This window comes from Rosa chinensis, chromosome 7, assembly GCF_002994745.2.
Source record: "Rosa chinensis cultivar Old Blush chromosome 7, RchiOBHm-V2, whole genome shotgun sequence".
Taxonomy (NCBI): Eukaryota; Viridiplantae; Streptophyta; class Magnoliopsida; order Rosales; family Rosaceae; genus Rosa; species Rosa chinensis.
Window position 1 is genome coordinate 23,080,285 of NC_037094.1, and position 141,671 is coordinate 23,221,955.

At 39.5% G+C, this 141,671-nt stretch overlaps 13 protein-coding genes and 1 long non-coding RNA gene across 16 annotated transcripts; 3 read left to right on the top strand and 11 right to left on the bottom strand.

Annotated features, from left to right (window-relative positions):
* Positions 1–1,909: 1,909 nt before the first annotated feature.
* LOC112178561 (expansin-like B1) lies at positions 1,910–4,234 on the bottom strand. Its single transcript, XM_024316713.2, has 4 exons — positions 3,998–4,234; positions 3,249–3,355; positions 2,751–3,065; positions 1,910–2,400 (listed from the first exon to the last, which is right to left on the bottom strand). Exons 1-4 carry the CDS (start codon positions 4,125–4,127, stop codon positions 2,203–2,205), a joined length of 750 nt encoding a protein of 249 aa, XP_024172481.1. The 5' UTR covers positions 4,128–4,234; the 3' UTR covers positions 1,910–2,202.
* A 3,561-nt stretch (positions 4,235–7,795) lies between these two features.
* Positions 7,796–13,036, bottom strand: LOC112179700 (ATP-dependent Clp protease proteolytic subunit-related protein 4, chloroplastic). The gene is made up of 8 exons (XM_024318163.2): positions 12,720–13,036; positions 12,356–12,559; positions 11,411–11,466; positions 11,165–11,291; positions 10,923–11,000; positions 9,617–9,730; positions 9,422–9,534; positions 7,796–8,079 (listed from the first exon to the last, which is right to left on the bottom strand). Exons 1-7 carry the CDS (start codon positions 12,972–12,974, stop codon positions 9,463–9,465), a joined length of 906 nt encoding a protein of 301 aa, XP_024173931.1. The 5' UTR covers positions 12,975–13,036; the 3' UTR covers positions 7,796–8,079; positions 9,422–9,462.
* An 11,816-nt stretch (positions 13,037–24,852) lies between these two features.
* Positions 24,853–28,997, bottom strand: LOC121050487. Of its 2 annotated transcripts, none has more exons than XM_040510556.1 (2): positions 28,785–28,997; positions 24,853–28,237 (listed from the first exon to the last, which is right to left on the bottom strand). In XM_040510556.1, the coding sequence occupies exon 2, from the start codon at positions 27,281–27,283 to the stop codon at positions 26,600–26,602; it is 684 nt and encodes a 227-aa protein (XP_040366490.1). In that variant the 5' UTR covers positions 27,284–28,237; positions 28,785–28,997; the 3' UTR covers positions 24,853–26,599. The 2 variants fall into 2 exon arrangements, 1 of the variants encoding a protein (XP_040366490.1); XR_005803118.1 differs by lacking the exon at positions 24,853–28,237 and adding an exon at positions 28,282–28,544 and having other exon boundaries at positions 28,785–28,964.
* A 9,531-nt stretch (positions 28,998–38,528) lies between these two features.
* On the top strand, positions 38,529–42,177 carry LOC112179687 (ankyrin repeat-containing protein BDA1). The gene is made up of 4 exons (XM_024318146.2): positions 38,529–39,313; positions 39,653–39,828; positions 40,156–40,732; positions 41,204–42,177. The coding sequence occupies exons 1-4, from the start codon at positions 38,717–38,719 to the stop codon at positions 41,945–41,947; spliced, it is 2,094 nt and encodes a 697-aa protein (XP_024173914.1). The 5' UTR covers positions 38,529–38,716; the 3' UTR covers positions 41,948–42,177.
* Positions 42,178–56,372: 14,195 nt separating this feature from the next.
* On the bottom strand, positions 56,373–57,822 carry LOC112177612. The gene is made up of 2 exons (XM_024315894.1): positions 57,561–57,822; positions 56,373–56,884 (listed from the first exon to the last, which is right to left on the bottom strand). The coding sequence occupies exons 1-2, from the start codon at positions 57,820–57,822 to the stop codon at positions 56,373–56,375; spliced, it is 774 nt and encodes a 257-aa protein (XP_024171662.1).
* Positions 57,823–71,955: 14,133 nt separating this feature from the next.
* On the bottom strand, positions 71,956–72,534 carry LOC112177613. The gene has a single exon (XM_024315895.1). The coding sequence runs from the start codon at positions 72,532–72,534 to the stop codon at positions 71,956–71,958; it is 579 nt and encodes a 192-aa protein (XP_024171663.1).
* A 12,001-nt stretch (positions 72,535–84,535) lies between these two features.
* LOC121050432 lies at positions 84,536–85,570 on the bottom strand. Its single transcript, XR_005802957.1, has 3 exons — positions 85,339–85,570; positions 84,713–84,756; positions 84,536–84,593 (listed from the first exon to the last, which is right to left on the bottom strand). It is a non-coding gene; the product is annotated as an uncharacterized LOC121050432 (long non-coding RNA).
* Positions 85,571–87,796: 2,226 nt separating this feature from the next.
* LOC112179815 (NAC domain-containing protein 104) lies at positions 87,797–89,035 on the bottom strand. The gene is made up of 3 exons (XM_024318296.2): positions 88,800–89,035; positions 88,365–88,660; positions 87,797–88,203 (listed from the first exon to the last, which is right to left on the bottom strand). The coding sequence occupies exons 1-3, from the start codon at positions 88,960–88,962 to the stop codon at positions 88,069–88,071; spliced, it is 594 nt and encodes a 197-aa protein (XP_024174064.1). The 5' UTR covers positions 88,963–89,035; the 3' UTR covers positions 87,797–88,068.
* An 11,733-nt stretch (positions 89,036–100,768) lies between these two features.
* On the bottom strand, positions 100,769–103,545 carry LOC112175833 (receptor-like protein EIX1). 2 transcript variants are annotated; one of them, XM_024313584.2, is made up of 3 exons: positions 101,717–103,545; positions 101,301–101,644; positions 100,769–101,126 (listed from the first exon to the last, which is right to left on the bottom strand). In XM_024313584.2, exons 1-2 carry the CDS (start codon positions 103,533–103,535, stop codon positions 101,304–101,306), a joined length of 2,160 nt encoding a protein of 719 aa, XP_024169352.2. In that variant the 5' UTR covers positions 103,536–103,545; the 3' UTR covers positions 100,769–101,126; positions 101,301–101,303. The 2 variants fall into 2 exon arrangements, with proteins under 2 accessions (XP_024169352.2, XP_040366248.1); XM_040510314.1 differs by having other exon boundaries at positions 101,301–103,545.
* Positions 103,546–103,642: 97 nt separating this feature from the next.
* Positions 103,643–104,324, bottom strand: LOC112177614 (receptor-like protein EIX2). The gene is made up of 2 exons (XM_040511374.1): positions 103,740–104,324; positions 103,643–103,672 (listed from the first exon to the last, which is right to left on the bottom strand). Exons 1-2 carry the CDS (start codon positions 104,322–104,324, stop codon positions 103,643–103,645), a joined length of 615 nt encoding a protein of 204 aa, XP_040367308.1.
* Positions 104,325–108,762: 4,438 nt separating this feature from the next.
* Positions 108,763–110,496, top strand: LOC112175835 (probable serine/threonine-protein kinase PBL20). Its single transcript, XM_040510316.1, has 3 exons — positions 108,763–109,013; positions 109,904–110,026; positions 110,223–110,496. The coding sequence occupies exons 1-3, from the start codon at positions 108,882–108,884 to the stop codon at positions 110,235–110,237; spliced, it is 270 nt and encodes an 89-aa protein (XP_040366250.1). The 5' UTR covers positions 108,763–108,881; the 3' UTR covers positions 110,238–110,496.
* Positions 110,497–124,190: 13,694 nt separating this feature from the next.
* LOC112175834 (heptahelical transmembrane protein 4) lies at positions 124,191–127,089 on the bottom strand. Its single transcript, XM_024313585.2, has 4 exons — positions 126,897–127,089; positions 126,038–126,257; positions 125,510–125,810; positions 124,191–125,134 (listed from the first exon to the last, which is right to left on the bottom strand). Exons 1-4 carry the CDS (start codon positions 126,919–126,921, stop codon positions 124,481–124,483), a joined length of 1,200 nt encoding a protein of 399 aa, XP_024169353.1. The 5' UTR covers positions 126,922–127,089; the 3' UTR covers positions 124,191–124,480.
* A 3,303-nt stretch (positions 127,090–130,392) lies between these two features.
* On the top strand, positions 130,393–132,424 carry LOC112180561 (light-harvesting complex-like protein 3 isotype 1, chloroplastic). Its single transcript, XM_024319117.2, has 3 exons — positions 130,393–130,895; positions 131,777–131,914; positions 132,022–132,424. The coding sequence occupies exons 1-3, from the start codon at positions 130,520–130,522 to the stop codon at positions 132,264–132,266; spliced, it is 759 nt and encodes a 252-aa protein (XP_024174885.1). The 5' UTR covers positions 130,393–130,519; the 3' UTR covers positions 132,267–132,424.
* A 694-nt stretch (positions 132,425–133,118) lies between these two features.
* On the bottom strand, positions 133,119–136,989 carry LOC112179885 (glutamate dehydrogenase 2). Its single transcript, XM_024318377.2, has 9 exons — positions 136,623–136,989; positions 136,424–136,537; positions 134,672–134,893; positions 134,484–134,558; positions 134,281–134,397; positions 133,917–134,167; positions 133,740–133,815; positions 133,573–133,659; positions 133,119–133,448 (listed from the first exon to the last, which is right to left on the bottom strand). The coding sequence occupies exons 1-9, from the start codon at positions 136,728–136,730 to the stop codon at positions 133,263–133,265; spliced, it is 1,236 nt and encodes a 411-aa protein (XP_024174145.1). The 5' UTR covers positions 136,731–136,989; the 3' UTR covers positions 133,119–133,262.
* Positions 136,990–141,671: the final 4,682 nt, after the last annotated feature.

Consider the following 141,671-nt stretch of genomic DNA (forward strand, 5'->3'; position numbering starts at 1 on the left):
TCATGTTATTATTACAAAAAAAGAGAGATGCAAAGAGGGCAGCAGCTAGACCTACTACAAGCCAGGGCAGACCCCCAAAAGCTCCTGCCAGCAAGGGTAAAGCCGCTTCTACTACTGCACAATCTTCACAAGCTTCATCAAGGTCATCTGCAAGGATCCGAGAAAATGCACAGAATGCTGGAAAATAGAGCATGTGAAGAGAACCAAGGTTAGGATTTAGAGATGCAAAGTTGTAATTTTTTGTGCAACCATGTGCTGTGTCACATGGTTGCTGGTCCTAATCTTTTGGTCAGATGATTAGGGCTATAATTTTATGCAACTTCTTCTAAACAGTGGTTGTTTTTTTGTTTGGATGTAAACAACACATTGCTGCATCTATTCTATTTGGTTGCTAATTATGAATAGCATTTTCATCAAATTTTATGGTTTTGATCAATTTATGGTAATTTGCTGGATTTTGTCAAATTCTCTTCATTTTCTGGAAAATTTGCAGGTTTGATCCATATTTTATGGTTTGGAAATTCTTAATACCAATTTAAGGATTATGTTAGCATTTTTTTTAAAAAAATTAGAGGCAAACAGTTCAAAAAGACGATTCTGCCCTCCAGGGGGGTTAGAAACTGAAATGTGGGCCCTCCTTGTCGGGTCCAGCTCAGCGCATGACTTCATTTTTGGCGTTGGATTCAAATTTTGGATGACGTTGATGAAATTTGAGAGATCAGGGATGAGTTTGATTACAAAAAAAAAGATGAGGGACCAAACTGATGTTTGGCCTAAAGTCTGAGGGACTAAACTGAATTTAATCCTAAAAATAATATCGAGATTCTCTACTAAATCTATGTATTCTAACAAGCATATATGGTAGGCATTTATATTGTTGAAGATGTGAATGCATTAGTTCATCTTCTTGGAAGCGTAAGGTTGGGAGGCCACTAGGTGCTAAGAACAAGCCTAAGTTTGAGAATGTTAACCCTTGGATGCTTGATGCAAATGCCTTGGGGTCGAAGAAAGTGAAAAAACAAACATTAATTTATCTCAGCGCGCTAAGTGAGTGTTAGAGATGGAGGAGGATCCAGTGGTGGCTGAGACAGGGGCGAAGCCAGGACTGTAGGTTTAGGGGGGCCGAGATTTAAAATACGAAAAAAATGTTACAATTTCAAATCGATTGACAGCATTATGTATCAATTGAAACCAAACTTCTTGTTTATGCATAATTTTGAACTCTAAAGTTGTCTATCTGTTGTAAAATTTCATTTAAGATTATGTATAGGCACATGACTAAATATAAATATATGTAGAACTAATAGTTAACAAAGCAAATAAAATTCACAAAAGCTAGAATTGATTAAATTTTGATGATGAATATGGCAATCGAGACAAGAAAATTGTATAATTCAAAATCAAACTAATTGTAAGTTGTAACGTGTCATGATATTATTGGAAAAGGGGGGCCAAACCTTTATAATTATAGAGCTAACCCCTTCAATCCTATTAATAACACAGTAAGCTAACATGTTTTCAGAAAAGTTTGGCGGGTGCCTAGGCACCGTTTGCCTAATGGGTAGCTCCGCCCCTGCTGAGTCTACATGGACACCTCAATGGCTCTTATTACTGTGGTGCCCAGGGATGCCCCCTCTACATAGGAAGGTCCTGAATTTTGTACGTTGAATAAATTAGGTTCTTTTTTTCTTTTCTCTCCCCTTAACATTGTCTAGAGTTTAGTTCTTGGTGCTCTTTTACTATGGTAATTTGATTAGGTTGCTCTAAGATAACTTGCACGACATAGTATTGACGTGAGCTCGAGTAAGTCATGATGTGTTGCAACCCATATTTGATTATTTTAAAGGCTTGACGTCCTCCTTTGAAAAAAAAAAAAAAAAGAACTGCTAATTAAATAAATTAATTAAAGCGTCCAAAAGGAAGGAACTTTATTTATATTACAGAATCCAAAGTACAGAATCCCATTATTCTAAAAAAAAAAAAAAAGTACAGAATCCCACTACTTGGGCAAGGCAAGTGCACGCCTAATACTCGGCATACATTACAATAAAATAACAAGCAAGCAACTAACATGAAACATGAAATACTCGGCATACATCACAGGGAAACTTGATATCTATCCTAATTAATTGGATAAAGGCTCATCTCAATAATATAAAGATGGAGTGTATATATATAGCTGCAGGTAGTGAAGTAGGTAAACTAATTGAGCTGAATGGCTGATGTATAGGCAGCCCCGGCCTTCCAATCAGCAGGGATGGCGTTGGATGCCTGCACCCATTTGTTCCCTGCGCTGCCACTCACTTGGAACCTCAAGTCAATGGAACCGCTAGGTGGGGTTGGAGTGTCCCATACTGCTCCATATGCTCTACGCATGCTGCTCCATTGTTTGCAATCCTCCTGCCAAACAAAATGTGAATATTGATCGATCTATATAGATTAGACGTACCGGAGATGAAATTCAAAAGTGGATTCTGCAAATTCGCAATGAGGTTCTGTGTCGAGCCGGTTCTTATTCAAATTCAAAACCCCTTCGAACCAAACAAAAGTGTGTGTGTTTTTTTTTAATTTTAATTTTTTTTTTAATTTTTAAATATGCAGTCCACTTTAAAACTGTTGAAAAATATCATCTATGTTTACTATATGCATAGTTAATATTACGAGTCATATGTTATATTGCTACTGTCAATTTGGACGGATAAAGAATAGTTCCAACTATATAATAGTCTCGCAATCGAGATAAATTTTACCTGCCAGAACTCGACAGCTGTGATATCATTCCGGCCAGCTACATACTGAACGACTATAGCCAAGTATTCAGGAAATTTGCTATGTTCATGGACCTTGAAAACCAGGTTGGGTGTAGAATACCGGCAAGGGATTCTTCTGAATTCTATATCAACCACACCATAAGCAAATAAAACCTCCGTTGAAGCTGGGTTGTTTGCCAACTTTGCATAGGCTCTAGGGCTGAAGATGAAGTCAGTTCTGTCTCCTTCGCCGTAGTCCGTCACCACCGCATTCACCCCATCATTACTGCAATGTGGAGGGTATATGCACCTAACCTGAATCACAGTACACCCACAGAAAGTTCATTATAGCTATTAATTAAAGAAGGTACTTGTTTTAGCTTATTGTTAGTGCTAATCAGCATGATTATAGCTAGGTAATCAACTTTGAATATTAAAACTTGTTGTTGTCACATTTCTAGGTTAGCTAGAATGATAAACTAAGTTCAAGTACTGTACCTGGTAACATCCACCACAGCCAGTGCCATTTCTGTAGAGCCTAGCAACTGCAGATACTTGACCATCATTTACGGTCCTTCCATATTCTCCATAGCCACAAGCTCCAGCTACATGATGAGCATATAGATCATTACTTATAATTACCATTTTAGATGATAAACCAAAACTGGTTAAGCATTTGGACATTAATTAAGGCTATCAGTTTGCAATATAACTTTGCTAGCTTTGGCTTATTGGCCAAAAAAGAAGGCTGCTTTGGCTTCTTTCTAATGTAAGGACTGTCCAAAATGCATGCTAGTCAACAATCCAATAGTACTTGCTACTTACAAGCGAAATATGCATTCTTTCATGCAGGCTTATATGGACACATAATACAACTCCTTTCGGGTAAACATCTTTTGAATAGCTATCCCCGATCAATTTGTTTTGGCAACCAAGGTCAAATTTGCGTAATTTACAAAAAAGATGACTACATTTACTGAAAATATCGCATATATTAGTATGTGTACTCAATAACGTTGTTAACACGCTCATGAAGTTGCTTTGCACTTCTTTTACATTCTTTATGCGAATTTAGAAATAATAAAATATTGGCTTTGAAATAGACAATGACATTTTGAAATAAGAATAACAAAATAGTTAATGTCCATCTACCAAAAAAGATCACACATATATACATGATACCATGTAAGATGCATCCTAGCTAGGCCTCTACCATGGTATACAAAGAAAAAGAAAAGGTTGCGTACTTGGGGTTCCATAGCAATCAGGGCTACCATAATAGGTTGCTCTGGAGCGTGTAAATGTATCTTGAGAGGTGCATAGTGTTGGCAAGAGCACTAGGCCTAGGATAGCAAGAAAAAAATGAAAACCACCCATGTCTTTAACAAACAAGCTCCCTAAACAATGAAACCGGCCAAGCAATGCAAGCTCAGGTAGCTAGAAGCAAAAGAGTTTAGGAGGTTGCTGTGATGTGAGAGAGCAAAGGTATCTGAGTCCTATATTTATAGTAGAGGCATGACATGAGTAGGTGCATGTTGAGGTGGTATTAATCTACCTTTTTCCTCCACTTTGGAACTACAGAGTACAGAAGAAGCTGGAGCTGCAGTTTAGGATTGAATTGATAACGTGTACTTTCTACGTGGAACCCTTTGTTAATTGACCCCCTTCCAATCCCATTTCTGATGAACAGATTAGTTTGTAGATGGAGAGAATATTATACATTTGCAAATGGTACTCTAGCAAACTTTTGTATCTTGTTCTTTGTACCTGCAAAATAAGTTAGCTTCTTTAGTAATTAATCATTACATTTGGGGACCATTACTGTAGTTTCTCAATGCAATGTGAGGTCATATGACGGGAGAGATAGAAAAACATTGAACAAGTTGAGTAAGAGAAGCAGGAAGTTTTGGATACAACAATTTTGTATAATCTCATTCACAAAACCAGCTACATGACCATATGCAAAGGCTTGAAAAAGAGCAAAGAGTCGTAGAATTTCTGATTTTGTGACGCATATTGCAATTTGTAATGCATCATGCGACTCCTCAGAGGTTCCACATGCATGTAAGATGCACTTATTTTTGGTGAACAAGTCATCGAGCTAGTGACCACATACTATTAATCCTTATCCGCATCGATATTATTGATAACTTAACTATTGTTCTAAATATAGAGTTTCGTCTCCAAGATCGATCTTGATCTAATATTGTGATGTGAGATTAATTTTATCCACGCTCATCAAGCCACACAATAATAGTAGGAACAACGTGAGAGGATTGAATTCTTATATATCATGGTCTTCATTTCATCCATTTGGAAACTACTCAAGGTAGTCGCAACAATTTGAATAAGCCACTATCTATTGATAATTAATCTGATAGACATGTATGACTTACTAGACATCCTAGTGAAGTTTAGCTAATAGCTATGGGCAATTTTTTTTTTTTTTTTTTTGAGAATAATAGCTATGGGCTATAAACAAGTGGACTAACCCAAACCTAACAAACTACCAAAGCCATCATGTTTGGTTGTAACGCACTGAGGAGCTCTATGAAACTATAAAAATATATGCTCTTTGATTAGAATAGAGGAAGAGCACTTACAATTTCATAGCTAATTCGATTTGAGTTTTGGCACATTCAGGATTGGCTGTAACCAACTAACCAACCACGAGAAACATTAACATTTGAGAAGTTTATCAGAAGGCAGCTGATTTCTTTGCGTCTTTGACATGCATGTTTTGTGTTTATCAGATGCCAGATTTGAAACAAGTGCACTCAGAGAGTCAGAGGGATTTTTCTTTTGAGGTTTGAAGAAATCAGAATCGTCGTCTGGCCAAGATAAAGAGAAGTATATTGGGGTTGGTGAATCTTAATCTTCGTCGTCCATTTGCCTACTTGTTCAATGTTTTATGGATTACACACAGAAAAACTTGAAATTCAAATAAATGTGCTTTGAACAAAATGGTTTGAGAAGAAAACTGTAACATGAGGTTATTTTAGTGATTATTAATTCTATTTGACATTTAATGTGTTGAGTTCAAATCTCACTAGCATCATGAGATTGGTGGAGTGGGAAAAAAGTTGTGGTTTCTATTAAAAAATAAAATAAAATTGAATATGCTTTGTAATTAAGCACTTCCTAGATAGATTTTAAGTTCTTTTACATAAATTAAACACTTTAAAAAAAATTTATACAAAAATTCTATGCGCCTCTAACAAAAAACCATTTACAGTCCAAGCGCTACGTTACAAAAACACTGTTACTTGAACAATCTGAAACAGAGCTGATGTAAGGCACTTTGAATGATAGTACTTTGGCTGCTGCGAACAAAACGGCTCCGACTTGAACAATACCTTTGATCATTGTCACAAACCTTTACCTCAAGTATTACGATCTATGGTTTTCTTCAAGATCTAATAGGAATAGTTGTAAGTTGTAACACCCCTAGTTTGGACGATTTGGATTTGGACAACTCTTCCTTCCAATCATATGAACAACGGTCACTCATTACTGCCACAATAGAGATACCACGATTACATGTATGGCAAACTGCAAGTTCTTTCAAGCCATCTTTCTTCTGTGAACCATTTGGTGTTCATATAACAAGAGAAACAAGCATCTGCGTCCTTTGGCTGATGAGTAGTAGACTGCAACACACTCAACCTATTCTAAGCATACTCTACCTATTCTAAAATGGTCACTGTTTGGAGTTCAACTTAATGCTATTCTTTGAACACAAATTCACAAACATATACAAATCTTTTCTAAACTTTTCAACATCATGCATACACTAGCTAATTGCCTTGACATGAACTATTCTTTGATTAAAGAACTGAGCATTACTGTAACAGTCATACTTTCTGCTGTTATGACCTCAGCACAAGCACATTGTGTTCATTAGCACCTTAAAGGCTTAAACAAAACATATTCACATCGAATTTTGGAACCCGAAAACACACTTGTATGGTATCAACTGCAAGAGTGTAAACTTTCTAAAAGTGTATCAACTAATTTGTTCATACAGCTGGCAAATGATAGCTCCTGTACCACATCAGAGAAAGCTAGTGACTTTCACTATATTGGGTTGAACAATCATATCCTCCACAAATGGGAGAGCCACTTAGAGCAGTTAATGGAAGAGTAACTATTGAGAAAATGCAATGCAAGTATGTGTACGGTTCCTGGCATCAGATCTCCTACTTCCTTGCGTCCCACTCTTACACTTGTAATTTGGGATGAGAGGGAAAAAGTGCAAAATTTCGTGTTGTCGGAGAAGAAAGCCATAACTACCAACAACAAAGCATGCCACCCAGCAGAAAGTGCCTCTTTAGTCATTCTCAGTCCCAAATTGAGCAATCAAAACAAAGCATATAAAAGTAGGGTCGGTTATGAGAATCTAGGAGCTCAAGGTGAAGTAAATTCACAGCGCTAGAAATCATTCCCTATATGGAAGTATTTTGTTTCAACTAACAAGTATATTTGAACCTAAAATAAAAATTTCATAACACGATGGATGAATGTATTACAATAGAAACTTTTCTTTTCTCCTGCAATTGAAAACCAAGATCAAATTACGATAAACTTAATAACTGAAAATCAAATTCATAAAATATATGCAATAGAAATACTTATAAAGAAGCTTCAAACTTCAATATCAACTATTAAATAATAGAAGATAATTTTAGAAGTTGGAGTTAAAACTAGGGTTTCTAGTCATTCTCTTTCATTCATAAATTATTAATTTTTAACAGCGAGCTAAATGTGATCAATTTATATTGTGAAAATGGAGTTATGGGAGTTTGTGCTACTAGGCTAAGTGGTGGAATGCTACACTAGTACACCCCAGATAGAGCGAGTATGTCCCTCTTTACGTTATTTTTTGTGAGTGGCTTTTTAGAAACACAGTTGTCAAAGGTGTGTATTTATATTTTAGTTTTTTAGGGAGGCTTTTTTTTATGATGTATTTGTCGGCTTGATATGTTTTTAGTTTATTTTTATATTTCGGGTGAAGACAACATAAATAAGAAAAGAAGAAAGAAATAAAAATTAGTTTTGTATAATATAATAACAAATACTGTAAGCTGAATACAACATAATTTCTTTTCAACGGTTTTTACACATAAGCCTAGTTCTAGTGCATGTAAGATTCAACCAAACCCAGAAAACAATCAAAATTCTTTGGGAATCATACAAGTCAAGGCATATATAATGGACTTCCTTTGCTGCACTTTTGTGTACCACTTGCGGCTTTAACACTGGTTTTTTTGTGAATGGTGCAAACTCTTGCTCCAGTACTGAAGAAGCCAGTCATCTCATAAACTTGCATCTGAAACAAGTTGATTTGAAATTATAAGTTTGCACAGACATCTAACAATAAAATTGAGGCATCAAATTGTTAGTATTTGGAATTCAATTCCAATTACTTCAAAACCAATTTATAACACACTTTGTGCAGTTCTGACCTCAAACAATGCATGTCCTCTGAACTAAGCTTCTTGACTGTTAGAACCAAAAAATAGCTTATTGGTTGACCATTAAGTCAAAGTTACATTATCATAGACAACGTAAAAATCCATGAACCCAACGTCAACTACAAAGAACGTAAATTTTCTAAAATGTATCATCTGATATGTTCACACCTGATTACATTATAGCTCCAAGGAGGAAGTTCCAAATCAGGGAGTGACTTTCACTATGATGGGTTTCACAATCACATAGCTCCACAAATGGATGAGCCACTAAGAGCAAATAATGGATGAGAAACTATTGAGACAATGCAATGATGTATACGGCTCATATTATCTAATCTCCTACTTCCTTGCATTCCACTTTTACACTTGTAATTTGGGATGTGGGCAAAAAGGTGGTGATGCAGAAATGAAATGAATACTATCATCAAAGCATCCCACCAACCAAAATTGCTCTTTAGTCATTCTCATTCCCATGTGCAATCAAAACAAACACTAAATAGGTGAATCCACCTGTAAGCAAGCTAACCATAAGGCACCAGCACCTTTTCTAGGTGTCCCCCCCCCCCCCTTACTGAATCCTCTGGAAAAGTAATGGTAAAAAGATGTGACCATGAAAAGAACAAGCAATTACTTCAATTCTAGAACCGACACATTCTTACTCAATGATTAAGATGAAACTAGGAGTCAATAAGGGAAGTCAAAGTTAGAAAGAAGTAGAAATGAAACAAGAGAGGGAAAAATTTTCAACAAAAGGAAGTAAATGGCCGGTAAAAGCACTTCCATACTCATGGTCATGGTCCATCAGAATATGAGGTGCCTCTATGATAAATAAGATAAAAGACTACAAAGTTAATGCAGTGTCACAATGTTTCACGATACACTACCCAGGAACATTGGTGTTGGTGGCTTAGGGGAAATTTTCCATCCTTTTTCAATTTATCAGAACTTACAACAAAGTCAAACCTACTATTTCCAATTATAACCCGACCAACTGAAGTGTCCAGGTGCAAAGTAATCAAAAGCGCCATATAGGAGTACAAAAAGGTTTCAATGCCGGTGAAAAGGGGTCACTGATAGTCAAATCCAATTACGAGGCATCTTGATTTCCACGTATATGAACAAAAAAACAATCAATTCTTAAGGAAAAAAAAAAAAAAAAATCTTACAACTTGACAATAACTTGTTATATCTTTGTACCTGAGTGTTAATTCCAGTAATCATTCCAAGTCTTCCTTTCATCAAATAAGCTGTGCCTTTTTCAGGTCAGCAACTACTCCCCTGTCTTTATGACCCCTCTCATTGTACAGTACCTAGAAAGAAATTGGAAACAGGTAAAATATAGTATGGTACAAAATAGACCGGACACATATTAAGTCTTTCAATTGGAGGTACCTTGTCTATGATGCCATATTCAACTGCCTCGCTGGGACTAAAATATTTTGGACGTCTAATGTCCGCTTCAATTTGCTCAGTCGATTTTCCAACATGCTTAGCAAAGAGCTTGACCTGCAACAAAAATCAACAAATAAGTAAATGAATTGATAGATCACTTCATGTTTAAATTTTTTTTGGCCTGGATATCAAAATGCAGATTTCACATGCAAGTTTAAAGAATTAGTCACTTCTGAACTCAACTACTTATGTCTAGCAACCAACGCCTCTTCAAAGATCTGTTCACAATAAATGAAAAGAAACAAGGGGAAGCTCTTTATAAAGAACAATTTTGTTCTTTCTTCTTATGGATTGATGGCTTATTTAATTTATTTGAGTATTAAGGAATGGAAATTCTGAGATTGGAAACTAACAAATAGCAAAAGTCTTTATTTCTTTACATGGAACTATTGCTCCTGAGCTAAATGCTGTGAACTTAGATAGAGTGAACTGCATCATGTTTAAAGATAAATCAACAAAGAAACACTCAAAATACTTGAATTACAGTTAACCAACAAGGACTAAGTTTGGAATGGACTGGCCCATTTACTCCCATGTAATCTGGGGTTCGAATCCCAGCCAGCTATTTTCTAAGGTTCTCCCTCCCTCCCTCTCTCCAAAAATCTCTGAATTGATTGAACACAATTCACTGTGGGATTACAAAGGGTCTATCAGAGCATAAGAGTTTGCTGTCAGGAAAAAACCTTCACAGTAATTGAAGATACATTATAGTATATAATGTTGAACATATATATGAAATTAAGGTATTTCAATGAGATTAAAACTTTGCTTAAATGCTCAAAATCATACTTGAAATCACATACATTCTAGAAACTTAAACTTGTAAACTCAGAAGCCGTTTATCCAATCACCACTCGGTTAACTAAGATGATATGGCACTGCTCTCTAATTTTTTTCCTTTATTTTTTAATTCATCTACTTCTAGTTAATCACACATCATATTTTTTGTCAATTGAAAAGACGTTCATTAGCACGTGCAACGCACAGGTAAAACAGCTAGTAATAATAACAGCAATACTATTTTTATACATATGCTTCCTTTATTTCTTTTCTGATAAATTATAAGCCAAAATTTTCCAATTGGTTTCACTTTCCTGCTATAAAAAAGAGAAAATGGAATCCCAAAAAAACAGAACAATCTCTGTATTCTTATCGTAACTTTTAAGTTTCAGCCCACATTCAAATGTAATAATGAGCAAGGGTGAACATGGAAAGAAATGTGTAGTCCAATGACCATTATTCTTACCAACTCATCTTTCACATTCTTCACTTCTTTTCTTGCAAGTTCAATATCTGTTGCTTGACCTTGGAACCTTGCAATTGGCTGCAGATGGATAGAAAAAAAGACAAATAATTTTGTCCGAATGTAATCCGTTCACTAGTGCCACACGCAGCTAAAATTCTTAATTCCAACCTTGCATAAATCACTGAATTGATAGTTTGATACATATTTTAAAGCTCTACTAAAATTAGAGATAAAGATAGAACCTGCTTTATCATGATTGTTGATGAGGGTAACGCAGAACGGTTTCCCTTTGCACCAGCAGCCAAGAGTAAAGCGGCTTCTCCCCAAGCATTACCAACACAAAGAGTAAATATTGGTGGCTTGACATACCTGCAGCGTTGAAAACACAGTTTAACCTCCAAGGGTGAACTTCAGATCATCCATAAAATTCAAGGAAAGGTAAGATGAAAAATACATAATATAGCAATCGAAAACAACAAATTAGTCACCTCATGACATCATATATTGCAAGAGCCTCTGTCTCGTAACCCAATTTCTCACCACCCTGGAGAATGCAAGATGGACTAAAATGAACACATTACCATATTGGATAAAAGAAGGGGGGGAAAGGGGCACAGCTTTCATAATCTACATTGTTCTGTTACGATTAAATGCGAAAAGAGGCAAAAATGGGAAGGGAAATTTCTACACTAAGGTATACTAAGGAGTTAAGAATCAACTACTCTGCTTTTTGGTCAAAGTGAAAGCCATCCAGAGGAAAAATAGTGCAAATATACCTATCATCAAGTTTATTAATAGTGAATCACTTAGTGTTGCACAGAACTTGAATTACAAATACAGTTACAATTCAGGAAGAAACAATGCAGAAGTAGCCTAAAACTCGAAAGGAAAAAAGAAATGGAAACTGGAGTTTCAGATCAGTCATTTTTAAGTTTGGGATCTGGTGGAAGACCTCGCCTTATGATCAATACTGTTGCCAGCATTGTACATATATTAAACTCATACACCATGAGAATCAATCACAAACCTCTTATGGGACCCCAACTAAATGGCATCAACATCATTTACCAGAACTGCTATGTCAATAGTTGAAAACACCTTCTTAGCACATATATAACTGACTCTAGCACCAACATCAACATCTAAGCCATTTCTGGCATAACATGTATCAGCACTACTACCATGGATGAATTCAATTTCTATATATGCACAATAATGTAATATGCACGTATTCTCCTGAAGAACTGACCCATACCAATATACCATCATCAAAATCTACAACCTATGACATGCCTACAAAGCAGCAGTGATAGTGGTTCCAATGCTCTAATAATATCATCTCCATTGGCGGTGTGCTTTTAAGAAGGCAATGTGCTAATCGAACAGTCATACTAAAGCTAGTGAATATAAAATAAGGTCCAGACTTTAAAAACCTTGGTAGTTCCAGTGGAATTTATGTACAAGTAGATAGGCTTTGTATCGTCCTCATACTGAAGGTAGAGAAATTCTGCAAGAATCAACTCTGTTACTGAAGGAACAAGCGACATTCCCAAGTAAACAATTCGATTCTTGTATAGATATGATGCCAGGTCTGGAGGTGGTTGCTCCCATGCACTTCCCCTTTGAAATGGAATAACCTAAACACACCAAATTCAAGTCCATCACACATCAAACATTGCCCAAAAATCTCAAATTTCTCAGAGTAAATTTCAATTGAGCCTGATTACACCTTCGAAAACCTATAAAGATTAAATTTTGAAGTAAGCGAAATGTGTGAAGGAAATCAGGGGGAGTTACCATGGTGACGACACCGCGTTTGGGCTTAGAGCCACGAGACGACACCGGATTGAGAGAGGAAGGGCGGAGCTTGTGGCCGGAGAAGTCGGAGGTGACGCTGCCGCCGGCGAAGGGCGAGAGGAAGTTGGAGGAGAGGGAGGCTCGGAGAGGAGAGCAAGACGACATCGTTTGGACGCGGTTAGGGTTTAGGGCTCGGGGAGCGGCTGAGATGCGCGTGTGAAGCGCGAAGCTGGAAGCTGCGGTGGCCACCTCCATCGACGGTTGAGAGCGGTGGTTTCTGGTGGAACTCTGTGGCCTATGAGTGTGAGAAAGTGAGAGGAGAAAATAGAAGAAGAAGATATTGGTACAAACAGAGTGGGCTTTTGTGTTTCGGGCTACGACTTTGGCCCAATATTGTTACGGATTCACTTTGGATTGGTCCGATTCAATTCACCGTACGAAATGTATAGATACCGGACTTGTGGGGTAGAAGTTCGAAGATTGGGCTATTTCCCGTCTATCCAGGTATCTCAGGTATTTTTCCCAACTGCACACGTATTTATGTATCTTACTATTCTTTTGTGAAAAGACTAAAAGGGGTAGTTCCTATGCTATCTTAAGCTTTAGAGTGTTTGTCTTCTCAAAAAAAAAAAACTTCATAAAAAAAACAAAAACGAAAAAAAGACTAGCCTTCATCATGCCCAAGTTTTTCTCCTAACGGCTCCCTGCCTAACGGATACTTTAACAGGTGGAATCACTGCTGCTTGTCTTAATTTTTGTTTTTTAAAACTGGTTTTTCTTTTGATAGGCCAAGACTTTTCAAGCTTCAGAATAATTATAAGAACTAGATAGTGATGGTTCTAGACAGAATGCAGGATTAAGAAACAGATAGCGATAGATAGAATAGAATATGCAACACAGATTAAAATGATATTTACTATTGCTTCTTTTTGACAAAATGGGTGGGTATTCTTTATTTATTCAACAGAAATACATGAAAAAAAATTCAGAACCTCATCCTCAGGTAAACAGCAAAAGGCTGTTTAGCTATCCATGAGAATGAGAATGAATACTTACTTGTAATGAAAGCACACTACTGCACACTGAACAGGTAGTAAAAGCACACTGCTACTATGACTTTCTTACTTCTTGAGAGAAGACTCTTCTCCTCAATTTTCTGATGCCTTACAAATGAAACTTAAAGTTCCTTATATAGAGAGCGGAACTCAAACTGGAATTCAAAACATAAAAATGTACAGGACAGCTCCGTGAACTTTTGCTTTTCTGAGTGCTCCTGCTGGTGGAGGTCGGATAGGAAAAACAAAAGCAGGCAGGTGAAATGTTTCTTCTGGTAGGTGAAGTGCTTCTTCTTTTTGAAAGCAAAAGTAGCTTTTAACTTTTAAAAGGTCAAAAGTACTACAGTTACTTATTTGGAATTTTTCTTCCTTCACCTGTAGCTTCACCCGTGATGCTACATATTCTCGTCTGTTTCTGAATGATAGCCAAAGACAAAGGAGTTGTTGTCTGCCTGGGCCATTCTAATAGTGGTAGCATTATCTTCGACATCTGTATCGACATACATTTTATAGTGGTTGTCATTTTCAAGCTTTTCCACCCAGTGCATGCATGCCATAGTCGAATCTATCTCTTTTCTGGTGAGAGATAGGAATAGGTCACTGCTGATTACGTCAGGATGATCGTATGCAGTGATAATTATTTTTTCTCCTGCTGCCAGGAAGGTATTGCTGATGTCTTCAGAGATGATCTTGTTCATGTATTCCAGAGCCATAGCCTTCATCCAAGGAATGCTTGAATTTGGTTGACCATTGTATGCTACACAGGCTGGTTGAAGATATTTCCTTTGAATGATTCTGACATAATGATAAGGAGGAATATATTCAACTTCACCGTTTGCCTTCTGACTCCATTCTGGAGGAGTAGATCTGAACTTCAGACGAAGTGTACAGTCATTCTTCCTGATGTTTTTGACTGTGTTGACAATAATGGGTGGCAAACCTTTCAGATCATCATTAGTTTTAGTCCACAGATTATGGACAAAACCATTTTCAACAAGCCAAAGCTTGTGTTCTTGGGGATGTTCACTCTGAACATTTACCAGGTATCTTCCAACATATGGTCCTGAGACAATGAAGAGGGTTGGAGGAATCAGGTCTTCTGAATTGTGCCTTCCTATCAGATTGTGGAATTCATGCCAATCTGATTCATTGAGTGCCATGATAGGGACCTTAGCACTTTCTGGACTTTCAAGGAATCGAAGGAAATTTTTTCTTTTCTTACAGCACTCTGCTGTATATGGATTTCTTCAGTCTGTGGTCTGGCATTCTCATAAAGTTCTTCAGCTAAAGCAAAGAGTGCCGGGAACATTAGACCACTGCTTCTTTCCTGGAAGGCAAATAGGAGATTGTCTAGGATTGCCTTCTGGTGATAAGCTAATCTCCTGCCAGTTCTGAACACAGGAGTATCAAAAGTTCTTAATTCATAATTAAAAATATTTATAACTCCGCTAGGAGTTGGTCTGCTTTTTGGCAAAGCAGCAGCCGTCAACGGTCTTGATGAGCCTTTACCGTCTGCCGTTTGAGATGGGCTAGCCAATCCTTTACCCTGGGATTGATCAGTTGAGGTCAAGCCTTTTGAGCTTAGCAGAAACCTTTTAAGGATTTTTCTTTGGTTTCTTTTGGATCCTCTTCAGGTTCCTGTTCTTTCCCAGCTCTTCTGCTTCTGGGATTACGACCTTCGTCGTCTTCTCTTTGGCTGAACATTGCCATCTCTCTGGTCAATGCGTCTGGAAGATAGTTCTTGTTTCCTGCAATTAATTCAACAGTATAATCATATTGGTTAAGAAACAATTGCCAGTTTGCTAATCTTCCTCTATCAGCAGCTTTGTCAAGTTTAAAATTTTTAAAATTCTTTACTCTGGCACAATCGGTGCTGACAGTAAAGGTTTTTCCAAGATAAGCTGGAGAATTTAAAATCGTTTTCTTGACAGCTAGAATTTCTTTTTCCCCTGTGGGATAATTCAGTTCTGCAGGGCTGAACTTGCCACTACAAAATTTGCAGATCTTTTCAATGTTAGTTCCAGTCGCTCTCGCCAGAACCACACCGGACCAGTAATTATCACTCGCATCTGTCTGGAGGATAATTTCATCATTCTCTTCTGGTTGTTGGAGAGGAGGGAGGTTTTTGCAGAGATTTTTTATCTGCTTCACGATCTTTTCATCATCTTCAGTGAAGCTCCATTTTCTTTTGGAGCTTGTCTTAGGAGATAACATTGCTGTTAACCCTGAGATTTTGGGGATGAAATCTCTCCCGTAATTTATGACACCAAGGAATCTCTCTAGACTCTTAGCATCAGGAATTCTGTCTGGGAATTTCCAGATCTTTTCAAGGATATGTGGTTGGAGCTTTATGACTCCATTCTTGATGTTTATCCCTAGGAAATCAACTTATTCATCAAGGATAAAAAAGATTTTCTTCTCACCTAGGATAATTCCATGCTGAACTATCAGCTTTACTACCTCATGGAGGTGTTTCATGTGTTCTTCTCTGTTTTTGGAGAAGACCAGGATGTCATCTATGTAGACGACGCAGAACTCCGCTACATGCTTGAAGATGTTGTCCATCTTTCTCTGGAAGATTGAGGGAGCTTGCTTCAGACCAAAAGGCATTACCAACCATTCGTAATGACCTTGAGGCGTTCCAAATGCAGTGAGAGGAATGCTCTCAGGATGCATCTTGACCTGCCAGAAACCCGACTTTGCATCGAATTTCGAAAAGACTTTAGCTCCTCTGAGCTGGTTGATCAGTACTCTAACCTGAGCAATCTGATAGCCGTCTTTGACAGTCTTTTTATTGACATCTCTGTAGTCAATAACCATTCTAGCTTTTCCTCGTAGATTTTCTGCATGATTTCTCACGTAGAAAGCTGGAGCATGATGAGGGCTAGTGGAAGGTTGAATTAATCTCTTCTTTAGGAGATCTTCAATATCACTTCTGAATTCTTTTTTATCTTCCTCTTTGTACTAAGGAATGGCTTTGACATGGCAGATAGCGTTCATGTCGTGCAATCTCAATTCACAGACCACTGGGTCTTTTTCCCAAAACTTCTGAGGATTTGTATCTACATTCTGCTCGAGTAGTTTCTTGATTTTTTCAAGAGTGGGAATTTGCTGAGACTCAAGCTTGTTCTGAAAGTGCTTGAGGTTATGCTCATAGATGAAACTAGCTTCTTCATCTTCACTAGTTTATTCTTCTTCTTCTTCTGAAGATTCTTCAACAAGCAGTTCTTCTTGTTGTTTGATTTGGAGTATGGGCTCAAATTTGGGTTTGTAGGGGGTAAGATGATCACCACTATTCTGTTGCGATCTCTGATGTTGAGTAGTAAAACCTGGACCTACCACACTTTTTGCTTGTGTGAGTCGGTCTGCCCAGAACACCCGTTCTCCTTTTCTGAAGCCTATCGCTTCTTCATCCTGAATGAATCGTTGTTGGAGAATAAAATCATTTCCCAACAAGAAATCAGATCCTTGGCCTTCAGATTGCCAAACATTCTGGATGATAAATGTTCCTCCTCCAATGGTGATATGAACATTTTTTGCTACTTTCTTCATGGTGAGATGGCTCCCATCAAATGTGACACCAGTAGCTGACTTTTTCTTGTCTTCTTTCCAGAGTTCATCTGGAGTTGCAAATCTCTTTGCAATAGTAAATCCCGATCCATTATCTACAAAGGCATGTAGATGATATTTTCTGTGATCCGGGAATTTTAGTCCGATCTCTATGTAGTTGCTGTATCTACTTGTAGAGATGACTTTCGATTGTTGGAGCTCATTTTCCTGAGCTTGTTCCTGAGGAATGAATGGTTTACATTCTTCTGGAACATTTTCCTGAGTGGGTGATTCGTCTGCACATTCGTCTGCACCATCATCCCAACCTGTAGGAATTATCTTTTTGCTGTCTGGATCACTAAACCATGATGGAGGGTCGTATATGACTTTATAATCAAACTTGCCGGATGGTTGGCCAAGTAGATCCCATGTTTCAGTATCCGCAGCCACAGCTATCTCTTGTCGTTCTAAGAGATGAACAGTTTCTGGTGGTTTCACCAGTTCAACATTTTCTGGTATTTCAACCAGTTCAATATCTTCATCGACTTCTTCTTCATCGATGATTTCTTCCTTTTTCGAGGAAGAAGGTTCCATGGTTTCCTGGAACAGAGTTTCAACTTCTTTCGCCTTTTGCTCAGCGAAGTACTCTTCATATTCTTGTTCAACCAGTTGGCTGACAACACCATTCTTGGTCTTTCTTCTTGCCTCAGCTATGAAGCATTCTTTGTGATAAGTCTTCTTAGACTCTTCACAAAACATAGGGAGACCATTCTTTTCGTGACATAAGCAGTAGTCACAAACGAATGTACCAGGGTTCACCTGATAAGAAGACATGAAAGTTTCTGTCTTGCTTTCTTCCCAGTTTTTGATTCTCAGTACGTTCATCTGTCTAGACTCTAAGTATTCTACTTCAGAATCTAACTCTTCTTCTGATGAACTACTTTCTTCTTCAGACCAGGCAGAGTAAACTGACCTGTTGTCTTCTTCATCATCTGAATAGACTATCTCATAGCCTTTCATGTTTGCTGATTCTACTATTTGCTCATATTCCTCAAAGAGAGCTTTAGTAGATCTTTTACCCTTTTCCGGGCATTCATTGGCATAGTGCCCTTCAGATTTACACAACCAACATCTGCAAGCTTTCTTGCTCGGTTGTTGTTTATGCTGATGAGTATTCTTCTTTTTCTTGAAGAATTTCTTTTTAGGATCTTCATCCTGCTGCTTCCTGTAATTGGAACTCTTCTTGAATTTCCAATCTTTCTTCTGATTACTCTTTTTGAATTTCTTAGAGTAATAATTTTTCTTCTTTCTGCGGAATTTGGATTCATGGCATCCCCAGTTTGTGGGCATATCCAGTATTCCATAGTAGAAATTTTCAACTCCTTTAAGTTGCTTCTTGGCCATCTTAGCTCTAAGATTGGCTTTGCATTGCTCCTTCAGTAATTGCCGGATTCTGTCGGCAATCCCTCCAACTGAAAATCTTTCAATTGGTTTCTTAGCTATGCTTTCTCTCACAGCTGTTCTCCATGGTTCAGGGGGCTTTCTGTGCAACAGATTAACTAGATCAGTATTCTCTAGTTCACCAATTGTACAGTAATATTCCTGAAATTCATTCAGGTACTCTTCGAAATATCTCATGTCGCAGATCTTGAGTGCATAGATATTTGACTTTGCCATTTCTTTGGCTTTCTCACTCAAATTTGAGAGATCTCCACAGAACTGATCGTACAGGGGTACTGCAAAATCATACGGAGACTTGGAATTCTTGATCTCTTCAAGCCAGTCTCTTCCTCTGGCAGTCTCTTTGAAGGATAGGTAGTACTTTTTTGCCACTCCAGTAAGAGTAGTTTCATAGTACACCTGCAAATCTGGTGCTTCAAATTTACCAAGGGTAAGTGCAGAGGCCATCATCAGGCTATCTACCCATTGGTCAATGGTTTTTCTTTTATCTAGACTCTTGTCTAGATTCAACCAGATGCCGTAGTTCGTGATCGGCACTCTTGGCAGATTGTCCTCGGGGACGAATCTTTGGGAATTTCTTTCCCCTTTTTTACCCGTGGGGGCTTTCTGGAATGGGAGCTTTGTTTCCCTTTTTTCTCTGTTTATGAAAGTTCTGGAGCTCTCTCCATCTTCCATTTCAAGATCTTGATAAGGAAAGACTTTTCTCGTCTTTCTGATTTTGAATTCTTTCATTTCTTCGATTAGTTTTTCTAATCGTTCAGGACTTTCACAATTCTCAGCTTCTTTGTAAAGATTATAGAGCTTCTCAGCTCTGAACATGTGGACTGGTCTGTTTAGATCAGCTTCCAGATCCTCTTCTGATATTGGCTCTTCTATAGTGGGTTTTGTACCACTGACACCGGCTTCTCTGGTGCTATAGCTTCTTCTCAGAAGGTTGTTGTTTATCCTGAGCTTCTCAGGACCGACATCACTTTTTCTGTGGTTGTCGAAGTTGAGGCTGATTTCTCCAGTTCTTCTACTCTCGTAGATCTTTGCTTTTGCACTTTCTGCTGGTAGCTTTGGACCGGATAATTTCCATTCAATAGGAAAAGTTACTTCATTCCAAGCAACTTTGTGAATCTGCTGTGAATGGTTCTTCTGCCTGGTGAGGAATCCAGTAGTGAGACCAGGGATGTTGGAAATCCGTGTCTTTGGCTCTACTGTGGTGCTCATCAGTTTATAGTATATTCTGTATACTATCGCCAATTCTTGCATTTCTTCTTTCATAGAAATTCCGTCTGTCTTGACTCTCAGTCTGAGACAGTGGGCTGCATCCTTCAGGCTGGTTGAGAAGTTGGGGAAGCAGTTGAAATATGCTACTTGGTTGCACAGTGATGCTTCTAGAGTTCCCAACAGACTAGCTTGGAAGTCTGTCAGTCTGTTGTCTTGCAGAACACACAGGACTGAACAGTTGATGCCTTCTCTTGCCAAAAGCTTTATGCCGACTTGGACTGCTCCAATGTGCATAAATTGATACTTCTTTGCTTGTGCTCTGGCAACTTCAGCTGGAGTGATCATCAAGAGATCTGTCTCTCCAGATGTTGAGGGGGTTGTGAATTCAAGTACTTTGAAGTGATGGCTGTCCATCAGGTCAAATGTTCCCCTTCTGTAGATCTGTTTGAAATCTAGCTTTGGAATTGAGGCGTTTTTTACCTCATGCTAGATTTCATTGTATTCAAATTCTTCAGAATTCAGGAGTTGTACTCCTTTCTTTTTTCCAAAGATGCTTAACATCTTCATTTCTCTTTTTTTCCGGGTTTTCATATCGGATACTAGTCTGACTAGTAGATGGTTCTAGAAAAATCATGTTTGGAACACGATTTGAGTCTGGTTTCTCTAATGGTTTGAACCCATTAGTCTTCTTTTTTACTGTAGGCACTTTCTTGTCCTTCAGTATTTTTTCCAGCGTTTTTTGTTGTTCATTGATTTTTCTACTGACACTCGTCAGCTTTTCTTCTTCCATTTTTGGAAGTTCTTTGATATAATCCAGTTTGTTTTCCAATCTTTCCAATTGGTGGATTATAGCAGGTAGTTTTTCTAGATGATCTTGATATCTAGATACTTCTAGTAACAGCTTCTGATATTTCTCATCAGAAGATTTCAGTAGAGAATTTATTTTCTCTAATAACAATTCTGACATTGTCCCCATTAAGGAGGGGGTCTCCTTTGAGCTATTTTACAAGCTCTGATACCAGTGATGTGCGGATCTAACCAATGCTCAAATAATCAAGAGGTTTTTGTTCCTCTTTTAGAACATATAAGAGATTTTCTATCTCTTCTTCTATTTTATAGATTCTAGTCTGAAGTCTATAAATAATGTCCCAATAGTTAGGTGAAGCTCTATTAAGACTATCTCTATAGGATTTCAGCTTTCTCAGTTTTGCTCTTTCTTTTTGTAATTCTTTGCTAGTACTTCTACAGATAGCAACTAATTCAAGTCTGTCGACGATCGAAATTATGAATAGTAACGTACTGTTTACCTTTGAGATAGAGGATGAATATTTATCATGCTTCTATTTAAACAAATAAAAAATGGGCCCACCACGTTTCATCAAAATTTTAAAACTTACTATGCAAAAAGTTATCAGAAGGGTACTGATGGAAAAGAAAGAGGGACAAGTTGGGTGAAAAGGAAGGAAAAGGACAGAAGTCTGGGTGGAGAGGAACAAAAGTATTTTGTTGGGGTTTCTAGGAAGTATTTTGCCTAGATCAGGGTGTATGAGCATTAACCCTCGAAGATTAGCACTCACCGAGAAAACTCTAGAGAAGAAGAAAGCTTCAATGTTCCCCAAGTGTTGAGGGAAAATTGCACACAGTGAGTGTAAATGTCACTTAACATAATTTCGTTCGTATTCATTTAGTGAATAGAGTTTTAATTATTTAGAGTTAGACCCATTCAACACAGAATGTGTCTCTTAATTACAATATCTTGTTATAGGAAAACACCATTTGATTCCATTTATTAAAAAACCAATTGTGGATGTGTGTTTGTTTGTTTTTGGGCTACACCCGGATTTGAATGGGTTGCTTACGTACCCTTGGAGAGGGATCAAGCCACTCGTAGTTCAAGAATTCCAAAGGATGAATGACCCATTGGATTGTTTTGCTTTTTGGAATAGGAATAGTGTTTGGGCGAATTTGATGTGAGTGAACCAGGGATTCGATTTGTGTCCGAGGTCATTTTGGGAATGATTTGACATTTCTGGTGTTTGGATGAATTTGACTGGTGAGGTCAGAGATTCGGATTGGATGAATTTGACTGGTGGAGTCAGGAATTTTGTTTAGACTTGCAGTTGCATCTAGTGGGTCACTAGATTGCCAACATACCCTTTAAAGGGATCAAACCGTTGTAGTTCACATGAATTTGTATTTCTGGTGTTGGAAGAATTTGACTGGAGTCCGTGATTCAATTTAGGACTGGCTGAATTTGACTGGTGGAGTTATGAATTTTGTTTGGATTTGTGGTTGCATCTAGTGGGTCGCTAGATTGCCTACATACACTTAAAAAGGGATCAAACCGTTGTAGTTCATATGAATTTGTATTTCTGGTTTTGTACCAATTTTTGTGTTCGACAGATGTATGTATTTTTTTTTGAATCCGTCAAATGTACTTCTTTTGCAAACATTCAAATCAAAGAGTGCCTGTCAATCTGATTTGGACACCCAGTATGCTGTTAGCATTAAAGCCACCCTCAAGTGCAAGTGGAATAGAATAGGGGTTTAAGTAAGGATGTCAAACCCACGAGGATTGGTAAATCCTTTCCTAGCTAGGGAAAACCTAAGGAAAAACTAGAAGAATATGCAAATGTACAATCACAAACAAAGGCTCACAAGTGAACCAAAGTTCATGGTGAGTATGTGCAAGATGGTGTGTAGAGATTTGATTTTGATTTTGAGATTGGTTTCTATTCAAATTGAAACAATGAAAGCAAGTAATATAAACTAAGCTAAACAAAACAAGTTGTTATCAAATGGATGGGAGTTAGGGCATCGGGTTTCACCTTTTGCCTCCCTTGCAAGCATTAAAGCAATTGAATATGAATGATGCAAAGCTAATTGTCCAACTACCCTCTTAGCATCCGGATAGGACTACTAAGGCTTAAACCCTTTCATTTTATTAACTCCAACCGGATAAGTCTAGAGCTAACTACCTAGAGACAAATTCAATTACCGGATAGGTCTCAATCGTTTGCCCCTAAATGCATGAAGCTTAGAGTTTAGGTAACCAAGCAAGTAAACCAATCCTATCTCTAGGTGATTTTAGCTCACTACCCTCATATGCACACATGGTGTGCTTTCATGCTCCCTTTTTGCCTAAAGTTAATCAATCTCTAGGAAAAACTTCATGTCATGGCAAACTCATAACTCAAATTGATTAGGTCTAAGTAATGCATTCAACTATTGACTTAGCATGTGAGAATGACAACATGAATTTGCATCAATTTATAAACAAAAGCATCAATACAAGCAAGTTTGGCTAGGGTTGAATAAACAAAAGCATCAATACAAGCAAGTTTGGCTAGGGCTTTCAACCCTAGCCCCAACTAGTTCACTACTCACACATAGCTAGATATACAAGCTTCAACATTCTATTAAACATCAAATACATAAAGAGATAGAGAGTAAATGGTGACTATTGATGATGCCGGAAGAGGTGGTGGAGATGGGTCTCCAAGAACATGATTTGGTGGTAGTCACCTCTTTCTCCTTGCTCCAAGCTCTTGATATTGGTAAGAATAGTGAAATTTGGGATCTCTAAGATGAGTTGTGGTGTTGAGTGGTGGAGGAAAATGGAGGTTGTAGTGGTGGAAATGGAGGTTTTTTAGAGGTGGAGATGGTGGTTTTAGTGGTGGAAATGGTGGTCTCTTCTCTAGAGAGAAAATGGATCTTGTATAGGATGAAGATGATTGAGTGGAGTCAAGAAATCCTGAATAATTGGTCTTTGGCCTCTTTTTGATCAGCTAGGTGTGTCATCTTTGGTCCCCAAGTGTGCAAGAGATGCTCTTAAACCATTGTCCCCCAAATGGTCCCAAATTGGCAAGTTGATAAAAGGACAAGGTGTAGGGAGATATTTGAATTTCAAGTGATGGGAGATTCTCACCACCATGGTCCTCCTTTGCTGGAGAAAAGACCCTTCATGAGTGGCGGCTCGCCTGAAAAGTTCGCCGGAAAAGTCGATTTGCAATTTTCTTCCAATCTCCATGTCTTCTTCCCCTACCTTCAAATCTCCGCATTTCAAGCCTCAAATAGTCATTTTATTCTCAATTCAAGGTTTCCTACAAATAAAAGGAAATTGATTAAAAAGGGTAAAATAGCATGGAAGACAAATCAATTTTTCATAATTATGGGGCACAATTGCATAAGTAATTTGTGACTCAACATATGCCGAATTTTGTAATGAGCCGTGGAATGAGATTTTGTGGTCTCCTTTACTTATAGACGACAAATAAAGCCGAACCCGAAACTTTCAAGGTGCACAGGCTTAAAGGGTGGTATGTATTTCTAGGCCTCTAGCTTCATGCTGTGTCAGGCCCGAATAAAATAATCTGGACCCCCATCTTTTCTTTCCAGGCCTTTTAGCTTCATTTCGCGTCAGGCCCACTTGTACTTCCAATTGAGAGGCCTGCTCCATTCAGGAGACCAAAATGATAGACTCTATCTTCACATCAGAAAGCTGGAATCCTTGTTGGCATAGTTGCCTCAAGCTGATAGTGATCATGTTGGAGATGAAGCTAGCTCTTGCAATTCATTTCGAAGAGGGAATTAAGCTTTGTTTCTTTTGTCCAGCAAGTTCAAGTCTGAACACTTAAAGTTATTCCCGGTTTGCTGTTGTCTCATTTTGCTATCACACCACCGCTTTGATTAAAAGCACTTTCTACCATATTGATTCTAGAAAACAAAGCAATTTGATTAATTTTTTTTACTTTGTCAAGGGGAACCCAAATGCTTCTTAGGCCCAAGATAAACTCCTTCAGTGCATGTGAAATGCTCCAACTGTGCATTACAGCACAGTGCCTCGCCACTTTGACAGCTTCGGGGTTCGAACCTAGGTTAGGGAGCACACCCAACTAGGCAAGAACCACTAGACCACTTGCAGTGGTTATTTGATTAATTATACTTTGCTTTCTTTTTGACATGGCATGTTTCTGCACACATATTTGCATATTTGAACAATCAAACTTGGTCTTTTGTCTTCTTGTTCATCACTCCCATTTGACCACCGTTTGCAATTGATAATCATGCAATGCATATTTGAAGACTCTATGTGTAAAGCCCCTTGTCTTCTTGCTGCATGTTTAAAGTTTGAACTTTAATCACCGTTGAATCAATTATTAAGCTTGCCTTATTATAACATTAATTAAATATCAATCAATGTGTAAATCAGCAATTATGATTTGCTTCAGAGGCTTTGCTTTTCTTCTTGTGGCTTATGCGATCAAAACCATTTTGCTTTTCTTTACGACAAGTTGAAGATATTCTTTCACCGCTGCAGCTTCTCCGTCACCATTAGCTTTAAAGGATGATCGCGGTGTTGGTTGTATCAATGACAACAATGACCAAGATCAAGTGATGTAGAACGATTGACCACTGGACCGTTATTATTTATTTCACCGGCACAATAACTTGTTGTCGACGTCCAGGGTGTTAGAAGTATAAGAAAGCTTGAAGAAGATGAGGAAAAACCCAAAAAGAGAGCAATTTTGTATATATCGGTGATGATGAAAAAATTACAGTTTGTTTGGGTTTTGCAACTATATATCCTATTGACTTGACTTGGGGTCATTTACCCATTTTGCCCTTAACATCCCCCTTCAAGCTGATGGGAGGGAACCTAGCATCAGATTGCAGCAGATGAAAGAGTAAGATCCATCATATATTTGACCTTGTGCTTGAGTATAGAAACCTGCACCATGATACATGTGATAGCTGTGACTCCCCATATTGTTGTAATGTAGATACAAAGTGATTGACCTGATGCCTCATTTTCACTATTGCATTAAAATGGCTTACTTCCTTTTCATGTTGCTTAGAATGATTATTCCAACTAATCAAGTGGAACAGATCCTTCATCTTCAATTGGCACCACAATGAAAACAGAGCAAGTTTCACTTGTATCAAGAAATTGAATATCTCAGCATATATTTTCAATGCACCAGCAGCCAAAACAATGCTGATAGGCCAGTCCACTAACTTGAAGTTCTGCAAAAGTACCAACAAGTGACTAAGAAATAATAGTCCAAGGACAAGTGTTTCTCCATTTCTAGAATAATCAATCACAAGGAAGCCTTCATACAAGCCTTCATTGAATGCATTACCAACAGCCTTTGAAATAAGAGGAAGTAGCATGATGAGAGGCAAAAATTTCAGATTATTTATTTCAACCATAATAACACATAGAGATACCATCATTCGCATTGAACTTCCAAGAAAAGAAGCTCTTCCAAGTAGTGCATACGTCCCTTCTTGTGGACAAAGAATTTTACCACCAACATGGTTCCTAAGATCTAGAGAACCATTAGCAGTACATTGATTATTCCCAAGATCAGCTTTACCATCAGTGGAACAATCAAAAGATTGGTCTTTCTTTGAGTTCAAAAGTTGAGGCCTGCTCTCCAAACATTGAGTACAAACTCTTGAAGGTGTAGTATTGTTTAGAGCTCCATTTACTACAATTGAGTCCCTACCACCAGGGCAATTGTCATCACATATTGGAGATGTGCATTGTTTGAACATGAGATCATTGCTTGACACAGATTGCATAATGCAATTCCCATTTTACAGAATAGTATTTGCAGCATATGTAGAGTCCTTTTTAGGAATAGATACAGTGGCATAATAGGTTCTATTAATGACGGTGTCAGATGTTATTGATCTATCAACTTTGACAGGATCTTTGCCATTACGACCATCAAAGCAATCATTAATATGCTTTCTTATTGTGCAGCCCTTAGTTGCTTCTGTAGTTCTGTTTGAAGAAGCTTCATAATCACCAAGCAAAAGTTCAGATCCAGAAGTTCTGGTCTTTGACCCCACTGAAGATTGTCTCAAAACATTTTCAATCACACAATGTTCAACTTTTTCACACATATTATCAGAACCCGGGCTCAATCCTCGCATAACCTGCATGTCTACGTTAATCTTCCTAGATTCTATCCCATAAGATTCAGTTTCTCTACATTCCACTTTTCCTGATACAGAGCTATCAGCAGCATTAATGTCACATGTCCTTTTGAAACTATCACCATGTGCCATCATTTCATTCCTGAACCTCTCAGAAATAGACTTCACAGTATGTTCAATCTCATCTTCAGCGATCAACAAAAGAGATCGTAATTCTTTCATTGAAACAGAGGAGCTTAGTGTTTTGATTCTTATTGCAGTTTTTATGGTAGCAAGCTCTGAGGGTAAACCATGAAGAACCAAGACTACTATGTCTTCATCAGCCATATAAACTCCCATCGTGGCAAGCTAATCACATATTGACTTGACTCGAATTAAGTACTTGTCAATAGAGTCTGAGCCTTTTTGGATGTTGTATAAGGAGTTTTTTAGATTCATTATGTTATACCATGAATCATCAACATATTTCTCCTTAAGTCGACACCAAATTTCCTTAGAAGACTTACTTCCAATAATGAAGCAGAGAGCATCACTCGATAGAGTAGAAGCAAGTTTCAACATAATGGCAGAATCATTTAGCACCCAATTCATGTACTCCTTTTCTATATCAGATGCAACCCCATTTTCTTCCATAATCACGTGTTCTGAAGGACAAGGGAATGATCCATCGACATATCTCATCAGACCACAACCTTTTAACAGTGTCACTACCAAAATTTCCAGGTTACATAGTTAGAGTCGTCTAACTGAACTGTAATGAGATTGTAGAAATTGGACAGTAGACAATTTTGTAACATTGTACTGTTATCCATGATGCAAGGCAACATAGAATTGTAAAGAACTTAAAAGAGACTCAGAAATCTTCACAGTTCATTTCTTCTTGACGATACATCAAAATACACTTCTTTCTTTCACCAATTTTTCATCGATCAATAACCAAATTCTAGAAGAAACCACAAACCATAACAAATAGAACCTCTGAACAAAAATCCCCAAAATTCTAGGGTTTCAAAGTATCAAATGCTCAGAATTTCTTATGAATCAACTACTTTATCTTGTACCAAATCAAAATCGAACAAAATGTATATGATAACAAAGCTTTGAAGCTAATCAATTTATGTAAATTTCTCAGTAATCTTCAAGAACATGAAGTAAGAGTCTTTAGAGAGAGAGATGAACTTATCTTTGTAGCAAATCCAAAGATTGAACAAAGAGAAAGTGAAATCGAAGATGAAGCTAAGCTGCAGGAGCATGATGAAGCTCGAAGAACAAACCCTAGGTCGCAACCTGGCTCTGATACCATGTTAGAAGTATAAGAAAGCTTGAAGAAGGGGAAAAACCTAGAAAAAGAGAGCAATTTTGTATATATCGGTGATGATGAAAGAATTACAGTTTGTTTGGGTTTACAACTATATATCCTATTGACTTGACTTGGGGTCATTTACCCCTTTTACCCTTAACACAAGGATGATGCTGTGATCATCTGAATCTGTGATGGTCATGCCATCTAGAACTTGAACTGTTCGTGAACAACCTCCATTATGTTTGAAGAGCGATGGCAACAACGTCATCTTTGTGGGGATTTAGCATTGGAATACGGCTGTTCATGAAAAACCAAATTTTCCAATGCATTAAAATTTTGCAACACCATTTGGAAGGAGTCTTGAGCATTGAAACGAGGTCATTCATGAACAACCATTTTGTTTCAATGCGTTAAGTATTTGAGAGCAGCAACACCATTTCAGGAGGACTCTAATAATTGTGGTCATTCATGAATGGCCTATTAGAGTGTTGGAAGACCACGAGACATAGAAGGATTAATTGGAGAGAAGGTGTATACCTGCAATTCTTTTCCTTCTTTCTCCAGTAGTGAAAGTTGGAGTGTTGGACCTTCTTCTCTATTTTTTCTCTCCTTACTCTCTGTATTTCTTGCTCTGTGCGTCTTTTTCCCCTCCTCTCTCTGCTACCTGTATCTTTTGTATTTCTCTCCTCCCTGTGTCTCTTCACGTTGTTATCCTTATATAATAGCATAGTTGCTTATTAGATAACTCTATCTTCCCCCAAAACTTGTAATTTTGAATTTGAATAACATGCTTTGAATTTTGGATAAAGCTTATCTTGCACTTTGACCGGCAGTGAACCCATATTTGCTTCCCGTTTGAATTTTCTCAAGGCTAGTAAACTTTGAATATCATCACATCTCCCTTGCTTCATTTGAAAATTGTCAAAGTCAACTTTGAATGGCATATCTCTTCGTTTGCCTTTTGATAGTCAAAGCTATAACAACTTGTACAAGCTTATCCATATGGGAGACTGAATGTATTTCTGTTTTTTCCACAACTGGTTGTACGAGCATATAATTGTGCACTATTGTTGTAATTGGCTCCTATCTTTCAATTTATTTTGAAAGGTCATCATCATGTGATTTTCGAATGTAGCCCCTCATTTTGTGATTTTTTTTGTTTCAACACCAAGATAACCGAGCGATCATTGTGGGGAGAGAGTTCTTAAAATAGAGAAGATTAATCTAATAGTTAGTTAATTTGGCACACTATCGATCCCAATTTACATTTTTTTATATATGGGTGGGAATTTCATATAAAAGTTATCATGATTTTTTTTGCTTGAAACTTGTTATCGATCCATTTAAAGAGTAGATGAAGGTAACATTACACAATGACTCACCCAAACAGTTAGGTTATGACAAAATTGAGCCATGATTAAAAAATCCTAAAGTAATCAACATAACGTTACCCTACAGTGAAGCCCCAAGTACCCAGAAATCTGACACTATTAGGGAAGGCTCCAAACACAGTAGAAAGCTTTCCTCGATTTATTCATGATTCTAAAAGAGTGCCCTACACTTTGGAGATCTATGCTTTGGGGAAGGAAGTTACTCTTATCAGGTTTGAGGTGGAGAGTGGGTGATGGAAGATCTATGTTTGTTTATGAGGATGCTTGGATTCCCATTCCTTACTCTTTCCGAATTTAGTCCCCTTTCAATTTGCTACCTACAACCTATGTTTTTGAGTTAATCACACCGCATGGCTACTGGAATTATAATATATATTCTTCTTCAATCTTTCTGGCCTAATGAAATAGAGGCAATATTATCCATCCCATTCCCTCTTTTTTCAGTGGATGATCGTCTTTACTGGCATTATACAAACTTACAAAGAGTGGCACTTATTCTGTAAAAAGTGACTATAGATTGGTGCAGGACATACATGATAGAGATGCAGGTGGTAACAGTGGCTCTGTTTCTCATGATGCCTCACCATGGAAGTGTATTTGGGGCCTTAAAGTTCCAAATGCTGCAAGGACTTTCATCTGGAGGGTTTTACATGATATCCTCCCTTGTGCTTCCTTGCTTTTCCAGAGACATTTACTTTCCACTCAATTGTGCGGATGCTGCGGTTTAGGTGTTAGAGTTTTGCCTCCATGCTCTTTGGTCATGTCCCAAAGCTAAGGAAGTGTGGAAACTTTCTCCCTACAAAGCTGCGTTGGGGACTTGGCGTACAAGCTCTTTCAAGGATTTATTCCAGTTTGTTGCATCCTGTCTTACTGATACAGAACTTGGTTTGATAGTGTTACTTTGCAGACGTATATGGCAGGCTAGAAATGAGGAATACTTGTAACGTCCCGTATCTCAATTTACCTGTTTACTAGTCATTTGGACGGTAAATGACAATTACTTTCACTTTTTACTTTGTTTCGATACTTTTAGTGGTCCTAAAAGTTAACTTTTTGTTCTGGTCAAAATTTGAGAAAAATGTTTTTCATGAAAGTTGTAGAGGACGTTAAACCGAGCGCGTGCATATGCGGTACGTAAAAATCGGAGCTCGTATGCTAAAGTTATAAGCGAAAATGTGAAAATTACTGTTCATGGTAAGTAGTATATATTTGAATTTTTATTGTGGCAGCCGGTAACTTTTCATTTCTCTCTTGCTCTCCTCCTCCCCGTGTCTCTCTCCCTCTTCTCTACAACTCCGGCCACCTCACAATTTCGGCCACCTAGGGACGAACGAGTGGCACCGTTGGACTCCTCTACTCCTACCCAACCTCCCCACGACGGTAACTCACAGCGGCTTGGCCGAAAAACGATGCATCGGGTCCTTGAAGTTTCACTGTAGCAGAAGTGGTCAACGCCAGTTTCTTCGGATTTCGGCCATCTCCGGACACCAAACCGGCGTCGAAGGTTCGGTTTTTGCCAAGGATCATTTTGCCCCTAGCCTTGAGCCACGATTTGCAGTGTGGAGGAAGAATCGAAGGTTTGAATTTCTAGGTACTATTCATAAATCTGGGTTTACTGTTTTCTTAATTGTTGACCTAGGTCTAGTTGTTTTCTCAGGTTGTGGTAGTTTAGAAAAATGTTTGGAATGATGAGATGATTGTGCTACCAAAATTTGGTGGCCATCAGAGCTGGTGGTGGTGGCGGCAGCTGCAGCGTGTAGGGCAGTGTTTTGATTCTAGTTTTTAGCCCATTAAATCCTATAAATGTTGTAGAGCTTGTATGTGAAGTTTGGTGAATTTTGGAGGAGTTTGGAATTGTTTGTGATTTTCCGAAGTTCGGAGTTTTGTAATTGAATTGTGGGAAGTCCGGCCGTCGGATTTCCCTCGTTTTCGTTGTGGAATATGTAAATCCAGGAATTGGTGTTATGGGTGTGATTTGGATTGAATCCGAGAAGTAATGGAGATAGAGATTTTTGGGTTTCGTTTAGGTTCGTAATTATTTATTCGAATTGTCATTTATAGAAGTGTACTTGTGTACAAGACAATATATCGAGCTACCGCTTGACGAAGGAACTCGTTTGCGTGGTCGCCAACCAATACTGTGAGTGGACTTTTGATTTTAAGTGATGCTTGCAATATTGTGTCGTAATTAATTATTACGTTTATTTATTTGAGAATATAAATTGATTTATCTCGGTTATAATTTCAAAATGATTTTGGCTCTAAGTTTTAAAAGGATATTGTGAATTTCGAAATAAAGTATGATTTGCTATCGATAATGATTTTGGTTTTCGGATTATAAAGTGATTTAGGATTTGATTGGGTTTTGAGATTCATGAAATATTATAAAGTGATTTCGGGAATGAATTGTTTTCAGATTTTAAATGGAATTTTTGTCGAGGAAACGATTGATTTAATTATTCTTTTAGCGTGTGGGACACGCTGTTGATTTTATGACTTACTACGAGAATTTCCGGGTATGGTTGGGAACTGTACCCGTGTTTTCTTTATTCGCGGGACTTATGGGGAAGCCTTTTAAATTTACTGGATTTGAATGGTTTTTACCCACGATACCTGGGTCGCTATATTTTATTGCTAGCTAGCCTATTAGTACTCCTCCCTACTTACTATGTGTTCGTGGGTGAGTAAAGCAGAGCATGGGATGCTCCAGAGTGTGGGACACTCTGACCCAAGCCTGAGAGGCTCCCTTCTTTCGTATGGTGATACTTCTTCCCCATATCTTATCTTTGCTTGACTAGCGGGGCTAGTTCGTTTTTCACTGTAGCCAGCGGGGCTGGTCTTATCTTCTTGAGAAACGAGATTTCGATTTTACGATATATTTTTTGAATGTTGTGACTAGCGAGGTTAGTCGGTTTATTGTTTTGAAATTCTTGGATTTAAAGCTAAATGTGCTTTACAATTGTTGCATGCATCGAGTTTTTAAAGGAATAAATGTGGGAAAGTATGAAATCCTTTTTCTTTTAAATTGTTTATTTTTGTCCACTCACGCTAACGTTTTTCGTCTACTTTCCCCTGGGCCTTTCGGTTTCTAATGCCCAGTTTGCAGGCGTTATTAGTTGAGGTCGGGCATACATGGTTCGAGGCATAGTTGACGAATAGCTTCCGCACTTCTTCGTTTGGCTATGATCTATTGTGGGTTACTGTTTTGGGTAGTCCACTTTAGGGGTGACTCGGCCAGTTCTCGGTAGAGTTATCTCTAAGGTGGGCCCCGTAGGGCCACCTCGGATTTCAGGGTGAAATCCTGGGCGGGTGCTGTCAATACCACTGAAGCAAGTTTGTGAGTCTGCAATACCTTCTTGACCAGGTTCAGTCCTCATATGTGGAGTTTTTAGCGATGTAGCCAACTTCCACCATTCCTCCTAGATCAGTTGGCTTTCCGGTTAAATGGGTTAAACCTCAAATTTCCTTTCCTCATGCTAAATGTGGATGGTGCAACAAATGATGAAAAAAGAATTAGAGGCTTGGGCATTATTCTTCGAATGAGTTGGGGAATGTGCTTCTGGTAGCTTCTAAAGGATTACAAGGCAGATTCAATCCTAAAGTTGCTAAGATCTACGTAGCAGCTATGGGATTGCAAGTGATTTACAATTCTGGTTTTCATTCTTCTTATATAATTATGGAGTTTGATGCTTTGTCGATGGTCAATGACTTAGCTAAATATGTGGCAGACTTGTCTGTAGAAAGCATGTTATTAGAAGAGGTGAAGTCCTTGTTTCACCTCTTCACTTCAGTTGTTTGTGTTTGAACCCAAAATGAGCATTTTTGCCTGACAAGACGTGTCTTGAAGAAATTGAGCCAATGTCAGTGGCTCAAGCTATATATTGTCAACAAGATCAAAATATATTATTTAGAGGCTAAATAAAGCCTACCTGCAGAATTATGGAAGATTATGCAAGCTGCAAGAAAAGGCACGCCCATGCGAATATTCATACCCCATTCAATTAAGGAATATGGCATGCACGTGAGGAAGCATTCAACTACATTTCATGGTGGCCAACAGGGAATATGTCATCATGATTCCATTAGTGCTTAAGTGTTTAACTCATCATGATTCCATTAGTGCTTAACCCACCATGATTCCATTAGTGCTTAAGTGCTTAACCCATCATGATTTGTTTAAGGTCAACCACTATGGCCTGGTAGCCTATATATGGAGGCTACGACGAAGTAACAAGACACACAATTCATCAATTAATTTCCACGATTATCCAAGCCTCTCCAGAGCAACCCTTCTCCTTCTCTTACCGGTGACCACACTCCAGTCCCAGAATCCTCAGGAGCTGACTGTCAGTGCCATCAAACCCTCTGTCAACATGCTTCGGTCCTAGTCACCTCGGGAGCTGACTGTAGTACTGCGACCACAACGGAGCCAAGCAAGGGTAACGCCCTCGCAAACTAACCAAGCTAAAGTCACTCTTTAGCAAGTTCTCCCCACTTCCCAGTGATTTTCGCTCTGCTCGATCTATGACGTCGAGTATCGATTGTGTGATTTTGAAGAAGCTCAGCAAAAGTCCTCACCACAAGGCACAAAGAATCCCCCGACGAGGTTGGTGCTCTCCTCATCCACAGTTGCTCAAAAGAAGTCAGGTCAAGAGACACCCCCGACGACCGTACCCGAACGGTGTTGGCACGCTTGCGCAAAAAAGAGACTGTTGACCAGCTGCAACAAAACTGGAGCCAAACAGTTTGTACTTATTACCCACATAAATGTAATCATGTAGCACAGTTAGCTAGAAATGAACTTTTGCATCCTACTTTATGTGTTTGGTTTGAAGACGTACCACAGTGGTTGTCCGTGTACTACGAATTGATATAACTATCTAGATTGCTTATCAATGCAATTACTACTTTTCTTCTGGAAAAAAAAAAAAAAAAAAAAGTCCCCTACATAGTTATCATGAATTAGTAGTAAACTACATACACTTTTGGCACTTTTCTGATGAGATATTTTTCAACATTCAACGGTAAAAACAAAAAAAAAAAAAAAAAAAAAAACCAATCCATTTTTTTAAGATCAACTGCATGTGCACATGAGGAAGGTAAATCTAGCATAATTTGCAACCAATATAACCCTTTGAACCAGTAGATGTGTTAATGTTTAGATAATCATATGTTTATATCCAAAATGACACTGATATAGAACTTGAATTAAATGTAACTAAATTAAAACATAAAATAACGAGAATGTTTCTACTTAAAGATGACTAAACTACATGTTTTCTATTATTATCTTATCTCTCAATCATCTAACTTTCGTTTGACATGCAACTAGTCTGATTGACATCATCTTTTGTTGAACATGTCATTAATAGAGAGGGCTAAAACTTACAAATGCTAAGTGAATTCTAATCAGTGAAATAAATTGTAACTCTATAAATAGTGAAACAACGTAGAGGCTAAAAAGGACCGGACAATAACATAAAGAGGTTCAAAGGAATAAAAAAGTAGAGGTCCAAGGGAAAAATCCTGAGTGAAAAAGGTCTTAGATCAACAAACTTTTTAGTAGTTAGCAGTATTCATTTTAGAGGCCCTCATTAGAGAGAGGTAGAGAGAGGTTCTAATAAGAGCCTAAAAAAATGAGGACTTTCTAATTAACGGTCATGAAACCCACTTTTTTATTACATTTCGACAAATCAACCGTTAGATCTTTATATCCATGACTAAATCACTTATGCAAATTTTCAACCAAAATGAAAATCGTTAAGGTATCAAACTATATCAAATTAATGAACGAATCAAATGATAAATCACGATTATGAATGCCTTAAGGTGTCAAACATAAACATTTTATGTTCATAATGATAAATCTCAATTATGAATGTCTTAATGATTTTTAATTTAATTAAAAATTTGTAGAAATGATCTATTGATAAATATCTAAATATTTAACAGTTGATTAGTTAAAATGTGATTTAAAAATAGACCTCACAGCCTTTGATTAAAAAGCTTTTATAAAGTCTTCGTTATAATGGTTCTTTTTGAATCAAGCCCACAGGGCGAAATAGTATATTCATCACAAGCCAGAATAGGCCATTACATACCCTTCCGCTGTCATTTAAGGACATAGACAGATAAGAAGGTAGTGGTAGTACCCACAATGGTATGTAGAAATAGACCCACTCATTATACATTTCAGATCGTAGAGATAGCAGATATCCTCCTTCGGTACTACTCCAGAGACGCTAAAGAGACATAGAGTGCACATCGGTGCGTAGTTTCCTAATACAAGGAATTATTGTAATTTAGATAAAACTAAAAAACATAGGATTGGGCCTAGGCCCCAAACCCTAGCCCAACTAAACATTGAACTAGGGCAGAAACCTAGCCCATCAATTTGCAGCCCAACATGGTAGTCTTCAAGGAAATTCGCCCCAGCCCATCAACCGGTTCGGGCCAGTCACCCTGCTCCACCCATCCCCGCCGCACTGCACCGTCCGGCAAGATCCGTCCGACCCCCGTCGCCTGATCCACATCGCAGCCACGACCTCCTGATCCATGTTGCTGCCACGACTTGCAGCACCACGTCGCCCAAGCTCCGTCGCCACGACCTGCATCACTACGGACCAAACAAATCCCCGATCCAAGCTGCCCAAAACCCCACCGCCATCGATCGAGATCCCTGACGTCGGCAATCCAGGAAACCCATTAGTAGGGATCGTAATACCAGCCCGTACAGTCCGACCACCACCATCAAACCATCCCAGCCGAACCAAACTGAAAAACCCAGAGCTCATTCCCCCTCCGACGAAGTCACCATGGGCAGTAGTTCTCCCGTCCGGCAGCAACCCCATGACGGCGGGAGGCCAGAGGCTATCCCAACAGCCGGGCGCCGCCGGACGAGATCGAGAAATTGAACGGCGTAGGCCTTAGGGTTTTCGAGAGGAGAGAGAGTTTCTCCTCCTTTTTGTTAGCTATCGTTATAATGGTTCTTATTATAGCCTCACCCATAGAAATTATATGTGGACCACCATTTGGTAAGCCGATCTTCACTTGTAGGTGAAAAATTAACATTCTTAATTGGGTGAATTTCGGGTAGGTTACCTGGAAAATCCCTTGAACTTTGTGAGAAGTGAAAAGAAACCGCGTGACCAGTCCATGGTGCTGCAGATATTGACAGGAATTGGGTGTTTGAAGAAGTTGACTGGATGGTCCCCCAAAATGCAGGTGATAATTCTTTACATTCCTAATTGGGTGAATTTCGGGTAGGTTACCTGGAAAATCCCTTGAACTTTGTGGAAGTGGAAAGAAACTGCGTGACCAGTTCATGGTGCTGCAGATATCAACAGGAATTGGGTACTCGAAGAAATTGACTGGATGGTCTTCCAAAAATGCATGTGATAATTCTTTACGACTTTTGAAGTTTTAAGCTTTGTGTTCATATTTCATATATATGCTTAATCCACAAGCTTTGTTGACTGTACTCTCTATTTTTTACATTACTAAATCTAAGAGCATCTCCAACAGACTAGTTAAATTCAAATTATAACTATATATAACTATTTTTAAAGTAAAATTCAATTACTCCAACAGACTAGCTATAACTAAGTTCAATTTAGCTTTAGCTAAATTGGCTAGCTATATTTAGCTAGAGAATTTTGCATAGTTAAAACAAAAGTTATATTTCACTCTTATCTTTTGTCCACATGTCAGTTTATAATTCAATAAAATATAGTATATTATTTATAAATAGCTACTACTGCTGGAGCAACATTGTTAAATCAATTTGTGAAATCTAGCTAGAAAATAATTCATACTGTTGGAGATGCTCTAATACTTGATTTTGTTTTTAGAAAATTGAAGACAATGTGTTTGTCTGCACCCTCTCAAAGTTATTTTGTGCAATTGTAGAGTTTTTCAGGAGCTTTTTCAGCGACGTACCACTCATCATGTATACCGTGAAAGGAATATGATCGCGGATGGTAAGTCCTTCCCAGTATGAGTTAGCTATTTTTTTTTTTATAAGAGTGTGAGTTAGCTATTAACGTATATTAGGATTCAATTTTTAGAATCTCCTCCTCCACAAGTCACACAAGTTTACCTAGATGATTTGTGTGGAGTTACCAGAAATAGGAATATCTCAGCTATTAGTTAAACTGTTTCCTTTGTTTAGGCCCCATGAAATCAAAAAATAAAAAGATAAAATGTCTGAACGTACGAAGCAACTAGTGTTTCTTAAATCTAGAAACAAACCCACACAAAAGAATTTCTTTGATTGCTTTGCCCCCAGGAGGGAGAATGCCTATGTCCCTCGTATACATTCCAAATGATCATCAAAGTACGTAGTAGTTGATGTATGAGATTTGGACCAACTGAACTAAAACCTTCTATAACAACATATTCGTTATTTACTGTATTCTTAAAGCTAATGAGAAATGTGCTACCGCAAGTAACAATATATACACTACCGATGTGCCAAATTGCTCATGACCATTTATTAGTGGTTCTTTTTGTTCTTAAAAGTGCTACATATAAATAGGAAAAGAAGAAAAGTCTTAAACTGAGACTTCCATATATGTCTGCTAGCTACAGTCATGTAAACCCAAGTGGACTAATGAAACTGTCGCTACCATGGCCAGAGACTTTTGGATGCCGCAAGGAGTCTTATTTTGTTTTGTTTATTTTTTGTCGCTCTGGTGGACATAGTGAAGGTGTCTTTGTCTTGACCATAATTGACAAGACTATTGATCCTGCTTTCCCAGCAATACACTATGAAGTTGCTTCAGACTTTACATGTAGCAGTTGGGGTTCTGATATATATTGTAGTTGTTGGTGACGGTCACTTCTCACTTCTCACTTCTCACTTCTCACTTCTCACTCGTCACATATTGGCTTTACCATTTCTGAACTACTGTCATGTAATTGTTGGAACTTCTGCGACTTTTAGATTTTCTGCAGCAATTACTCATCTCTTTAGAATCTAAATGCTGTGATTGCTTTCATGCACCATGAGAAAATAGATAGAAGTAAGATCTTGAGCAGGTTGATATAGTATAAGCGTCAGTGCATCACTTTCCTAGAATGGACCAGAGGTTGAAGAAGGCTTCTCAATCTGGAGATATTGATTTCTTGTACAGATTGATTATGGAGGATGGTGAACTTCTAGATCACCTTACTGGGGCATCATTTGTCGATACTCCTCTACACATAGCTGCTGCCGAAGGGCATACACAGTTTGCCATGGAGATAATGAGGCTAAAGCCATCATTTGCTAGGAAGCCGAACCAAGATGGATTTAGTCCCATGCACTTGGCCCTGCAAAGTGGAAAAACCAGGATGGTGGTTCGTCTCCTAGATGCTGATAGAAGCCTTGTTCGGGTGCCAGGGAGGGAGGGTGTGACACCCTTGCACTATGTAGCCAAGGAAGGAAATATCGGACTCTTAGAAGTGTTTCTATCGGCCTGCCCAAAATCCTTGGAGGATGTGACAATTCGAAACGAGACCTCTCTGCATATTGCGCTGAAAAATGACAAGGTCGAAGCATTTGAATTTGTGTTGAGATGGCTAAAAGAGGTCTGTTATGAAGAGGTACATCAACTGGAGAAAAAGGTATTGAACTGGAAGGATGAGGATGGCAACACTTTGTTGCACATTGCAACACTTAGAAATCAACCTCAGGTCAGTTTTCCTAGTCTTATATTGACTTCAAAAAGCATAAGAAATTTCAGCTTCATATCTAAAGATAAACAATTTGTGAAACTCAATTGGGGGTCAATTTTATAGTATCATATAATGGACACACTATATTAGTACCACAATATAGTGTAGTATATATGCTGCCAAAACAAGGCAGCAAAATTTTCATAACTGGTAAAAAAGTTTCCAAGTTCTAATATATATCCTTTGAAGTTTGCAATCACTCAATTAAAGAAGAAAGCAACTTGTTTTTTGGACTGAAAAGAAAGCAATCTTGTAAATTGATTTATCCAGCAATTGGACCATTTCTCCATTATGCAGGCAGTTATGCTTTTATTGACCTCACAAGTTGATGTAAACTTCAAGAATTTGGCGGGTTGGACTCCCCTGGACATCATACAGCATCAACAGCCACTGAATGACAGACAAATAAGGACTACGCTATGTGGTGCTGGAGCTCTGGAAGGATCTTCACTTCTGTCTGTTCCAACCTTCAGGTATTACAAAAGGTTGAGGAACTCATTTTGATGAAATATTGGTACCTTTGCTTGGCTTTTATTAATTTAAAGCATGCTCCCAGCCTAAATAGAGAGTTAGGATATATAATTCACACAGAGGAAGAATTTTCAGTTTTCTTTTTTGGTTCACTATATTGCTCTGACTTGGGCACAGTCATTCACATATCATCACTGCTACAGGTGCAAATGCCTCGCACATAGGAAATCTGGAAATGTCTAGGCATCTTGCACAATTATTCCATAATTTCATGTGACAGCATGCATTATATTCTAATCTCTCAGTTTTCTAATTATGTTATTTCTCAGCACGGATCAAAGGTTGAAGCAGGCTGCGCAAGGGGGGAATATTGGTGGCCTGTATGCACTGTTACAGGAGGACTCATATATATTGGAGCGCATCAACCTTGTTCCATTTGTTGATACTCCTTTGCACATTGCTGCATCTTCAGGGCATACCGATTTTGCCATGGAGATGATGAGATTGAAGCCAGAATTTGCAAGGAAGCAAAACCCGGAAGGCTTCAGCGCAATGCACCTTGCTTTGAAGCAAGGAAAAACACAAACATTGCTTTTTCTCCTATCCATCTATAGGGACCTTGTCCGAGTCAAAGGAAGGGAGGGAAAGACTCTCTTGCATTGTGCAGCCGAAATTGGAAACTTTGATCTTTTGGCTGAGTTTTTAGCAGCTTCCCCAGAGTCTATCATAGATCTGACAATTCGAAAAGAAACTGCACTTCATATTGCTGCAAAGAATGACAAGTTGGAAGCACTTGAAGTCCTGATGGGATGGCTTCACCATGTTGCTATGGATATGATCTTGCAGTGGACTGATGATGAAGGCAACACTGTACTGCACATTGCAATATTAAGAAATCAATTCCAGGCAAGCTTTTCTTCCCTCAGTACTTATCCCTAACACTGACATAGAAAATTACAGTGTTGCTTCAGGTTCCGGTACTGTAATTCTTTGTGTGTTAATTTTTTGCGGTTAAAAAAAGGCAAGACAGATATTTAATAGCTAGTCGCTTATTTTTCAGCAGAAACCTTTCAGAACTCAATAATGATAATTTTTTTTATTCTTATTTTTTAAATTTTTTTTATAACTATAAATTATGGTTTGTAGTCATAAGTTAGCCTCAAACTTATGTGAGAACTGAAACAAACTTTTCATAGTAAGGCATTTAGCTGTCCTAAAAGAAGAAGGAACCAAATTGCACAATAAACTCTTTTGGCTAGTCATAGTCTATGATAGCATGATCTATAACTCTAAACTTAACCATAGACTATGTTTTCCTATTTTGAGAAGGAATCTATTTCAAAAGTATTTGACTAACTCTCCATCTAAATAATGCAGGTGGTGAGGTTGTTAATAAAAAGGGTTGATATAAATGCCAAGAATTTGGAGGGTTTAACAGCAATGGACATATCAGATCGCCAAGGAATGCTTAACAATAATACAGAAATAAGAAGTTTATTACTCCAAAGAGGAGCTTTGACAGCTTCTTCACTCCCTAAACTTCCTACTCTTGCAAATTTTCTAAGAACAGAGATGTCATTGCTCGAAAGATGGGTTATGTGTAGTTACCTCACTAAAAGTTGCCTGTCAAATGAGAATCGTAATAATCTTCTAGTGGTAGCTGTCCTGATTGCAACAGCCACATTCCAAGCCGTGCTCAGCCCACCAGCCGGTATGCAGATCTTCAGCACTCCATTTGGTCGTAAAACCAGCAGCGACGGATCTAATAGTACTGGTGAACCCGATGTACCATCAAACTTTGCCTCTCACTTCGTGGTAGCATGGAGTTCTTTCCTGGCTATGAACACCATGGCTTTCTTGACATCAATATCTGAGATATGGTTTCACCTCCCACGTGGCCTTTATTTTTTGACGAAATTGGTTTTACCACTTTTATTCTGCTACATGATTTCATTGAGTCTCACGACACCAGTGCCAAGCGTGACGCCTTTTTACTTCGCTCTAATTTTTTTCTCTCAATTGAAACGCATAGTCGGGAACTTGTTTTTTAAGAGGTCATTGGACGTAAAGCTATCCCTGTTGAAGTATTGTCCCAACTTACATAGAGAAATTAAAGCATAACCTTTGTCTCTGTGGGATGCAAAGCAATCTTACATGCAACTCTTCTAGTGTAGTATACCCTAGTTACTCCATGTAAATATGTAATAGTGTAGTCCTTTGTCTCTGTGGGATGCAAAGCAATCTTACATGCAACTACCCTAGTTACTCCATGTAAATATGTAATAGTGTAGTCCTTTGTCTCTGTGGGATGCAAAGCAATCTTACATGCAACTCTTCTAGTGTAGTACCCTAGTTACTCCATGTAAATATGTAATAGTGTAGTCCTTTGTCCATGTGGGATGCAAAGCAATCTTACATGCAACTCTTCTAGTGTAGTACCCTAATTACTCCATGTAATAGTGTAGTACCCTAGTTACTCCATATAATTATACAAAGCTTATGGTTAATTATGGAGGTAGTGTTGAAAATTAAAGTCTGTGTGTGCACATTCAAAATTAATTGGCAATGAATGGAGTGACCCAAATCCTTATAAACTCATAAGCAAAGTTATATTTTTTTAATGTGGGAGTTATATATAGGGTTATTGTCCATTTACCCTATTTCTAGATATTTTTTTCCCACCATAATTTTTTTAATTCCCTCTTACCCAAAACACTCTAAAGAGGTCTACCCTAATAAGATTTTTTTTTTGTTATTTATTTATTTTTTAAATACCATTTTACCTTCACCCCATTGTTACTTAGTGAGAGAGAGAGAGAGAGACAGAGAGAGAATGGAAGAGAGAAAAACCATAGGAGACTTCGCCGGAGGTAGGTCACCGGCGGTGGAATCCGGCCAACTTTCGCCTGATTCCGGTCACAGGTTGCCGGAACCTGTGACCGGAATCAGATCACCTGCCGCCAACCACCGGAATTTTCTGAAAATCTCACTGGAAATGTTTGTGGCCCCCAATAGACATCTATTTCCCCCCAATAGACGACTATCAGTCATGTATTGCCCTCCAATAGACGTCTATTGCCCCCCAATAGGACTTTCAGTCTCCAGAATGGGAACTAATATCCCTAAATTTCGACAAATAAAACTTTGATTACAGAAAAAAAAAAAAAAAAAAAAACAAAACAAAACAAAGAGATTACATCAATTCAAAACGTCTATTGCCCTCCAATAGAAGTCTATTGTCCCCCATAGAGGGGCAATAAAACTTTTTCTTTTTTCTTTCATTTTGGGCCTTATGCCCACAATTGACTGAAAAAAAAAAGAAAAAAGAAGAAGTGATTTGGGCACCTCGAAAATGCTCTAGGCACCCAAAATTGATTTGCATAATCTCTAATTTCCAGTACCAAAAGAGCCAGTGATGATCCAGAGCGAATGCTACCTTACCCAGCCGACCCTATCGCAGGCCAAGCCCGAGATAGTGGGGTGCTTGGTGTCGTCGACAGAGCCCTGCCGCTGTTCCGCAAATCGTCCAGTCTAAATCGGACGACGTGGTTTGTCGGAGGAAGAGAGAGAGGGCTTCCTGTTGGATTCGCTGGTTCTCGGATCGTGCACCTTCAAATCGTTGCTGGTTCTCAAATTGTGCACCTTCAGATCGTTCGTTGGTTCTCGGATTGTGCACCTTCAGATCGTCGCTGGCTCGATCGTACCTTGTCTTAAATCGTTATCTTCTTTTTCAACGGCGACGTCGAGCTCGTAAAGTCTGCAATGGCGTTGCTGGCTCGATCGTACTTTGTCTTTGATCGTCATCGTCTTCTTCTTCAACGGCGCCGTGAGCTTATAAAGTCTACAATGGCGTTGTTTCAGTTTGTACTAATACCATTGTGGTTTTGCCGGAGCTTCGGCGTTGATATCTCGGCGAGAGAGAGAGAGAGAGAGAGAGAGAGAGAGAGAGAGAGAGAGAGAGAGAGAGAGAGAGAGAGAGAGAGAGAGAGATGTCATGGATGCAGTTTCTCAATTATACGGAGGGTGAAATTGTTATTTTACTTGAAATTAGATAAGCATGAATAAAAATCTGTTGCTGGGGTAAGTGAGATAATTTTGGCCAATTTTGATGCTTTGGGTCAAGGACCCTTATATATATACACACATTCTCAACACACCTCCACTTGTGTGGTCATTTCTCAAGCCATACACGTGGACAAGTTATATTGGGTGACAGTGAGCATGTATGACCATCACTGAAACCAAATACGTGGGTAACCCATTTTGATTCCATGATAAAGTAATCTAGAGTTCACATTCAAAACCAATTGCCAATTGATGGAGTGGCTCAAACTCTTATAAACTTATAAGCAAAGTTATATTTTTCTAATGTGGGAGTTATATTTATACACATTCTCAACAGTGTGCCCACTTCCAATCTTACTGATCAATCTGGTGAGCCTAGCTTTGGTCTCTTATGATCTTCCATAGCTCCAATATGATGCCTATCGAAATGTACATCTGGATAATTGTAATAAGGTAAGATTACGGTATGTTAACATTTCTCATACAAGACGAGTTAATTACTAGAAAACAACATGAATTACTTGAAAACAATTCGAGATCCAAGGTAGAATACCAACATAAGTGACCAGAAAAGATATGATTAGTGAAATTGCTTTGCTTAGAACTATAATGGTAATACACATTGCTTTATTCTCTAATAAAGATATTAGAGAATAGAACTTAGGATGTTGCTTTCTGAGATATTAGAGCGTGATTGCGTGCAAACCAAATGGCTATGATATTAGAGAATAAAGAAACATCCTAATCCCAATCCAATAAATAGAATAGAGCGACTAGCTAATAACTAAAAAATTCGCTTCATAACTTCGTCGGCTAGCTTCCCCTTCCCAATGGTGATTGAAGAGGCGACTACAATGCTATTTCCCTGCACACATGTCAAATATATCAGACACATTACGAATTTCCAGATTCCCAAATCATGGTGAATCCATATTTAACTATAATACCTCTTTCTGGTAAATATGGATTCGATAACATCTCAACCAGCCAACTTCTGGAATCAGAAGTTTCTGTTTAATTTGACCTCCTTCCATTCTTGTTGCAGTCGCTTACGGTAACTTTTAAAGTCTTCTCCATGTGCAGAAAGCCTCCTTTCACTAAGCTCTCCTTCTATAATAATGACACAAGATTTATGCAAGAACTTAAGGTCACGTACAGAAAAATAGATATATAACATGCATGTAAACAAATAACTTAATGATCTTGGTTGAAGGTGTTTGGCTCCAAAACCAGCTGGTGTGCAAACAGTCTCTTTTGAGCGTGTGATTGCGCAGGCGTGCCAGCACCGCGGGGTGCAGTCGTTGGGGTAGTCCCTTGACCTGACTTCTTCTTCAAGCGCTGTGGACGAGGAGAGCACCAACCTCGTCACAGGGTTCTTCTCTTGCCTTTCGGAAAAGGACTTCTTGCCTTACGCGGGTAAGGGCTTTGGTTGTGGTCTCTTTGCGTTCACAGTATCGATACTCAACGTTGAAGGCTGAGCAAAGCAATCACTGGGAAGTTGGAGAAAGCACGGGTTTTGCTAAAGCGTGACTTTAGCTTCGCTGGGTTGCGAGGGCGTTACCCTTGCTTCGCTGGGTGTGTCGGTGGCAATAGTACTGGCAGTCGGCTCGCGAGGAGACTGGGACTGGAAGCACGGCCGCCGGGTTGATCTGGTGAGGCTGACAGTCGGCTCGCGAGGAGACTAGGACTGGCGGGCGGTCACCAGGTTTCAACGAGGTTGAAGGTTTGCTCTGAGGAGGCTTTGTAATCGCTGGGATTGATTGATTAGAGAGAGGTCCTTGATTTCGCCGCTTAACCCTGTACTTATACCCTAGGGTTTCGACTGCTCCTTGCCTTAGAAGGATTCTTAATTGAAGTTTCCTGTTTAATTTCTACTACTCGATTTCAATAAGGCTTCGTCTCCTTATGAATCACGGAATGGGCGAAGCTATAACCCAAACCCGAGTAATTTTATTTTTGGGCCGCAGGTATCGGCCCACTGGCTGGAACCCACTAAAGGATCTTGCCAAAAATACTTTTGGGCACAAACATTGCCTCCCAGGCCCCGAAATCAGGCCCGCTAGAATGTAACTGATTGAAGGGGACTAGAAAGACGTGTCGGTCGCTTGAAACGATGCCATTAATGAAGGTCGCGTCCTTTCGTTTGTGAAACGCTTTCTGTCGCATCATTTCCCTCACAAAATCTTTTATTTAAACCCACAGCCGCAACCCTGTCACATCAGAAACCCTTCCAGCCTCTTAAACCCAGGAAAAACCCATTTCTGCCAACATCTCCTCTGCAAACACCCAGAAATGGCTCCCCCAAAGAAAATCATCATCGATAAGGAAGAAGAGTTAAACGAAAAGGCTGCTCGGACTTGGGGTATCAACATCGGTGCTCGCATTCATCTTGGATCCTCTATTCATCGACCCCTTCTCCTTCGTTTTTCTGAACATCAAACCGGATTGGGCCCAGCGCCGCAAGGTGTTATCCCAGACGACGCCATCGCCCTATACGGCCTTCCCATTCGCCGACCCATTCCAGTCCTCCGAAGGACCCCTGGAGATTTTAGCGGCTGGGGGGCCCAAAACCATCGAGCCAAGATAGGGAATTGGCCATCCTCTATCAGTGTACCGGAGACCTCCTGGTATCGCGAGACGCGGGCGCGGGATCTAGCTCGCTGGAATGCAGCAGGTATCACACACACTATCGACCTGTGTTTCCATCTTCCTCGCGGTGGCAATCACTCGCCGCTCGCTGCTTTCCTTTGTTTCTGGAATACCGCCACCAATACATTTGACTTCAGATTTGGTCAAATGAGCGTCACTCTGTTGGATATCCTCGCCATCACTGGCCTGCCCATCGATGGCGAGCCTTATGTGCATGGTCAATTCGATTCTGTCAACTTTACCTCGACCATGGCCCAGCACGGCCGCAGTGCCCACAGTGGCTCCTACCCTCGATGGTTGGCGTATTACAGCCGGGAACACAATGCGATCGGCGGAATTGCTTTTCTTGAGTATTGGCTGTGTAAGTTCATATTCTGCACCTCTTCCTGTAAGCCCACTGGCACTTGGACCTTCTTAGCAACGACCCTCTACAACGGCCGCTACGTCGGGCTCGGACAACCGGTACTAGGAGCCCTCTACCGCATGCTATACCAAGCGACGATGCATCCATTTGAGACCAACATATCCGGCCCCTTCTGGATTCTGGACTTTTGGATCCAGACTTACTTTCAATTCTTCCGCCGTGAGGATATCCCGCTACTTCCACCAGCCGATCAACTCTTAGGTCGATGGTTTTGCCGCGAGGCAAAGTACTCATCCCCCCTTATTCTGAGTGTTTTTCCTATCTGTACTTACTGGACGAGATGCCATACTGCGACATGATTCTGGGCAGAAGATTCCCCTCTGTGCTTGAATATGGTTTTCTTCCTGGCGATCCTCACTACACCGACCGCGCTCGCCTGGCTTTTCGCCGCGCGGTCTCCTGCTCAGACATCAGGATCGCCGCTGACGAACTCAGCTACGAGCTTTATGCACCCAACCACTTCGCCCGCCAGTTCGGTCTTGTCCAATTAGTATCATTCCCTCTATATGATGCCTGGAACTACAACACCTCTTGGCGCAGATTCGGGCCTCCTTCCGGGCCCCCGCCGGCACAGAGCATGCTTGCGCTAGTTGACCTTCCTGATTGGGCTCAGACCATCGACGCTGTGGACGAAACTGAAGAAGGATATGAGATTTGGTGGGCAGAAGTCTCCGTCAATTGCTGGTCCCAACCAGATGATGAACTCTTTGCAACTCTCTTCGGCGAGCTGAGGAATCCTTATCCTGCCGATATTGAAATGCTCGCTCGCTTCTCTGAAGACACTACTAGACCGGCCTCTTCAAGTGGTCCGACCGGCGCGAGCTCCTCGCCCGGCCCAGGCTGGTATCGTGATTCGTGAACCCCCTCCAGAAGTAAGTACCGTAACTTTACCCTTTGCAAGTTCCATCATTATTCACCCTTTACTCATACTTCTTTGTATTAGGGGAGTGCGTCGCGCTCCGGCCGCCGCACAACCAGTGCTTCCCCGGCCGCCGGACAATCTGGAAAACAGAAAGCAGTGCTTGACGAACCTGCAGCCGGAGACTCTTCTTCTTCTGATGACGATGACCCACAAACCGTAAGAATCCTCTATCTTTAGGATCATATTCTATGGGTTAAGTTCTAACTTCTTGATTTTGACAGGTCGCAGCCGCTCTGGCTCGCAAGCGCAGCCGCTCGGACCCTCGCGCTGACCCCTGGGAAGGAGATGAACCACTTGCTGATCGATTGGTAAGAAACAAGGAGTTCACACCAGAAATTATCTATGCTCTCGCCCATGCTCCACTAACCTCTTCACTCGTAGGTTCGTTGCCGGCCCTCTGGACATGCTGGGGAAGGCTCCTCGGCTGCTAGTCAAGGAACATCTGCTTCACAAACGCAAGCGCCCGCGGGCTCCGAAAACCTTCCACCTCCGACCAGCACCGTCGGCAATGTACATTCGGCCTCAATTCCTGTGCAGATCATAGAGGACAGTTCGCCCGAGCCGGAAGAAAGTGCACCCCTTCCAGATGCACCACCTGAGGAGCCGATCGCTGAACAACCCTTAGCACAGGAATCGCCTGATCCAGCCGAGGCAGTTCGAGAACCTGCACCGATACCAACTACAGACGAACTTCCAGTCGCACGGGTAACCCCCATTCCAAAATCCATGCCTCATCTCTTGATTGTCTCTGTATATCCTGATAATCTTTCCTCAACTGCAGAGTAATGCCCCTGCTGAGGACATCGCCGTCGCTGATCCTACTGAGCCCGCTGGTGAAGGCATGGTGGCTCAAGAACCTGCCCCCCACGTTCTTGGAGTAGGAGCTGAAATAAATGCAGCACCGGAACCAGACGCGACCTCCATCGTCGAGCCTTAAGAAGTCCCTGCCGCGGCCGCTGCTGACGCTAATGCTATTGCTAATGTTCCTCCTCCCGAGCCTCCCAACAGGCTGGAAAGGCTAGTTCGCATACTTGAAGTGGCTCATCCAGGAGTTATAGATGAAGCGAGGGACGGTCTGCAGCGACTTCTGGGTCCTGACATTTTACTGCCGGGTGCGCCTGCCAGAGCTCAAGAATATTTGATGATGCTTCGCCGCGAACGAACTATCACCGAGGCTGAGTTTGTCGAGATATATGAGTTATTACAAAATCTCCCAGCGCGGATTAATGAAAGAACGTCCGCGACCGCGCAAGTCAGGCAGGTTCAGGCTCACTATCGTGGCCTTGCACAACAGGCAGAAGCATCCCGCAACTCTTTAGGCGATCGAGCTATTCTTGTCAGGGACCTACGGATCTCGCAGAACCACCTTCGGACCCACATTCAAGACCTTCAAGCCCAATTGGTAGAAGCAAAGGCCCAACTAGTTGCGGTGACGGCCCAACTTGAGCAAGAGGAACCTCAGATAGAGCAGCCCTTAGCTGCCTTCGAAGCGATGTCTCAGAACTTGGCTCAAGCATATGAAGCAGTTCGACAAGCATAGCGAGCTGCTGCCGACGCTAGTTTTCGTCTGGATGAACATTTACTTCGCTTGACCCATGCGGGTCGAAAACTTTAGGCCTCTTACTTCAGGCCCATTTTGCTTTGTATGAACAACATTAATACTTAATATTTAGCCCACCTTGCTTGGCCCAAATATCACTTAAACTCTCGTAGTTAATGACAAACGAAACCGTTGAAAAGATAACCCCAATTTGGGCGGTTTCAAGCGTTTTCAATATTTTCCCACCTTGCTTGGCCCACCTTGTTGAAGACTGCCCCGCTTCCCACGCGTTTTCAATATTTTCCATTTCCGAGATTATAGCATTTAACTGCATTGATTCTCTCATTGATGGCGTTGAAAGTACTTCAACGGCCTACCATGCGGCATAGGATTGGCACTATAAATATCGATACTCAGAGAACATAAGTAACCAAACCAACATGTCTTCCCCAAAGAAAACCTCGCAAGACCTGTTGCTCTTTCTCCAGTTTCTAAAATCTTCCTTTCATGATTTCACCCTTAGCCACAAATTTATAGGCTTCATGGCTTAATCTCAAGACCTGGGTAGGCCTCATGGCCTAATCTCAAGTCCAGCGGCATGTCTTTGGTTTCTGAAAATCTGGATGAACTTGCCAGTCTCAGTTAAACTGAAGAACATGCCGCGGCAGAACCAGATTCTGAGGAGCCTGTCTCTTCAGACTGCCCGCGAGGAGCATAGGGACAAAGGGCGGAAGGCCACTCTGAGGTCAACTGTCCTTCTTCCGCGGTCTACCTCCGGGGCCCGGTTACAAGGTTTCTGTTTTTCCCCAGGAGGTAGATGTGGTTGTGAGTCGCGCTCGCTCCGGACCCCAACTCCTGCCCGGAGGAAAGGCCCAAGGGGAGGATATGATGGGTTATTTCCTTCCCTCTTCCTCCGGTGCCAAAGACAGCAGCGGCGACTTAGATCGGAGGAGGATCTGAGTGAAGAGAGGAAGAATGCCAGTGGTAGCGCCCAGATCCTTCTCCCCGCAACCAGCTCCAGCCACTTTTAAACTCTACGCTCCTTTCAGAGCCACCTTTGGCCTTGTAATTGCATGTGTAATTGTATTGATCTGTTTTGTTGTATGCTCCTAGCCGCAAAGCCACTTTATGAATGAAGCATTTGCTTTAAACAGAAATTTGTAAAAATAATTTGTTAGTCTAAAAACAAAGCCTCTTGATAGGCTCTTACACTTACTCTTCACACACTTTGCCAAAAATATGCAATTTGAAAAGTTGAAAAAGTAACTTGGATAATGAATACAATTATAAAGCCTCTTGTATAGGCTGTTACATAATAAAGCCTCTTGTATGGCTCAAATAGATATTGAGTTGCCCCCAATGTTCATCGGGAAAGCAGAAACAAGAACCATAGGCTACAAAGAAAAGGCCAAATGATTATAGAGAAATGATGCGAGCCGATGAAGATTAGGTTTGCCCCCCAACCTGGGCAGGAGATTGATCAGGGGAATCTTCGAACTCCCAAACACTAGGATAATATTTCTTCAAGAAACGCCCGTTAATGGGGTTGCGATGGATGTCACCATCGACATCTCTGAGGTGAAAAGCCCCACGCTCCAAGATCCGGTGGATAACAAAAGGTCCCTCCCATCGTGGCGTCCATTTACCGCGACCGGTTAATTTTTCACCCAGGGGTAAAATGGCCTTCCAGACGAGGTCGCCCTCTTTGTAACTATGACCACGCGTCCTCTTATCATAGGCACGGGCGATACGCTGTTTTTCCATCACCAAATTGTCCAAAGCCACCAAGCGCTGCTCGCTTAAATCTTCGTGCTCCTGCCACATTGCTTGAACGTAATCTTCACCAATCAAATGATGTTGGTCTTGCACGCGGAGGGAATGGACGTTAATTTATAACGGTAAGACAGCGTCATGACCGAACATAAGTGCGTACGGCGTAGTTGCGGTGGGATTCCGTTTAGAAGTGCGATAGGCCCAAAGTGTCTCATACAAAGTGTCATGCCATTGTCGAGGGTTCTCTACCAACATCTTCTTCAGTAAGGTGATGATGGTCTTGTTGCTAGCCTCCGCTTGACCATTAGATTGAGCGTAATACGGAGTGCTGTGGATGAATTGGATGCCAAAATCATTGACCAGTTCCTCGACTGGGCCTCCCATGAACGCTGCCCCCCTATCCGAAACCAGCACCTCAGGGATACCAAACCTGCAGAGAATGTTACGGAAAATAAACTAGCGAATGGTGGCACCGGAAGCCTCTTTCAAAGGCTCTGCTTCAACCCATTTAGTGAAGTAGTCAGTGGCGACGATGATAAACTTGTGCTGAAGGGAAGAATGGGGATGGATCATCCCAATCAGGTCCAAAGCCCAGCCTCGCGCAGGCCAAGGCTTAATAATAGGCTGCATAGGAATGGTAGGAACATGCTGGACTGGACCGTGCGCTTGACAGTCTTCACAGCCTTTGGCGAACGCGATACAATCTCTTAAAATGCTGGGCCAATAATAGCCATGGCGTCGCAGAAGCCAACGCATCTTAGGTCCCGCTTGATGAGCCCCGCAGATCCCTGTGTGTACTTCGCTCATTAATCATTTAGCTTCGCGGCCATAGACACACCGAAAGTCTATACCATCCTCCCCACGTTGCCGCAACTCATCACCCCTAAGGAAATAGTTCAGTGTGAGGAAACGAATCTTCCTGTCAGCGCTGGGGTCTGGTTGTTGGAGGTACTCAATCAACGAGACTCGCCAATCCACATCAATAGGTTCTAGCACCGCGACCGCGGGATCATCTGGTGGATCAGGTCGTGCAATCCATGAAGGTAATGTGCGACGCTCAACTTTTAAGATGCGCTCGCGTACGCCATACTTCAATGTGATGCCTGTGGCCAGCTGAGCGAGTTCATTAGCTGCAAAGTTGCGCTCGCTGGGAATATGCTCTAGATCGACGTCGGTAAATTGGTCCAGAAGCTCGATGGCGCGATTCAGATATGGTATAAGCAACCAACTTGCACATCGATATTTTTCCTGGAGCTGGTTTATAACGAGCTGAGAATCCCCGCGAATCTGAACGTCCCGTACTCCCATCTCCAATAAAACTTCGAGTCAATAATAAGAGCTTCATATTCAGCCTGATTATTTGTGCATGTGAACTCTAGTTGGAAAGAATAAGAGAAGCGGTCACCGGCTGGGTTTTCCAAAACAATCCCTGCACCAGCCAATGTGTCAGTTCTTGAGCCATCAAAGAACAATACCCAAGGCTGCAGCGAGACTGTGGCTTGGTACCAAACTGCGTACTCAGGGATGCACGCCAAATCTGGTCGAGTCGTAGTGGTGGACGCTATCTCTAACTCCTTCATTGTGGGTATCTCTAACGTAGGATGATGTGCGAGAAAGTCTGCGATGGCCTGCCCCTTAACAGCTTTCTGAGGTACATATTGGAGCGAAAACTCTGAGAGAGCCAATACCCATTTGCCAATGCGACCTCTCAAGATAGGCCGTGACAACATGTATTTGACCAGGTCGGTTTGAGCGATGATGCAAGTGGTAAAGGATAACATGTAGTGTCGCAACTTGCACGCAGAAAAATACAGAGTTAGGCACAGCTTCTCCATAGGGGTGTACCTTGCCTCGCAGTCTGTCAATGTGCGGCTGAGGTAAAATATAGCATGCTCGACGCCTCCCTCATCGTCCTGAGCGAGCAAGCTGCCAATGGAGGCCTCAGCTGCTGAAATGTATAGCTTCAATGGGATCCCGGCTCTGGGTGGAACCAGGACTAGCGGGCTCGCCAAGTAGGTCTTGATACTGTCGAAAGCCTCCTGATGTTTAGGCTCCCACACAAATTCATTCTGCCCTTGTAACTTCAGCAAGGGTGAGAACGGTTGGATTTTGCCTGCAGAGTTAGAGATAAAACGTCTTAGGAAATTGATCTTACCCAACAGACGCTGTAAGTCCTTTTTCGTTCGCGGGGGAGACGCGTTAATGACTGCACTCGCCTTGTCTTCGGGGACCTCAATTCCTCGCTGATGGACTATGAACCCCAGAAAGTCTCCTGCCTGGACCCCAAACACGCATTTGGCCGGGTTCATCTTGAGTCTATGGCGTCGCATGCGCTCAAATACTTTCCTGAGATCCGTGATGTGGTCCCCCTTCTTCTGAGACTTGACGACTACGTCATCGATGTACACCTCTAAAACCTTACCCAGTATGTCGTGAAAGATCAAGTTCATCGCTCTCTGATACGTTGCACCAGCATTCTTCAGGCCAAACGGCATGACCACATATTCAAAAACTCCCGCGAAGCCAGGGCAACGGAAAGCGGTCTTGTGTCTGTCTTCTTCAGTGACCGGGATCTGGTGATACCCTGCAGTGCCATCCATGAAGGACAACAACTCATGTCCTTCCACAGCATCTACCAACATATCCGCGACCGGCATGGGGTAAACATCCTTAGGTGTAGCAAGATCCAAGTCTCTATAATCAACACAGACTCTCATCTTGCCGTTCTTTTTCCGGACAGGCACTATATTAGATAGCCACTGATTATACTTGGCAACCCTGATAATGCCTGACTTGTGCATTTTCTCTACCTCCTCCTTTACGAGAATCTGGGTCTCCGAATTCATTCGTCGAGGTTCTTGCTTGACGGGCCTCTTGTCAGGAAGAGTTGGTAGTTGATGACAAACCAAATCTGGTGACAGGCCGGGCATGTCTTCATACTTCTCCGCAAAGCAATCCTTAAATTCCAATAGTAATTCAGTGAGCCTCTGTTTTTCGCTAGGTTCTAAATAAGCACTGATAGACACCTCCATAGGCTCGCTCACTGTTCCCAGATTAACCTTCTCAGTAGGGTCTCTAACTTTAGGAGGCGTATCGTCCAGCGCTGCTGGGGCAAGTTGAATGCTGACTTCATCTTCGCCCTCCGGGTCAGAAAGTTCTTCATTAACGACCTCTAAGGTCGCGATGCGATCATAAGCCTCTTTTTCCACCATGTATGACGACAGCCGTTCATGTATCGAGTGGAAGGCCTCTATCCCCTCGTCTGAGAGGTCGTAATCCATTAATCGGTTAAAGGTTTGGGCACGGCGTGGCCAGGCCTTTCCAAGCCTTCTTTTGCGAGCGTGAGCCCCCACTGTGCCAGTTCAGAGGCCGTCACCCCTGTGGGGCGGCCCTTATCATCGATGCCACTAACCTGTAACGGAGTGATAGGTTCCAAATAGTATCTGGTATCTACATAGTTTGCGGAGACCGGGAATGGACGAGGATCCGCCTTGATCACCTCCGCCGTATCTGTTTCTCTATTCCACATAACCAACTCTTGATGAAGTGTTGAGGGTACGCAGTAACTCCTGTGGATCCAGTCTCTGCCCAAAATGGCACTGTAGGCCGCATAACAATCCGTGACGAAAAAAGCATAAACCCCCTCTACCGGTCCTACCTTAATACGTAAGAACAATAATCCCAAGGTTTTTGTTACAGTACCCGCGAAATTTTTGAGCGCGAGAGACGTGGACTGGATTTTCTCCCGCTTGATCCCAAGCAAGTGCATGGTCCTGGTAGAGACGACATTAACGGCCGCTCCGGTGTCAATCATGATTTTACTAACTTTGATGCCACCGACGTCTGCCGTAATGTATAGCGGTCGCATGTGCTGGACCATAGCTGGCGTTGGCTTGGAGAAATTCATGAGTAACCCCTTGCTCGGACCCTCTTCCGGTTCCTGCGGGACCCTATCTTCTACAGGCGTCGCGACTGCTGAAGTGACCTGCAATGGTTGTACACTCTCTTCTTCTGCTCCCACACAGTCCTGAGCAGCGACTAGCAATGCATATCTCGCGGGGAGCACATAAACCATATTGCAAGAAACGTCAGTTGTTTCAGTCTCCCCCATGTCATCGTCCAAGTCGAGCTTGGGCTCCTCGACCGGGATATCAGTTTGGAATTGTTTAGCCAAACAATCTACCAACGACCCTTCCGTGAGGCCCTTTACCTCGCAATGTTCAAGCTCCTGTGATTCAAGTTCCTGCTCCACAACAACTAGTTTAGGGTTTTCTGGTTCCATGCGCTCATCTGAGGCAGAGATGACTACACTTTGGATTTTCTTGGGTCGCCACTGCAAGGTGTCACTAGCCCTGTCCTTACCCCCCAGCCTGTCAAAGACCGAAGCTTTGACCACTGGCGCTTCACGGAAGAGCCGGCGCTTGACATGTGGCCGCCGCGTTGGCGAGTGCTCCATTCGAGTAAGAGGTGGTGAGCGCTCCTCAGTAATCCTGCAAAACACACTGGGCTTTGAGGCCCCTGTTAGTGAATCTGTTTGTTTGTTAAAACCACGGGGAGGTCTCAATGGTTTAGCAGCTAGCGCTTCCATCTCTTTCTGGTATTGCTCGGGCGACTTGACTAGTTGGGAAGGCTTGATCAGGCCCTGATCTAAAGCCTCTAGAGCGCGCTTGGCTTCACCAAACCTGCGCTGTAGCTTCCTTTTCCTGGACGAGCTAATCTCCACCGCTTTGCCCTTTTCCCTGGTGTACCATTTGCCCTCCTTGATAGAGTTAGCTGAAGGAGGTGGTATGTAGGGCGTGGTCAGAATATCTTTGCAATCGCTCCTGGTCTTTTCTCGTTTCGAACCGCCTGTGGCTGCGTTTAGCTTCATGAATAAGTTGGAGTCTCTGGGGGATGGTGGTGATTCCGTCTTCTCCCTTTCTCTTGGACTGGAAGGCTGATAATTCCGCGACGACGAGGCCCACTTGATTGGTGGTAGGGAGCCAAAGTGAAACGTCTGCTCAACTTCCTCGTGCGATACTTGGATACCGTATTCCTCTTTACATCGCGAGCACAAGATCACGGGTGAGGCCTGGTTGGTTGATTCAATTTTATCCTTGGCGGGTGCCTCATTCGCGATGGACCTATCACTCTACTCGCTTGAACCCAAATCCAGAGTTGGTTTCCGTCGCTGCTATTTGGTCCACTCTACATTGACCATGTTGATCCCAGTGTCTGGAAAGGGATCTACATCAACTAGTGCCGCCGCTGTGACTGGAGCCTCTACCTGCAAACTACCGTTATTAAGCCATACCTGAATCTGGTCTTTGAGCTTTACACAGTCCGCGGTGTTGTGATTCCACAGGTTATGGAACTTGCAATATTTCTTCCCCTTCAACTGGTCTGGTTGCGGAAAAGGTCCGAAATCGGTCTTCACCATCTTCGCAGCGATCATCTCGTCAAGGATCTCGTGAGCCTTATTGGCATCGTAAGTATATGTCGCAAACTCCGGCTTGGTAAAGGCCATCGATTTAAGCTTGACGGGCTCCTTGGAAATCTTCAACTGCTTCAAGGACGGATTCTTTTTCCCGGTTAACTCGTAAGCCGCTATGTCATTATCCTCGACCTCTTCATCGTCCTGGACCACTTCTTCAGTGTTGTGATGGTAATAAGGGTCATAAGTGGCCGGCTGGTAGCTCAGGGTTGCTACAGTACGATGTTTACCTGGCACGTACGTCCCTCTGGAGGCATTCTTCCTCGCATCTGTTTCTCTGAGGAGATGCTCGAAACTGCCCACCTCTGTGATGAGTTCCCCCATTAGGGATGGCAAAAATCCCCAGAGGGGCGGAGCTCCATTGGATACCCACCCCTGATGGGGAGAGAATTCGGGGACAAATGGGGAATGAGGATAGGGATCCCCAATCCCCGCTATCTAACATTGGGGATGGGGCAGCGATGGTATTGTGATCCCCATCCCCAGACCCGCCCCAATAATATATACATATATTTAACTATATATATTTTAATTTATTTTTATAATATAAATCATAAATATATACATTTACTACTTTACTTTAATGGCTACACTTTTACTTTAATGGTGTTTTGACTTTTGCACTCAATGAATTATGATTTATGAACTTAATCATGTTTTAAATTTTTTTGTTGTAGATTTTAATTTTAAAAAAGGCAATATGAGAAAAAAAATATTTTATTTATTAAATTCTTATTGGGGATTTGGGGCGGGTTTGGAGGTTTAGTCCCCAGTGGGGATGGGGATATATAGGGAATCCCCAATATAATTTTATTGGGAATTGGGGCGGGGATGGGGGTAGAGAATGACCCCGGGGATAGGGATGGTATTGTGATCCCCATCACCAACCCGCCCCATTGCCATCCCTATCCCCCATCAACTGAATCATGCTGCCATGCTGCTTCTTTCGTTGTCGGGGCTCCAAACCTTTGACTGCCAACTTGACTAACTCCTTCTCGGGCAGGATGACATTCAGCTTGGCTTTCTGGATTTGAAAGCGCTGAAGATAGGCGACTGCTGATTCTGTAGGCTGCTGGGCCATCTGAGTGAGAGAGGCTAGGTCTACTTCAGGCTCAATAGTCCCAAACGTCTCACGGAAAAGTAGTTCCATTGCCGGCCAATCCGCCACTGTCCCTGGTCTAAGTTTAGAAAACCATCTGAAGGCAGCGCCCGACAGAGAAGTGCCAAAGATCCTGCATTTGAGGACATCGTCATTCTGGTATTGGCCACACTGTACCCTAAACCTGGCCAGGTGTGTTGCCGCATCTTCAGTGTCCTCCCCTGAAAAAGTAGAAAAAATGATATTCTTATAACCTCGGGGAAAAGGTGCGAGCATGATGTGTGGCGGAAAAGGTCCTTCATAAACCCCATCCGGCTGGGCTCTAGGGTTGGCCAGTCTGATCATCTCCTCTACTTCATCACGTCTTACATAATCTGGCCCCGGAGGCGGAGGAGGTGCTACCGCAGCCCGGTGGGTAGCTTGCACAGGCACCGCCTGGTTCACCATTGCCGACCCCTCCCCGACATGCACAATGCGGGTAGTAGCCTGTTGCTGGAGCGTCACCGCTGGCGTAATCTCTTCCTTTGACAGAGCTGTTATCTTGATCGGGGCGCCAGCCTGGTCGAGCCTATAATAACTTCCCGGGAGTTCTTGATATATCACCTCTGCCCGTCACTGTCGTACTGGACGAACGTAAAGGGTTCGGACGCAGTTCCTGCGCCCTTTGAGGCTTGGTGCCTCTTGGTGGTATGTCCGCTTGACGAAGCAGTCTTTTCCTTGCTGCCACTAATAACCAAGGCTTGTTCTTTATTCTTCGACGGAGTAGCAGCAGCAGTAGCTGAGGAGGAAACAGCATTGTTGTTAGCCTTCTCACGCTGATTTGGCGGCACGTACTTACCTGAACCGGATGGTTGGCCTAGAGAGCCCCAGATAGCGTTAGGATCCCCTAAAGCTTTGTTCAATACATCTCTCGCTTGATTCAATTCTGCTCTCTGCATAGCCACCTCGGTTGCTAGGTTGGCCCCATCCTTGCGAAGACCTGCCATATCCGACGCGGTCTGCTTGGTGTGGTCCGCTATAGCGTCCAAAATTGCTTTTTGACGCTGATCCTGCCAGCTAGCGATACCTGCAGCGTGTGCCTTCACAGCACATTCTGATTGTGCGATCTGCTGCCGGGTACTCTCCGTATGTAGAGTCATCCGCTGATCGAGTTCGCGGAGAAGCTTATCCGACTTTGCTGTTTCTCTGGCAAAATCAGCGTTCATCTTCTTGCGATAGTTCTCGATATTCTCCATAATGATCGCGAACTTGACCTCAGCGGTCGCTCCTTCCGGAATAGGCTTCGAAACAAAAGCCTCTTCTTCTCCACTTTCCACTGCAGTGTCGACAGTGGCGGGGATAACAAGCTCGCTGGCCTGATTAACATTGACGCTCTGACCCTCAGTAGCGGTCGAGCGATTCTCATCTTGTCCAGTTGACATACCGGGTGATTGGGACTGATGAGAGAATCGTCGCGTCACTTGTTCTTCAGAAAGACCACAACAGTCCGCGCGAGAATGCGGTCTGTAACTGGAGGTCTTATGTTTTGAGCAGTTAGCGTAGCCTTTTTGATAAGGGTTATCGCTAGACTTCCCAATGGTTGCGTTCACAAAGAAACACTATTGAGGTCCCACTGGGCGTGCCAAAATGTTTGTCTCCAAAACCAGCTGGTGTGCAAACAGTCTCTTTTGAGCGTGTGATTGCGCAGGCGTGCCAGCACCGCGGGGTGCAGTCGTTGGGGTAGTCCCTTGACCTGACTTCTTCTTCAAGCGCTGTGGACGAGGAGAGCACCAACCTCGTCACAGGGTTCTTCTCTTGCCTTTCGGAAAAGGACTTCTTGCCTTACGCGGGTAAGGGCTTTGGTTGTGGTCTCTTTGCGTTCACCGTATCGATACTCAACGTTGAAGGTTGAGCAGAGCAATCACTGGGAAGTTGGAGAAAGCACGGGTTTTGCTAAAGCGTGACTTTAGCTTCGCTGGGTTGCGAGGGCGTTACCCTTGCTTCGCTGGGTGTGTCGGTGGCAATAGTACTGGCAGTCGGCTCGCGAGGAGACTGGGACTGGAAGCACGGCCGCCGGGTTGATCTGGTGAGGCTGACAGTCGGCTCGCGAGGAGACTAGGACTGGCGGGCGGTCACCAGGTTTCAACGAGGTTGAAGGTTTGCTCCGAGGAGGCTTTGTAATCGCTGGGATTGATTGATTAGAGAGAGATCCTTGATTTCGCCGCCTAACCCTGTACTTATACCCTAGGGTTTCGACTGCTCCTTGCCTTAGAAGGATTCTTAATTGAAGTTTCCTGTTTAATTTCTACTACTCGATTTCAATAAGGCTTCGTCTCCTTATGAATCACGGAATGGGCGAAGCTATAACCCAAACCCGAGTAATTTTATTTTTGGCCGCAGGTATCGGCCCACTGGCTGGAACCCACTAAAGGATCTTGCCAAAAATACTTTTGGGCTCAAACAGAAGGTATATATTTTCGGAATTTTCTTAGGTACCCGGGTGTTTTGATCATTTATAAGATTATCAGCCATTTTACAATTCCAACAATATCTGTGTTGTGAACATGGTAAAATTAATATAGACTAAAAAATATGTAATTAAGTACTCAGTATTGTAAGGAGGTTCTCCATTTGATAATCAATGTTATCTCCATTTGATAAAAGCTGTCCAACTATGATATTTACACCTTTCATTACTCAATTACCATAACCACAATAAGTGTGGTTATAAGTCGTAATTTTAGTTCTACTAGTGTAATTTATTATTTTGACACTATTTGTTACATGTTTCTGAACAATATCACATATCAAGGTAGAATGTGTTGTCAATATGGTAAAATTTATTTTTTAAAATGACACATGTAACATATTAGCTAGTTCAATAGGTTTGCACTATATTAATCTATTAAAAATATAAAAAATAAGGGTATGGCATACATTAAGGTACCCTAGATGACATATTTTCATGTAAATTTCTTGTTGAAGATACACTTTCGTGCAGAGAAAAATTCACGACAAATTTATATGAGTAATAAGACTAATATAAACACAAAAAGAAGAAGTAGGGCTGTGATATAATTTGGCTGGCAGGGAAATCAAAATCAAAACTGAAATAACTTGTCAACATCAGCTGCATAGTATCTCATCTCTTATAATCCATCCTTCCGGCGCGCAATGTAGCGTTTGACTAGATCATGCACATTACCATCTAGTTTTCTTCAAATAACTGCAAGCAATCAACCTTTCGAGAATGTCGCCTTTATCTGTAACCTCTTCTCTTGAGAGGTTTTTAGATGATGAGCCAACATGATTTTGTAGTGAAACTGGAAGTCGACTCTTCCTTGTCACATTTTGGTAGTATAGAGGTAATACAAAATGCTCTATTCTTCGGTGGACAACCTTGACCTCGTTTACGTACCAAATAGTTCTTGCTTGAGCTCACTTCACCATCTCCAATGAAAAATTGTGATTATCTTGTTTTGCATTTTGGAGAGTGATCTGGATCACCTTCTTAGAGCTTCCATTAGTGTCAATTTCTGAGCTGCTGTCACATATCATATTTTTTTTTCTATATCTTAGGTTGTACATCACTACTTCCTACAAAATAGTTATGTGTTAAGTACAAAAAAAAAAACATTTAGAAGAGTGTAATATCAACGACCATCTGCAATATAAAAAATTACAATATATAATCTCAAAACTGTTTAAGGAAAACTGATTGGGAGAGAATTGAGTCATACTTTCATTGATAATAGGGGCATCTTTATATACAGGATTACAAGACATAGAATCAGAGTTGTACAAGAAAAGATAATTGTACAATTAATCGGATATCTATGAATATCTTCGAGAATATCTCTAATTCAAAACCCTATTACAACTAGGTCAAGTAACTTAGAGTTTGGGCTAGACACATATATATTCTGAATTTACTTGAACACTCCCCCTTGTGTTGCCCAAACATGGTGCTTCTCTCATTACCTCATTAAAAACCTTGCCGAGTAACAAAAACCCAGTGGGACAAAAATAACCTCGGTCGAAGGGGGAAAAGAGCACAATACACCCTTCACATTTCGAGACTATACATATAGACATCTCCCCATGATGACTACTATCATGGGAGTTCGGATAACTTCTGCAAACGATGCTACCAACATATTTCTCAAAAGTGGAATTTAGGCAATGACTTAGTGAGCAAGTCTGCCACACTGTCCTCAGATCGAACCTAGTTCGCTTTGATCTTGAGGAGAGTCTGTTGTTGCTGATTATGCTTGGTGTTGTCGCTTTTGATGTAGCCTTGCTTCATTTGTTCAAAACAAGCTGCATTATCCTGAATGCTCGTAAGCTCATCTGTGGTAGACTTCAAACCACAATTGTTTGAACATGCATAATTATGGATCCAATCCATATACATTCACGAACCACATCGTGAAGAGCAATAATCTCTGTATTGTTCGAAGATATAGTGACTAGGGTCTGTTATGTAGACCTCCAAGATATCACGGTCTTGACCTATGGTGAACACTTAACCAGTTTGGAAAGACTTTTGTGTAGGTCAGAGAGATACCCAACATCAGCAAAACCTTTCAAAACACATGTTGATTTTGAATGGGGATAGAGGACGCAGGCCAGTGTTGGCAGCGTTCCTGGTGTGTGATGGGACCGAATCCATCGTCTCTCTGTAGGGATAGAACAAGCTCATATCAATCGTACATCTCAAGTACCGAAAAATATCTTTTACACCAATCTAATAGCGTCATGTTGGCGCAAAGCTATATCTAGCTAACAAGTTCACTGCAAATGAGATGTCCGGTCTTGCGCATTGAGCTAAGTACAAAATGTGCCTATTGTACTTAAACATTACAATTTTGCCTTTAGCACGTCTTCGTCATCATCCTTTGGATGAAGAAGATCATTTTCAGGATCAAGACTACGAACGATCATAGGGGTGCTTGAAGGCTTGACCTTATCAAAATGCCTAAGCATCTATCAACACGATGCTCAAGTTCTAAACCGAGACATAATTGTGTTCTCCCAAAATCTTTCATCTCAAACTCGGATTTCAAGAGTTCAGTGGTTTCCCTTAACTCTTTAAGGGCTTCCAACAAAGATCATGTCCAACATGACGTGATAGAATCCTAAACTTGATGCTGATTATCCTTGGTGTTGTCGTTTTCAATGTAGCCTTGCTTCATTTGTTCAAAACAAGCAGCATTATCCTAAATGCTTTTAGGCTCATCTGTGGTAGACTTCAAACCACAATTGTTCGAACATGCGTAATTATGGATCCAATCCATATACATTCACGAACCACTTTGTGAAGAGCAATAATATCTGCATTGTTCGAAAATATAGCGACTAGGGTCTATTCTGTAGACCTCCAAGATATCACGATCTTACCCATGGTGAACGCTTAACCAATTTGTGAATGACCTTGGTATGCGTCAGAGAGATACCCAATATCAGCAAGACATGCCAAAACACATATCGTTTTGGGATGGGGACAGTGGACGCGTGCCAGTGTTGGCGGCGTTCTTGGTGTGTGATGGGTTGAAATCCATCATCTCTTTGTAAGGATAGAACAAGCCCATATAAATCGTACATCTCAAGTATTGAAAGATATATTTTACACCAATCCAATGGCGTCGTGTTGGCGCAGAGCTATACCTTACCTAACAAGTTCACTGCAAATGAGATGTCTGATTTTGTGCATTGAGCTAATTAAGTACAATAATGTGCCTATTATACTTAAGTAAGGCACTTCTGCCTCTAGCACATCTTCGCCATCATCCTTCAGATAAAGAGGATCCTTTTCAGGATCAAGACTACAGACTATCATGGGGGTGCTTAAAGGCTTGACCTTGTCAAAATGTCTAAGCATCTATCAACACGATGCTCAAGTTTCAAACCGAGATATAATCATATTCTCCCAAAATCTTTCATCTCAAACTCGGATTTCAAGTGTTTAGCAGTTTCCCTTAACTGTTTAAGGGCTTCCAATGAAGATCATGTCCAACATGAGCTGCAATAGAATCCAAAACTTGTTATGGAAACGCGCAGGCATATCCCTTCCCAATCAAGCAGTCACTTTAGTAAGCGTTTCAACCTTATTGTAAACGCGCTCCGTGATCTAGAGCCACTTGACTTGGGTAAATGAAGTTCACCATGAACCTTCATGTATATTCTGTATCTAAATCCTCATATAGATACGTAGTGACCACATTTGTAAGCTGCATGTTTAGTTATTCGGAAACTACCAAACTGACAGGGTAGTAGAGTGCAATGACATCCATTACAAGAGAATATGTCTCATCGTAGTCTATTCCAGGGCATTTTGTGAGAAGCCTTGTGCCATAAGGCGAGATTGCCATATCTTTTTCTCATCACGCTTTCTAACAAAGACCCATTAGTCAATAGGTTTTATGTTAGGAGGTGTTGGCATCACTGGCTCGAAAACCTTCCTCTTCGTTAGAGAATCCATATTAACCTGGATTGTATCTTTCCATTTAAGCCAAATTTCTCTTTGTTGACATTCATTCATCAATGGAGCGTGGTTCGATATCATCGGACTTAACAAACTCATGCATAACGAAATGCGCAACTACATAATCAATTATGATAGAGTTTCTATCTCACGTCTCATGTACACTAGTGTAATTTTCAAAGAGCTCTATATTCTCAGGAATAGGTTCTGACGTTGAGGTGTCCCCTAACGATAACCATAATCCGAAAGATACTCATGAGACGGATTTTGAGTGTCGATGATCCAAAGATTGAGTTGTTCCAAAGTATCCTTCGAACCCACGGGCCTCCCATGCATCTTAGCTGGGGCCATGGCCTGTAACGCAAGAGTGCCAATTTCTTTGGCGTTGGCACCATGCCTACCTCTGTGTAGGGTGGCGCTACGTCCTCTCGTAGGGACGTCCTTCCTTGCAAGTATATTTACAGCAGATGTGTGATCTCGTCACTTTAACAGGGATCGAGATGAGACATAGTGGGGATAGGCCACGACAATTTCTATTGTTCTTGCTGAACATCCGTGTTCTTATCTCCCTTTAACGACGGGAAGACTGTCTCATCAAAGTGACAACTAGCAAATCTAGCTGTAAGAAGATCGCCTTGCAAGGGCATGAAGTGGCGGACGATTGTTGGAGTCTCAAATCCAATGTAGTTGCCTATTCTTCTGTAAGGACCCATCATAGTGCACTGTGGCGGCGTAATTGGCACACTCAAATATGCGTAAGTACGATGCTTGTACCCAGTCACTAGCTACAACGCAGAGGTAGATTAAGTAGCAGTGGTCGTAGACAAATTAGCATAGCTGCATGCGACATTGCATCACCCCAAGCGGATATAGTGAAATTGAGTACTGAATGGTGATAATAGAATTTCATTTGTTGAGATACCATGGGTCTAGTATGACCATCTTAATTGATGATTTAAGATATGGTAGCTTGTGTAGGAATATCTGTGTAATGAATCATTGAAATCAGTGTGATGAATCTTTGTGATGTTTGTTATGAAAAGCTTGTATAGGAATATTTGTGTAATGAATCGTTGAAATCAGTGTGATGAATCTTTGTGATGACCGGCGAAATATGTGTGATGATCAGCTAGACAATTGCTATATGTGTGATGACCCGCGGAATCTGTGTGATGATTAGTAGGATGATGGTTATCTGTGTGATGACCGGTGGAATCTGTGCGATGATTAGAGTGATGACTGCTCAGTAGCGGAGTTGAATTGTTATTAAGTTAACAATGATCGAGAAGACTGTTGTGATGGTCGGGGCTACCTACGGACGTCAGAGTGTGAGATGATGATGACTACTCTGACTTGAATTGTCACATCCAAATTTTTTTTAGATGTGACTTATATTCCAATCATGGAAATAAATTTCCAAAATCGAAATACGAATAATTGGAAAAAAAAAAAAAAACGATACTAAACAAGTTTTCGAAATTGAAACACAACCTTTATTACAAGAGGGGTTTACACCAACATTTACAACAAAGGTCAACTATATTCCAAGTTCTTGTCTAGGACCCAAGCATGATTAACAATAACACACATGTATATTACATTATAAAAAAAAAACACCCTTGCAGTAAAATAACTTCAAACTTATTTATTTGTCACCTGCAAAATGATAAAAAGGGGTGAGCAAACATTGCCCAGTAGGAGAAATAAACCTCTTTGAAAATCATAGTTAGAATAGCAATAATGAATGGATGCAACTACTATCTATTCCCGATAATCCACATTGCAAAATAAACCGAGTCTACATGTCCCATACCATGTATTTTACCACGATGGTGACTCAGAGTATTTAACAATGTGAACTAACCCCCACCCAAAATCAAACCCCCTAACCCTCTTTTGCTAATCATCTTGTCTATTCCCCTTTCGCCAGTCCCGAATTACCCTTTCAATATCCTATACTAAGTGCACATTCACAAGTGGGAATACCTGGGATCTGGTACCTGCTGAGGTTATAGACTCAACTACGCAAAAGATAAACCAACATACTCATTCCAATAGCATATTCACATTATCATCACCACCCTTATACTTCATGTCTTATTGATGCACAAATACTTTGAATATGTAAGTGTATTCACTATTCAGCCATACCAAACAAACAGAAACAGAGGACATGAATGCATATAATCATGTACACAACCATCCAATATAATCATGTAAACAACCATCCAATGCAAACATAGAGGCTCCCCAAGTTTTTCCCCTACCTCGATTGATTTTCACGTTAAGTATCCGGATGAAAACAAGTTCCTATTGCAAGAATAGAATTTATTAGTTCCACACATAAAGAATTAAAGCAAAACTCAGCTAACATACTAAGAAAATCTTAACAGTGAGTTATTTTGACCAAAACAGGTTTTTACTTGACAAACTGAAAATATTGCAGTTTTCTGACCCAGTCACCTTAATGTTAAAAAATGTAAAAATCTGTTTAAAATCTGCTTTCAAGGTCTTCTAACGATTTGTAGCTGACATCCTAAAGAAACTTTTGGAATTTGAATCACCTGAAAAAAATTTCCTAGAATTAGTTATGAATTTTTAAAGTTCAGCTACAGTCCCACGTTTTTCTGTAGAAACTGCTACTGTGTGCTAACCTCTTCAGTTTTAATGTACTTTCTACAACTCCAATTTGTGTAAACCTTTCAATACTGAAAATAGACTTTCTGAAATGTCAAAGAAAAGAAACCACACTTACAACAAGGCTTTAAAGGATGAGTGAAGGCTTTCTAAATTCAACTTTAAAACTGCATATGTTTCCTACTTGGTTCTTGACTCTTCTCAAATCAGATTCTATTAATCTATGTCTTCCAAAATTTCTAATGACTAAAGGAAACAACAAACCAGATACAAAGTGATTTCAAATTCTAATTTGGATCAATTCAAATACCAAAAATATAAACTTTTTTTTCCAGAAAACTAGTAAAATCAAATAGAAGATGAGAAAATAATTAGTTCTAGTTGTTCCAATAACAACAACTTTATTCCTAACTGAACTTCATCTCTATTGTAACTTCTTCTATCATCAAGAATCCCCAAGTCTTATAATAACCTCTGAACAAAACCCAATTTCCAATTTGCATTAACCATCAGAACCACAAAGAACTCATCAAATCAAAAACTAAAAGAATCACACCTGACTTTTTACTTCTCCACTTCTAAGATACCAAAACTCCCTTTCTTTCTCTCTCTCCCTTGTTTTTCTATGTATCTAGCAACTCAAGAAACTGTATGGAAATCATAGATGGTTTAGCCTATTTATAGTGTTTGGAAAGGAGGGGTAAACGTAGAAAGCAAGATTGGTCTAACAGAAAGAAAATTGGATATTCAAATTGAAATCTTACCCATATAGATACTAGACTTGCCACCTCCCAATTTCTAGAGTTCCAGCTCTTGATTCTAGGGTTCCAGCTCTAGCTTGATAGCTTTGGGGAATCATCAATCTGAAACTTGATTTCCAAGGCTGTTGACACCTCCTACTTACCCAAGGCGGCGGCTATGTCCTTTGTACTTTCCTAAGGCGGTGGCTTGGTGTATCAGATGGAGGAGAATATGGGGGTGAGGAAGCCGATGAAGAGACGGGACAATGCTTTGAGTTTAGGCGTTGTTTGATTTGGCTTTGTCATGGAGTTTATTCTATCAGCTGTTAAGCTACTTGGGTTTGAGTTTTGGGCCAAATCTTTTGGGCTAAACTCTATTTACTTAAACCCAAATAAGTAAAATTCAACTCTATACTATATATATAGATACTATATATATATATATATATATATATATATATATATACAATATTTAAACAAATAGTTTAGCACAATAAAATTAAACTTATTATTTTTTTTAGAAAATGTTAAAAATTTTAGGTCGTCACACTCTCCCCTTCTTTAAGAAATTTCATCCTCGAAATTTAGAACATACCACAATCTGTAAATAACTCTGGATACTTTTTCTGTATTTCTGTTTCCAATTTCCACGTAGCTTCTTCCACGTTTGCATGTTGCCAAAGAACTTTGACTATCGGAATATTCTTTGTTCGCAGTACCTTTTCTTTCCGATCTAATATTTGGATTGGTCTATCCTCGAAAGATAATTGTTCGTCCACATCAAGATCTGTCCAATCTAAAATATGTGTCGGGTCTGGTTCATATTTTCGAAGCATTGACACATGAAAAACATCATGGATACCCGAAAGCTGTGGTCGTAGAGCTAACTTGTATGCTACTTCACCTTTCCCTTCTAAGATCTCAAAAGGACCAATAAATCTTGGAGCTAATTTCCCAGTTTTTCTAAACCTTTGAATTCCTTTTCAAGGTGATACTTTCAGAAACACATGATCACCCACATTAAATTTTAGTGGATGTGTCCTTTGATCGGCATAACTCTTTTGTCGACTTTGTGCTGTTAGCAGTCGTTGCTTGATTATCTTTATTTTCTCAGTAGTCTCCTGTATAAAATCAGGTCCAACTATGGTAGTCTCACCTACTTCTGTCCAGCATAATGGTGATCTGCAAGGTCTACCATATAGAGCCTCATATGGTGCCATTCCGATGCTAGATTGGAAACTATTGTTATATGCAAATTCTGCTAATGACAAATAATCTTCCCAACTTCCATGGAAATCCAAAACACATGCTCTCAACATATCTTCCAAAATTTGAATTGTTCTTTCTGACTGACCATCAGTTTGGGGATGAAAGGCAGTACTAAAATTTAACTTTGTACAGAGAGATTGTTGTAAACTTCCCCAAAATTTAGAAGTGAACTTGGAATCTCTGTCTGATACAATTGAGAGAGGAATTCCATGTAATCTAACCACCTCTTGAACATATAACTTGCCAAGTGTTTCTGCAGAATCTGTAGTTTTTACTGGTAAGAAATGAGCTGATTTAGTTAAACGATCCACAATAACCCATATTGCATCTTTACCTCGAGGTGAACGTGGTAAACCAGTTACAAAATCCATGGTAATATAATCCCATTTCCATTCAGCTATTGGCAATGGTTGAAGTTTTCCTGCTGGCTTTTTATGCTCTGCTTTGACTTGTTGGCAAGTGAGACATCTTGCTACACATAGTGCAATATCTTTCTTCATTCCATCCCACCAAAATTGTCGACGCAAATCATAGTACATTTTTGTACTTCCAGGGTGAATGGTGTATGATGAGTAATGTGCTTCACGTAAAATTTCATTTCTAAGCTCTGAAATCTCAGGTACATATAACCTTCCAAAATATCTCAAACCATTACTCTGATCGAATATCCAACCCTCAAGTTGATTTCCAGACATCAATCTGTCTTGAATTGATTTGGATAGAGTATCCTCCTGTTGTTTCTCGATAACCTTTTCCATCAAAATTGGTCGCGTGGCTAAGTTACAAATACGAGCCATATTGTTGTGTACATCAACATGTAGATTATATTCACAAAGAGACTCCATCATCTTCCATTTCTGAACATGTAAGCTTGCCACAAACCTTTCTGATTTTCTACTTAAAGCATCTGCAACTGTATTTGCTTTTCCAGGATGGTAATGCAATCCGAAATCATAGTCTTCTAAAAATTCCATCCAACGTTGTTGTCTCATGTTAAGCTCCTTTTGAGTAAATATATATTTCAAACTTTTATGATCAGAATATAGCTCAAATCGCTCACCATATAAGTAATGTCTCCAAGTCTTAAGAGCATGGACAATAGCAGCTAATTCTAAATCATGTGTTGGATAATTTCTTTCGTGTGTTTTCAGTTGTCGAGAGGCATATGCGACCACTCTATCTGATTGCATTAACACACATCCCAATCCGCGTAAAGAAGCATCTGTGTACACCACGTAACCTTCTCCTCGCTCAGGAATAATCAACACCGGAGCAGTAGTTAAGCGTGTCTTCAATTCTTGGAATGAATTTTCACATTCTCTATTCCAGATAAATTTGACTTCTTTCCGGGTTAACCTGGTCAAGGGTGCGGCTAATCGAGAAAAATCTTTTATAAATCTTCGATAATAACCAGCCAATCCAAGAAAACTTCAAATTTCTGAAATATTCTTTGGCTGAATCCAATTCATTACTGCTTCTACCTTGGAAGAATCAACTGCAATGCCTTCGTTAGAGATCACATGTCCCAAAAAATTTATTTCAGTCAACCAAAATTCACATTTGCTAAACTTAGCAAATAGCTGATGTTCTCTCAAGGTCTGTAACGTAATAGACAAGTGTCTCTTATGATCTTCCTGTGATTTTGAGTGAATGAGGATGTCATCAATGAAGACAATTACAAATTGATCCAAGTAGGGTCGAAAAACACGGTTCATTAAGTCCATAAATGCTGCTGGGGCATTTGTCAATCCAAAAGGCATAACCAAAAATTCATAATGTCCGTATCGAGTCCTAAAAGCTATTTTCGGTACATCTTCAGGTTTGACTCGGAGTTGATGATAACCGGAACGGAGATCAATTTTCAAAAAGAAACAAGAACCCCTTAACTGATCGAACAAATCGTCAATTCTTGGTATTGGATATTTATTCTTCACAGTTACTCTATTCAATTGACGATAATTGACACACATCCGAAGAGATCCATCTTTCTTTTTCACAAAAATGGCCGGTGCTCCCCACGGTGAAGTACTAGGACGAATATAACCTTTGCCTTCTAATTCCTGAATTTGTGCCTTGAGTTCTTTCAATTATGCTGGTGCCATACGGTAAGGGGATATCGAAATAGGTGATGTACCCGGATATACTTCAATTACGAATTCTATCTCACGCACAAGAGGCAATCCGAATAAATCTTCCGGAAACACATCAGTAAATTTCTTATCCCCGTAAAAAACTAAAAGTTTCACCTTCCGGAGTACTGATAGTTATCTTCTTTTTACCACAGTCCATGATAGCATCATAACGACTAAGCCAATCCATACCCAAGATGATATCGTGCTCTGACATTTCCAGCATTATCAAATCAAAGTAGAATTTATGATTTGATATTTCTATCATGCATAGCCTACACACTCTATTAACTCTTACACCCTTACTCAAAGGAGACCCAATAATTAATGAAGTCTTCATAATCTCAGGTTTCAATTCAAGTATAGATGCAAAGGATGATGATATAAAAGAATGTGTTGAACCAGGATCAAACAATATTCTAGCTGCCGTATTAGATATTAGAAATGTACCTTCTACCACTTGAGATCCATTTTGTTCCTCCATGTCATTCAGAGCATACAGTGGACCCTGTGTGGGACGTCTTGCGCCAATTGGTGGTCTAGGCCTAATAAAATTTCCTGGTCGTTGTGCCTGTTGAGGAACATTTGGCCTCTGCCAATTCTGTTGTGGTTGAAAAGGTGCACGATACTGTTGTTGCGGTGCATAACCCTGCTGCTGCTGAGGATGAAACTGGGGTTGTGGAGCACGAAACTGAGGTTGTTGATTTGGACGAAATTGTGCATATGGAACTTGGTTTGATTGTATGAGTGGACAATCCCTCTGAAGATGTCCCAGTCCTCTGCAGTAGTAACAGAATTTTGTATATGGAGATGTCCCAAAAGATTTGTATGATCTCTGGAAATTATTTCTGGAAGGTCCAAAATTCTGACGTTTAAACTGTCCACTAGTACTCCCAGAATTCCAAACCCTTTTTGTTTCTTGAATACTACGTTCAGCAATAAGTGCTCAGTCCACCACTTCAGAATATTTCAATAACTTTAGAATCGATACTTTCTCCCTAATCTCAGGATTAAGTCCTTCCTCAAATTTCTTTGCTTTAGTAACCTCATTGGGAATAATACCTGGAGCAAACCGCATAAGTTCCTCAAATCTACCTTGGTATTCAGCTATTGTCATTTCCCCTTTAGATAGAAACATAAACTCTTTTGCCTTGGCTTGCTTTACTGTGTCTGGGAAATATTTCTCAAGAAAAATAACTTCAAATGCATCCCAGGTTGTAATTTCAGTGTTTGGAGTAGCAAGAACTGATTCCCACCAGTGATAAGCTGCACCTTCCAAGTACGTACATGAGATAATTACTTTCAAATCTTCCGGCACTTTTTGATTATTCAGAGTCCTCTTCATTTGTCTCAACCATTCTTCAGCTATCATGGGATCTAAGGTACCCTTGAATATAGGAGGTCGGGCCTTACGAAATTCACCTTGTATTCTCATAACTCGTTCTCCATTACCTTCTTGATGATTATCATTGCGATTTTCCCTTATTGCACTTGCCATATCTTGAATAGCAGCTATGACTTCCATTTTGCTACTAACCTCACCCTTTATGTTGTTCTTCTGCCATTCTTTTGGTTTAAAAACAAAACAATCATATAATTTTTATTATGCGTTTATAAAATTTAATTAATCTAACATGTAGTAAACAAAACTTTCAAGTATGAGACAAAGATTAAAAACGTAAGAGAGAGAAGGATAAACATAACATATATTACATGAAAATTTTACAAAGTTTTGAAAGTAAAAACACATATCTACAGACTATATTTTACAAAACTTTAAGCAAAAGTAGCACACCTTTATACAAAAGCTAATAAACACACCCATGGTTATTTATTCTACACTATAGAACATAATTACTCAGCATAGCATTTTAAACTTCCTCTTCCTCATAAGGTTCTGGGGAGCTAACAACTAGAATAGCCTCAAGATAGTCCCCCATTGAGCTACTCCCATCATCAGTACTATCATTATTATCATTACTACTCTCACTCATATTAGACTCTGATGATGATGGTGGTATTATCATAGGATTTTCAGGTGAACTTCCAAGATGCCATAGAGCTACTACTTGGTCCCTTAACATATTATAGTAATAGTCATTAGCAGTAGCAGCTATCCCAAGGTTGACAGTGCGAAGTTGGCTCCTAAGGTTATACTTGACCATATTCCACTGCAATTGGTAAGAGTATGTAGATCTGAAAAATATGGTCTTTCTAATCAGTTGTCTCACGAGTCTTTCGGCACGAAAATCCAATTGTAGTTCATAGGTGTCGGGATTTAACGGTCGAACCTCATTTCTGGTGGCTTCAAAGGGTCCAAGGCTATCGGATGAGTAGACTCTATCCATCCTATAACACAACATAAAGGAATCAGTTTATAGTCTCTAAAAACAAAAGGAATAAAGAGAATACAAATTTCTATCCAATGTCAATAGTCCTAAAGGATACTAATTAAACCTATTGCTTTGATACCAACTTGTCACATCCAAATTTTTTTTAGATGTGACTTATATTCCAATCATGGAAATAAATTTCCAAAATCGAAATACGAATAATTGGGAAAAAAAAAACGATACTAAACAAGTTTTCGAAATTGAAACACAACCTTTATTACAAGAGGGGTTTACACCAACATTTACAACAAAGGTCAACTATATTCCAAGTTCTTGTCTAGGACCCAAGCATGATTTACAATAACACACATGTGTTGTAAAACTATAGTAAACGAATTTGAGAGAGAGAGTATAGACGTAGAGAATAGAATGTGTGTCTTATTCATCTCACCATGAGGAGCCTTATATAGGACTACATGGTGTACACAAAAGGGTAATGCTTAATTACAATCCAATCACTCCTATAATTACAACCTATCAATCACCAATCTATAGGGATAGGCACCTATTACTCATCATCTATTTACATGATTATCCACAAATATTTACAACACTCCCCCTTGGATATTCCATGTCAATAGTGTTGCATAGGCTGAGCGCTTCTAAGTTGCCTCGTCAAAAACCTTGCCAAGTAATAAAAACCCTGTGTGAAAAAAAAAAAACAATCTTGGTCGAAGGAGAAAAAGAGCACAACGCGCTTGAGTGTGGAGTAGCAGTATCACAGCTTTAGAGATAGATGAAGTCTTCTTATCAGCACCATAAGTAGGTAGTATGTCTACGAGAGGGATGCATTAGAGTTGCTACACCAAAACCTTGCCCGGTAAACCTAGTGGGAGAAACCCGTGGTCGAAGGGAAAAGATGAGCAAATGCATGTATATGTCGAATCAAAGCATCTTCAGGATGTAGTATAAGTGGGGTGACCATGCTAAAGATGTGCCTCGTTAAAACCTTGCCAGGTAACAAAACCCAGTGGGACAAAATAACCCTGGACGAAGGACAAAAAGAGTACACGATGGTCAAGTGGGTATGCTTCAAGATACTCCCCCTGATTTCGACTCCCCTTGAAAATTACAAGTTAGGTAATTCAAATAGTTTACGTAGACCAATATCTTGAACATACTTCTGGAATGTATACTTTGGTAGTGACTTGGTGAAGAGGTCTGCATGACTGTCTTCAGATCAAATCTGCTTAACTTCAATCTTCTGATGCTCTTGTTGTTGCTGATTGAAGGAGAACTTCAGTACAATATGTTTGGTGTTGTCTACTTTGATGAAACTTGTCTTTATCTACTCTATGTAAGCAGCATTATCCTCGTAGATAATGGTTGGTTCATCAATGGTGGAATGCAGTCCACATGTGCTTCGAACATGGTTTGTAACGGCTCTTAGCCATGTACATTCACATACTGCTTCGTGAAGAGCTAGTATCTCATCATGATTCGAAGAGGTAGCAACAAGTGTCTATTTCGTAGACCTCCAAGAAATTGCAGTATTCCCAATGGTAAAGACATAACCAGTTTGGGAACGTGCCTTGTGCGGGTCTGATAGATAGTCTATATCAGCATATCCAACAAGGCGAGCATCATTCTAAGGATCAAGGGGGTTCGATCCATTCCTTGATGCATAGGGATAGAATAAGCCCATATCCACCTTACCTCTAAGGTAGCGAAAAATGTCTTTTATGCCATTCCAGTGGAAGCGTGTTGGCGCAGAGCTATATCTAGCTAACAAGTTCACATTGAATGAGATGTCTTATCTAGGGCATTAAGCCAAGTACAATAATGCGCCTATTGCACTTAGATATGGGACTTCTGGCACCAATATCTCTTCGTTATCATCTGTAGGACGATACGGTTCTCCCTAGACTTCAGACGACCATGGGTGTGCTTGCTTTTATCCTCATTAAAGCATCTTAACATCTTCTGGATGTAATTTGGTTGATGGACCAAAATTTCATCTGCACTGTGCTCGGGCTCCAGGTCGAGACAATAATTTGTTCTCCCAAGGCCTTTCATCTCAAATTCCAACTTCAGGTGCTTTGCGGTTTCCTTGATCTCTTCAGGAGTATCGATCAAATTCATGTCATTGACATAGACCGCCACAATTCCAAACTAGGAACTTGTTTCCTTAATAAACACGCATGGGCATAGTTTATTATTCACATATCTCATCCCGATCAAATATTCACTTAGACGGTTATACCATCTCCGTCTAGATTGTTTCAATTCATAAAGTGAATGCCTCAAAACTAATGGAGAGCGTGTTCCGTGGTCTAGAACTATTTGCATCGGGTATATTAAGTCCTTCAGGAACTTTTATGTATATCTCTGTATCGTGATCCCCATAGAGATAAGCTGTGACCATATTCATAAGCTGCATATTCAGTTTTTCGGAAACTACCAAACTGATAAGGTAGCGGAACGTTATGACGTCCATTACGGGAGAATACGCCTCCTCGTAATCAATCACAGGGCATTGAGAAAATCTTTGCGCCACTAGATGAGCCTTCTATATCACAATCTCGTTTTTCTCATTACGCTTCCTTACAAATACCCATTTAAATTCTACGGGTTTAACATGGGGAGGTGTCGGAACAACAGGTCCAAACTCCTTTCTCTTTGTCAAGGAATCTAATTTGACCTGGATTACTTATTTCCTTTTTGGCCAGTCGTCTCTTCGTTGAATCTGATCAACAAAGTAAGGTTCGAGGTCATCGCATATTATAGTTTCGGTGGCCACCGCAAATACTAATATATCATCGATGATAATCTCAACCCGATTCCAGATCTCACTTAAGCATGCATAATTTACTGAGATTTCTCTATTCTCGGGAGTGGGTTCAGACGTTGGAGCGTCCCCCAAAGTTGTCTCTTCTAGGACGGACCCATAATCCGGAATTGTCTCGTGAGATGGATCAGTTGAGATCGCGATGTCTAGTGGATTCGTTGGTGCCAGTTTTACCCTCTTCCGGGGATAAGAATCCTTCGAACCTAATAGTCTACCTCACTTCAGGGCAGGGACATATGACTGGTTAGCCGCCATGGTCGTACCTCGTCCATATGGGACGACACATCCTACAGGGACTTATATCCTTGCAGGAACATTTGCAGCAGGTATATATGATCTCGTCACTTTTGCTAGATCAGAGAAAGTGTCTCTATAGATCTAGAATTGTCCGCACTTCAGTATTTTCATGCGGTTTGGGGATCAAGATGAGACATTGTGGGGACATTCCATGTTAATTCACGCCGTTCATCAGGAACGGTGACAATCTCATCTCCCCCTAACGGCGGGAAGACTGTCTCATCAAAGTGACAATCCGCAAATCTAGCGGTAAAGAGATCGCCTGTCAAGGGCTCGAAAGAGCATATAATGGATGGGATTCACAATCGACATGTATGCCCATCCTTTGTTGAGGACCCAATTTTGTACGTTGTGACGGCACAATTGGCACGAGGACTGCATACCCAAATGCGCGTAAGTGCGAAACATCAAGTTCGTACCCAGTCACCAGCTGTAACGCGGAGTAAGGTTGGTAGCAGTAGGCCTCAACGGGACCAACATAGCTACATGCAAGATTGCATAGCCCCACGCAAAAACTAGGAGCTTGGTGCGCATTACCAAGATTCTATTTGCGAGACCATCTTGGATGTGAACATAGGGAACTATATGTTCAGCATCAATCCCAAGGGATATGCAATAATCATAGATCTCACACATTCTTATATGCATGCATTAGCTATAATAAGCTTATTGATATTGGGTACCCATGCCACTTCTGGGGCATACATTGTCGCTTCTAGGATAATCATCTCTCATAGATGAATTATGTAGCGAATGTGGATCTTTTTACTTATAATCTCATATAGAGCATTATAGGGCTTGTATAATCTTCCCTGTTTTGGGAGTTTAAAACTTTAGACCTGGTGGATACAATCCACACAAATTCACGCCGTTATTCAAATGACAGTAGTCTTTCCTCCCCCTAACGGCGGGAAGACTGTCTTATTATGACCATGCTCAAAAGATGCATTCAAAAATCTATCACTTTCTTTGGAGTGAAGATCTTCATTGGTTGGTGGCGAACCCAAACCAAATTTTAGGTCAAAACATGCTTTGTTCATTAGCATCAACCATATTGATTTATTATTGTATCACCAAGACATCATTTCCTAATGGCATATCTACACCCTTTGTATGTGTAGCCATATTAGGAGCTGTGATATTGTTTAATGACATTCTCTTCAGGAGAACCATGTCAATTGGATACATTTGCATCCCACAAATCAAATGGAGTCTACATTGTTTGTATTAATATGGTTGGTCTTAGGGACTTTAACCCAAGCAGATGCCTTTGCATTTAGCATATAAATTTTGTCACTTTCTTTTATCAATTCCCTAGTTTTGATATTTCTCGAAGTCAAAATGAGACGGTGGATAAATATCTCACACCAATTCATATTGTTCTTCAGGAACAATATTTCTCCCCCTCATTGCAGGGGGATTGTCTCATTAAAGTGACAACTCGCAAATATGTAAATAAACAATTTGCTTGTGAGTAAGATTAGCAATCATTAAAACTTATAAGTGATTCCACGCAACATGGTAGACAAAACATGATGTAACCAGTCAAGCCAAATAGTGTATTTGGTTCAAGGAACTTCAGGTTCATGACATCATATGCCTTAGTTTACTATAGAAAATTTGATACAGTATATATCTGATGGCATAAAGTCTTCTCCAACCATATAGGAGGTAATTAATGCAATAATATTTCAAATTCGGTAACATGATAGTAGCTCATTTGGAGCCATAGATCAAGATCTACAACTCTTGATATGGTTGTTACCTTAGCTTCAGTAAACATTAATTGTGAAATACTGATAATTGGAATGGACCAACTTCATTTTGAACTGCTGGCCAAAATGATATACTCGAAAATTACGAGTTAAAGACTACAATCCATAAGATCAAGTAATTTTATCATGTGAAGAACCTCAAGTTCTGTGTCACATATAAATGTGTAGTCATAAAGAAGAGGGACTTCAGGCCCTCATATAATTGGAGATCCAAGAAACTTGAGGTTTCAATTTTTTCAATTTATAACAACCTCTTAAGGAACATCAGGTTCCTTCATAATCAGATTAAGAAATATTTAGTTTCAATGAGAACTCAAGAGGTTACAATAAATCTGAGGAATAACACAATAGTGCTTTCAACTTTGCTTATTGTAAGCAAAAGACATCAGGCATGTGAGATGAATCTCAATGTTCTTACTAGTCAATGCAATTTAATTTGACCAGTGCCCTTTCAAAAGTGGCTTGATAATCATCCACCATATAGTGTACCATAGGCGACACACACCCAATTTACAATTTCCTCACATATGTGGATGTTAGGACAATATTTACATTGACTCCTGATTTTTCTCTTGCCATGATCCACTTCTGGTGGCATTTCATGGTATAGCCATGTCAATCGGCTTTCTTACTATACAATGAGATCTATGAGACGGGGAGATTATACATCTCTAATAATATTGGAGGCACAGAATGCAAAGGGACAATAATATGTGTTCTTCTGGAGCCATCAATCAGATATGTAAGACCTGAGATGATTGTTATATTAGCCTCATAAGCATAAGCTTTAATAATATTTTCTGGACACCATGCATAAAATTGCATTGCCTGAAAATCACTCAAAACATAAGTTTGAAGATGACACAAATCAAATTTGTAAGAATTGAACGGTAGATCTCATACGATATACACGAAGCTTCTGGTCCGTGTTATACAGTTAAAACATGACGTTCAATTATTGTATTGTTGTCTGATGTAGATTAACATCAAATGCATTTTGAACTTCTAGCCAAAATAATATACTCGAAATGTCGAGTTCAAACTTCATGACCTTAACTTATGAGTGAAGGACTTTAGATGGTCATCTAGTTAGTTTGATCATTGAGGAACTTCAAGTCCTCACGTAATTAAGGATCAAGGAACTACAGGTTCTGATATCTTTTAATTACAAAATCCACAATCACAAATTTGGGGTATACTCGTACTCATTCGTCATAAACCAACGGTTAAATATCTGCTTACTTTTAAATTAGTGTCAGTATAATTCCCTCAAAACTTCAGGTTTGAGGTTGACCGAGATTAAAACTCTTCGATAAATTGTCCATATATCCACTCGAAACTTAAGGCTCGAGTCTGCACAATTAGAACTTCAGGTTCTAAGGTGGAATTCTTTAAGCAGACATAAAGAAGAATGTATCAATCGACATATGAAAATTACTCGAAACTTCTAGTTCGAGTTGACATAAAGTCAAATAAACTATGAATGAATTATATGTGTAATCGAAGCTTCAGGTTCGAATATTTTTTCTATGAACTGCAAGTTCTAAGATTTCGTAATTTGAACTTCGGGTTCAAATAAATTTGGTGCTCGAAACTTCAGGCTCGAGGTAACTAAAGTGAATCTTCAAGTTCACTTTTATACTCAAAGCTTCGGGTTTGAGTTTTACTGTTAGAACTTTAGGTTCTATTATGAAATTTTGAACTTCTGGTTCAAAAATATTAAATTCGAAATTCATATGTTCGAGGTATAGGATTGCTGGTCCATATGAATAACAAAAAAAAATTTAAAAGATAAGTACTGTAACGAAAGTACATAACAAAGTAGGAAAATTGCAGGGAAGAAAAATAAATAGATAAACCATGCAATAAAATTAACTGCGGAAACTTCTGGTTCCATTAATGAAGAAAATACACAGAACTTCTAGTCTGCTTAACTTCACAAAATGATCATCTTTTTTCTCTCCTCTAATCACAGAAGTACATAATTTTATCTTGTGGAGAACGTACGGCTTCTAGCTTTAACCAAGTGTTCAAAATTGAACTTCAAATTCACATTGTCGTACGGAGGAGGGAACCCCAATACTAAAATAATTTGAGGAACTTCCGGCCCTCTTATAATTATTGGGGATTAAAAATATGTGAGTTCATATACCCAATTATATAACTCTAAGGATCTTCTGGCCCTCGTAATTGTATAAATTTATGAGACTTCATATCGCAATTTTTCCACTACACAATCTTTGAGGAACTTCAGGCCCTCGTGTAATCATATAAAGAAAATATTTTGATCCCATTGAATTTACAATGGTCATTGAAATCCGTCTATGAGCAATAAAATCATATCATACGTCCTTACCTTTTGAGCATACTTATGCAAATAATCGTAGGATTGTATAACCTGGATATCAAAAAAAATATTGATCCGCCTTTGGGAGTTACTGATCCTGCCATAAATTGAATCAACATAGATAGTGGTCATCACTCTCATCACGTCAAGATTGCTTCTCATATTAATCAATTCATAAATACATGTGCAGATGACAACATAAGGCATATACTAATACTTGTAATCATGAAATATATGACGAATTAGGATTGATGCCTAACGACAATTGAGGGAAACACACAAAACAATCTTATGAGTGTATACTGACAAAAAACCCCAAAAAATGCTATTAAATAGACAAGTAAAAACTAATGCCTCTATTGCACCTTATGGGATAATACGTTGGGTTTTGGTTGCAAAACCAAAAATAAAGGAGAGAGGCATGATTATTGACAAAAAAATTTGAGATTGTCAGAAAGGAAAACAGGTATGATTCTATTTGCGTTATCAACCAAAACTTTCAGCAATTATACTCATATATGAGAAAAAGAATATATGTATATCAGTATATAAAGCAGGAATCGATGGCACCGTAATGTTTATATATAAGATTAAAGCATAGATCATAGATCATGAAATAAACTCATGAAATAAAGCAGGAATTGATGGCACCTTAAGAAATAAACTGATATGCATAAATGACATAGATCATGAATAAACTCATAGATCATAAGTTATAGTTAATAGCAACAACGTTGCACCATAAACTCGTAGATCATCATAGAGTTTTCAAAAAATAATAGCAGAGCGTGCTGATAACGTGTTATAAAGTAGGGAGAAGATAGAGAGAGAATAGTAGGGAGGAAGTAGAAGTATTCTCATTCAGTCTCATTAGCCTCCTTTAAATAGAGGTAGGGTTTACATCAAAGTACACAACTAATGAGTATTTACGTGGACAGCCATATAAATAATAATATTTACAACAAATCTAATATTATTGAATTGGAAAGTCTACATAAAATAAATATAATATTTTTTAGTATAATTATTGTCCTTAATAGTCTTTTTATAGTAGGTTATATATGTCATTTAATAATTCATAATAGAGTGAGGTCAAGTGAGCAAATTTGGAGGTCCCAATAGAAACTCTCTAACCATAAACATCAAGTGATCTATATTGTATATTTATGTTGTTGGGAGATTAGGAATGAGAACAAACCCCCTAGACAGACTAACAATAATTTATTTGAGTCAATTTCTATTAGAAGATACTAGAGCATTGAAGAGACAACAAGTCATTATTTTGTTTTGTGTTTGGGCTGCATTTGTTTTATTTGTTTTTGTTTTTGTTGTAAATATTTTGTACATCCTAGTAAATCTGTAGAAGTCATTCATAATAAAGTATATAGATTTTCATGAATCAATAAAAGTCTGTTGCTAAAATCAATGGTTTTAAGAAATCCATAACAGTCTATCAACTTTTTAAAGAGTCTGTCATTTAAAAAAAGTCTGCACAAATCCAAATACGTACAATACACCCCCCTTAAAATCCTTCTTTTAGCAAATTCAAAGGGATTCCAGCAACATATCAAGATCGAGAACCAATCCTCTAATTAATTTTGGTGATTTTGATTCATTCTTCTTCTCGTAGTTGAAGATATAGATAAAAAGTAGAGTAACAGATTGTTGTAGCTCATGTTCAAGGGTGTTTTGGTAAAAATAAGGAGTTCTACTTAGCTATTCAAGTATTCTAAAAAGTAAATTAGAGGTGTGCTAAGTATGTGAGGTGCAAATAGCAAATTTGGAGATCCAACTAGAATCACCCTTTCCTGTAACAGAAAAAAAAGAAAAAAGATACGAGTTATACCCTTTTATACACGTATGTCATAAAATTTTTTCTAGATAAGACATAGTGAAAATTTTGAATAATTAACCAAAAAAGAAGCAGAGAGTAACATGGATGTTACCAATAGAAAAAAAATATATTGAAAGCAAGCAATGAATCCATAATTCACTACTTCATAACCAAAACAACAATTAAGCATTATCATTTGATGATTAGATATTATACAGACGAGAAGGGAATACCTCGATCGAATGCTTGTAATGTAAATTGAGACAACAAGCACCCGGCCACCACCTCACTTCCAATATTTAGCCGTTTCACATACGTAACTACTAATAAAGAAATACAATCTGAGTTAGAATGGAGATCATCTCTGGATGAGATAAAATCATGAAATTTACCAACTTAGGATTCAGGGCCGTCCCGTGACAAAGTGAGGCCTAAGGCAAGCGTTAGAGAGGCTTTCCTTCAAAAAAAATAACAAAAAAAAAAAAAAAAAAACCTAGAAGGTAACAATGTCGACAAAAACAAGAAGAGAAATTTTCATTTGAAGATCACTCTTCTTGCCTTTTGGGATGCAAAAATGTTGATTAAGTTAGTGTATTTAAACTTTTTGAACAATTTTCTTTCAATAGATAACATGGCTGGTCCATTCAATTTTTCTTGTGACATGGTTGACCGTAAATATGATTTTATTAATTTCAATTTTGAAAACCTTCTTTCAGCAGAAGCAACTATCACAGGAATAGTTAATAGTATTTTATAAGCAATCATGGTATTTGAGAAACGGAAAATTCTACAATGTGTTAACGTATGACATGCATACAATTGCCTTAAAAGTTGTAAAATGAGTCATCAAAATAGTAATATTAGTCCTCAAAGTAGTAATATAAGTCCTTAAAGTAGTAACTTTTCTTAGTTACCACATGAGTCCTCAAAATAGTAATATTAGTCCTCAAAGTGGTAGCATGAGTCCTTAAAGTGATAAATTTTCTTAGTTTACCATATGAGTCCTGAAAATAGTAATATTAGTCTTCAAAATGATAAAATGAGTCCTTAGAGAGGTAAAAATAGTTGATGTATGAGAAATGTTAACATACCATAGTTTTACCCTTGAGAAACAATCACATCTTTGAACAAAGTGCAGAACTTCAATTGGTGTTTCTACTTTTCGATCTGAATCTTTGTTTAGCATTTTAGTTAACAATCTTAATTCTAAATGCAACTCTGAACCATCTATACCAGAAACATTATCATGAGTAAGAAACTCTTCAAGTTTGAGACAGTTTACTTTCAAATCAGTATCAACTAATGACTTTAATTATTTCACATCACATAAAAAACCAAAAACACTTTCATATAATTGAAATTGTTCAAATCTACTGTGAAGGGAAGATATGGCTTGATCTACTATATATAAAAAATACTCAGTCCTAAAAGTATCTTCAACAAATAATGTTGGTTCATCATTTGCATTCTCATCAAACTGCTTTTTTCTACAAGTCCTACATTTTTCACGAAATATAGGTTCTATTTCCATTTCAAGTGCAATCTCTCTAGCTAAAATCATAGCAGATGTAAATCCATATTCTCTATACTTTATAAAAAAAAGAAACCAAGTCTTCTAACAATTTAATAGCATCACCAATATCCATGTCTTTAGATTGTAGCTTTTTACTAACCAATAAGTCAACAACATATAGCATATCATACCAGATAATCATGCCTAATAAAAATTCAAAGTTTGCAAAAGCATAGTCTGCTAACATTTCAGCTTCACATTTTTGGGGTGTTTAACCCAATAACACTTACCAATACAAAAGAAAAGGAGGAAATTTGGAGGCCTCATAGAGTCACGGGTCTTTCTTCATCGATCTCTCGCGTCGTCTTCAATGTAGAAGATTGCGTTCTGCGTTTTATTTATTTTGGGTATTTTTTTTATAACTTATATATATATATATATATATATATATATATATATAATGAGCATTTTGAGATGAGGCCTTCCCCAAACTGAGGCCCAAGGCCACTGCCTTGTCTGCCTTGGTCATGGGCCGGCCTTGTTAGGATTCACCGGCCAAACTCCATTATTGCAGCCCAGATAGCTTCTGCATCGTGCCAGCATAGTATCACAACAGCAAACATGCGAGTTGCTCAATCTAATCCCAAATTATCCCATTAACTCAATTTTCTACCCAAACTTGAAAAAAAAAAATTATTGAATAAATAAATAGAAAATAGACCAAATTACATAGTGAATTGGCCAATAAACAATCACCTGATAAGTTGCAGTGCCAGCCAAAGCACTGATAGTTTACTGTTCTGCATTAAAAAGGTTCACCTTATTCCATAGTCCCTGACCAATTGTATCACTATAATCACAAGTTCCATAATAAACAGTTTCATATTCGTTCTAACTGAGAAGTAGAAATATTGTTCCCTACTCCACGTACATGAATGCTTCCACCCAAGAGGGACAATGGAAGATTCTCAACTGAATATACAATTGAAAATTGATATATTTAATCACACTAGCTAACTGGTAAAAAAATCCAGTCTTGACACAGAAGTCAAATTTCGATAACAAGCCCATCACTACAAAACCAGCCATAAATAAACAACAAAATGGTGAAAGTTATAACCTTTGGAAGCATAAAAAAATATAAATGTTCATGCATATGGTATGCGAGCATTGGATATAAATTTAAGAATAAGTAAAAGCAAGACAGTATTATAAAACCAAGAATCATTAACATGGTCTCCAGAACCCTAATAACAGAGCAGACCTACATTTTCAACAGACTGTAAAGGAAATTATCCTATTTACCTAATACCGTGTTCAAAATAGCAAATTAAATCGAGAAGATGCATATGAAGATGGAGAAGATGAATTACAGCCTTTACCTCATACAGATCGAAAACCAACGACCTCGCCATCAATGCGTTCAGCTTCTTTCAGGAGGAAACGACCATCGACAAAATCCTAGTGGCCGAATTGTATTTACTGTATACGTCTGTTTACTCTACATATGAAAATGGATAGAAAGATGAGGCAGAGAAGAAAGAACGCATCAGAAAACCCAGAAACCCTAACGGCAGAAGAATCAGAAGGAGGCCGATTCTTCGCTTGCTATCTGCTGACGTCACGCTGCCCCCCCCCCCCCCCCCCCCCCCCCCTCTTGAGCGGGGTTATAAGGGCCACACCGGTCCAATGTCCCCGATTCTTTCAAATTTCTATTTCAGAATGATCTAGATCAATCTTGGTTTTGATTTCGTTTCAGGTTCTTTAAAGTTTGAGACCCTTTCGTTTTGAAATTGGACTAACAAGTGAATCCGAGGCGGCGAATTAAGGCAGCACAATGATTGGAAGAGGTGCTTGGAGAAGGAAGAAGAATCGGCCATGGGAGATGGCCTTGCATTTGTGTAGAAGCAGGTGAGGGATGGCTCATAGGTGAGTGGCCGTGCGTGCCAAGTAAAAGTTGAAGCATGGGAATGATCGCGTCATGTATGACTCCATGCTCCCCTAAGCAGCCACCAAACGTAAAATATATACAAAACTACCAAATATTATAAAAGAGCTCGGAAAAGAGTGAGAGAGAGAGTTCGAGGCAGGAAATGCTCAAACTCATCTCGGCGGGTCCCATTTAGCTGCAAACTTACACATTACAGTGCTCTCTGGGCTCCACTCCTCTCCCTTCCCTCCTCACAATTATTCTTAAACGTGCGAATCCCCAATACCAATGATGCATTCATAGCTCAACTCAATGAGTAACACGTGTCAGCAGAATTGACTTTGCCCTAACTGGCTGAGCTTGGGATTTTTTTCGATTTGCATGCTTATCTATTTCTAGTTTTCTACACGAGAGATTATTCAGAGCACCGCCGTGCACTTGCACCAACATAAATGAATGGTTAGATTGCATTAAATACACTTTTTGTTTATTAAAAATAAAGTTAATAATAAATATCAAGAGTTGAGATTATTTTATAAGTGTTGGGTCACTTACACCGTCGGTGCATAGAATAATTTCCATTTCTGAGAGATTATTCAGAGCACCGCCGTGCATTTGCACCAACATAAATGAATGGTTAGATTGCATTAAATACACTTTTTGTTTATTAAAAATAAAGTTAATAATAAATATCAAGAGTTGAGATTATTTTATAAGTGTTGGGTCACTTACACCGTCGGTGCATAGAATAATTTCCATTTTATAAGTGTTGTTAACCCTACTTATAAAAGCTCACGTTTTTCACATATATGCCTCATGAGCAGGGCCGTCCTAATATGAAACGAGGCCTAAAGTGAATTTTAAAGAGGCCTTTCAAACTTAATGGAGATTATAGTTTGCAGAGAATCAGATGAATATTTTATTAACATCTATTCATTGAGTTTTAGGCAAAGACTAAAGCAAGATAGGTGAAAAATTTGCAGCACAGGTTTGTAAAGCTTGAGAAGACTGTTCATATTGTCAAGTTTATTTTTTATCAGCTTTCTTCTCTACTTTCTTTTTTCTGGTTTAAGTATATATTTATATGCTAAATTAAAAATATACAGAGCTTGAGGCCTAAGGCGATCATCTTGGTTGTCTTGGCCAAGGGAGGACCCTGCCCATGACAGGAGAACTCATGTACTTGTGGATGTGGCTGAAATGTAAGGGCCGTTTAAATTTTACAGTTATTTTGGTTAAAGACAAGTTTGTGAATCATTAAGTTCTATAATATCTTTACATATTATAGATATTTATATGTGATGCGTATGAGTTCTTTATCTTCTTTTAAATCTTTTGAAAGGTGTGACAATTTTTCTAGTTTGCAAGTTTTGTAATTTCACTTATACACGTGTTATATTCGTATGTGTGTGTGTGATTGATATATATATATATATATATATATATATATATATATATATATAGAATCATTCTCAGGTGCGGATAGGTGCGGATATCCGCACCTAAGAAAAAAGGTGCGGATTTTCATTTTTTCCCCACTTTCCGATCACATTTTCACATCTTAGCCGTTCAGTTTTTAGGTCCTAATGTATAGATCATCTCTACAAAATTTCAGCCAAATTGGTGATCGTTAAGGCATCCAAAACTGCAATTTACACGAACGGACCGAATCTGCCAAACCGGAACCGTTCGTGTACATTGTTGTAAATTGCAGTTTTGGATACCTTAACGATCACCAATTTGGCTGAAATTTTGCAGAGGTGATCTATACATTAGGACCTAAAAACTGAACGGTTAAGATGTGAAAATATGATTGGAAAGTGGGTCAAAAGGTGCGGATTTTATTTTTTGTATTTAGTATCTCTCCTATTACGGAATGGATAACAACACTACAATAACCGATGATAGTGGATCAGAATTCTCAAACACAATATCATTTTCTGGTTTTGCCAACTTGCAAATGAAGACCATAGTTAGTTGCCACTCGAAGTGCATGTAATGGAATTTATTTACAAGATTTTTACTAGCTTAGCCTAGCTAGTTGCAGTAGCAGTAGTGAAATAATAATACAACCGGATAAAGCTTCATAATATAAAATGGGGCATGCGCACTTAGTTACGTCTATCAAATCATCTTCTCCTTTCCCTTCTCATCTCTCTCGATCTTGCTTACGTTTCCTATCTTAGTTTGGCAAACTTATTTCATCAAGATCATCCAAAGATAAGAACACCTCGTCCAAACATGAAAGCTCAGTCCCATCATCGTCCTCATCTTCTCCGCGCTCATAAACTCGACATAACACGTATCCGCTATATTCCTGAGAAATGTTTTGCAAAAATATATCAGTTCATGGCACGTATGTTGTACGTAGATTTATGCTCGATGAAAATACACATGCACACAATGTGAGAGAGCATAAAACTTTTGTAGAGTACATGAGTTAGTTTGCTAGCTATTTGTTATTGCGAGTGTGATTACATTAACTGCTTTCCGGTGCCCTCTTCTCTTCGATGATCTAGGGGTGGAAGAAGAAGCACAAGTATCCGAGACTGCTGAGAGACGATACTCATGCATTGTCCAGTTTGTTTTGATCCCTGAAGGAGCTTTTCCCACGTAGAACCCGAAGTATCTTTTGATTCCAATTTTGTTGTTAGAAGTAGAAGATATGACAGGTTCCTCGGTGCCTAACAGCTTCCAATATCCACTACTCGTAACCCGATTTTGCGTCCTCCTGCTATAGAAGTACCACTGCTTACCCTCAGATAGAGCCTTACCTGTACATGTTATATGCATTAATGTTCGTACAGTAAACAAAGTAATTATTATATTTAAGTAATGGAGCCAATTAAGGGAAAGAGAACTACTGTTGTATATATTTATCATCATTGAAGGAATGCATTAAAAAAATGGTACCATTTAGCTCCCATGGATCGTATGGATAGAGATCGAGATCAGGAATGACATCGGGGTGGAGGGGTAAGAGAGCTGCCTTGCGTTGAAGGAAATGGACTACGAGCTCTTCATCTGTCGGGAAAAATCGAAAACCAGGAGGGAGCTGAAAAGGGTTATCTGCCATCACAAGAAACCAGAACAAGAACAAGAAGAGGAAGAAGAAGAAGAATAGTAGCTAGCGTGTAAACGAAGTTTTAGCTGACGATGGTATTTATAGCTTCTGTAAAGCAAGAGAGAGATGAGTGAAAAGAAAAACAATGAAAACAAAAGCAAAAAAGAAAAGATAAGTGAGCGAATGAGTGACGTGAAAAAGAAGGTGGTTTTCATAACAAATGGGGGGAGTTGATTGTTTAGTTGATGATGATGATAAAAGTGCTCTGAGATGCAAGGCGGCGGGCAACTGTACCCGTTTTGATACCGAGTGCTTTGAAATGAGAGGGACATATTTCTGTGCACCAAAATTTTTTACAAAATAAAGAAGGTAAAAACTTCTTTAAACAAACATAAAAACATTTGACATTTCTTGAATTTTAACATAACCTAATAGAATAATATTAATATACGAGTTAAGCGGGTTATTTGCCAATTGTGAGTTGACCTAAATTCAGCCACTTATTAATTGTGTTTTGGGAAGTCGATCAACAAACGATAAATTTTTTAATGGTGCGCATTCAACCCGGTTGAGTATGATGACACTAGTTGTGCCATTATCAGATCTTCAATCGCATATGCAAATTGCAAGGCAAGGATGACTCGGTGGTCAAACTTTTGCCATCAAACAACGAGATCGTAACTTTCCACAGATGGCACAGGCAGTGACATTGGACAATGATCGACAACTAGAAAGAGCAAGGTAGATTCAAGAAGTGACTGCCAATCCCAGAATTTTCAAACATCGGATTCTTGTAGATTGAACCCTATTGTTCCAACATTATCGCCGAGAGGGTACCCCGGCACGAGGGAGGGAGAGGAGCTTGCCTACAATGGGCGGGGTTGTTTGGTGTACTTTTTCTCCTTTGAGTATTACACAAGGGTGGTACAGCAGTTAAAAATTTTCCACAAATGTGTGGTAGGTCATGAGCAAATTGGGAGATCCTAATAAAATATGAACTAAACAAAAAACAAAAAGGCAAATGAGTAGAACAAAGGACTTGTACTTGAAGCAGCTGCAATAAGAGTGAGTGGCTGTGCCCCATTTATACAATCTGTATATATGTATTTAGAAAAATCAAAAATTAAAAAGTTGAGAATGTGAGTCAGCATCATCACACTTCATGCTGAGATCATGCACCTCTTGCCTTCCACGTCGCACACATGAAGATGGGTTTGGTCGTGGACCAATTTGAAGTTGGAGTGTGCCATATATAATAATTACTTGCTCATAATTACTAATCTTTATATAACTTCTGGCTTTGTCCTTGCCTTCTAGCCTTGTCTTAAAGACCGGTCATCAATATTTAATAGGAAAATTGGGAAGACGTTACAATCGGCAAAAAAGAGCTCCATAAAGTGCAACTCCATCTATTTTCTAATGAAATTGTTGAATAAAGAATGTTTATACATGCATATACACAGATGACAGATATGTATAACCGAAGCTCTTCATGCAAAGTGGATGTGATGAATCTCAATAATCCATATATTTAACACTTAAACTTTAGTCTTGGGGCGGGGGCTTCAAACTGGGAACGTCATTCAATATTGTTATAAAAAAAAAGACACCATTAACTCAAAAGCTCGTTGGTTGGTTGTAATTTCCTTTTCGGACAAATTCTTTAGGGGCATTTCATTATACACCTAATTTCTAAAAAATTTAATGGAAAAAATTCACTTATTTTTTTTTCAATCTACACTCAATTATTGTCAATTAGGATAAAATATTAGAGTTCGTTTTTTAAAGAATTACATAAATTGTCATAATTTAAATCTGACAAACATAAGTAAACTAGCAAAATTAACATCATCTTTAAATACTTTAATTGTAGATCTTTTTTATTGGTCCCATTATTATCGCAATTTTCATTAAATTCATCATGATTGCTAGAATTATTATTATTTTTTTACTGTTTAAGGATATATCTATTTGTGTTTGGCCCAAACTCTAGGTTACTCTAGGATTACAGGTAATCCTGCATCAATAAGGATATTTCTTCCTTATTGGAACTCCATTCATCAGTAGGAATCCAAAACCTACTGGGTAAACAATTCTCATACTCTAAGGCCATGTTTGGTTCATGGATTTGAGGCATCGGGAAAGGAAAGTCTTTCCTTTCCTTTGTTTGGTAACCACAAAATCTGGAAGCACTTTCCTGACAGAGGGGAAAATAGGGGGGGGGGGGGGGAAGGTCTTTCCACTCAAGACCCATGGGATTGATTTTCCCCTCTTCTTTCCCAGCATTTATGACTGCAATTTTAGACAATAATAACCCTGATTCTAATATTGGTTGCCTAACTTGCTGTGCTATGGAAAGATTTGTAAAAGAGTTGAGTTTTTAAGTGCCTTACTTGCTGTAAGTGAATATAATCCCACTTTTTGAACTTAATATTGTACTATTTTCTGCATAATATTCTCCTATAATGGTGGAATTAAAAAAAATAAACTTCCAGACATAATATCTGATCTCTCTTTTGGTTAAGCCTTATGAATCTAAGTTTGTATATTAACTTCTTGTTTCTTTATGAATACTGATAAAAAGCTGAACTAATATTAATTTCTTCTGCATGTTGCATTATATATATGATCCTCTTGTTTATAGAAATATGTTTGCTTTGTGATATGAAGGAGTCTTGTAGATTACTGGTGCTTTTAACTAGCAACATTATGTTCCTGAGAAGTACTAAAATATTATTAGTTGTACTGATCAATCAATGTTATTTGTGTTCTTAACAAAAGTGATATTTTTGTTCATCTACTGTGTTAATTGCAGTACGAAAGGCCTATGAGTTGATTCAGTCTTGATTCTTCTATCTTGTTTGCTTTGTGATATTTATATCAAATTTCCTAGTGTTGATTGTTTTCTTAATGTATAATTCTTGCTCTTTCCAAAAATTTATGCTACCATGAATGGTGTAACAGACATTCAGCTCTGTTTTCTTTTATACATAGGGTTTCCTTACATATTTGCTCCAAATCACTTCCAAATGAGCCATCAGGAAGCCTACTGATATGCAACATCCAAATGTTGTTTTTATTTCAAAATACAAGGGTATTATTGAAACTTAGACATATTTTTACTTGTATTATTGAAACTTAGACATATTTTTACTTTCCTTTCCTTCACCAACCAAACACAGGAAAAGAAATCAAATGGTCTTTCCTGAATATTTTCCCTACTTTACCAAACACAGGAAAGGAAAGCTGACATGAATTTTGATTTCCCACCTCCATAGGAAAGACAAGAGAATTGATTTCCCTTCCGTGAACCAAACAAGGCCTAAGACAATTGTCTTATGAAAGACTCATGGGCTAAAAACCTAACAGTTTCACATCTAAATGTAATCAAGTTATTAATGCTCACTTCTATATAAACATGCTACAAGGGTAACCGTACCTTACCATTTTTCAGCCAGCAAATTTTACTTCCTCATATGAGTAAGTTCGAACCAAAATCACTCAACATGAGTCAGAAAAGGCATTAGCATTGCGTCCTAGCGAACTAAGCTGCTCATGTAGTGATCTGAAATTATCCTTAAGCCTCTTGATCTGAAAGACCAACAACATGTTGGCAATGGGTGGGCAACAGAGCAAGTGAGCGAAAGAGAGCCAATTAACAAGTTAAGTGGGAGAAAGATACCCTTTTAAGCTCAAACTGTACATCTCACTTTCGCTGGCCCAATATGTTTCGCAGGTTCGTGATATCAAAAAATATTATCCAAATCATCTTCAAAAGTAGATTTCAAGTCTTCTCTAAGGAGTGCAAGCAACTTATCTACAACACGCATCACGAGAAAGCAGTTGAACTGCAAAACAATAATTTGAGTTTTCAAGAACCATTGGGTTATAGTAATACATCATTGTACTCAAGCTAAAAAAAACATCAAAAACTTTTGTGCAATTTATCTGATATAAGATAGAGTAAAAACTCCAAATGATACTTGAATTATTGCGAAAGGTATTTTTTGGTACCTACGATTTTTTTTTTTACCTCAAATGATACCTAAAGTATTGCGTCGTTACCAAATATAGTACCTACGTTAACTTTTCTGTTAAAGTCGCCTACATGGCATGTATTTCTTTTGATAAAAACTCCAAATGGTACCCGAACTATTGCAAACTGCATTTTTTGGTATCTATAATTCTGTTTTACACTTTTACCCCAAATGGTACCTTAAGTATGTATGCATTTTTTGGTACCTATAAATTTTTTTTTAACCAAATGGTACCTAGCCTTAAGTATGTGTTTGGAGTATGACACCTTAAGATAAAGAGAAAAATGCAACATCAGTACCTCAATTCTTGTGCACCGGCCAAGTTGATACCCGGACTTTCAATTATATCAATGTGATACCTGAACTCATATTTTGCTATCAACAAGGTACTTCCGTCAAATTTCCCAAATGGGAACTTTAAAAAAGTCACGTGCCAATCACATTTGCCCAAAAAAAGGGCAAATATGTCTTTTTGCCCAAATGCAACCCAATTTTTTTTTTTACACAATTTTCTCTCTCTCTCTCCTCCTCTTCTTCTCCTTCTTCTTCTTCCTCCTCCTCCTCTGTTCAGTCGTTCAGTCGACGAAAGCCTCTGCTTCCCCATCATCGCCCCCGCCGCCTTAAGCGACGAATTGGGCTTTTTGGGCCGCGGCTCCTTCTCCACCTTCTTCCTCCTCCTGGGCCTCATATCCCCGTCTGATTCATCCGACGACGTCGGAAGCCTGCGGCTGGTCCAGTCCTCTTCCTCACCGTCGTCGCAGTAGCCTAGGCCGTCATCGTCCTCGATGAAGTCCCCGAACTCATCGCGGCGCTTGGCGATGATCGCGTCTTACTCGTCCTCGTTGACCGTGTCGTAGATCTGCTTCTTCATCTTGATCTGGAACCGGTCATCAGCGTTTTCATCTGGTACATGTTGCCAGTACGTCGCCACCTCTGCCCCACCAGAGCCTCGAGTTCACCGTCAAGTCGCTGTAAGTGATTTCTGGGCAAGCATTGATTAATGGGTTTTTGATCTAGCTCCTAAGGAAAGAAAGCATAAAGCTTGAGTCTATGTTTAACAGATGGTGTTTTGATTTTGAATGATGTTAAATGCCAATTGATTGGATAATATATTGTTTTCCAGATTTGGTTTTGGTTTGTTATCGAATTTCAATTTTGGTCAAGACTTGCAAGTGGAATTGCTACAATTTAATTTGAAGTTCTGAGATTTTTGGGATAGTGGAGCACCTGCATCTGTTTGCGTCTGGTTTACAATGGCAATGCATTCATACCATCTACATTCTGGGCCCTTTTCTTTATCTTCTTCAACCTCACTTTCCCTCATTAATTTGCTTCGTACCCTGTTGAAGGTTTGTGTACAATTTGTTGGGTTTTGGTTGTGATTGGAGAACTGGGTTTTGGCAATTTGTTGAGTTTTGGTTGTGATTAGAGAACTGGGTTTTGGTTTAATGGAGCATTGCTTTAGTAAAGTTTGGAACTTTGGATTGAGCTGAAATCGAAATCGCATTGAACATTTTGTTTGCTTAAACTTAGAGCTGAGGTAGTGGAGGTCGGAGAGGCAGGCGGTTCTGGAAAATGACGACGGAGGGAATGGTGGTCATCCCCTATGGAAAATGGCGGGAAATCAAGGTCTGGTAGAGTCTAGGGTCATTTAAGTCATTTCATGACATTTTTGGGGTCCACATGTTTGCCACGTCAGACATCTGACGGAGCCGTCAGTGAAATGTGACGGAAGTAGCTCGTTGATAGCAAAATATGGGTTCAGGTATCACATTGATACAATTGAGAGTCCGGGTATCAACTTGGCCGGTGCACAAGAGTTGAGGCACTGATGGTGCATTTTTCTCTAAGATAAAACTCCAAATACATACTTAAGGTACCATTTGGGGTAAGGAAAAATTTATAGATACCAAAAATGCATTTTGCAATAGTTCGGGTATCATTTGAAGTTTTTTTCAAAAAATACAGCGTAGGCGACTTTTACAGAAAAGCTAACGTATGTACTATATTTAGTAACGGCGCAATACTTCAGGTACATCATTTGAAGTACAAAAAATTCGTAGGTACCAAAAAATACCTCTCGCAATAATTTTTACCCATTAGAATATCTCAAAATACGCATCAGCAACTGATAGTACCTTCTTTTTAGTTTTGGATTACGTTACGATGGTGAAGTGTATAAAAAAATTGGAAGAGACGGGTTTCATTTCAAAATGCTTTTTAATTGATACTTATACACCAAATACCCTGTGATATTCATTGATTAGAAGGATGCTGTCTCATCTTTCAGTTTATAACCCCACAAAGATTCCGAGCTCTATTGCACATAAAATATAAGACGCCTCATGGCTTCCAGAAAGAAACAAAGTTGCCAAAACTCAGTTCATCAATGGGTTTTTATATTTGGGAGATCATCCAATGACATACACTCCTCTCTTATATGAGAGTAAATTGTAAATATTATCTATCATTCTCTTAAATTCTTAATCACTGGACATATTTGCCAACAATACCTGAAGCTCTTCACTTTTTGTGGGAACCAGCTGAGAGAGAGAGAGAGAGAGAGAGAGAGAGAGAGAGAGAGAGAGAGAGAGAGAGAGAGAGAGAGAGAGAGTTGATGGATTGATAAGATATTCACACACAGAAAGAGAGAGGCTATGTAGAATTGATGGATTGATAAGATATTCACACACACACAGATGTAACTTGTGAGCCAATGGATTTCTTGAACTCAAATCAAGTTCAGAGAACCGCACATATTGTACATCCACAAAGCAGCAGAGATCAGATATTCACACACTGATGGATTGATAAGATATTCACACACTGATGTATTGATAAGATATTCACGCTGATGGATTGATGAGATATTCACACACAGAAAGAGAGAGGCGCCTATGTAGAATTGATGGATTGATAAGATATTGACAGTTTCACACACACACAGATGTGACTTGAGAGCCAATAGATTTCTTGAACAACTCATATATTCAAGTTCAGAGAACTGCAGATATTCTATATCCACAAAGCAGCAGGGATCAGGGCAGGAAATATCTTCATCAATTTTAGTTAATATTACATACCTTCAACTCCGCAAAGGCCAAAAAATATTCTCTTATGCCCTGAAATATCTGTTGCACCAAAGCATAAACAATCCTTTTAGATGAAGGAGCAAGTCTCCTATTCCAAAGTGTAATATCTAGCAGTTCAGCCAGCCTTGTTTCTGTAGTTTAAATAGAAGTCAATTCATTGCTAGAGGCCAGATGACTGAGCTTCACATCTGCCCGTGACTTGGTGTCCTTCTCATTGGTCACTAACCCAACTGCTGAATCTTGAAAGAGACCAGAAGATACAGAACTACCACCCACAGTGGTATGTTCTGTTCCAGAAAACGAGAGAAAACAAATTAAAAAATAAGCAAATATAGATTATTCAGTACAGCGGCAATCCATTCTAGTTTTTATGTCTAATCCGTAACTAATTATTTTACAAGGGTTGTAAGCCTGTAACAGATATCTAGTAACTTTTCCTGGAAAATCCACAACGGGATACTCTTTGTTTTTACTGAGCCAAAAGTAAAACAAGTTGTTTCTTGTTTTCCAGGTTGTTCAACTAGACCTGCCTCTTTTTTACCTGTATTTTGATTGCTATAGATCTATCTTCAATAATTTTTTTCTGGCATGATCAGATCTTCCTAATTTCCTATATCAATAAAGTACACCAATTTAAAATCACAGCATACGACAAGTAGCATTTTCAAAAATTCAACCATGACAACCTTATTGTGAAGGGACCATGTGACACAGTTAACATAAGAGCATGTAGCAAACTAGCAATGTAAGAAGACCAGAAAACACAAGCATTACTAACAAATTATTGATGATTTTATTACCTTAAGTCACTGTTGTTTTACCAATCAGTAAATTATATCTTATAATCTCTTTGCAAACCTTTGCATATGATAAGCAGCACAGGAGCACTAACTAGAGGTTAACCCGAACTGCCAGGCAGTTTACCTACATACGGTCTGGGTTTGAACCTCCTAACAATACCTACGTAGCTACTTGCTAGAGTTTCCTGTCTCTTAAATTTGGCAGCTAATTAATGTTGTGTGATTGCTAACCTCAGATTTGTTCTTGCCAGGAAAACGAGTTGGATGCATATTTTCTTTTTCCATGTACGTTTGCAAATAAATAGGGAATCTGTCAAGACAAAACTACAAGAAAATCAAATTTTGGTCAAGTCCTCACCATCAACGAACAATTTGCGCTATGAGTTTAACATAAATAATTTCAACCAGAACTACTGAACAAATCATCTCGAGACACCAGTGAGATTTGGCAACATATAAAGGATACATAACTGATCGGTTATTTTTATGCCAACAATTTTCCTACTACCGATTTGAATGTCAATTGTAGAATAAGGAAGTAGGGTCTCCCGCAGAGGACTTATGGAACTAATTGTAAGAGTTTCCGAGTTTAGGAGTTGATTGTGAAGTTTGTAAGGACAATTGAAAGTAAATAACAAATAATGAAATTGCTTAAAGTTGAGAATCAATAGAGAAGCAGAAGTCAGGGAATGTATCCACCACCAAACAATCAAGTATGCAAACCATGTTTAACCTAGACTTATTTAACTAAGGATGAAGATGCTCAAGTTAACCCAACGCCTGAATCAACCTCTTATTTTTCCTTACTTGTATGCTAGGTGAGAGACGCTCTACACCTAACCTATTTCCTAAAATGCAACCTAGGTTGACGCAACTCTAGATTTAACACATAGAAATCATTAAGATTAAGAAAAACGAGACATCACAAGACATCATGAGTACGACGCGTCTCAATTAATCTAGGAACCTAATCGCTCGCCTTAGAGACGATTTACTATTCTAGAACTTTCAACGGAACCTTCTTAAAAGGAACAGGCAATGATCATTCATAGCAATAGAATCCTAAACATGCAATCTAAGTTGGCCACCAAAGAAAGCACATAAAGAAATCATCAATGTAAAAATAGTAATTAAGTTCTCATCCATTAAATAAACAAAAACTAATTAAATGTCATAGCATGGCATACAATCATGATTGGGGCTTCAACATGCCCTAACTACTTAGAATTTAGTTGCACATGGTTTGAATTGGAAGCACAAAAGAATTCATAAGCAAAGTAAAACAGAAAAACCCTAAAAATCAAGTTGGAAAAGTCGTCTGCCGACTGGTCGGCGGGATCTGCCGACTGGTCGGTGGAAGGCTGATCTGCTTTCTTCTGCTCGGGTTTCTTGCTTGATTCTCGCGCGTCAGTCCCTTTTCATTAGCTTTTCTAGCCTTTTTATAGTGCTCTTGAGTCCTCCTTCATTCATTTTTGGTTTGAGTGTCCTTAAAGTGTAGAGAAAATCAACTTCTTAATTCTCTGATTGAATTAGGATTTCTCCACATCACTTTGTCCAATGAGAATTCGACATGTCATCATCAATATCTCTGCGAATATCTCCATAATTTGCTGTGATATCTCCATGAATTGGGCTTCTCGATCCATCAAAGTCTTCTGCTTAGTCCAGGACTCCAAGGTTTTCCTTATTTGCGCATCTTTCCTCAATATTATCTTCTTTTTTTGTATATTTTCTCCGAAAAACCTAATAAACACAAAAGTAAATAAATAAAGAGAAAATAGAATAAACTAACAAAGATTAATATAGGGATTAACCATATACACGTCGCATAAAATGCTCCTATCAATAACCAATGTATTAAAACTAACACTCAGAAAACCATCAAAGGCACCATAACACCAACCCTATTCTCACAGAAATGTGGGATCAAAATATCCAGAGGTAAAAAAAAGGCTCTGGAGATGTAGGGAGAGCATCATGTTTTGTAAAGAACCTTAACTATATAAATTGTTTTACAACTGCACTGACTATTAAAACAATCATACTAAATCATATATTGACTAACTGAGTAGTCCTATGATGATGATGCTCATGGACAGATGGAACATAAGCTGTTGTAGACTTTCAGTGAAAACAGGTCAACTGTCCGTAACTTCCTTATCAGTTCTAGCATTAACTGGAGATACAACGTTTACATCCAGCACCAACCAACAACTCATGGACAGACGGCACATAAGTAGAAACTACTTTTGCAGTAGCAGCTTTCACTTTCTATTAGCCTTCTTTCAATTTTAGAAGGCCAATTTGATCAGTCCCAAGATCATATGATGATAAAGGTAGAGAACCCTTTTCTAGATCAAGCAACCTAATTCTACATAACAAATTATAGTTTAACACTTTTCCTGGAACACTGATATATACCATGTAAATCACCCCAACTTGATAATTAGCTATGGCCATTTTGATTGGCAGTGACAGGAAGACTTACAGCTGCATGTTAATGTGATAGATTTCATCTCAACCACACTAAATCTTTGTTCATATTTTTATAATGCAGAAAGAAAACAGCAGTTCCAAATTAGAGTTCAAGTGCCCCAGGATAATCAGTGTGCAACAAGAAACTAGGCTATACTTGATGTGGACAAGTCTCTTAATTACTTCAACCTTTGTATTTTTCCACACCACCTTCTTCTCACTAATGAGTCTTTCTCATACATGCAATTCACAAGTCAAAACAAGCTTTTAGTGGACCATCATTTGACTAACCACAGCATTGTTAGAATTCCCAAAGAATAGTTAGTACATGCAACAGTCTTATTTACTTGCATTGCATGCTGTTTTGAGGCAGTGTAACAGAACATTTTCTGCTTTCTACTACTGTATCATCAAGCAAACATTACTGTTCGGTAAGCTTTAGAGTTTTCACAGCATTTCCTAAGTAAAAGCTTATGAAGCCGAGCAAAGAATTTAACAACACTACCAAAATAATTTGAAAGTAGAGGTCCAACAGAAACACTGCTTACCTATTTCTGACTACCCCTCTTCTTCACTTGTAGAGAAAGAAGTGGTAAAATTTACATTGTTTCTCATAGATTATTCATTTGAAAGTCAGAACAGGGCGACAGGCTCTTAATGGACCATCCTTTTGGCTAACCATAGCATCATCTGAAATCTCATGGAATTGTAAATGTTGCAATCTATCACATTCACATATCCACTGTTATCTTACATTAGAAGTCATGCATTCTACACTGAAAGAAGGTAAAAAGAAAAACGAAGAGCGAAATGCAGCTACAAACTGAAGAAAGAGAAGGCAAAGACATCTCAAATCGAAAAACCTCCCATATCCTCGTTACTCTGGCAAAGTTTGAATCCTTCCTGACAAGTTAATGTATGGTAAGTCCAAGGCACTAAGAAATTTCAAGCTCGAAAAGCTTGTTGGATTCTACCAGATAGCTGTTTTTTGTATGGAATCAAGAAACGCTATCATCTTCAAGTGACCAAAGTTGTTAGCACCCTTGCTTGTCAAGTAATTTATGTGAGAGCTGGAGAAGCACATTCCATATGTTTGGAGGAAATGGTCGTAGTAAATAGGGTGCAGTTTTTTTTATGATAGATTGGAAATTTATCGGGGATTTGTTTTGTAGAGCGCTAGACTAAATTTTCCAATACTTGTTAGGCACTGATCGGATATTCCAGAAATTGCAGATATGAAGATAATGATTCTCTCTGCTGTAAATCCAATAGATGAAAAAAAAAATGGCATGCCTAATATTGAAATGTTGGATTCTCATCTTGACTCAAGTTGAAATACTAAGAGCTAGACATGGATTATTATTATTATAGTGATCAAGTTAGATTGACATAAATGAAACTTCTGGAAAACAAGTTGAATAACACAAACATGATCAAGTTAGATTGGAATAGATGAATTGAAATGCTCTGGAATGGAACAATATATAATTGCAGCTAATTACTTTGAAATCAATCGAGAAAGATAGGTTTAAATTACAGCCAGAAAGATTAGGAAGCTAAATAGAGGTCTTGTTGCATGGAATCAAAAGTTATACCAGCTCATACTACATACAATCCATTATTCATACACATTTCTCAAGAGAAACAAGCATAATATTTATTTCTTGCTGAAAGAGAAAGCAACGACATCTGAAAACCCTCAACATTAAGCCTTGAATTTTTCCACTTCCGGGATAATTATGAGCCTAATTTTCCCTGAATGCCAGAATCTCCTAACATCATGTCAAAACAAATGACAGTCAAAAAACAATATTTCTAAAAGATTGAACAAATATTTTGTGTTTCCAAACGATTGTAATACTATAAATTTGAAAGAGTTTCTACAAGTATATCTAGCCAGAAAACATAAACACTAGAAAAAATAAGTATTATGTAGCTTAGTTTACCATTTATCTTTGAAGTCTCCTTTGCACTTTTGCCTTGTACACAGCGGTTTTGACATAAATCCAATCTTTTGCATTGTCCAGGAATCTGAAATATGCATATCTCCAAGAAGTCTTAAGCAGTAAACTGCCGCAGACCATCCAAAATCCAGTGACGAATCCCAGCACAGCACTGATAAAAAATCCCAGGCTTATGAGACCATCATTATCATGTTCTTTGTTATCATCAGCTTGAGTTGCTCCATCTCGTGAGCAATTTGGTGTCAGCGGTGGTCCACAAAGTCCAAGATTTCCCATATATTGAGAAGCATTAAAACCCTGAAGTTGGGTGCCTGATGGAATTCTTCCTGACAAGTTGTTGTATGATAAGTCCAAGACACTAAGAAAGTTTAAGCTTGCAAAACTTGTAGGAATTTTACCAGATATCCGGTTTCTTGACAAATCAAGAGATTCCAACATCTTCATGTTACCAAAGTCTTCAGGAAGCTTTCCCGTCAATTTGTTTCTAGACAGGTTCAGAGAAATCAACTCTGTCATACTTGCTATACTTGGCGGAATTTCCCCAATCAAATAGTTGCTTGAAATGTCAATGCTTCTCATACCGTCAAGATTGGGAAACTCTCTTTCTATTCCTTTCCACACAAGTTCTATAATTTCACCAATTCCAGTATCATTATTAGCCAATGCGGTTATGTTATTGAAGCAATGTGGCAAGCCTCCTGAAATATTGTTGTGAGAGAGGTCCAAAACATGAATGGCAGCTAGACTGCACAGGGAGAAGGGTATGATTCCATTAAACTCATTTGACCGTAAGCGTAGAATCACCAAGTTTGTTAGGCTTTGGCCAATCCATGTTGGTATCTTTCCCGACAGGTTATTGTTGCCAAGGTCAACCATCCATAAACCGGTACAGTTCTCTAAAGAAGGCAATTCTCCTGAAAAGTTGTTATCATGTAAACGCAATATCCCAATTCCCTGTAGACTGCCTAACGAGCTTGGTATTTTTCCAGATAATTTATTCTTTCCCAAATTCAACACTCCCAATTCTTGAAATTGCATCCAACAATTAGGAAGCTCCCCAGACAATAGGTTCTTAGAAATGTCAACATCCCATAAATCTGGAGACTGCGTTGCACAGAAGGAAGACAACGGCTCAGAAAACATGTTATTCGAGAGATACAACTCCCTGAGTTTAGGAGAAAATGATGGCACTGCACCAGAAAGTAGATTAGAAAACAAGTTAACATAACTCAAGCTTGTCGATGACAGATTCGGTAGTTTCCCATGGATTTGGTTCATAGAGAGATCTAACTCAGATAAGACAGAAAATAGATCCCAAAACTTAGTAGGTAATGATCCTGATAGTCCAACATTAGAGAGAGAAAGAGTGGTAAGATTTGTCTGCGTTAGAATCCACTTGGGAAAAGCTGGGCCCACCTTGAGAGAGGACATATCTAACGAACCAGTAAGTTGAAAGTTGATAGAGAAACGATTATCAAAAAGACTCAAAACCCGTAAACGAGAGAGGTTCAAAAAGTGGGCTTCTGTTAGAAAACCACTCAAAGAATTCCCGAAGAGAGATAATGTTTCAAGGCTAGAGAGTTGCCCGACACTCTCGGGTACAGACCCATTTAGTTGATTAGCGCCAAGATATAACTCTCTTAACTTCGAAAAATGTTTCAAATCTGGCCATGACCCCCAAAACCAGTTAGCACCCAAGTCCAAGGTGTCAAGTGTGTTCTCAGCACAAGACAAGGTTTTAACAGAGTCCTCAATGTTTTCAGACAATTGGTTGTAGTCTAAGGTCAACGACTCTAAGCTGCATAAGTTTTGAAAGCCTTTTGGTATCCCACCTTCAAGTTGATTATGTGACAGATCTAGTGTTACTAGAGAAAGCATGCTTGTGAAGACATCTGGGATGGGACCTTCAAGATTATTGAAAGAGAGATAAATATGGACAAAGTTGCTGCTGACATTGGCTATCCAATAATATATTGAAGAATTAAGAAAGTTCCCATAGAGGCTAAGGAGTTGAAGAGAGGTGGAAGAATTAATAAAGGAAAGTGATCTTAGATTGACATTAGGAAGGTAACACGGGGATAACTGAAGCTCTGTCAGTAAAGTGAGCTTGCTTAAAGATAGTGGCCAATTCACAACCTTTGACAAATCTATTTCTGACATGTTCAGGTATCTCAAGGAAGAAAGATGAGATAACCACTCAAGATTTTCTGAACTCATATATCTGTTCCCGAAATCAAGAGTGTGCAAATTAGAGAGGTTTCCAAGTTGGGGAGGAACAGGTCCATTGAAATTAGCAAGTGCAAGTTTGAGTTCTTTCAATTGACTCAAAGAGCCAATGAACTTGGGAATGGTTCCTTCAAAATCATTAAAGGAAAGATCAAGAGTGTGCAAATTAGAGAGGTTTCCAAGTTGGGGAGGAACATGTCCACTAAAACTAGCAAATGCAAGTTTGAGTTCTTTCAATTGACTCAGAGAGCCAATGAATTTGGGAATCATCATTCCTTCAAAATCATTGGAGGAAAGATCAAGAGTGCGCAAATTAGACAGGTTTCCAAGTTGGGGAGGAACATGTCCACTGAAATTAGCACCTGCAAGTTTGAGTTCTTTCAATTGACTCAAAGAGCCAATGAACTTAGGAATGATCATTCCTCCAAAATCAATATAACTGAGGTCCAAGTAATTTAGATATCTCAATTCAAGTAGTGAAGGACTAATTTCACCACTTAAAGGAACTTCAACAGAATAGAAATCAAGACTGGTAACATGACCTGTTTGGTTGTTGCATTCTATTCCTCTCCACTTGCAGCAATCTTTCTCCTCACTTTTCCAAGAGGCAAGAGCATTGGAGTCATCCACAAGGCCTTGTTTGAACTGGAGAAGAGCATGCCTTTCACTCTCCAAGCACATGATGTTGTTTGAGCTTCCAACACTTGAACAACAAACAGCAGAGGCAATGGCCAGGCACACAAGCCCAACCAAAACAGAATGCATAGACCTACCACTCATTATACTGAAAAACATGATTATGAAGATGATATTGCAACCAAACCAAAGTGAAGTAATATATAGTTGAAGCAAAAGGATTTTGGAAACTACACATGTATAATCGTGGAAACAGCAATGGAGTTGCTTCATTGACTGACTTGATCAGCATAATTTGGAAATTGGTTTTTTTCTTCAATGATTTTCTTTAGTCTCAGTCTCAGAATATGACAGAAGATGACCCAGCACCACTCATATCATGTGGTTCGAATATGTTGAAGTTTTGTACAATCATTCTATGCTTCTCTCCTTTCTGAATGAATACTAGTTTTTGTGATATTAAAAAAAAAAAAAAAAATACATGACGTAGTACTTGGGGCTGGGCCCTCAAGTCTAGCCCAATGCTCTCTTCTCTTGCAAAATTGAGAATTTGTAAAGGATCCGGCTTCTCTGCTAGAAAAAAGATTGCTAGGATCTGCTTGGATAATTATGTGAGCCCGCCACGTCAGCCCACCTCAATCCAATGGCTGTCAAACCGACAGCAAATATGAATAAGAAAAAAGCCTTGGGACGAGATGGAGAGCTGGGCCCACCTTCAATCTCTCTTCATTTCCCAGTTCAGAATCGCCTCCTCCATCATCCTCAGGTTGCAGGTCTCCTATAACAACCCCAACTCTCTTCTCTTCTTTTTGTTTTTTAATCTCTTAAATTTGGGAGTTTATTGTTGGAGAAAGAGACAAGTTACATGGTGTTGTTCATGGAAAGCAAGAGCTTTTGCAAAGACTCCATCTGCTTGAGCAGCACGGCCTCTTGAATGTGGGCAACTCCATTCAAGCCACCACCGTAGTTGGTTGAATCATGAAGCACCTGATCAACCTGAGGATGATGGAGGAGGCGATTCTGAACTGGGAAATCAAGAGAGATTGAAGGTGGGCCCAGCTCTCCATCTCGTCCCAAGGCTTTTTTTCTTATTCATATTTGCTGTCGGTTTGACAGCCATTGGATTGAGGTGGGCTGACGTGGCGGGCTCACATAATTATCCAAGCAGATCCTAGCAATCTTTTTTCTAGCAGAGAAGCCGGATCCATTTGTAAAACCTCTCCTCCCTCTCTATTCATGAAAATGGAGAAAGCTTTCAGTCTGGTTCAGACAGTTGCAGTGGCACCAGTCTTCTCTGCCGTTTCCGGAATTCCATTCTTTTCAGGTACGGCTTCATGATTGGAAGAGAATCTGCTCGCAAAGAGCTTGGAAGCTTAATCGAAGACCTTCGCCGCCAGAATCCCAATTCCGATCCTCATTCCTGACTTCATTTGGGTACTTCCATTCTCTCTCTCACTCACTCACTACCCACATAGTTATTTGTTTACTAAAGAATTCTAATTGGGTGTGCTTGGTTGGGCTCAACGTGTGCTCTTGTTGCAACTAAAATTGATTGAAACTAAAAGGGTTCCACTGTTAATGCCAAAAGCAGAGGACTTGGGTAAAAATTACAAGACTTTAGTAAAAACCCAATGCTGTAACTCTAGGATATAATTCAGTTTACTCATCAAGCCAACCTAAGGACATGCTTCTTCTTTTACCCTCATTGTTGAAGTTTTGAGCTCACATTACAAGCTCAACATGAAATTGGAATCATAGTGTTCTTACAGCTGATAAAGATTAGCTTTAACTTTTTTATTATTTTTTCTTTTAAATTTTATTCTTTGAATCATTTTTCAGTGGAATGATGTTGTGTTTGAACCATGACAGTAGATGCTCTACTATTCCTCCATTTGGGTGCATCTTAATTAGTCTTTTACTGCTTTTATATATTTGGCACTCTTCTCCGCGTACTTGACTTTAAATATGAATTGAAATAGCTGCATGAAATGTCATTCAGAATGTGAATTCTTGTTTAAGTTTGAATTTTGATTCATGTATCAAGTAGGGATCCCTGTTTAGATTGCGACTTATTCAGGTGTTTGGGTGCAGGTTCATGGCATCAGGTGGGCAGTGTGGAAATCCCTTCATTTGTTAAAGCTTGAGAAAACACTTACTGGAAAACTCCTTTGGCCATCTTCGGCTGTTTTCAGGTCATCTTACCTATCCTTGACAGCAGAATGTGCGTTCCTTAGGAGTTTGGATATTAACTTTAAAACCTTTGTATGCTGACTTGCATTGAAGATTACAGCTTTCTGCTGTGACATAGTTGTTATTCATAGTTGCTGTGAATGAATTAGATAATGTAGTTGGTGTTGATCATACTCTTTGCTGTTTCAAATTAATGAAGCGCATTCTGTGAATTAATGTTTCAATATTACTTGCTGTGGATCATAGAGGCTTTACCCTGCCAGTCATGATGATGAAATAATAAACATATCTCAGACTTTCCATGCGATGTTCTCTTTATTTTTCTGAAAGGCTAACGTTATGTTTCTGCTCTGACCTACTCTCTTGTACAGAAGTATGCAAACCTAGTGGCTAAGTGCTTGATTATTTGTATCTGCCTATGGCCTTTTGGCATGTACTTTGGTTGTTTAATCAGTAGTCGTGAACTAATATGCTAAAACACTGAGAAAGGTATAAGTTAGTGAAATTAAGCTACATCTATATATGCATGAAGCCCTTTTTATTCAGGGTAAAAATGGTAATAATGGAGGTAAATCTATATATGCAAATGACTAGCCATTTGAGCTAAAGAATGAGCTAACCTTGTTACCTGATCTCCTAATATGACATAAAGAGGCTGAAGAAGCCTGCTCTAAGCTATATTTAAGATCCTCCATTAAGAACCCCAGAGGTAAAAAAGTCCAAAGATAAAATCGACACTGCTTGGACTAATTCAACACAATCTGTTTTGACATGTTTAGCATCAAATATTTATACAAAATAATGATACTTTTTTTTTTCCCTTCAATTTGTGTTTTAATGTTTGTCATGGTGTTTACTGATTGGGTGTGGTTTGTTGGTCTTGATGTGTGCTCCTTAACTCTGGTATTAGACCGTGCCTCAAAATCTCTACCTTCACTAAGAAGCATACCAGAACTGTACAAAGAGAAAGAGCAGAATTTCGGAGTGTGTATAAAGGAATAATCATGCCCAAAAATGGCCAGGGTAGTCCAATTTTGGTCACCATAAAAAAGTTGAATCCACATAGCTTACAGGTTCCAATTCTTATCTTCATTACGGAACTTTAGCTGTTTGGTTAATTTTTCCATTGTTTCTGTCTGTTTTTCTTCCACTTGGATTTTCTCCATTACTACCTGGTTGGTTGGTTGGTTTTCTTAGTCTTGGATGTTGAATGATTGTGATGGTAGCATTAAATGGTATTATAATCTGATCTGAAAGTGTTGTTATATTGGATAGTGAATTATATTAGTTTGTTTTTGGGGTTGATTTATTCCTAAAGAATAGTTATATATCTTCATGTTTTGACTATACTTCTAGTAGTGACCCTGTTCTGCATTTGTTAATAAACATATGGTTTTTAATTGATTAGTACATGTGGTTTGTTTAGTAGATTTATTGGGTCTCTATGATTTTATATACATGTTAATATAGCTTGTCAGTTGAACTTAGATTTTCATTGGATTTATAAGAAACACTATTCAATTCTTCCTGTATACTGCTTCAATATAATCCCAAAATGCATGGTAGGCACCAGGCACTAGGCATAGTAAGTGGGGTGGAAAAAAGGGGATGGGGTTACCAACCCATCCTGTCATTCCTAATTCTTGGCCAATTGGAGTGGGAATGAAATGGAACTAAATAATCAATAGAGAATGTGCTAAAGTGAGTAGGGCATGAAAAAAACTAAATGCGACACAATGATTTTCTATTGAGGTTGAAAGAAATCTGAATGTCTTCTATCGGTCAAGTCACGGAAGTTCTGTGGTATACATTAGTTAACGACCCTACATGTTCTGTGGTATATGACAATTGTGGACCTTGGAATCCATCTGGTGCTGGAACTCTAGGAGTGTGGAGAGAATAATTTAATTTTCAGTGTTAGCAAGAACCAAAAGGAAGGTGAATACTAATATAAGGAAAATGGATTTCATGCAGTGCTCGAAAACCATTCCTAAAGTGAATGGTAAATAGACTCGTTTCTCTCAGCTGGAAAACATGTTATGCAGTGTTCTTTGTCTGACAATGCTCTTACCAGTTACTAAAGAAAGAGATTTTTGCTCTCAAGAACATGAACTGGAACAGATTGTCAAATTTTGTGGAAATAGTACTTTATAGTTGAGAATGGATAGAAGTAATGATTAAGCCCTTGAGATGTTATTGGCCTGTGTAAAAGATGCATCCCCATTACTCTTTTAAACTGTTGAGAAAGTCTCGCACATTCAACTGAACTCTAAGTTCAAAGTTATCCTTTTTCAAACACCCATTTTGGAGACATTGTGTGCCTCTCTATCATTTTTATCTATTTAGTTGTCAAGCTTATGGTTCTTTGCTCTTTTCATATTGGGTCATAAAGCATGGCTTGCAAAGGTTCAATTTCTCGGTGTGGTAAATCACCCAAAGCTGGTAAAGCTTCCAGGATATTGCTCTATAAATGGAGAAAGAGGGATTCAACGGCTATTGGTATATGAATATATGCCTAATAGAAGCTTAGAAGATCATCTTTTCAACAGGGCTTTGAACCCTCTTCCTTGGATCACGAGGTTACAAATAATGCTTGGTGCTGCTCAAGGATTGGCTTATCTACATGAGGAACTGGAAGTCCAGGTGAATATAGTTTTCATTTATTTGACCTATGTGTGACCATGTATTTCCTTTGAGTTTGTTTGGAATGTAGAACTACCATATGATGTGAACATGTGACTCATCTATGTGAATTTGACCAATGGAATACCAAATCAGTATAATGACCTGCTTAAGCTAGTGAAGTATTAGAACTAGGACTAGGATGTAGTAACTACTTATTACGTCATACATGTACTTGTTTGCTGCATTTATAGTGACATCTCTGGTTTTGGAATAAAAATTGTATGTGCTACTACTATAATTGCCTTCAGTTACATACATTGGTGGACACTGTCACTTCAGTAGCCGTCCATTATCTTGAATATATTCTGTACTCTAAAAGCTTTACCTGTTGGGACCCTGTGGTTGTGTCACATGGTATAAGAGTTCTTGAGTTCAAAACCTTCAAATGCCATTGCACTCTTCTTTGCTGTCTGGTACAAATCGAAATTGGATATAAAACTTGAGAGTAATATAAAAGAAGCAGGAACTAAATTATCATTCTGTAATTTATGTGCATTAATAGGTACTCCCTGTTTGCTTCAACACACTAGTCCCCTGATCTTGTTCTTCCATTGCTCTAGCTGAAGGCAATTAAGGGGAAAAATTTAAATTCTTACTTCTTAAAAGTGCTTTCTGTGCTTTAATGTTAATTTATAATACTACATCATAGACTTGCTCTAGCTCTGCTTGTGAGCTTGAAACAAAAGTCATCTTCTATTTTGCTTTTGGCCATCAATATCCAAATGCTGAAGAGTGTCTTTAAGGATGGTAGTTACCGACTTACCTCACATGGCAACTCTTTATTTTTTTGAAGACATGAATTGTTTATGTACTTTGTTGAACCTTTTTTTCTTGCATTGTTTGAATAGGTGATATATCGAGATTTCAAATCCTCTAACGTGCTCTTAGATGAGGACCTTAAGGCGAAGCTCTCAGACTTTGAGCTTGCTAGAGAAGTGTCAAAGGGTGACCGTACTCATGTATTGACAGCGGTAAGTAGATAATAGATGACTTATTTTACTACTAGGATTAGATGTCAACTTCATTTGGAGGTTGGCAGAATCTTTTTTAAATTGCAATATTGAGAGGACAATTAGGATTAGTTATTATTTGCCTTTCTGGCTCTTTGCTTCTATTTGACAATTTCCCTCGAATAATGGTTCATGTTGTGTTTCCTTTTGTTATCAGGTAGTAGGGACATAACTAACTGGCTGGCGCATGAGCGCCTCATCACCAATTCACTACCGTCTTCCAATCTCCCTTGGATATTGACTCACTGTGATTACCTTTTTAATTCTCACTGTATTTCGTTCGACCAATAACAAGTAATTAACAACATAATATACACTTATTTTGTGAGCATAATTTGTGGGAAGGAGGGCATTTAATCTCCCCCAGGGCCTTTTTCTCTTGGCTCGAAGCTGCTGCTGAAGTTTAATGAAATGCTTTCTTAATGAATGAATAGTTGGATGCAATCATCATAGTGAAAGGTAAAAAATACATGGAAAACTAACTTAAGGCATCAAGAGATGAAAATAAATTGTGATTAAACCATGTCATGAGCTAACGAATGTGATAGGATCATGTAAATGAAGTAAAGCATGACCATAACTATCAATATGTTTATGTGATACTAGCTTATATATTAACCACATAATTAGATAGGACAAATTGCTTTTGTTTGGACCTTTTAGGTCCCGCTTGTAACCAAAACAGAAAGGACAAATGTGAGATATCGGAAGAAATTAAAATTTGATTTAGTTTGTTACAAAACAACTTGAGATCACTAACATATCAAGATTCACACATAAACAAAAACGATTATGAGAATAGCAAAAATGGCTCGTCTCATTCTCTCTCCTTTTTGCCTAGCCCTGGTCTCCTGATCTGATGGCGGCAATGAATGTTGGGATAGTGGCGGCGGACTCGGTGAAAGCAGCCTTGGCTGGCCTTAGGCATATGAGTGGTCTTTGCCTCCTTTATTTCTTCATTCTTTTTCTGCTGATGGTGGGATTAGGGTGATGATCATGGATTTTCTGGTTTTGAATCCCTGAGATGACCTCTCTTCCTCCTCTTTGGGTGGGTTTGAGCTGACTGCATTGGGATCTACTCTTGAGAACGGAGGTGATGACGGAGGAGAGTCAATAGCCACCTACAGTGCTGCGAGCAGTGATCCAAACCATGGCAGTGGTGCTTACTGTTTGGAGGAGCCGGTTTTGCATTAGGATCTACTCTTGAGAACGGAGGTGATGATGGAGGAGAGTCAATAGCTACCTACAGCATTGTGAGCGGTGATCCAAACCATGGCGGCGGTGCTTACTGTTTGGAGGAGTCGGTTTGTGCTTGGTTTTGTTCGCAGGTGGTCGATGCTATCGTTGGTTGCCTGCCAAAGTGGTTGGTAGGTAGTACGGTGGAAATCGAGGCAGATGCTTTGGCTGCCGGCAGAGGGAAGTCTGGGGCGATTGAAAGTGACCTAGATTGGTTGAATGGCAGCTAGGGTTTCTTGGGCTCTCTACTGTTGTTTCTGGGCTTTTGGGCCAATATTTTAGTTAGGGTTTCCTCTCTTTGTATCGGGCTTGCAATTAGATGGGTTGGAGGGCCAGCAATTTTTATTTTTTCATTGAGCCTGGGGAAGGCCCCTCTTTGTAGGATGTTTTTTTGGGTCTATGAATAATATTGGGGAAGACTCTTGACTGCGTTCAAAGGCTTACCTGGTAGTGTTAAGGTTACTTGGTTCCTAGGAAATTAATCATGGTTACATTATGTTTGTTTACTCTAGGGCTTGCTTATTAATCATTCATCGCTCTCTTCTGTCGTTGCTTGGAGTCCGGGTGAGTTGTACTTGTAATGTTTCCTACCTTACTATTAATGGACTGACACCCATTTGCATTAAAAAAAAAAAAAAAAAATTCACCACACAGATAGTCCAACAACTATAAGGCTAACTTTTACTTTGATTTGGGTTAGCAATTGAAATAGATGTTTCTAGAAGCACTCAATAAAACAACAACATTAAGAAGAATATGAAAGAGGTCAATAATATTTTGAGCTACAATCATGCCGCATATATACATATAGATTAATAATATTTTGATTAATGAATAAATCATCTATCTTTTGTCAAAAAAGAAGAATAATTTTATTAATGTTGTAAGGAAACGAGAATTGAGAGGAATTTGCTGTGTATTCTCATTGATAATAGGGGCCTCTTTATATAAAGTATTACAATGCATAGAATCTCAATCATACAAGGAAAGTAATCGTACATTGAATAGGAATCTAAATCCTTCTAATTTAACTCTATTACCACTAGAGCAAGTAACCTAGAGTTTGGGCCAAACACAAATTAGGGTTTTACTTGAACACTCCCCCTTGTGTTGCCCAAACGCGGTGTTTCTCTCGTTGCCTCATTAAAAACCTTGCCGAGTAACAAAAACCCAGTGGGACAAAAATAATCTCGGTCGAAGGGGAAAAAGAGCACAACACACCCTTCACGTTTCGAGGTGAACATGTAGACATCTCCCCCTAATGTCTGCATCTCCCCCTGAGGACTACGGTCATGGGAGTTCAGATAACTTCCGCAAACGATGCTACCAACATGTTTCTCGAAAGTGAAATTTAGGCAATGACTTAGTGAGTAAGTCTGCCACACTGTCCTCAGATTGAACCTAGTTCACTTTGATCTTGAGGAAAGTTTGTTGTTGCTGATTATCCTTGGTGTTGTCGCTCTTGATGTAGCCTTGCTTCGTTTGTTCAAAACAAGCAGCATTATCCTAAATGCTCGTAGGTTCATCTTGTGGTAGACTTCAAACCACAATTGTTCAAACATGAGTGATTATGGATCCAATCCATAAACATTCACGAACCACTTCGTGAAGAGCAATAATCTCTGCATGGTTCGAAGATATAGCGACTACGGTCTGTTATGTAGACCTCCAAGATATCACGGTCTTTTCTCATGGTGAACACTTAACCAGTTTGGGAGCGACCTTTGTGTGGGTCAGAGAGGTACCCAGCATCAGCAAAACCTTCCAAAACACTTATATCGTTTTGGGATGGGGATAGAGAACGCAGGCCAGCGTTGGAGGCGTTTCTGGTGTGTGATGGGTCCGAATCCATCTTCTCTCTGTAGGGATAGAACAAGCCCATATCAATCGTACATCTCAAGTACTAAAAGATATCTTTTACACCAATCAAAATGGCGTCGCGTTGGCGCAGAGCTACACCTTAGCTAACAAGTTCACTGCAAACGAGATGTCTAGTCCTATGCATTGAGCTAAGTACAATAATGCGCCTATTGTACTCAAGTAAGGCACTTCTGCCTCTAGCACATCTTCGTCATCATCCTTCAGACGAAGATGGTCCTTTTCACGATCAAGACTATGGACGATCATGGGGGTGCTTGAAGGTTTGACCTTGTCAAAATGCCTAAGCATCTATCGACACGATGCTCAAGTTCCAAACTTAGACATAATCGTGTTCTCCCATAATCCTTCATCTCAAAATAGGATTTCAAGTGTTCAGCGGTTTCCCCTAACTCTTTAAGGGCTTCTAATGAAGATCATGTCCAACATGAACTGCGATGGAATCCGAAAATTGTTATTGAAACGCGTGGGCATATCCATTCCCAATCAAGTAGTCATTTTAGCGAGCGTTTCAACCTCTTTGTAAATGCGCTCCGTGGTCTAGAGCCACTTGACTTGGGTAAATGAAGTTCACCATGAACCTTCATGTATATTCTGTATCTAGATCCCTATAGAGATACGTAGTGACCACATTTGTAAGCTGTATGTTCAGTTATTCGGAAACTACCAAACTGACAGGGTAGTGGAGTGCAATGACATCCATTACGAGAGAATATGTCTCATCGTAGTCTATTCCAGGGCGTTTTGTGAGAAGCCTTGCGCTATAAGGCGAGATTGCCATCTCTTTTTCTCATCACGCTTCTTAACGAAGACCCATTAGTCAATAGGTTTTATGTTAGGAGGTGTTGGCATTACTGGCTCGAAAACCTTCCTCTTCGTTAGAGAATCCAACTTAACCTAGATCGCATCTTTCCATTTAGGCCAAATTTCTCTACGTTGGCATTCATTCATTAATGGAGCGTGGTTAGATATCATTGGACTCAACAAACTCATGCGCGACTATATCATCAATTATGATAGAGTTTCTATCCCACGTCTCATGTACACTAGTGTAATTTTCATAGAGCTCTATATTCTCATGAATAAGTTCTGACGTTGAGGCGTCCCCCAACGATAACCCTAACCCGGAAGATTCTCATGAGAAGGATTTTGAGTCTTGATGATCAAAGGATTGGAATGTGCCAAAGTGTCCTTCGAACCTACGGGCCTCCCACGCATCCTAGCTAGGGCCATGGCCTGCAACGCCAGAGTGCCACTCTCTTTGGCGTTGGCGCCATGCCTACCTCCGTGTAGGGTGGCGCTACATCCTCTCGTAGGGACATCCTTCCTTGCAGGCATGTTTGCAGCATATTTGTGTGATCTTGTCACTTTAGTAGGGATCGAGATGAGACATAGTTGGGACAGGCCACGACAATTCCTGTCGTTCCTGCTGAACATCCGTGTTCTTATCTCCCCCTAACGACGGGAAGACTGTCTCATCAAAGTGACATCAGCAAATCTAGCGGTAAGGAGATCGCCATGTACGAGCATTATGTGGCGGACGATTATTGGAGTCTCAAGTCTAACGTAGTTGCCCATTCGTCTATAAGGACCTGTCATAGTGCGCTGTGGCGGCGCAATTGTCACATAAATGGCTCACTCAAATGTGCGTAAGTACGATACTTGTACCCAGTCACTAGCTGTAACGTAGAGGTAGATTGAGTGGCGATAGATCGTAGACGAATTAGCGTAGCTGCATGCTATATTGCATCACCCAAAGCGGATATAAGGAAATTGGTGCGCATTACCAATGTCCGAGCTAACATCGTAGTCATTTCCGCAAGACCATTTGGGTGTGTACATGGGAATATGATGTCCAACATCAATCCCATTGCAATATCCATCGAAAGGGGGAGTGAGCCCGTTGTCATATGATATGTACTAGGAGTGTAGCATAAGCAGCATTTATAGGTGGACAATGGCACAACACGTGACCAGCGTGTTTGCGTGTCAACCAACATCATGAAATATTTCAGCGTTCGCAAGTTGGTTGAATCAATCCACAGAATCCCCATGGATTCTATGTAAGAACATAATGAGTATTTTCATATCCTTTGCATAGGACGGTCTTAGTCCTAATTTCCCTAAGAAACGGGCTTTGTAAAACGAGCAAGAGGCTTTAGAAGCAACTAATGAGAATTTTGGTTAGGCCTGAGCGTCTGAAACGCTATTTTAAAGCAAGTTGGTGATTGCAGCATCACCTGGGGCGCCATCACCATAATGGACGCCATCCATGACGTTATGGATAGGGAATGCGCTAGCCCTAGGCTGGTGGTGGACGGAGGCGGTGCCCTAGGCAGCAGCATCGGTCACACTTAGTTCAAGAATCAACTTTTGATTCATGCTTCATGTCGCTCGAGAGAAATGATGTCCATGTGAAGTCTTTAGTAGATGGATCATCATATCATGACTAGGGTGACCTATCCTGTCGTGACAAAGCCAATATGTGTCTAAATCCAAGAGATCTTCTCTCATAACTTTATTGGATTTAATAGCTCGAATAGTGACATAGAGTCCACTAGAGAGTCACATAAACTTCTCTAAGATGCACCTTTGTTCGCAATCATTAGAGGTATTGCAAAGTAACTCATTTCTGTTCTCTACATGCGTTTTCGCATGGAATCCGTTGGCTATTCATAGGTGCGATTCGCCCTAGAAGCGTAGAGAGTTTCTGTGACAGTAATCAGGGTGCCATTTGGCAAGTGGAACTTGGGCTATTCCATGTCCTTGAATTAATACTGATGGTCCAGCCATCGTAGTCACAAAAGTCATATGCTCAAAATCAAAATGGAGTAAAAAAGAACTCAAAATTTTTATTCATAAGCCAACGGAGTTACATCATTGTCTCTTTGACTAAACAAAATCTAATCCAAAATGATAGCTAATGCAAAACATTGGTAGTCGTCTAACTTCTTTTGGGAATTCCAAAATAAATGTGACCAGGTGAGTAGAGAGATGTCGGTGGAGTAAGGCTCGCTTAAGTACTACTAATCTCAGATCCTTCCTAGACATCACACTTACTTTGAGTGAGCCTACTTTGAAGAAAAGCTAAACCATTGGCATTTACTACAAAAATATATGGCAATTGCCTATTACATCTCTTGGAAAAATAAAGACTTAAACAGAATTGACGATCTATTGATCCCAGCCAGATTTGTAGTCTTCAACCCTTCACTCTAGATCATCTTCTTGATCTTCTTGTTCCATATAGTGAGCTTTTCTTGCTTCACAATATGCTTTGTAGGCGGTGACAATTTCTTCACGAGCTCTACAAATGTGTGCCCAATGATTAGACACTCCACATCGAGAACATACATCTCTTTGCTCAAACTCCATTGATTGGGGCGCTTTGAAAGCGTCATTTAGATGGCTCTTAGTGTTGGTGGCGCCACCAACATGGCCAGAGGCATTGCCTCCCTCTCTCTTTCCACGTTTACCTCTTCGGTTCCATGTTCGCATATTTTGGCAATTACCTTCCCAAGTAGAGCGATTATATGGACCAGAACGTCCAAATGTATTCCTAAGATTAGGGTTTCGCTCTTGGCGCCCTCTCTTTGGGGCGCGACTATAATTAGATTCCAGAATATGCTCTGTTCCCACGGATCTCGAATTATAGTTCTTCACAAGGATGTTGTCATGCTTTTCAGCGACATTCATAGCTCCAATGAGCTCATGAAACCTTGTGATTCGTCTTGCAGTAACATCGATTCGATAGTTTTTAGCAACCATCAATGCAGAGACGGGGAAATTAGAGAGAGTCTTCTCAATCAACATCGTATTTGTGATCTCTTTACCATAGAATTCCATTAAGGATTTAATGCGAAGTGCTTCCGAGTTGTAGTCAAGAACTGACTTGAAATCACAGAAGCGGAGGCTATGCCATCTCACTTCTAGGTTAGGAAGCAGAGAGTCCCGGACGTTGCTAAATCTATCTTCGAGTGAGACCCACAGCCTTCTGGGGTCTTCTTTATTCATACACTCGTACTAGAGCGAATCATCCATATGATGAGTCATTAGGATGATGGTTTTCGCCTTATTTGCCTCTAAGGCTGCTCTATTTGCTTCCAAAGCTTGAGCTTGCTCAACAATTAGCACGTCCTGGCTAGGCTCGAGAATCGTATCCAAGATTCCATTGGCCTTGAGATGCTGACGGATATCACAAACCCACCTGTGATATTCAGAGCCACTTGTTTCCAATGGAGCAAAGTCCAATTTGTTCAGGTTACTAATCCTGAAAGAGAACAAGAAATTAGGGTTAGTTTCGGAGCGAAAAAGGCTACCACGAAAACAAATAAAATTTCTGAGCGTAGTTGCTTCTAAGAAATTAGGAATTTCCGAGCATAATTGCTTTCAAGAAATTCGATTCCAAGAGGGGTTGGATTAGATCGAAACAATGATGTTTGCGGTCGATCGTTTTATCTCAACAAACTCTAAGTTTGGAGAACTCTACAAGCTCCAAGCTTGGAGTGAGCACGAACCCTCATAGTTCAGCTTAATTTGGTCTCCCCTATGATAAAGAACAGGGGGTAGGAGAAGGGAGGTTGCAAGTCCCCGAAAAAGAAGAGAAATTAAATTTAAAAACTCTAAAAAAACGGGAACGTTTAGTAAAAAATACCTAGAAATAGGTCGCCGGAAAAATTGGTCTGAAAAAGTAGCCGGAAAATGGTCGGAAAAGTCGCGGGAAAGTGGTCAGAAAAGTTGCCGAAAAAGTCGTCGGCGGTGGTTGATTGGCGCTGACGTGGCACTGGTGCTGACGTGTCAGGATGATGTGGCTTTGTTGCTGAAGTGGGAGATGACGTGGCGATCTTGCTGACGTGGCAACAACTGTGGGTCAGTGGGCCGAGTTGACTTTGGTCTTCTGGGCCGAGCGCTACACTTCAGCATCTGGGTCGAGGTCCAGTTCTTCTGGGCTTAGGGCTTCTTCTTCTTCTTTCTTCCTTTTCCTTCTGGTTTTTCTGATGGCAAGTGGGCTGTGGGGCCCTCTCTTTTTTTTTCTTCTTCTTCTTCTTCTTCTTCTTAGGCCCGCGCCCTTTCTTTTCTCCTCCTCTTTTCTCTATCTTTTCTTCTGGCCAAGCACGTGGCCGGCTCTCCCACTTTTTTCTTCAACCTCTGACTAGGACCTTCTTCTTCCTCTGATGGCATTGACCGAGACGTCCTTCTTCCGGTTCTTTGAATTTGACTCTAAAAAGGCTGTCTGGAAGGTGGCAAACCGGGTAGGAATATTTAGGGTTTGGCTATTAGATTTTTGGGTTAGGGCTTCGTGCTGATAACGTGTTGTAGGGAAACGAGAATTGAAAGGAATTTGTTGTGTATTCTCATTGATAATAGGGGCTTCTTTATACAGAGGATTACAATGCATAGAATCTCAATCATACAAGGAAAATAATCGTACATTGAATAGGAATCTAAATCCTTCTAATTTAACTCTATTACCACTAGAGCAAGTAACCTAGAGTTTGGGTCAAACACAAATTAGGATTTTACTTGAACAATTAACACTAATATGTAACACTTTTTTTTTTTTTTGAAATAGAAGTTGAATTCATTAGATCAATAGCCAAATGCTAGAGTCTACCATAACTTACATAAGCAAAACTTGGCAAGAAAATCCGAAAAACCTATCTAAGCTAAAGCAGATCATTAAATCTCTGGGACGCTCGCTTTTAAGCAAGCCTATCTAAGAATGAATAAACCTCGCCCTCTACGGAAAGGAAACCAGGATCTCTTGCCAATCACGCAATTGTGGTACAAGCAAGAAACTAGAAACGTCATAGAAGACTCATAGAAGCTTATCCAAACTCACAAAGGCTTGCGCCAATCTTATTCCAGATAATTACCAACTCCCGTAGCAGTCTTGATCCGGCAACTATTGGTCCTGGACCATTACACGATCCAACTGCCCAAGAAGGTCCACCTCTTAGGCCAGACCCACCCTCATCACTAAGTGATAAATGAGGGTGGTAAGACACCCTCCTCTAAAGCCCATTGATTTGGCCTAAGAAAACCATATCGGAGCCCAGGCCCAATAGTCCAAGCCTAAACATGAGCAACCATAGCAGAGGCACAGGCCGTTCTCTGCCACGCCGCCATGGCTACCGCTGCAGTCAACCAGACCTCTGGCAGCCTTCCTCGCCACAGCATCAGTGGCCTCTCCAGACCGGTGCAACACAAAGCTAGACCACCAGCCAAATCAATCCTGCAGATATTACAAACAGACGCTCTACAACCCTAGCACCTGTAAACCAGCCAGCGACTCGATGCTGCCTTCGGCAACCCAACGACGCAGCTCTGCAAATTCTGATCACCTGCACAGCGGCCAAAACCAAGGAGATCGAAGACGCCCTCGACACACCTCCTCCAAACCTGTCGAAACCAGCCACCCAAAATGACCCTCAGCTGCTAGATCCGACGGAGATCAGAGAACAACCGCCGCCAACGCAGCAGGATACTTAAGAGCTGACTCGAACCCAGAAAAACACGGTCAGAGAGGCCTCCAATCAGAAACCTCTCGCCGCAACCCACGATCAAAGCTGAGGACCGTTGCGCGCAGCCATCATACCTCGCCGGTCCACGGACGCCACCTTACCTAAAGGAATAACGTCGCCGCCAGTGGAAACCTAGGTTTCGAAACCAAAGTTGCTCCGAGAAGCTCGGAGACGCTTTCTTGACTAATTTTCTAGTAAAACATCAAAAACTTCTGTGCAATTTATCTGATATAAACAACTAATTCTTCACTATGCATCATAAAAAAAAAACTCTCTATTAGGATATCTCAAAATACTCATCGGCAACTGATAGTACCTTCTTTTTAGGTTTGGATTAGGTTATGATGGTTAAGTGTATAAAAAAATTGGAAGAGATGGATTTCATTTCAAAATGCTTTTCAATTGATGCTTATACACCAAATACCCTGTGATATTCATTGATTAGAAGGATGCTGCCTCATCTCTCAGTTTACAACCCCACAAAGATTCCGAGCTCTTGCAGATAAAATATAAGACGCCTTATGGCTGCCAGAAAGAAACAAAGTTGCCAAAACTCTGTTCATCAATGGCTTTTTATATTTGGGAGATCATCCAATGACATACACTCCTCTCCTTATATGAGAGTAAATTGTAAATATTATCTATCATTCTCTTAATCACTGGAAATATTTGCCATCAATACCTGAAGCTTTTCACTTTTTGTGGGAACCAGCTGACAGAGAGAGAGAGAGAGAGAGAGAGAGAGAGAGAGTTGATGGATTGATAAGATATTCACACAGTGATAGATTGATAAGATATTCACACACACACACACACATGACTTGTGAGCCAATAGATTTCTTGAACAACTCAAATATGTTCAAGTTCAGAGAACTGCACATATTCTACATCCACAAAGCAGCAGGGATCATGGCAGGAAATATCTTCATCAATTTTAGTTAATATTACATACCTTCCACTCCGCAAAGGCCAAGAAATATTCTCTTATGCCATGAAATATCTGTTGCACCAAAGCATAAACAATCCTTTTAGATGAAGGAGCAAGTTTCCTATTCCAAAGTGTACTATCTAGCAGTTCAGCCAACCTTGTTTCTGTATTTTTAATAGAAGTCAATTCATTGCCAGAGGCCAGATGACTGAGCTTCACATCTGCCCGTGACTTGGTGTCCTTCTCATTGGTCACTGACCCAACTGCTGAATCTTGAAAAAGACCAGAAGATACAGAACTACCACCCACAGTGGTATGTTCTGTTCCAGAAAACGAGTCCAAGAACTGACGTAACCCAGCACAATTCTACTAGGCACCCAAAGAGATGTCAGCACACAATTTATATGGAAAAAAATATTGCAGAGAAATAACTGCTGACAGTCTAATTGCAATAAAATGGAATCATGTGGAAACTTCAAGACTTGAATTTTCCTTTTTGCAGGATATGACTATAAATTAGGAAAATGGCATGAAATGAGCGAGAAAAATATTAAAAGTAACTTAATCCTCACTCAAAATTCATGAATGACTATGCTTCAAGACATACATTAAGACAGAAGCATAACTTCAAAAAAAATAAGCAAATATAACAAATTAAAAAAATAAGCAAATATAGGTTATTCAGTACAGCGGCAATCCATTCTAGTTTTTATGTCTAATCCGTAACTAATTATTTTGCAAGGGTTGTAAGCCTGTAACAGATATCTAGTAACTTTTCCTGGAAAATCCACAACAGGATACTCTTTGTTTTTACTGAGCCAAAAGTAAAACAAGTTGTTTCTTGTTTTCCAGGTTGTTCAACTAGACCTGCCTCTTTTTTACCTGTATTTTGATTGCCAGGAAAACGAGTTGGATGCAAATTTTCTTTTCCATGTACAAACTGCAATAAAAAAGGCAATCTGTCGAGACAAAACAGCAAGAAAATCAAATTTTGGTCAAGTCCTCACCATCAACGAACAATTTGCGCTATGAGTTTAACATAAATCATTGACTAACTGAGTAGTCCTATGATGATGATGCTCATGGACAGATGGAACATAAGCTGTTGTTGACTTTCAGTGAAAACAGGTCAACTGTCCATAATTTCCTTATCAGTTCTAGCATTAACTGGAGACACAACGTTTAAATCGAGCACCAACCAACAACTCATGGACAGACGGCACATAAGTAGAAACTACTTTTGCAGTAACAACTTTCACTTTCTATTAGCCTTCTTTCAATTTTAGAAGGCCAATTTGATCAGTCCCAAGATCATATGATGATAAAGGTAGAGAACCATTTTCTAGATCAAGCAACCTAATTCTACTTAACAAATTATAGTTTAACACTTTTCCTGGAACACTGATATATAACATGTAAATCACCCCAACTTGATAAGAATTAGCTATGACCATTTTGATTGGCAGTGACAGGAAGACTAACAGCTGCATCTGAATGCGATACATTTCATCTCACCCACACTAAATCTTTGTTCATATTTTTATAATGCAGAAAGAAAACAGCAGTTCCAAATTAGAGTCCAAGTGCCCCAGGATAATCAGTGTGCAACAAGAAACTAGGCTATACTTGATGTGGACAAGTCTCTTACTTCAACCTTTGTATTTTTCCACACCAATCTCAAACCTTACCACCTTCTTCTCACTAAAGAGTCTTTCTCATACATACATTTCACAAGTCTTTCTCATACATACATTTCACAAGTCAAAACAAGCTTTAATTAGTGGACCATCATTTGACTAACCACAGCATTGTTAGAATTCCCAAAGAATAGTTAGTACAACAGTCTTATTTACTTGCATCGCATGCTGTTTTGAGGCAGTGTGACAGAACATTTTTTGCTTTCTACTACTGTATAATCAAGCAAACATTACTGTTCGGTAAGCTTTAGAGTTTTCACAGCATTTTACTAAGTAAAAGCTTATGAAGCCGAGCAAAGAATTTAACAACACTACCAAAACAATTTGAAAGTAGAGGTCCAACTGAAACAGAATTTAGAATTGATGAACCAGTGAGAGAGAAAGAGATCAAGATTCAAGACCTGGCCTTCGTAGAGACTCTTCCCCAAAGATGTAAATGAAGGCCTCGAACTCCTCTTTTCCTCCCATGAACAAAACGCCGTCCATCACCAGAGCCTCCTCCCTCGGCACCGCCGCCATCAGATTATCCACCGGCGATAGCCGGTGGCGCCGCTGCTTGAAGCCGTTGACCGGCGAGTGAGAGCCTCGCAGGGACCTGAGGAGCGGCGAGTCGAGGTCCGCATTCTCGAAGCTTCCTCCTTTCAGCAAGTGATGTTGCCGTGAAGGTTCTCCATCGCTCACTCTGCGCAGAAACGCTCACACAGTCATGGATTGAAAATCAACTCTATGCGAATTTTCCCGCCAAAAGTCCCGATTTTTCTTAAGAGGAAAATTTTCAGATAAGATTAACGAAGATGATTAAAGTCGGTTCGGATTAGGGATACAGTTCAATTCCAATTTTCCTATTTTTTATTTCTCCTCCAAAAGTACGGGCTTCTATTCTCATTAGTTCCTTTAAAAAACGTTTTACTCCCTCTATTTAATCCATCTAATTTCCTTTCTTTTATTGATCCTTGCATCTCTGAACAAGATGACAGAAATCTAATGGCTCCTGTTGTAATGGAGGAAGTTTATCAAGCTGTTCATAGTATTGGACCCTTGAAAGCACCTGGACCGGACGGTCTACATGCAGTCTTCTACCATTTCTACTGGAATCAGGTAAGAGAACCTTTGTTCAAACTTGTGTCGGATTTTTTTCACACATAATATTGATCTTTCCCTGATTAATAGAACTAACATAGTTCTTATCCCAAAGACTGAGAATCCTCAAACTGTTAATCATTATAGGCCTATTAGTTTGTGTAATGTCGCTTATAAGGTCATTACTAAAATTATGAATTTTAAACTTTGCCTATTTACTTGTCTTTGTAACATAGTTTATAGGCTTTCTTGAATAAGTGAGCATGGGTACTATCAAATGATCGGACCTAATCTATGTATCGCTGTGGTTTACCACAAACTCTTTATCTATCCATTTCTGGCCTGAGTATTAATATATCGAAGTGATATTCTTTAAAAAAAAATAAAAAACTATTTCCTCCACAGTTAATGGTAGCTTTCTGACTGTCATTCAGTAAACTGTGTAAAGTGGAAAATCAAACACCCAATTGAATGACCAGAAATTAATGGCCTTACCATTGCCAACTAAAAAGAAAATTAGATGGACCGTGTAACTTATGAGCAATCTTCCAAAGCAAACAGTGATCACAAACAGCATACTATAATTTCATAGCTTTCAAATCATATTCTTCAAAAAAAAAAAAAAAACTGTTTCCTCCACAGTTAATGGTAGCTTTCTGACTGTCAACTGTAAAGTGGAAAATCAAACACCCAATTGAATGACCAGAAATTAATGGCCTTACCATTGCCAACAAAACAGAAAATTAGATGGACCGTGTAACTTTGTCTTCCAAAGCAAACAGTGATCACAAACAGCATACTATAGTTTCATAGCTTTCAAATCATATACACGGAGTGGGGCTAGAAAATCGGTTCGATCACTTTCAATATGCAAATGAGAAAACTTAATTACATATATCCTGTCATGGACAAACCTTCTGACCAACAACACTACAACTTTATTCTGGCCAAAGGGAAAAATAATGACGCCTTGATTCATGACAAGGTGCAATACCTCAACACAGAATGCCTAGGAAAGCCTAGGAGAGCCCTGTCTACCATGACCAAAATGCTTGGAACCCAAGACTCAATTCTAACAACCCTGTAAGTCCCGCCATCTTAGATAGACGAGTCCTGCTCGATAATGTGTGTAAGCTCCTGCCACAACCAATATATGAAAAAGTTGGTGACTGTGGCCAGCAATGTCAAACTTTCCTGGTCTCCACCGCTCCGGTATCCTTGTAGCATATATCACCGCGCCCAATCCATAGAGGACTCCCATTAACACCTCATAACAAGTAGTGTGGAGGACCTCAGGCCGATTCCGGAACAGTATAAGCTTATGAACTAAAGGAACCACACCAGACACGCCCATCCCAAAGAAGAGAGAGGCGCGAGTACTGCGGAACTTGGGTCCTTGAAACATTGGAAGGAGGGAAAAAGCCATGGTGGCAATACCAAGAATTGTTATGAATCCCAAGTACAGATTGCAAAAGAAGGGGTTGCACATGAAGGAATAGTAAACGGGAGGGTAAAAGGAGGTTGCAATGAGAGCAGCGATGCCTGCATAGTCACATCTTAGAACGATGTAGGAAAGGCGTGCTGAATGGCAAGCAAGGAGGTGGCATGTGCTACTGGCTAGCAAGCAGAACATGGCTCCACCTAAGAAGACAAAAAAAGGCCACCTTGTAATTGGTCGAACCATAAGGGGAGCAACCATGTTCATCACATCATCTGATACTCCGTGCTGCAATTATCAAACAAAGCACAAAGGCATCAGGCTGTGAATCACGGAAACAAAAGAACTTCAACTTACATGTATGTTTCCACAGGTATTAATAACATGTTGTATAGAGACCTTTCACAGCCATAATATTCTATCTTAATATATAAGTTACATAATTGGGATCAACCTTCGATTGAGGCAGCCAGAAAATATTCAGATTTTTTTTTTTCATCAACACAAAAGGGTATGTAATCAGGTAGGTTGGTCAAAATTCATTCATAAGAAGGGGAAGTGATCAAATTTAGAAATCACAGAACGACAGATTTGTGTGACCATATATTACAAGTGGATTTGCATGTTACAAAACCATATTAATGTCAAGGAGCAGGACAATACCGGAACAGAATTCTCGGTTTGGTAGGAATGGGATAATCGCTCAGGCAAGCAATTGGTGACAAGTTCCACTAGATTCCCTGAAACTGAAGAAAGAAAATCCATAGATGGCAAAGATGTCTTAAAATCAGACAGGTTAGGTAATGAAGGGAGGCAATTCAACAGTTCTGGATGAATTTTGTGGAAATCAGCACTTCTAATCATGTCAGGCAAACGTTGTAGGTAATGAAGATCCACGAGGTCTGGAGCTCTTGTTGCTGTGTAAATGGTGAGGAAAAGGAAAAGGAAGAAGCCAATCAAATGCCTGCAAACAGAGTCAATAATGTTTAAGAACAACAGTCTTAAAATCAATCTCAAGTAATCAATGTTCTTTTCATAAGACGCAAAGCTTCAATATAATGACATCATGATACATTTCACAAGGTACTGAAAAAGTTTAGTGTATTCAATCCAGATGGGAGAAATGAAAAGAGAAAGACAGTAGTGCTGCATTATAAACAGGTAATACAGTCTTTAAGCTACAATACTTACGTCCAGACATTAAGAGTTTCATTATGGATAGAGAACATGCTTAGAAACACTTGCTTCAATGGCCATTCTGATCGGTAATAACCCAGAATGAACTCATTGTCCCTTAAGAACATAGGCAATGAATGGTACTCAATAAGTTGATATTTTACTTTCTTCCATAGTCTCTTTCCCTTATCTTCCTTATCACAGTCATTATCAGAAGTGCGACCATCTATCATCTCTGCAACCCAGAAAAAACCACATAACCTTGTCATACTAGAGAAAACCACAAATTAAAGTCGGATTACAAAAAAAGAAAACATCATTAAGCTCATAGAATGGGCAAGCACAAGAAGCGCATTTCTGGGAGAAATATAATGGAAATAGTATACACAGAGTCTGAAAATAAAACAGAATTTCACTTGATCGTTGATATACAAGTCATCCCCTGTTTTCCATCTTGCCTAGATTAATTCACAATTTGCTCTAGCATTGACAGATGATTAGAAGTTGCATATAGCCACACTACTGAATATTTACAAAGACACCCTTTTTACCATTGAAATGGAATTATTCAATTCTTTTGCGGCAATCACATAATTTTAATGCAATGCAAACAGTTCAGGAGGCAAACTGGGCAAATTCTAATCATATCTATAAGATTATCCAAACCCATTTTACATTTATTTGTTAAATTTATTGCCTTCTTCCCATTTCCCCTCACCCATATACCAGCAGATAATCAATGGAAGAAACAGAGTTAATGAAAAAACAAAAAATTGATCAAGGCCCCAAATAACTCCTCACCAGAGTTTCAAGGAAAATATACAATCCAACCAGAAAGATATCAACTTTAAAAAACGCATGAAAGAAAAATTACCCGAGGTTGGAGAGTCACCACCCATGATCAAAACCCAAAAGAGATTTTGACCTTACCAGCCAAAAAGAAATAGAAACAAAAGGTCGATGAAAACAATGGCCGTGGAAGTAAAAGGCAAAATTGTCTGTTCCGGAAAAGTTTCCACCACGGAAAGAAAATTTCCGGAGAAACGTGTAAGCAAATGGTGCAGGGAGAGAGAGGGGGAGATTAATAAATGTGATGTGTGCCGTGGAACGATGTTCACATCATTATGTCATCAGAGATATTCTTTCTTACCTAACGTGGCGGCAGTGGGGCAATTCAATCAATACCCCAAATTTTTTTAAGTGTGTGTTTTAAAACGGGATAATGACCGTTTACACAATTTTAAGATAAAAATTGTTCACATACTGCATTAACAGTTTTTTACTCCTATTTATCTAATCTAATATCCATCGACAGTATTGTCTTTATTTTAATTAATAAATTACATTCAACTCTCTCTCTCTCTCTCTCTCTCTCTCTCTCTCTCTCTCTCTCTCTCTCTCTCTCTCTCTCTCTCTCTATGTCTACAGATCGAAAATTTCCGGTCATCCACCGATTCAACTCTCAGTTTGCTCCTCGAAACCACAACCGGCCATAACCACCACCGAGCTCCAGCAATGGCGTCCTCTAGGGTTTTGCTCTGGCAGGGGTGGTCGGGTTTCTAGTAAAGTTACTTGATCGGGTGCAGCAGGGGCCAGATTATGGCTAGGGTGCTACGCTTGGAGGACAACCTAGTCGGGCGGCGGGACAGGAGTGGAGCGACGGTGGTCGACCACTGGTGGTGATCCCGCGCGGGGTGGTGCGACGATAGTGTTGGTGCAGGGCATGCCTGGGTCATTGCTAGTGGGCTTCTGAAACTAGTGGGATTTGGTCTGGGTTTGGGAAATTCAAGCTTTGGAAAGAAATTGTCTGTTGCTTCTTGGCCATGTCCCAAATTCTCTGCAATGTTTAGACACAGAGAATCTAGAACAAGCAGAATAGCCAAAAAATAAAATAAAAATTCTATGTCATTGGATGTGTCTGTAACTCTCTCTCTCTCTCTCTCTCTCTCTCTCTCTCTCTCTCTCTCTCTCTCTCTCTCTCTCTCTCTCTCTCTCTCTCTCTCTCTCTCTCTCTCTCTCTCTCTCTCTCTCTCTCTCTCTCGCTGAAGGAAGAAGAGGGGTAAGCAAATGTTGTATCTGGGCTTTGATTGCGGTGGTTTGTTTCTCCAAAAAATTGGCCGATTTCAATATGGGATGTTGCTAGAAGTTATTGTTTTGTTTATTATAATTTGGTTGGGCAATAATAAGATCATTAGTGGGCAATAAAACGATTATTGGAAGATAATAGTAAGATTATTGGGGTGCAATAAAATAAGATTATTACGGGGGAATAATAAGATTATTGGGGGGGGCAATTATAAGATTATTTATTTGGATAAACCTACTAAAACTTTTAAAATTAAAAACATCTTCATTTTTCACTAATTATTGATCCCTAATAAACTTGTTATTTACAGGCAATAATATGATTATATTATGGGGGGGGGGGGGGGGGGGGGGGGGGGCAATAATATGGTTACTAAGTATTATTAGGGGGCAATAAATTCAGACTCCGGAATCCGGTATCCGAATTCCGGTGAATGGTCGCTGGAGTCCGGTCATCGGAGTCTACAGCCGACCACCGGTCACCGGAGTCCATCAAGGTCTCCGATGACTTCTCTCTCTGAGTGACAAAGAAGGAGAGGGCAAAAATGTTCCAAAAATAAATAAAAAGGAATAAAAAAAATAATTAATTGGGTATTAGGGAAATGATCTCTTAGAGTGTTTGGGTAAATGAGCAATCTCTTAAAGTGTTTGGGTAAGTGGGTAATTTTTATCCTAAAATTGTATAAATAGTCATTATCCCGTTTTAAAACTATTCATATTTATTAAAATGAAATATTTAAAATATTTTATTGTATGTTCACCAATTGGGCAGTCCTACCAGTCACGTTGTACGTTTGCCCTACGAAAGAACTTCTCTATATCATCATTAGGAAAAGGCTCCATTAGTTTCGGAGGCTCTCTCCTGTATTTGGATATTTTTCTAGCCACATTTCTACGTATTGTGATGACAACATCACTTGAACAGACCAATTCTTTAACAGGTTTCGTGGAAATTAGAAATACAATCCTGCTATTTCTTTTATTTCATTTTTTGTTTTTTTTTTTGTTAACAAGTAATTAAGCTATCTTAATTAAGCTATCAAAATTCTGTGTGAGGCGGCGCTACTGAGTTTGGGCTGGCTGCAGGAGTTTCAGAAAGCTAGTGGAATGGAGAAATGGAGAGGCAGCGTAGCAATGGGCAGTCACACCGGTGGTCCAAACCGGCGCCGGGGTGGGTGAAATGCAACACTGATGGGGAGTATACAGCCTCCACAAGGGCAGCAGCGTTTGGGGTGGTGTTGCGGCAAGAGAGTGGCAGTTTTGTGGCTGCTGCAGCTGCTCCCCTTAGACAGATGACTTCTCCTTTCCATACAGAGCTGATGGCTCTTGTGGAAGGGATGAAATTTGCTGAAACCTTGCATCATGAGAAAGTAATCTTTGAGACAGATTGTTTACTGCTAGTTCAAGCTCTTGCAAGGGAGGAAGAAGATTTATCTAGTGTGGGATTGCTCTTAGATGAAGTCAAGGAGTTCCTACGTCGTAAGGTAGAGTTTGAAGTGTTGTATACTCCTCGTGAGACTAATCAAGTTGCTCATAATTTGGCAAAACATGCTTCGAACTCACTAGAGAGCCAAGTATGGTTTGTTTTTGCTCCCAATGTATAAGGGATGCCCTTCTCAGTGATTGTAATCACTAATGTCTCAATGAAGCTTCACTTTCAAAAAAGTAATTAAGCTATCTTCTGATAATTACTAGAACTCAGTTAAAAATTAAACAAAACAGTTGTTTTAGTTTTTACCATCTAGTCATTTTCTTTGTTCAGTTGCTAACTTGTCATTGAGATTCTTACCACGTCAACAAATGCCCGTGCCGAAGTAAAGTAGGAGACAAAATTCATTTGGCATGGACTACTCACAAGTTTTTTAAAAAATGATTCCAATTGCAAAGTTTGTATATTTTGTTTGTAGAGGGGTGAGAGTGAGAGTCTCTAACAGCTAGTTAAATACAATGTAAAATGATTTATAAATTATAATACAAGTAATAACAATGGAGGTTAAAAGATTGATGAATATGGATGTCGGCTCAACACATTACAAACTTATGTAATTGCGTGTATATTTTGAATGCACAAAATGCATTCATCAACAAATTAATAATTTTGTATTATAATGTATTGAACCGACACCCATATGCAAGTATTGTATGTTTTGTTCTGATTTATTATGAAATTAATGAAATCTTGACAAAATGGTCATCACAGGTCCATGGTATTATCCGCACTGCATCACACCTGAATTTATCACAAATAAAATACTCCACCTACTATATTAATAACCAAAGTGAGCAACATAGTACAAAAGGTGAGCAACTCCAAATTGGGTGAGGAAGTGAGGGGTGAGGATAGCCAAAGAAACTGACCATGTTCTGATTGAAACTCCTCCTCTCCTCCCTTCTGCTCCTTCAATCAAAACAATGTCCATTTCCATGTCCTTGTTCTCTCCGTCAACCCATCTCCCAACTCTCTCTCCCTCCTCCTCATACCCAAAACCCCATTTCACCCTCAAGCCTTGTCTCTCTCTCAGACCCAAGACCCCTCTCTTCACCACCAGAGCCTCAGCTGAAAATGGTGCAGGAGCTGCTGCTGCTGCCACAGCTGTGGAGGCAGAGCCCAAGGTCCCCGAGCCGGTTGCGGCCAAGAGTGAGAGCTCTAATGGGTCAGCTGGGCCGGCTGAGGAGGAGGTGAAGGTGGTCAGTTTGTTTGAGGACGCCAGATGGGTCAATGGGACTTGGGACTTGAAGCAGTTTGAGAAAAGTGGCAAGACTGACTGGGATGCTGTTATTGATGCTGGTGAGGCTTCTGGGTGTCTCTCTTTTTTGGACTTTACTTGGTTCATTCTTAGTGTTTGATGTTCTGTTTCTGTGTTTGTTTTTCTTGCTGATTTATCTGTGTTGACAGTAATGGCAATTTTAGTTATGAGGAACAGTGAGTGGTAGTTGAGAGGGTTTGGGTGAGGGAGAAGCACTGGAGGATGTTTGTGTAGAATGGGGGCTGGAAGTGAAACACCCAAATGGGTTTAATTTGGTTTATAATTATGCATCTTCATACTTGATTTAGAGCAATAAAGACATGGTTTTTCCCCCAAAGTTTTGAAATTTAGATGAAGGGATTTCGATTTGAGTTCTCGGGCATCCTCGAGATCATTGGCTTTGTCTCAGGCATTACTAGTTTGATCCTCAAACTTGATTCTGCTTTGTTTTCTTATGCTGGCTTTGGTCTTTCCTTGTTTCTCGGTAATAAGTGTATTTGGGCTCCATTTGGAAATTGGAAACATCAAGTAGAAGAGATTGTCACCTCAGATAAGGTGTTCTCTGTTGAGAATTTATACTTGACTTTGCATTTTCAAGATTTAAATTTTCATGTGAGTGAAGATTGAGCAAGTTGTATTCCTATTTCACTTGTTGGTTCTATTTACATGACGTGCTAGAGAATCAGGTGCTGCTTGAAATAGAATAGAGTCAAAGGGAAAGCATCTCTTAGATGTTTGTGTATTCTTGTGTTTTGCTAAACAATTTTGTGCATCTTCTTGTAAAACTTATTACAAAGAGGTAGAGTCTGTGATTCTATCTAATCGTTTCATTGACAAATAACCTGTTATGCTAACTTTATCCTTCCTGATAATTCAGGGATTACTTGATTTCTAATGCTCAACCTTGCTTAAAAACTTTCAGAGGCTAGGAGGAGAAAATGGCTCCAGGATAACCCAGAATCGTCCAGTAATGATAACCCTATACTTTTCGACACCTCAATTGTACCTTGGTGGGCATGGGTAAAGAGATACCATTTACCTGAAGCTGAGCTACTCAATGGTTTGTTCAGATCCACTTTTGTTATATGAATTGTAAACCCTGGACAGCACGTCAGCACATGTTCCTCAAACTAATCGGTTATGTGCTCTTTTACGAGTTTTATGCAGGTCGTGCTGCCATGGTAGGTTTCTTCAGTGCTTATCTGGTTGATAGCTTGACTGGAGTAGGCCTAGTTGATCAAATGGGCAATTTTGTCTGCAAAACATTACTGTTCGTAGCGGTGGCAGGAGTACTTCTGATCCGCAAGAACGAGGATGTTGAAAAACTAAAGAAGCTGCTGGATGAGACAACGTTTTACGACAAGCAATGGCAGGCAACCTGGCAGGATGAGACTCCTGGCAATCCCAAGTAGTAGTCTTGAGTTTGCCTTTTGAAATTTGAACTAAGGCAGTTTTCTTGTGTCTTCCTTGTGTTACTGTAGTTTTTCTGTGCTAGAGGATGAAAATTGTATCTCGACCATTGTACTTTTGCTCATAAATTTATTAGTAAATGTCTGTTTACAATGACAAATTACTCTTGAAATTTTGTGTGGATCTGTATTTCTTGTCTCTTGATAGGGTTATCTTAGCTTTCATTATACCCTGGTTGACCAACAACAAATTATATGCCGATTACCTCGATAACTATGAGTGACCTCCCCTGAACATCACCCAAACGAGGCTTATAAGAAAGTGGAATGATGCAAAAGTTGAGACCTATAGAGGGGAAGCTTGTTAGCCAAACCAGGTCAATTTTGTGCATGAATGATAAGTCGCTTGAAATATTCTGTTACATAGGTCACTAGTAAAAAATATGATTAACCAGAGGGGATCCTGTAATTTAGAAGCCTCTACTAGAGCAGAATAATGGATAGGGGATTGACCTACCCAAACCTATAACAGGATGATGTTCAGTACACAGAACCCTCTATTCCTAGTGAGTATTACATTGAGAATGTGGAGGACTCCAAAAGCATGTGTGAGCTTAAGCCTTTTTAGCCATATGCACCATCGGGGGCTGCTACAAGACTACAAGTCCAAGCAAGCTCAATGCTCAAGGTTCAAAATCGGAAGATAGGATTATTGCCAAGGGTGTTCTGAGAGATTGTGATAGAAGATCAGCAAATGAGCAAATATGAGTTAAAGAAGAACAGAAAAGATTTGGAGTGCAAATTAACCAAGTACTATTGGTCTTAAAGCCTCAGGTGTTCATCTGTAGTTTGCTCTTTGCAAATTCCGATCTTAAAATGAAAACCTCATGCGCACATTCATACATTGACTGAAAAACAAACAAGTTCTTTTACTTCTTTGTAATGACAAGGAGAAGCATCTGATAAGCCAACAGGAGGAGCAAATAAAGATAAGCTAGCTCATGCTTCCCAGCCCCTCAAGAGGGTAGCGCGTGCAACCCGGTTCACCCCAAGGGTAAAAGCTCCCATTCGCAAGTTGCAGTCATGAGTTTGACACATACTCTTGATGTCAAGGAAAGCTTTCTGCATGTACCTTTTAAGCTCACAGTTTACTTTCTCTTCTTCCCACATAAAGCCTTGAATATTCTGCAGAACAAATATGGGTGGAGTTGAGCCCTATTAGTTCAGAAACATATTGATACATGTGGCTGATGGGAACATATCATTGAAGTTTGATTGCCCAAATACATTCTTCAGGCATTTATCATACCTGAACCCATTCAAAGTAGCTCACAGTCACACCACCAGCATTTGCATATATGTCAGGGAGAATAACAACTCCCTTCTTGGACAATATCTGAGGGAGAGGAATTCTATTAAATATGTAACTAAGCAACCAATGCCTATATAACTTGGTCAAATGCAGAGGCTTATTACCTCATCAGCTTCAGGGTCAGTGGGGTGGTTTGCAGCCTCTATAATGAACTTTGCCTTAACATCAGCAGCATTATCCCTTCAATACAAAATATAAGAAACTATGATCAACAACATGAAAAATTCAAGGAATAATGGAATATATCGTATCATGTATTCTTAGTGAGGCAGAATACGCACTTGTTAATGACTCCTCCTAAGGCACATGGAATGAGAACATCACATTCGTGAAGAAGCAAGTCATTTGGGTCCATAGCCTCTGCACCTTGGAATTCCTTCAAATTTGCATTGCTCTCTTTGTGTTTCAGTAGAGCTGGGATATCAATTCCACTTGTGTTCCTAATTGCACCACTGATGTCACTAACAGCAATGACATGACCCCCTCTATCATGAATCAACTTGGCTGCCCATGCGCCCACGTTTCCAAAGCCCTGAGATGTATCAATGAGATTTCAGAACAATGTTCTAAATGGTCAGATGTAGAATGCATTTTCAAGTCATCACATATAAACCCAGGAAAAAGAATGTGATTGTTAAGAAATACCTGTATAACAAACTTCAAGCCAGAAATTGACTTCCCAAACTCAGCAAGTACAGCTTCTGTTGCAAAAACCACCCCAAGTCCAGTTGCAGACTCCCTTCCAAGTGAACCCCCAAGATCCTAATTGGCAGCATCAATAAAAGAAATAAAATTATAGTTTTACTTAGAATAAGATTGTTTATTCTCTTGTGGTGCAAGATACTTACAATAGGTTTTCCTGTCACAACTGCAGGTGAGTGCCCATGAAACTTTGAGTACTCATCAAGAATCCAAGCCATTGTCTGTACACATAAAGAATTAGGATAGTGTATTATGACCGCAAAAATCACACATAGTCGTCCTTTGAAACCAAACAAAGTCCAGTCTCGATTCAGTGTGACTGCAAAAAAAGTACCTGCGCATTTGTTCCCATGTCAGGGGCAGGAACATCCCTGTGAATTCCGATGAGATCATGGATCCTCTGAGTAAAAACACGAGTCAAACGTTCTAACTCGCTGATACTCAGGTCCCTTGGGTTGCAGCCAATCCCACCCTTAGCTCCCCCATAAGGAATATTTGCCACAGCTGTCTTCCATGTCATTAGTTGAGCTAGAGCATTCACTTCATCCGGGTCAACCTTGCACCATTGTAATTTGATAGTTCAGTTCTCGATGAATATTTGGATTACAGGTCAGAGTACATACTTGAAATCATTTCTAGACACAACATGAGGGAAATCATGCCAGCTCATTGATCCACAAGATCACCACATTGGGTCACATGGGAGCACAAAATAGAAAACTGCTTTGAATATAGACTTTTCAGTGCTTAGAGATTCAGTATATAGAAATGATGGCAAAATTAGCAAGTGAGATAGAAATTCTGTATGAAAAATATCGTTCATTCAATGTTCATCATATCCATAAAGAATTAAATGCTGAAAGTATCAATTCTATTTATTTAAACACAATGTATAGGGTATTTACAGCTAGTTGAACGTTTTAGAGCAATTATACTCTTATTTGAGGCCATATAAAGAAAAGCTCTAAACAAACAGATTATGTTTCTAGATTCTCTAGCAGCTAGCAGCACTGCATATGCTGCTGTAATTCGGTAGGTAAAATCTTAATGATACGAATGGCAGTAGCACTTGCCATGCACAACTGTACATATCATTTTACTTTGCCTAATTCGTGCTTATAAATTGAATGCAGCAGTTAATTCAACTACATGGATTGCTCAGATAAGTAGAATTCAATATTACCATGGTTTACCATGATAGTGTTGCTTGATTTATAAGGGAAACAAGCCAGCAATTTTTCATATCGACACAGAACAAATAAAGTAGAAATGGGAAAACAGAAAACAACAACTTCACTTATAACACTTAATAAAATCAGAAGACGACAACCCAAGACGTACTGGATTGACCTTGCAAGCATGCATAAAACAGAAAGAAGTTTGGAGTTCACATTCTGTAACCGCAGTTAACACCGTTACGTAAGTCACCAAACCAATTAATAATTGCTTATCAGTAGATCAATATCGCAGTATTAAACATTGTCGTTTATTGAGCATTTATAGTGCACTGCTCAGAAAAGGGAACCAATAGTAATCTGGATAAAATACATTTAATTGTTCACAAATAAGCAACTTAAATTCCTATTTCATAAAGTATCTCGAATAATGAGTTGAACTGAAGTGAATGTATTTTCTCTCGAATGTTCTCGAATTTTGAAGAGGGAAGCCAACCTCCCTGATCAGAAAATCGACCAAGTTAAACATAGCTCCCAAGCCACATTGACATACCTCATCAAACAATTCAGAGAAACAAGGGTCTGGCATAACAATCTATGGAATCACAATTCCAATTTCAACCAAGGGCATGTGACCATCAAGATTGTAATCACAAGCATCACCAAAATGTCCAAAACTGGACCAATAAATTAGATCTGGAAATCAAAACTAGAATCCAAATCTAAACAGAGATCCCATTCCCCCTTAATTTGCTCATGCATAATCTCAGACAGTCTAAATCCACTTATACAACAGTCAAAATCAAGTATAACCAGTGAAAGTTCTTAACTTTATTCATGTAAAGATTTCAACATTAACACAGAATACCAAGAACATGAAAAAGAAAGATCAAAGAAGTAAGAAATATAACCTCAGGATGGTAACGAATTCCTCCTTTCATTGGGCCACGAGCATTGTCATGTTGGATTCTAAATCCCACATAGGAAACCAGACTGCCATCATCTTTTGGAATAGTACACTCAACCTGCAAAACCAACATCATATAAAAATCCCAAAAACCAAAAAAACAAAAAGATCAAAACTTTATGCAAATGAGAGAACAAGGTTACTTTGATTTCTCTGAAGGGAATCAAAAGACTCTTCTCAAGCTTCTCATCCAGCCCAAGAATGCGAGCTGCATGGCGAAAATTGCGGTTGGTGGCTGCAAGAGCATTCATGGCTGCTTCAAGTGAATGAAACAATGAAGACCCAGAAACTGAAAGCAACCCACAAACACCAGGACAAGGTCAGCAGAAGAGTGAAATGATATGTGGGATTGTATTTGGGGGAGGTTTATATACAATGCAGGTGAAGAGTAAAATGGAAATTTATTTATTCAGCTATATATATCCATTCTTGGGAATTGGTATATAGTTGTTTTTGACTAATGGGACTGAGGGACTCTGACAGGACCTTTTCTAAGTGCATGAGATAGGTTTGTTGCGGATAGTGACAGACTGGTTTGAGTAGGATATGACTGAGTGTTTGTCTCTGTGGACTATTAATCTACGGCCATTATGGATTTGAAACTGAAAATTTAAGAGACGGGGACCTTATTATGGTGACCAAAACAAAGTCAGCTATGGCAATGAAGTTTCAGTGTTTTATTACTCCGAAGTTTTTTTAGAATGGAAATTACAGAATAAAATAAAAGAAACCCTTCTAATAAAAGATAAAAATGATTCTGATTTATTAGGTGTGCGGTGTACCTTAAAATTGAAAGCAAATGTGAAATGACGTAAAAATCTTTCATTTGTTTGATGAGTTGTAACGAGTCTTAAGCCTTCCTTCTCAAGGGTGGATAAGAAAAGATGTGCATGTGATTTGTGTAATTTGGTGGTAGCTTGTCTATGTGATTTTCTTACTTATTGTAGGTTGTCATGTGAAATTTATACCTGAGTTTTATAATGTAAGTTACTAGATTTTCTCACTAAATTTGCTTAGTAGAAAGAAGTAGAGAGAAAAAGGAGTCAAAGAGGAGTCCATGGCGTCAAAGCCATGTTGTTGCCGTAGGGGGTAGACAGCTCCAGCCCTAAGTGGTCGGTCATGCACAGTCTTGGGGCCATGAGGCGTATGTGCTTCTCCTTTAATTGATTTTTGGTTCTTACTTCTCTTCGTTTTGAAGAATAGATGTCCGTGTGAAGTGTTTAATAGACTGATCATCATATCAAGACCTGGGTGTCCCAAACGGTCATGTAAAAGCCTATATGTGTCAGAATCCCATAAATCATTTCGCATGACATGACTGGATTTAATGACTCGAATAGTGGTTGCATACAACCCACTAGAGCGACACATAAGTTTCTAATACTCGTTTATGTCCGTAGTCATTAGAGGTGATGCAAATGAACTCTTGTCCATTCTCACAATGTGTTTCCACATGAAAACCACTGGCTCTTATATCTTTCAAATAAAGTTCGAATTAAGGTATGTCCAAGACATTAAGTAAAATAATCGACACTTTATTAATAGCCAATGATTACATCAAAGTTTCTTAACCAACGTCTAATCCAAAATAAAGTCAAACTTAGACAAATCGTAGTCACTCAATCCGTTTGATAATTCCAATCAAATATGACCAGGGAAGTAGAGAGAGATGTCGGTGGAGCGAGGCTCTCTTAAGTACCACTAATCTCAATTACTTTCCTAGACATCATACTTCATTGGATGTGCCACTTGAGAAAGAGTTAATACAAAATTGTCATTTATTAATTAAGGCATAATTGCCATTACATAATTCTTGGAAAAATAAAAGACTATTTAATCAAAATCTGCGGCATCAACATGGTTATTTTCCTCGCCAGATTTGAAGTCTGTAATGATGAGATTGACGTCATTGTCATTTCCATCATCTCCTTTAGCTGCGAGATGAGCCTCATGCTCTCTCATATCTTTATACACTTGTATTGTGCAGCTTTATTTTTCCACTCTCATTCTAGTACTTAAACTAATGCTTTAAAGATCCACATCTATAGCATTACCTCCTCCATGGACGTTGGTGGCGACACCACCACTATCGGTGACGCCTGTTTTGCCTCTCCCACGTTGGCTAATGTTGCCACGTGTCTGCTTATCAATCTCGCAGTTTTCCTTCCTTTGTAGGGCGGTTGTATGAACCCACACGTCCATTTCGTTGGCCCTTAACTTTTTTGGGTTCCGCTCCTTGCGCCCTTCTTTAGGTGCGCTATTATAATTCACCTCGTGAACGCTTTTAGTTCCAACGGGCCTTTGAATTATAGTTTTTCACGAGTATGTTGTTAGCTTTCTCAGTAACTGACATAAGTTGATAAAACCTCGTAATCCATCTAGCATTGCACACAAGCCTATTGCTTGGCAATCATTAATGCTGAGATGAGGAAGGTTGAGAGGATTTTTCTCAATTAATCTTTAGTCTGTGAGCTCTTCTCCACAGAATCTCATTAGTAGTGAGGTGATTCTTGACGTCATTCACCCATCGGTGATAACAAATGTCATTTGAATCTGGTTTAGTGAAGTCGAATTTTTGCACGTTTGCATTCGACATTCAAAGACAAAGGAGAATAGATTAGTTTCGAATAAAAACTTCCATGATAACTAATATAAGATTTCCGAGCCTTAATGCTACCAAGAAATCGATTTCCAAGAATATTTGGATTAGATCGAACAATGATGTTTAATATGGTCACAATTTGATGCTTGCGGATGCTCTTAGTCCGAATATTATGAACACTCTTAGTTCATTGATTACAAACACTCTTAGTTCGTTTAGCGTGAATCCCTATAATTCCGCTTATTGAATAATCGAACCTATGTTCGTATTTTACTAATCCTGCAGCAAATAAAGGAATTTAAAAGACAAGAAAGCAGGAACTTTAATTTTAAAAACTTACTTGGTAATTTGAAGTTTTGCTTCACGAGTCTTTATACACGCGCGTGTTGAGGCAGGTGTGTAGCTAAATTAGTATTGCCGGAATTTGGTCAAAAACTGGCGAGTGGGCTGTCCTTCTTCCCTCCCTTTTTTTTCTTTCCCATTTTTTTCTTTCTTTCGGCCCAGGCTGTTTTCTCTCTTTTTTTTTTTCTTCTTTCTTCTTTCTTTTCTTCTCGGCCCACTCCCTTTTTCTCCTTCTTCTACACGTCTTCTTCTTCCTCTTCTGTTTTCTGGGTTTTTTTTTTCTCGTTTAGCTGGAAGAGGCTAACTGATGCGGACGAAATCAGAAGCAATGCAGCAGAGGCGCTAGGTAGCGAGGATGTCACAAACGCGGGGTGTAGACGCCATGGGCGACAACGACCTGCAGGTTGTGATGGGCTGCTGTTCAGCGTTGGGCTAGCCGCGCTGGGTTGCGGGGCTGCATGGCTAGGCAAGCTAGCTACGACTGCGGGGTTGCAGGGCTATGAGGCTGCTGTGCAAGGGCAGCAGCGAAGGTTGGCTGCTGCTGTGCAGGTTGCAGGCGGGTGCGCAGGGAGGCTGCGGGGACTTGTGGCAGGAGGTAGGGGCAGCAGGGGCTGCGACAAGAGGCTAGGGCTAGGGTTGGAGAACTGCGGCAGGAAGGCTGCAGGCTTGCGGCAGTTTTCTTGGTGAAGGAGTTTTCGGCAATTTTGGTTTTCTTTTAGGGTTTTTCTTTTAGGCTAGGGTTAGAACTCCTGCTGATAACGTGTTTGTAGGAGAATGGAATTGCAGAGAGAATTGTGTTTTATCATTGATAATAGGAGCCCTTTAAATTGGGAATTACAGAGTACATAAAAGGTAATAGAATACGAACATAACTAGGTAATCTAGAACCTTCTCCTATTACAACTCAATGACTAAACCCTAGTTTGAAGAGGCACACATTATGTCGACATCCTTCAACAATTGCTTAATTATGAAGGAACTTACAAGTTGAATATCACCTAACAAATTAAAAAAAGCGAAAATAATTGCATAAGTTGGAATTGGAGCTAGAGCTTCTAATCCTTCTCTTCCTGTTTATGAACTTTGGCCTTTTAGCAGAAAGCCAAATAGAAGTAGCCTAAATCAGAAAAATGGTATGTTGAGCCATGACTTTAGCCACAACCGGACTTAAAGTGCCTAGACTACAACGTTATAGCAATAAGAAATTCATCATTAAAATCCGGAATAATCCCATATGTAACTCGCTCTGAATAAGTAATATGAATATTTTTTTTAAAGGAAGTAATATGAATATTAACAAGTGAAACATTTGAATTGATTTTGAAGGAAGTGATTCAAAATAAACATTAACAATAGTCAACATATTGTCACTTGATCTCCCAATGTAAAAGAGACTTTGCCATTACATTGCATTATCTTGTGAATATAGGGATGTTATAGTTCAAGTGAAAAAACTTCATTGTGTCATGGCCGGGGTTTGCATTGGACCCTTTTGTTTATTATATCCAAATTAATAATGAGTCTCTGGTTTCGTTCCAACCAAAGAAATAACCGTTCATTTTGGCCTTCTCTCTTTGGCTTCACATCATCTTCGCCACCATGCTGCATACACATAAAACCCTCTTAACTATCAACGCAGCAAATCATCTCATAATCTTCTCCTTCTCGATCAACATGCCAACCAAAAAGGTAATAATTAACATACGCTCGACACAGAAATTTGCATTTCATTCCAGTTCGATGATTCTTCTTCGCCTTTAAGGCTTGTTTAATTGATAATCAATCTCAAAATATCTTCACTTGGTAGTAGTAATTCATCACTATATAATTTAATTTCAGGTAACCTGCCCCAAAAGTAAACCGGTGTTGCTGACCGTGTACGTGGAGAGGTCGAAGAGAAGACCATCTTCATCAACTCACCCTGACCAGCACCATCCTTATATTCAACACACCATCAAGCGGGAGGTTATTCATTACAGGCATGGTGCTGGTGGCCAAGGCTACATTAGTCGGAGAGCGGAGCTGCTTCAGTTCTCTCAACGCCTTCGTCTATCTGCTAGATCAGCAGCATCAGCATCCAAACCCTATTACCAAAACCAAAACCAAAACCATACCAAGAGTCCAGCTGCCAAGGTACCATATCCCGTACCTTTGTGTTACAACTTGTTTTGTAGAGTCTCTTGAGACAGATTAGTTATGTATTACATGTAAGAATTAATATGGAATTATCAATGTTCATTATGTACCA

What these genes read in the sequence shown, in the direction of transcription:
- LOC112180561 (XM_024319117.2), top strand. Translation starts at nt 130,520, where the DNA reads ATGTCCATTTCCATGTCCTTGTTCTCTCCGTCAACCCATCTCCCAACT. An exon ending in GGATGCTGTTATTGATGCTG is followed by an intron (nt 130,896 to 131,776) that starts GTGAGGCTTCTG and finishes AAAAACTTTCAG; the next exon opens with AGGCTAGGAGGAGAAAATGG. An exon ending in TGAAGCTGAGCTACTCAATG is followed by an intron (nt 131,915 to 132,021) that starts GTTTGTTCAGAT and finishes AGTTTTATGCAG; the next exon opens with GTCGTGCTGCCATGGTAGGT.
- LOC112179885 (XM_024318377.2), bottom strand. Translation starts at nt 136,730, where the DNA reads ATGAATGCTCTTGCAGCCACCAACCGCAATTTTCGCCATGCAGCTCGC. An exon ending in TTCCCTTCAGAGAAATCAAA is followed by an intron (nt 136,538 to 136,622) that starts GTAACCTTGTTC and finishes TTGGTTTTGCAG; the next exon opens with GTTGAGTGTACTATTCCAAA. An exon ending in TTAGGAGGAGTCATTAACAA is followed by an intron (nt 133,816 to 133,916) that starts GTGCGTATTCTG and finishes TTTGTATTGAAG; the next exon opens with GGATAATGCTGCTGATGTTA.
- LOC112179687 (XM_024318146.2), top strand. Translation starts at nt 38,717, where the DNA reads ATGGACCAGAGGTTGAAGAAGGCTTCTCAATCTGGAGATATTGATTTC. An exon ending in CACTTAGAAATCAACCTCAG is followed by an intron (nt 39,314 to 39,652) that starts GTCAGTTTTCCT and finishes TCCATTATGCAG; the next exon opens with GCAGTTATGCTTTTATTGAC. An exon ending in CTGTCTGTTCCAACCTTCAG is followed by an intron (nt 39,829 to 40,155) that starts GTATTACAAAAG and finishes GTTATTTCTCAG; the next exon opens with CACGGATCAAAGGTTGAAGC.
- LOC112177612 (XM_024315894.1), bottom strand. Translation starts at nt 57,822, where the DNA reads ATGGAACTACTTTTCCGTGAGACGTTTGGGACTATTGAGCCTGAAGTA. An exon ending in TAGGGATGGCAATGGGGCGG is followed by an intron (nt 56,885 to 57,560) that starts GTTGGTGATGGG and finishes ATCGTACTGTAG; the next exon opens with CAACCCTGAGCTACCAGCCG.
- LOC112177614 (XM_040511374.1), bottom strand. Translation starts at nt 104,324, where the DNA reads ATGAGTGGTAGGTCTATGCATTCTGTTTTGGTTGGGCTTGTGTGCCTG. An exon ending in TTGCTAGTTTTAGTGGACAT is followed by an intron (nt 103,673 to 103,739) that starts GTTCCTCCCCAA and finishes ATGATTTTGAAG; the next exon opens with GAACCATTCCCAAGTTCATT.
- LOC121050487 (XM_040510556.1), bottom strand. Translation starts at nt 27,283, where the DNA reads ATGGGAGTTTATATGGCTGATGAAGACATAGTAGTCTTGGTTCTTCAT.
- LOC112177613 (XM_024315895.1), bottom strand. Translation starts at nt 72,534, where the DNA reads ATGGAAGTCATAGCTGCTATTCAAGATATGGCAAGTGCAATAAGGGAA.
- LOC112175835 (XM_040510316.1), top strand. Translation starts at nt 108,882, where the DNA reads ATGCCTAATAGAAGCTTAGAAGATCATCTTTTCAACAGGGCTTTGAAC. An exon ending in ATGAGGAACTGGAAGTCCAG is followed by an intron (nt 109,014 to 109,903) that starts GTGAATATAGTT and finishes TTGTTTGAATAG; the next exon opens with GTGATATATCGAGATTTCAA.
- LOC112175833 (XM_040510314.1), bottom strand. Translation starts at nt 103,535, where the DNA reads ATGAGTTCAGAAAATCTTGAGTGGTTATCTCATCTTTCTTCCTTGAGA.
- LOC112175834 (XM_024313585.2), bottom strand. Translation starts at nt 126,921, where the DNA reads ATGGGTGGTGACTCTCCAACCTCGG. An exon ending in TGGTGACTCTCCAACCTCGG is followed by an intron (nt 126,258 to 126,896) that starts GTAATTTTTCTT and finishes TCTGGGTTGCAG; the next exon opens with AGATGATAGATGGTCGCACT. An exon ending in AAACCGAGAATTCTGTTCCG is followed by an intron (nt 125,135 to 125,509) that starts GTATTGTCCTGC and finishes TGATAATTGCAG; the next exon opens with CACGGAGTATCAGATGATGT.
- LOC112178561 (XM_024316713.2), bottom strand. Translation starts at nt 4,127, where the DNA reads ATGGGTGGTTTTCATTTTTTTCTTGCTATCCTAGGCCTAGTGCTCTTG. An exon ending in TGATTGCTATGGAACCCCAA is followed by an intron (nt 3,356 to 3,997) that starts GTACGCAACCTT and finishes CTCATCATGTAG; the next exon opens with CTGGAGCTTGTGGCTATGGA. An exon ending in CAGCTGTCGAGTTCTGGCAG is followed by an intron (nt 2,401 to 2,750) that starts GTAAAATTTATC and finishes TTTGTTTGGCAG; the next exon opens with GAGGATTGCAAACAATGGAG.
- LOC112179815 (XM_024318296.2), bottom strand. Translation starts at nt 88,962, where the DNA reads ATGGCAGATAACCCTTTTCAGCTCCCTCCTGGTTTTCGATTTTTCCCG. An exon ending in CGATCCATGGGAGCTAAATG is followed by an intron (nt 88,661 to 88,799) that starts GTACCATTTTTT and finishes TAACATGTACAG; the next exon opens with GTAAGGCTCTATCTGAGGGT. An exon ending in GGCACCGGAAAGCAGTTAAT is followed by an intron (nt 88,204 to 88,364) that starts GTAATCACACTC and finishes AACATTTCTCAG; the next exon opens with GAATATAGCGGATACGTGTT.
- LOC112179700 (XM_024318163.2), bottom strand. Translation starts at nt 12,974, where the DNA reads ATGGAGGTGGCCACCGCAGCTTCCAGCTTCGCGCTTCACACGCGCATC. An exon ending in GCAATATATGATGTCATGAG is followed by an intron (nt 11,292 to 11,410) that starts GTGACTAATTTG and finishes TCAACGCTGCAG; the next exon opens with GTATGTCAAGCCACCAATAT. An exon ending in AATATGGCATCATAGACAAG is followed by an intron (nt 9,535 to 9,616) that starts GTACCTCCAATT and finishes ATTTCTTTCTAG; the next exon opens with GTACTGTACAATGAGAGGGG.